We start from the raw sequence: 131,704 nt of genomic DNA on the forward strand, positions 1-131,704 counted from the left end.
GCTCCCGGCGGGAAGAGCAGAGCCTTTCACCTGTCCCCCGGGGGGCGGGGAAGGCCATTTCCCGCCCTTGTCTCCCCCCATCCAACCGCCGCTGGTGGGGGCGGCAAAGGGCGGGGTTGGAGCACGCCGTAACTTGGCACTGGATGATCCTTGAGGTCCCTTCTAACCCTGACAATTCTGTGATTCTAGGATCATTGACTCTGTCAACCTAACACCACCATGGCCACTAAGCCATGTCCCAGAGTGCCATGCCCACACATTGCTTGAATACCTCCAAGGATGGTGACTCCAGCACCTGATCAGCCTTTCTGTGAGGATGTGCTTCCCAGCATCCAATCTAAACCTCCCCTGGAGCAGCTTCATACCATGCTCTCTTGTCATAGAATCATGGAAGCAATAAGGTTGGAAAAGACCTCAAAGATCATCAAGTCCAACCTGTCACCCAACATCTCAGGACTAATTAAACCATGGCACCAAGTGCCATGTCCAATCCCCTCTTGAACACCTCCAGGGATGGTGACTCCACCACCTCCCTGGGCAGCACATCCCAATGGCCAATCACTAATTTCTGTGAAGAATTTCTTCCTAACATCCAGCCTAAATTGCAAAATTGTTTCAGAATCATAGAATTGTTGGGGCTGGAGGGAACCTCAAGGACCATCCAGTTCCAACCTCCCTGCCATGGGCAGGGACACCTCACACTAGATCAGGCTGCTCAGAGCCACATCCAGCCTGGCATTAAGAACCCCCAGGGCTGAGGCTTCCACCACCTCTTTGGGCAACCTGGTCCAGTGTCTCACCACCATCAATGGGGAAGAACTTCTTCCCAATATCCAATCTGAACCTACCCATTTCTATTTTCTTTCCATTCCCCCTAGTCCTATCGTTACCTGACACCTTAAAGTCCCTCACCTGCCCCATTTTCCCCCCTTTCCCCCTCAAATCCCACAGCACCTGGGCTCTATTGGAGTCTCCTCCCACCCCAGGTGTGGCCACTTTGCCCACCCCACCCACTCCCCTTTTTAATCCCCCTCAGGAAGGGCAGAAGCCCTAAGCTGAGCCCATCTGGGCTGAGGGATCCTCCTCTGATCACAGGTGAGTGCCTATGGTGCACACTGGGTGATGGTGGTGGTGACAACAAAGGCCGGGGGGCCTGGTGGCCCCCCGGCTGTTAGGGCAATTATTGATGACTACTTCAATATTGTTCACGGGTGCTGGCTGGGGCTGAGCTCCTCTGTGTGCTATCTTTGCTGGTTGAGGGTAACAAATAGGTCTGACTTTTATGAAAACTAGCTCAATTGTAAAAACAACAATTTAAAACTAACACATAACAACCCCTGTACCCTGGCTGGCTGAGAAAGCTACAAGACAGTCCCGTCACAAGCTGCCTGGGAGAAGAGCCTGACCCCCACCTGACTACAACTTCTTTTTAGGTAGTTGTAGAGTGCTAAGGTCCCCTCTAAGTCTCCTCTTCTCCAGGTTGAACACCCCCAGCTCCCTCAGCCTCTCCTCATATGACTTTCCCTCCAGCCCCCTCCCCAGTCTTGTCACTCTCCTCTGGACCTGCTCCAGCACCTCAGTATCCTCCCTGAAGTAAGGGGCCCAGAGCTGCACACAGTGCTCAAGGTGAGGCCTCACCAGTGCTGAGTGCAGAGGCAGAATTCCATCCCTAGTCCTGCTGGCCATACTGTTCCTGATACAGGCCAAGATGCCATTGGCCTTCCATGCCCCCTGGGCACAGCTGGCTCACATTCAGCTGTTGTCACCCAGTACTGACAGGACCCTCTCAGCCAGGCTGCTCTCCAGCCACTCATCCCCCAGTCTGTAGTGCTGCATGGGATGATTGTGGCCAAAGTGCAGGACGCTGCATTTGGCCTTGTTGAACTTCATGCCACTAGCCTCAGACCATGGTCTTCTAGTCCAACCATCTTGCAAAGAGCAGGGACATCTTTAACCAGATCAGGTTGCTCAGAGCCCTGTTTCCAGGGACGAGGCATCTATTACCTCTCTGGGCAACCTGTGCCAGCCCCTCACCACCTTCAGTGCAAAAAATGTCTTCCTTTTATCTAGTTTAAACCTGCCTTGTTTTAGTTGTGAGCTGCAAGCCTGGAAGCAGTGCACTCTTGTGTCTAGGGCACATTAAGTTTGTCCCCAGAGCAAAAGAAGATGTGGCAGCCAGAGCATCTGTTTACATTCAGCTGATATCTGGGGCTAAGCTCCAGCAGCTCCTCTGTCACCCAGCTACCCTTCCCCAGCAGAAAATGAGAATCGGGAGATAAGCCTCACAGGTTGAAAGGAAAATTGATTCAATTAAATACCAAATTGATACCAACATCTATATAAAGCTATACACTGCCCAGCAGTCACACGAGCAGGAAAGCAATCTTCAAGAGCAGGAAAGAGGCGAGGAGGACAGAAAGGAAGAGCCAAAGCAGGAAATCCAAGCAGGAGGCTGCTTCTCCTCAGAAAACTTCCCCCTTTCCACTGGTTGTGATGCTCATGGTCTGCGTTACACCTGTAGCCAGCTTCACCCAGCTGTGCTGGCTGACTCAGAACTGCTAATGGCCTGCAGCCCATGGCTGGCCAGCATGCGATTCTGTCCCAGCAAAACCAGGACAGCATCCATGCACTGGAAAGTGGCATCACACACCCTGTCCTTAAGGAACTTTGCCCTGAGGCTTGGGCTGACACACTTGTTCAGCCTGCTCACAACTTCCTCTTGGTTCTGCCTCTCCAGCAGCACCTGGACAGCCCAACCCAGGACCCAGTGGGGCTCAGCATGGCAGGGCTTGCTCATGCCATGGGCAATGCTGCTGCTGTCCAAGCCTGGGGACCCAAGGCTGTGTGAGACTGTGCCACCTACCTGGAGGCATCCTGGGGGACAGACGTGAAGCTGCCAGGTGCTGATGAATCTTCAGTTGCCTCCAACCCCACTGAGCTGCCTCAGACCACAAGAAAGTGGAATCAAAGCCTAAGGCTGACTCCAAGGCCTCTTCTGTTTGTTCCCCAAATAGAAAAGGTCTGTTCTAGGAAACAAGCTTCCTGAAGGTCTAATATGAAGGAAAAGGCTGTTTCTGCTGGCCCTGGCTGCTGTGTGTCCCCTTGTCTCGCCCAGCCTGGCTCCACTCTCCCTGCCCCCAGCACCCCAGGGCAGGTTCCCCACAGCAGCTCGGTGCTGATGGGCAGTGAGTGCAAACAGGGGGTTAAGCTGCTGGCGATGTGAAGGAGGGCTCACGGCCTCCTGGTCTCAGGCCTGACAGAGGAACACCAGAATCCAGGCTTAGCAGCCAACCTGCCTAGCTCAGTGGGTGACAAGCCCCAAAACTGCCAGGGCTTGGGGGCCAAGTCCTGCACCAACGACACCCGGGGCTCAGGCGAGAGCTGGAGGCACAGCCCAAACCACCCCAGTGGCGTAGGCTCCCTGGCCGAGGGGAGACAGCCACAGGGAGCTCTGTGGGACCGCCCGCGCGGGCCCTCCCTTCCCGCCTTTCTCCTCCGCGGCCTCAGCCGAGGGAGCATCGCCACCTACCGGCTTTGGCGGGAAGCGCCGGGGACAGCCTCGGCCCGGCCCGGGAGCCGAGCTCTGCCACACCGCAGCGCCTGGTTTGTGGCGTGGGGAGCAAAGTGATTTCCAGAGCAGCAGGATCCTGCAGCTGTCGGGCACGTCCCCGAGCCAGAGGGGATGAGCTCAAAGCATCCGCAGGCTGCTGAGCCACACAAACACACCTCCCAGTCTGATGCTACCTTTTGGCCATCCTGCCACATCCTCTGCAAAGTTCATGCTGGGTTCCTCCTACAGCTTGTTTTAGAGACACCATAGCAAGCAGCAGAGATGCTGCAGGAACCAGTGTCCAGGCTGGGCTCCTCCAAGAGGTCTGGACATTAATCTGAGTTTCCCATGGGGCAGCCCACCCATCTCCCTCAGCTACATCAGTGCCAGGACAGGCTCCTGCTGCTCTGTGCTTGCACAAACAACTAGGAAGGACTGGAGCTGCCTTCAGGCTCTACAATCTGATTTCTCCCCTAAACCAATACAGGGAGTAGGGGGGGGTGTTTGCAGCCTTTGGTCCCCAGCACTCCTTTTGGCATTGCCCACAGCGTGGCTGAGAGAGAGGAGCAGGGGAAGCTCATGGTTGTGTCAGGCAGCTCTAACACCTGAAGAAATCGCAGGGTGGCACTTGGAAACTGCTCAGCAGGAGCCACAACAGAGCACTAGTGAAATCCAGGAAGACAGAAAAATTGTGGAGCTGCCTTTGGTGAGCTTCCCTGCAGAAGGAGGATGGAGAAACTTAGGCCTCTCCCAGGGATGCCCCCACACAGCCTGGAGTCCTCACAGCCCTGGCTCTGCTCTCACCATGTCCTGCCTCCTACAAAGTTGGTTCCCATTTGTCAGGATCCATCCCTGGTACAGGGCCATAGAAACACAGAAGTGTTTCAGCTGGAAAAGGCCTCTAGGAGCATCAAGTCCAACCATTAACCTAAGACTACCATGGCCATTAAACCGTGTCCACACATTTCTTGAACACCTCCAGGGACAGTGACTCCACCAGCTCCCTGGGCAGCCTGTTCCAGTGCCTGACCACGCTCTCACAAAATGAATTTTTCCTACAATCCAACCTAAACCTCCCCTGACATAATTTCAGGCCATTTCCTCTCATTCTATCACCTGAGACTAGGGAGAAGAACCAACCCCCACCTCATTCCAACCTCCTTTCAGGGAGTTGTAAAGAGCAAAGAGGTCTCCTCTCAGCCTCCTCTTCTCCAAACTAAACAATCCCAGCTTTCTCATCTGCTTCTCACCATACCTGTTGTCCAGACCCCTCACCAGTTTTATTGCCCTTCTCTGGACACACTCCAGCACCTCAATAACTTTCTTGGAGTAAGGAGCTCAAAACTGAACCCAGTTTTCAAGCTGCAGCCTCACCAGTGCCAAGCACAAGGGCATGATCACTTCCCTACTCCTGCTGGCCACACCACTCCTGATCCAGTCTTCCCCTGCTCTTGTTTTTACCAGAGCTGGAATCTGATTCCTTCCCCAGATCATCATGGACACAAAAGCCACCTCCTGGGTTGTTCCCACGCTGTGAGGAGTGGACACAGACCTCGTGCCAGGAGAATGCTTCCCATATGCCTTTATTTGCAGAGTTACAGGATTGGTTTACAGGCACTGCACATCGGTGTTCCAGACTGGTTCAGGTTTGGTCTGTCTGGATTACCCAACAACCCAAAGGAGTGGTGGGAATGGGGGGGAAGAAAAAACTCCCCCAACACATCCCTCAGAACAACCCTTCCAGCCTCCAGAAAGGCATAAGTCATCTGAGAGGAACAACCTGCTCCTTCCAAAGCCACGAAGCAAGGGATCTGGTTTTTACAAACAGGCTTAAAAAATACTATCCACGTAATAAGGGCAGCTCAAAGCTAAAGTACAGCAGTAAGTGGTACATATCTTGGGCATATCTGGTCACACCTTTTCTCCAAAGCTGGAAAAGGGATGGTTAAAACAAAAAAAAAAACCAAACAACAACCCACCTAAAAACACAGTTTAAAGAAGAAAGGTGGGAAAAAAAAGGGGGGAAAAATAAAAGAAAAAAAAAAAAAAAAGGAAAAAAAAGCAAAAAAGAAAAAGAAATATATATAAAAAGGGAAAAAAAGATAAAAAGAAAAAAATATATATAAAAAAGAAAAATAAAATTAAAAAAAAATAAAAAAGAAAAAATATAAAAAATATTTTAAAAGGTTAAAAAAGAAGATAAAAAAGAAAAAGAAACGTGAAAAAGGAAAAAAGAAGAGAAGGATTCCATACATTAAGTTTTAGTGTTTTGTGCAATTACAATGGGATGAAAATAAATATAACTTAAAAACAAAAAACCACCCCAACCTATTCCATGACACTAAATGGAACAGAGGCCAAGTCTATAAGGCACTTCACATGGGCTATTCTAGGAAGCCTGGCAAGGAGCTGAACCAGTGCAATCATTTACAATGGCATCAGGTGAGCTAAAGACAAGAGCTAAGACAAGGCTTTAGTCCTTGGGAATGAGGCCGGGGCATGGCTGCAGATGGCTCCTCCTACTGCTGCCAGAAGACCCTCGCTGAGGGTGCTGGACCCACCAAACAATGGCAGAGGTGCTCCCGGGGAACGGTGCGCGGGTGGGCTTGGGGATGGAGCAAGTAAGACATTTGTGGTCGCCAGCTGCCAAGCTCCTGCCCCACCTCCTGTGCTGCACATTCCTTCTGTCCTCCACGTGAGAGATTCTCCAGCTCGCCCTGCAGCCTCCCCTCCCGGCCATCCTCTCGCCGGCTGACTGACTGACCTTCGGCGAGCCAGTTCCCCCGCCGGCGAGCCGCTGAGTTCAAATGTTCCAGGAAGTTAAAAAATAGCCTCCGCCCTAAATAGGGAACTGGGTGTTTTTTGCAGGAGCACAGAGGCCGCAGGAGCAGCCTGGGAGGCCAGCTCTGCAGGGAAAAAAGAATAGGGGACGGCATGGGGATGCCTGACCCCAGCTCTGCTCCACCGAACAAGACGACTGACCCGGCAACCTCAACCAGCCCAGCCACCTCGAGAACTGCTTTCCTGCTGGAACCCTTCACCTGCTGCTGATAAAAACGATGGAAGTGCTCCAGATGGGAGGGCTGCCCTGGGCCAAGTGTGGGCACTGGTGGGTGCTACCCCTAGGCATGTGCTTGGCTGCTGCCAAAAAAAAGACTAATCAACCTGGATGGCTGCTTTAGGTCTCATGGTAGTCCTTTGTAAGCTATGTTTCTTTCCCCCCAGCTCTGCCCAAAGTCTTTAATCCCCATGAAGAGCTGGAGACCTCAGCTAAGGAGGCCTGGAAGCAGCTCCTAGCAGGGAAACTGGGTCTTTAGAGAAGAGCTCCAAGTGTTACCACCCAGTATGGGGGATGTGAGTCAGAATAACCTGGCCGTGCCTGGTGCCAGACATACCTGTGCCACACACACACCTGAGCACAGGGTCCCATAGCAGGAGGGAAACGCTCACCCTCCAGTGCCACCTGATAATTGCTGAGCAACCTCTATGGGATGTCTTGAACACAAAGAAAAACCCAAATCCATCCTTCTAGCATCTCTTAAGAACTCAGCACAGGTAGTTCCCTAGGCTGAACAGTGCTGGCAGACACCAGTAAATGGCTCCCACCCCGGTGTTCTTCAGCATCTCCAGATCTTGCACCAGAGGGGTGCCCAGAGGGTCGTGGGCATGGCCACTGAGTGTTTTCAGGCTGAAGATACCAATCCCAGCACAGGGAGAGGCTCCTTCCTCCACCAGGCCTCTTCAAATCAGGCTGCACAAGAGACAAAAGCACGGTAGGCAAAGCACACAACTTGCCTAAGCAACCCCCCTGGGCCGCTCTTGGCTGGCACAGCTGTGTGTTCCCAGTGACTCTGTGAAGCCAAGGTTTCAAGTTCAGCTTGTTCTGGCACGTTAGCTCTCTATTTACATGGAGAGGAGGGAAAAAAAACACTCAACAAATGAAGACAATCTAAAAAACCCACAACAAAACAGCATTAAATAGGGAGAGTAGAGCTATCAAATGGGAAGGGCAAGGGCTGGAAAGTGTCTTGTAGTGCAGTTCAGAAGAGTCAGTCGGGGACAGGGTTAGGGTAGTGGCAGAGTCAGATGTGGGGCTTCAATGCAAGTCTTCGCTCTGAGACAACTCTGTCAGGATCTGAATGAGGTTGTCCAGCCCCCAGAGGTAGCCATCCTCTCTGTTCCCTTCCACCCAGGGCACATTGTGCTGGAGAACCTGTCCCTCCGGCAGCGGGGTGGTTTTGCCAAAGTCAATCATCCAGACTTTGGCCTGTTCCTTCTTGTCGTGAATGAAGAGGAGGGAGCTCCCAATCACCTGCAGAGAGGAAAAACCAGTTAGTAGTGCTCCTATTGCTCATTCTCAGCCAGCTTTGGGGCCTTCAGACACCTTCTCTCAGGCTGCATTTCACAGAGTCATAGAATTGTTTTGTCTGGAAAAGATCTCTAAGGTGATCCAGTCCAGCCATCAACTTGAGACCACCATAGCCATTAAACCATCTCCCAAAGTGCCATGACCACATATTACTTGAACATGGATGGTGACTCTACCACCTTCCTGGGCAGCCTGTTCCAACGCCTGACTACTCTTGCAGGAAAATTATTTTCCTACTCTCCAACCTAAACTTCCCCTGGCACAATTTCAGGCCACTTCCTCTCATTCTATCACCTGTTCTATCATTTGCAAGACACTGAGATTTTGCATGAACAGAAGCAAGCTCTGCCTGTTGCTGGCATGCAAATGGAGTACTCAGACAAGCTGATTTACTCATATAAATCCCAGCTCCTGGCAGAGGGAGGGGATCAGAAAAATGTAGACATGAAGGACAGAGAAGTCATTTTGTAAACTGAGTCAGGGCCCTCAAGGATGGAATGAATCAGAGAATCACAGAATGGAAGGGGTTAGAGAGACCTCTGAAGATCACTGAGTCCAACTCCCTCGCCAGAGCAGGATCACATAAAGCAGATCACACATCAGCATGTCATGGGATGCCTTTTAAGTCTCCAGAGAGAGATTCCACCACCTCTCTGGGCAGCTTGTCTCAGTGCTCTGCCAGACATGAATGAGATGAATTGTCTCAGCCTTTGGATAGCTTTTTTCCAAGGCCAGTACTTTGTGACTGGCTTGTGCTGCTCACACTCACCAGGCATCACCACAAGGATAGGCACACTCCCAAGCACCAGTTACTTGCAATGTGTTGTCTCCTGCCTGAAACATCATCCAATTGCACCCAGATTCCCTCTAGGACATCCTCCTTTACAGGCTGCCATGGAGGGCTGTGGAGCCTCCCTCTCTGAAGGTATTCAAAACCTGCCTGGATATATTCCTGTGTGATCTGCTCTAGGTGATCCTGCTCTGGCAGGGGGGTTGGACTGGATGATCTCATGAGGTCCCTTCCAACCCCTAACATTCTGTGATCCTCCTGGCTTTCAAAGTGTTTTGGGGATGCACACTGCACATAGTTGAATTTCTTTTCCCACGGGTTCACATGGCTGCACCTGCCCTGAAGGGCTCTTTCCTATCCTGATTGGCTTTTGGGAATGTCCTGCAGCAAGTATTGGCCTGGGCAAGCCCATGAGTATATTCAGGGAGGTGAAGTACATTGACAGGAGATGTCTCAAGGCTTGTCACAGCAGGATGAGACCCCACAAGCCCATTTCTCACCACCCATGGAGCAAAGGTGCTCAGCAGGGTGGGTACCTCCAGCTCAACACCCTGGCCCATCCTGGCTCACAGTCCCAGCTAAGCTGCCATGCAGCAGCAGCTCTACTGTGGCTTTCCAGTGCTTGAAGAACATGTACTGGTGTCAAGCCATGTACCACTGTGCTCTTCTGTTGAGCCTCTTCCTCCAGGCAGAAACTTCTAGCACCAATGGTTGTGTTTCAGAGCTGTCCAGTTGAGGACTGTCTTCCAAATTATGCCTGATGTACATGAATTGGTGGTTTACAAACTCACTTGCCCTTCTGTCACAAACAAGGACCTTGGTGACCAGAGTGCAGAGGCTGTTAGAAGACAGGATGCTGAGTGCGGAGACCTAGGAGCATCTGTAAGCCATGCAGATACGTGGAGATGCACAGCTTTGGGCACAACCAGCTGGTGTCAGTCCTCCAAACCAGCAGCACTAAGTGTTACAGATTCACAGAATCATTCTGGTTGGAAAAGACCCCTGGGATCAAGTCCAACCATTAACCCTCCTCTGCAAAGTTCACCCCTAAACCACATCTCCAAGCACCACTCTAAACAACCTTTAATCACATCCAGGGTTGGTGACTCAACCACCTTCCTGGGCAGCACATTCCAATGCCTGACAACTCTTCCTGGGAAAAAAAAATCCCTAATGTCCAGTCTAAAGCTACCCTGGTGCAGTTTGAGGCCATTCCCTCTTGTTCTATCACTAATTACCTGTGAGAAGAGACCAGCACCAACCTCTCTACAGTGTCCTTTCAGGTAGTTGTAGAGAGCAATGAGGTCTCCCCTCAGCCTCCTCTTCAGACTAACCAGCCTCAGCTCCTTCAGTCACTCTTCACAAGCTTTATTCCCCAGGCCCTTCCCCAGCTTTGTTCCCCTCCTCTGCCCTGGCTCCAGCACCTCCACATCTCCCTTGTATTGAGGTGCCCAAAACCAGACACAACACTCAAGGTGTGGCCTCCCCAGAGCTGGGTACAAGGGGACGATCCCCTCCCTGCTCCTGCTGGACACAGCATTTCTAATACAAGAGACTCCCACATCCATGCTATCAGCAGGGTTTGGTTTGAGGTTTGCCTTCAGAAGAGTGTTTTGAAGGGGACACACACTGTTTGCAAAAGCTGTTGTGAATTCACATTTCTGAGGAGACTTCCCCCTCCAGCACATTGGGAAAACATCCAAGGTCCAGAGATACCAATCATCTGCCAGAAATGTTTAGCTTTAGCTCTTCTTCTCCTTAGCTCTTATAGCCCTCCCTTGGCCAGGACACAGCATTTCAACTTTAAGGGAAAGCCTTTTGCTGATGTTCTTCCCTCACTTGTCCTGGGTCACTGAGTTCTCCTGCAGCTCCTCCTTAGAGCCCTGCCCAGCGAGGGCCCCGTGGAGGGGTGTGCAGAGCTTGGCAGACCTTATGCTGCACTTTGTCTCAAATTGGGATGGAAAGTCAAAGCTGCTCTTATTTTAATTTTTGTGAGGAGTGGAAACTCCTTTCAAAACCTCCTTGAAAGGCTGTTTTGTTTCTGTGTTTTCCAGTGAAACCCTGGCACTTGGATCCAGGGAGCACTTTGTTTCCAGCCTTGAACTGACCTGAACCCCTCGGGTTTGACATTTCCTTTCCAACTGCCTTCCAGGCGCTGCTGTCAGAAGGTGTGGCCTCAGCTGACACTGATGTCCAGTGACAGGACAAGGGGCAGTGGGTGCAAGCTGGAGCAGAGGAGGTTCCACATGAACATGAGGAAAAACTTTTTCACTGTGAGGGTCACAGAGCACTGGAGCAGGCTGCCCAGAGAGGTTGTGCAGTCTCCTTCTCTGGAGACATTCAAAACCCACCTGGATGTGCTCCTGTGTGACCTGCCCTGGGTGATGCTGCTCTGGCAGGGGGGTTGGACTGGATGAGCTTTCAAGGTCCCTTCCAACCCCTAATGTTGTGTGATGCCACCAGGTCCCAGCAGGACCCTCCATGAGCACCTGAGGGACAGTGGGCTCTTACTACTGCTCCCTCAAGGACTCCTATGAGGCTCTTTTGCCCATAGACAACGCATGCCAAGGATAGATGCTCTTAAGTTTTGTTAAGTAGATGCAGTGGCCAATGCTAAATCAGGAAGTTCCATATGAACAGGAGAAACATTATTTTCACTGTGAGGGTGATGGAACACTGGAACAGGCTGCCCAGGGAGGTTGTGGAGTCTCCCTCTCTGGAGATGAATTCAAGACCCACCTGGATGCATTCCTGTGTGATCTGCTCTAGGTGACCCTGCTCTGGCAAGGGGAGTTGGACTGGATGATCTTTTGAGGTCCCTTCCAGCCCCTAACATTCTGTGATTCTGTAATAAAACAACCAGGTTGACTGAAGCCTTGAGCAACCTGTTCTAATGAAGGGTGTCCCTGCCCTTGGATAATTGTCTCCTTTCTGGAGGAAAGTCCATCCAAGGAAAGAGTCCTTACCCTGCTGCCCCAAGCAGCTTGGCAAAGGCAGTTTAGGGATGGCTGCAATTCATATAATGCATCAGGTTGGAGGGGACCCTCAAAGGTCATCTTGTCTAGCTCCCCTGCAGTGAGCAAGGGCATCTCCAACTACAACAGGTTGCACAGGGCCCCATTCATTTTGGCCTTGAATGTCTGCAGGGATGATGCCCCAACAACATCTCTGGGCAACCTGAGATTTATGGCTATGTTGGAACCTTATTTGATCAGATAGAGCAACTGGCAGCCAGATGATACCTGACACACCTTCAGAGAGCCATTTCTCTCCAGAAATCCCCTTCACTTTTGCAAGAAGGATTTTTCCCAGTCATATAAACCCATAAGCAGCCAAATTCCTCCTAGATCACTTCTAATCCCTAGGGACATTGGTCTTCAGTAGATTTGAGCTCACGACAGATGCATGAGCAGTCATCAGCTGTATTGCCACTGGCATACTGGATAAAGAAGGATATGGAAATATGGATATGGGAACACATTCAAAATTGTTAGACATTTACAGCCTCAGACTTTGATTTCTCTTCTCTCCTTGGACAAGCTGAGATCATAGAATCATAGAATGGACCAGGCTGGAAGGGACCTCCGAGAGGTCATCCAGTCCAACTTCCCTGCAGTCAGCAGGGGACATTCCCAACTACATCAAGTTGCCCAGGGCCTCCTTGAGCCTCACCTTGAATATCTCTAGGGAAGGGGCCTCAACCATCTCCCTGGGCAACCTGTTCCAGTGTTCCACCACCCTCATAGTGAAGATGAGACCATTCTCATTTCCAGGCAGATCTGTTTAGACACAAGCATTACCTCATGGCACTTGAAGAAAGGGGATGTCTCCAGGGTAGCACGGATACCCTTCAACCGGTTCAGGTAACTGTTCTGAAAGGACAAAAATAACACCCCCCCCAATGGTTAGTGCTGCAGGAAGACCACACAGAAACATCTGCTGCATACAGTCTGCTAGAGAGCAGCCCTGTGGAGAAGGACCTGGGAGTCTTGGTGGACAACAAGTTTTCCACAGGTCAGCAATGTGCCCTTGTGCAACTTGTGGCCATTTCCTCTTACCCTGACTTGTCCCCTCCCAGCCCTCCGCTGCTCCCCTCTCACCCCTGTGCCAGGATGACATTTCTCTTTGCCATTTTCCATGCTTTTTTAAAACAGACTGCTCAGGCTGCAGCCCCTGAGGGCAGGGAGCTGATGAGCTGACGGCAGTCTCTGCAAGAGGAGCCTTCCCCTGGCACCCCCTGGGCATCCCCCACTCACCAAAACATTGCGGTTTCCCCTGGTGAACTCCCTGAAGGCCTCCATGACTTGCTCCTTTGTCCGTGTCTTCTTGAAGTCCCGGTTCACAGTGCCATCCTCTTTCTTGAAAGGAAGGGAGAGTGAGGAGAGAAATGAGAAGAGAAGAAGCTAGGGCAAGAATGAATGCTTCAGCAGCCACACACAGCCCTGAGTAGACAGTGCCCAGGCCTTTCTGGCAGCCCAAGGACCTGTCTATGGAGGAGTCTCTGAGAGAGTCCAACAGAGAGCTGCCAGGATGATTGAGGGACTGGAGCACTGCCCTGTGAGAAGAGGCTGAGAGCCCTGGGGCTGCTTAGTCTGGAGAGGAGAAGGCTGAGAGGGGATCTAATAAATGTTTATAAATATCTGAGGGCTGGGTGCCAAGAGGGAGGGGACAGGCTCTGCTCACTTGCACCCTGTGACAGGAAAAGGGGCAATGGATATCAACTACAGCACAGGAGGTTCCACCTCAACATGAGGAGGAACTTCTTCACTGTGAGGGTCACAGAGCACTGGAGCAGGCTGCCCAGAGAGGTTGTGGAGTCTCCTTCTCTGGAGCCTTTCCAGCCCCATCTGGATGTGTTCCTGTGTGACCTGTGCTGGATTCTATGGTCCTGCTCTGGCAGGGGGGTTGGACTCGAAGATCTTTGGAGGTCCCTTCCAGCCCCTAACATCCTGTGATCCTGCAGTCCTGTGAGTGGTGAGGAGAGGTAGCAGCTCTCTGCCTTGCCAACAACCCCATGGCTCCGTTTGCTTTGCCCCTTACACAAACAGCAGGCCTGCACCTTCACGTCCTTGCTGAGGTTACCAGTAATGTGGACAAGCTGCCTCTTGTGGACTGCATGGACTCCAGTACCCATCAGTGGCTGGAGATCCCCATTCCTGGACACACCATGCCAGAATGGCTTCCTACCACTGCTGTGATTGATGACAAATGCTGACACCAGGCTTGGGCTGCACCCCTGCCCTGCTTGTGGAGAAAAACTGCGTGTGATCATGGCAGGACACAACTGAGTGTGGATGGAGGCAACATCTCAGCAGCACGCACAAACACCTCTCCACATAAAGTCCTCCACAAACCACTGAAGCAAGGAGATGAAGGCAAGGAGCAAGCCCCACAGCTGTCTTGCCTCAGTAGTCTGTTGTTATTCCATGAAGCATAAAGCCTGAAAGGCAGCAAGCTGTCACCAAGATGTAGTGAGCAGCCTTGTGCACTCCTCTGCCTCTTCCCCAGAGGCACATCCCTGCTTGGCCAACCACAGGGGTGGTTATTCCACTGTGGGGATGGCACATAGCCCTGACCCAGAGTCTCATGGTTGAACCTCTGGGCAGCTTTGTAGGTGGCTGGAAAGTTTCCCAGCAGAAAAAAGACCTGGAGGTGCTGGATGACAGCTGAATGAACATGAGCCACCAGTGTGCTCAGGTGGCCAAGAAGGCCACCAGCATCCTCACCTGGATCAGGAATGGTGTGGCCAGCAGCAGTAGGGAAGTGATCTTGCCCTGTACTCAGCACTGGTGAGGGCACACCTCGAATACAGGCTTCAGTTTGGGGCCCCTCACTACAAGAAGGACACTAAGGTGCTGGGAGCATGTCCAGAGCAAGGCAACAAAGCTGATGAAGGGTCTGGAGAACAGGGCTGGTGAGGAGTGGCTGAGGGAGCTAGGGTTGTTTAGTCTGGAGAAGAGGAGGCTGAGGAGAGACCTCATTACTCTCTACAGCTCCCTGAAAGGAGGTTGGAGTGAGGTGGGACTTGGTCTCTTTTTCCTAGTATCAGGTGATACAACAAGTGGAAATAGCCTGAAACTGTGCCAGGAAAAGGTTAGGCTGGGTATTAGGAAAAATGTCTTTCCTGCAACAGTGGTCAGGCACTGGAACAGGCTGTTCAGGGAGGTGGTGGAGTCACCATCCCTGGAGGTGTTCAAGAAGCATGTGGGCACAGGACACAGTTTGATGGCCTTGGTGCTGTTAGAGATGGTTGGACTCAATGGTCTGAGAGGTCTTTTCCAACTGAAACAATTCTATTTTATTCTATTCCATTTCCCCTCAACTGCTGGACTCATGATGTTTAGAGCAGCACATTTCATTGTCCAGAGCAGCTGTGGGTCAGGCAGGCTGAGCTGGCTTCCTGGATACAGAGGCTATTTTAAACCACACGTGCTCCTGCTCACAGCTCCACTTGCAGAGCTCCATCCCACCGCTCTGGACAGCTCATTTGCACACAATAGAGCAAAGGGACAGGGGCCAAGAAGACATCCTGTGAGATGGGGAAGATGAGGTAAGGACAAAGAAGCAGAGAAGCTGGGGAAGGAAAAGAGCACAATGAAATCACCTGCCCTGAGGATTGGTGGCAGCACTTTGAGACCCATCCAGAGCAGTGCCCTGGGCTGGGGACATGTGTAGACAGAGGCTGGCTGTGGGCATGGTGACCAGTCCAGTCAGAGGGAAGGCCAAGCACCCTGGCTGCAAGATGAGCAAGGGGAGTCCAGACCCAAACCCACACCTGATGTGCACTTTGGGATGAATTACACAGCACACTTACAACTTCCAGGTTGTGTTTCATGCAGGTGTTAATAAAGGTGGTAACAAAAGCAAGGTGTGAAAGGTCTTAGTTTCCAGGAAAAGCTTTCTTTGCACAGGGTGCAGCTGATGCACCCAGCTTTAAACCACTCTGGACCCAGTCTGACCATCTCTGGAGGCCAGCTTGGACATGGTCTTGCTCAACCTGGTCTAGTGGAAGGTGTTCCTACCCACGGCAGCAGGGTTGGAACTAGATGATCTTTAAGGTCCCTACCAACCCAAACCATTCCATGATTCTATGATCTTCTGCCCCTGCACCAGTGCTGCCACAGGGCACAAAAGCAAGGCTAAAGACTGGCAGAGCCTGCACCAGCAAGGGCCAGGGACAACCTTCTCGCTGGAGACCTCCCTGCTGGTGGACCAGCAGGACAAGAGGACACAGTCTCAAGCTGTGCCAGGGGAGGTTTAGGCTGGATGTTAGGAAGAAGTTCTTCATAGAAAGAGAGATTGCCCATTGGAATATACTGCCCAGGGAGGTGGTGGAGTCACTGTCCCTGGAGGTGTTTAGGAAGAGACTGGATGGGGTGCTTGGTGCCATGGTTTAGTTGATTAGATGGTGTTGGGTGTTAGGTTGGACTTGATGATCTCAAAGGTCTTTTCCAACCTGGTTAATTCTATTCTATTCTCCTGAGGCAGTAGGCTGCAGCAGCAGAAGGCCTCATCAGACACTCTGGTGACATGTGCATGACATATCGTGGAAGGACACTACACCATGGACCGTGATGTGGCAGCTCAGAAATCCACCCACCCTCTCCCTGGGGGATGATAGATATCAGTTTGGAGAAGTGCCAGAGCATTAACTTCACATGTAAATAGCTCAGATTTACACAAAGCATCCAAGAAAGGAGATGGACTTCTAAGTGCTCCTAAAAATAAATGAAAATCACAGGTGGCCTTTCAGATAAGGAGATCCAGGCTTCAGGAAAGCCAAACCAGCCTATCCATAGCGCTGCTCCTGTCATTAGCCTCCTCCCACCCTTTCCTTGCCCAGCCAGATGCTGTTGCCACATTTACAGGTGTCCAAGCCCCAAGGGTGCTGGCTTTTCCACACAGCAGAAATGTGAGGGGGGCTGATAAGGACTATTGCAACCTCCACCCCACCAGTGATTCCAATTTGCACCAGTGTCACCGAGGCAGGTTTCAGGTCAGCCAGCGCTCCCTCTGGCACTGTGTCTGGCCTGGGATGGTGCTCATGGCTTCTAAACCATCCACTCTTTTCCTTTTCTAATTAAAAAAACAATAAAATCCTTTATTTTCTGTTTCTTTCACTTTTCAACCAGCAGAACACCAAATAATGAAACTTCTTGGAGCAAGCTCCAGTAAGCTTCCACTGGGTCACCAAGGATCACTCAAGTTACTTTTATTAAGGTAATTTTATTAATAGCTGCTGTTCCTAAGAGCTTCAAGTCACTCCAGGAAGTTAGAGTCATTACTGCTTTTTGCAGAGGAACATTTCCATTTTAAAGAGGAAGAACTGGATCCTCATGGCTACCTGGGAAAAGGAAAGCTCAGCCAGGAAAGGGCCCCCATCCTCATTCCCAACCCTGAGCTGCATGTTCACCTCACCTGCCTGTGTAGTCCCAAAGGCATTGGAACAGGCTGCCCAGGGAGGTGTTGGAGTCACCATCCCTGGAGGTGCTCAAGAAACCTGTGTCCATGGCACTTTGGGACAGGGTTTAATGGCCATGGTGGTTGTGGGTCGATGGTTGGGCTCAATGACCTTAGAAGTCTTTTCCAACCAAAATAACTCTGTGATTCTCTTTGCTGCTTCTCACCTTCCCCTGTGCCTCCTTCCAGCCCAAACACCCAGGGCCAAGTCCTGCCCTTCCCTTGCACAGCAAGGTGCTCTCCTGGATCAGCTTCCAGCCTCAATCAGAGGCCTGATTGACCTTTGCTCTTCCCAGGAAAATAGATACAGCAGGAATGAAAACATGGGGAGACATAGCATGAAATACTAATACTTTGCTGCAATTCCCTGAGAGGGCTCAGCAGCAGCTCAGGTCACTGAAGGCACCTTCCCCAATACAGACCCTCGAGCCCAGACATAGGGTAAATATAGGGATACAACAAGACCAGCTCTGCAGCTCTGCTGGAAAGTAAAGCCAGCCAGGAAGAGCATGAACTGCTAATGCCTTAGCTTAGGGGAAAATAATCAAGAAGCTGAGGGATTTAAGGAGAATTAAAGTAATTAGAGCCTTGATCAAATTAGTTAGCCCTAGAGCAGCAGCAGCAGGAGGAGGATTACTCCTAGAGGCCAGCACTTCTCAACATTTTTCAGTTAAAGGGCTGCCTCACCTCTTCGGGAAACAAGAAACTATAAAACCCACTGCTCACACCATGACCTGGATGAGTGGAGTGAGTGTATCCTCAGCAAGTTTGATGATGATACCAGACTGGGGAGGGGGATGACTGACACCCCATCAGGCTGTGCTGCCATCCAACAAGATCTGCACAGGCTGGAGAGCTGGGTGAAGGAGAATCTCATAAAGTTCAGTAAGGACAAGTGCAGAGTCCTATACCTGGGGAAGAAAAACAGCAGGCACCAGTACAGACTAGGGGTCATCCTGCTGGAAGCAGCCCCGTGGAGAAAGACCTTGGAGTCCTGGTGGACAATAAATTATGCATGGGATAGAAATGTGCTCTTGTGGCCAAGAGGGCAAATAGCATCCTGGGTTTCATCAAGAAAAGTGTGTCCAGCAGGTCTAGGGAGGTTCTCTTCCCCCTCTATTCTACCCTGTAAGACTACACCTGGAATACTGTGTCCAGTTTTAGGGTCCCCAGTTCAAGAGAGACAGGGATCTACTGGAGAGAGTCCAACAGAGAGCTATGAGGATGATTAAGAGACTTGAACATCTCTCCTATGAAGAAAGGCTGAGAAACTTGGGGCTGTTTAATATTGAGAAGTCTGAGAGGGGACCTTACTAATGTCTATAAATGTCTGAGGGGTGGGTGTCAAGATGAAGGTGCCAGGCTCTTTTCAGTAGTGCCCAGTGACAGGACAAGGAACAAGGGGTACAAGCTGGAACACAGGAAGTTCCACCTCAGCATGAGGCGAAACTAAGGTGAGGGTGACAGCACTGGAACAGGCTGCCCAGAGAGGGTGTGGAGTCTCTAATTTCTGTGCTATTAAAAGGCCATTGCAAGTCTTCTACTAGTAATACAACTGCTCTGTGGTTACAGACCTGACTCTGTTCCAGTGCCACCCCAGACATCTCTTTCTCTCCACAAAATCTGCTTGCCAAGAAAACAAAAAACCCAAACAACTTCTGTGCTGCCTCATCTAATGGTGACACAAAAACATCCCAGCAGGTCTTTCCAGAAAGGTGAGCACTGCTCTGAGCAGTCAGCAGGTAACACATGGCTGCAGGTGCCAGCAGAAAGTGCTGCTGCTTGTGTTTACCCCCTTTCACAAAGCTCAGTGGCTGCATTTTTCCAGCCAGGGATGCAAGCAGAGCCTCCTGACTGACTGCAGCTAAGCTCTCAGCTCCAGCCACAGGTCGGCACATGTTCAGGCTGGGCTCTGGATTAATGGCTCAGCCTAGCAGCACAGCAGTATCAAAAGCAAACAGCTCCTTTGAGCCTTCAAGTTGGAGGACAGCACTTGGCACCTCACAGTCAGGGAAACCAACCAAGCAGCTGATTTAATGAGATTATGGCTAAAACTCTCCTCTTGCACTGATGCCTTGAGCTCAGCTGCGCTCTCAGAAGAGCAGTGCTGCCCCAGGCCGGGTGCCTGACAAGAGTGGTTTGGCTGCAGGAACCAGGGATGTCCTGATCTGACACGGCCTCGCCGCTAGCCTGCTGCGTGCCTGTGGCTGCGTGAGTGAGTTTGGTTCAGCTCCCAGCAGCTGTTGTCCCTGCTCTGAGGAGCACACTCACCTTTATCCCCTCGATTCTGAAGCCCAGGGTGGCAGTGGAGCTGATGGTCTCCCTCCACTGCATGTAGCGGGGCTTGGTGACGGCCCTCAGCACGTTCTCCTCCTCGGTGGGGGCGTCAGGGTCCACCTCGATCATCTTCTGGTACATGTCCTTCCGCAGGCTCGGCTTCTTCCGGGCCTTTATCAGTTCCTCCTCCAAGTATGTCCTGCAAGGAATGAGGATGGGAACACACATTAGCAGGGCCAGAGTTGCTACATACCCACAGCAGCCCCTTGCCCAGAAATCAGGCATACCCAGGAGAGATGATCCCCAGGACATAGGGCAGCACAGGAAGGAGGGGAGCAAGCCTCACTGTGAGCTTATTGATCCCGACTTAGTTAGCACCTCACCACTTTTCAACTCATCAAGTAACCACGACCAGTTTGGCAACAGAAGGGAGGTGATTTCTCACAGGGGCCCACAGTGTTGCTGCTGCCCTACTGGCAGGCTCCTGATGCCACCCCATGGTCCTGAGGGGCCTGTCCTCCAATGCTATGCTCAGCAAACAGGAACAGTGACTTAGTGGCTCTCACAAACTAAACATGGCTTTCAAGATGTGCCTAGGAAACTGCCCACATACCCTGGAACCCAACAGAGTTGAAGGCAAGAGGGAAGTTGCTGCATCCCAGCCCTCAGCATTAGCTGCTGCTTCCTCCAAGATCTGGCCAATGTGGTGGCTGCTGCTCTCTCCTTCCCCTCTGCAGAGGTGGGCATGGCTAGTGGGAGGTGTAGAGCAGTTTGGATTTGGGGGAAAGGAGGTGACAGAAAGAGGTGGGGCCCTGCCACTCCTGGGCCCTTCCTGTGCTTTCCCATCCCTCACCCTGTGAGGGCTGCTGTACAGAGGTTCTCACATGAGGCCACCTTGCTGAAAGCTTCCTGCACAGGGCAGAGCAGAGGAAGGGATGCAGCCTTGGCCAGGTGCTTGCCATAACCCCTATCACCCCAGGGTGCAGGCCCTTGTAAAATGTCCCTCCACAGTTTTCCTGTAGGCCCCCTTCAGGTACTGGAAGGCTGCTGTAAGGTCACCCTGGAGCCTTCTCTTCTCCAGGCTGAACAGCCACAGCTCTCACAGCCTGTCCCCACAGGGGAGGTGCTTCAGCCCTCTGATCACCTTCATGGCCCTTCTCTGAACTCATTCCAGCAGTTCTAGGTCCTTCTTGTGCTGGGAATCCCAGAAATAGAAGCAGTACTCCAGATGGGGTCTCATGATAGCAGAGTAGTGAATCACCTTACTCATCCAGTTTATGCAATGATGACAATCCCTGGCACATTAGCCCCTTGCCTGCTCTGCCTATCTTAGCCCCAAAAACCCTGGTGCACAAATCACCCAATCTGTGCGATGTGTGCAGGAGGCTTGACCCCTCCCAGGGACAACTGGCCACAAGAGCACCCCAGGCAGGTCTTCTTCTGGTGGCTGTCATCTCTGGATGCGTGCTGGGTCCCATCTCCTTCCCACAGCAGCATGGTTTGCGCCAGCTGGAGCCACATGGCTGTGCTGGGGCCCCTGGCTCTTCTCTCCACCCCTCTGGTGGAAAGTATTCCTCTCCTCTTCCCCGTTGACAGCCCAACACACCAGTTTGAGTTTCACACTGGGAATTCAGGAGAAGGAAAAAAACCCAAGAAGCTTCCTGCCTCCCACAGAAAGCATCAGCTTTTCCAGCAGCGCAGGCGTCTCCACCAGGGCCAGCAAGGGGGCTCTCAACCTGCCCTACTGCCAGCCTGCAGCAGACCCAGGCTCAAGTGGCGATCCAAGGCTGCTCCCAAACTGCCAGCTGCCTGGGGTCACACCAGCTCTGCTCACATTTGCTCTGGGACAGCCTCATCAGCCCAAAAGCTGCTGCTGGCCAAGTGGCTGCAGCCTAGGATCTTGGCATGTCTGTAGCTGATTCTCTGGGAGGCCCTGGGTAACGTTGCTCATCCATCAGGAAGCACTGCGAGGACTTTGCGTGAAAGGCACAAAGCTGCTTAGCACAGGGATTTTATCCCTCAAGTGTCTGTGGGAGCAAAGGGTGAGCAGAGGCAAAGCTTCTAGCTCACCAAAGCTGTGACTATCCCACCCCTCTGCCACCCTGGGTAGGATCTCCCACGCCTTTTGCTCCCTGCCCCTTGGCTGTGTCCTGTGGCAGAGAGAGGCAGGTCACCATCCTCCCAAAAAGCTACTGCACCACTCTGGTGTACCTAAACCCAGAGTGCTGTCCCCTCCACTTGCTGCACCAAACCACTTCCCCAGCACTCTGGACAGTCAACAAGCAGAGAATGAGAGGCTGGTGTATCCTTCCCAGGCTTCCCCATGGCTCTTTTCCTCACACTGTTAGCTTAGATCCTCCTGAAGACAGGTGAGCCTGGTGTTCTCACTTGTGTGGTCCAGAGCATTTTATTCAGGAGATGCAATTTACCAAGGCCTGCAGTGACAGCACAAGGGGCAATGGCTTCAAACTCTGCTCTTCAAAAAGAGAAGAGCAAATTTCTACTGGACATTAAGAACAGGTTCTTGACTATGAGGGTGGTGGAACACTGGAACAGGTTGCCCAGGGAGGTGGCTGAGGCCCCATGCCTGGAGATACTCAAAGTGAGACTCAACAGGGCTCTGGGCAGCCTGATCTAGTTGAGGATGTCCCTGCTGACTGCAGAGAGGCTTGGACTAGATGACCTTTGAAGGTCCCTTCCAACCCAGACCATTCTATGATTCCATGATTTGCTTTGAGACACTGCAACAAGCTGTCCATGGAGGTCATGGATCTCACCTCCCTGGAGATGTTCAAGGCCAGGCTGGATCGGCCTTGTGCAATCTGGTGTAGTGTAAGGTGTCCCTGCCAATGCCGGGGGGTTGAAACTAGATGATCTTCAAAGTTCCCTCTGACCCAAACCATTCTACCAATCTATGAATCTCATCCTAAAACCCAAATGACATCCCCCTCTACTCTGCCCTGGTGAGGCCACATACGGAATATTGTGTCCAGTTCTGGGCCTCTCCGTTCAAGAAAGGCAGTGAGCTGCTTGAGAGAGTCCAGCACAGAGCCACCAGGATGAGTAAGGGAGTGGAACATCTTCTGTACAAGGAGAGACTGAGGGGGCTGAGGCTCTTTAGCTTGGAGAGAAGGAGACTGAGAGGTGACCTCATTCATGTTTATAAACATGTAAAGGGTGAGTGCCCAGAGGCTGGAGCCAGGCTCTGCTCAGTGATGCCCAATGACAGGACAAGGGGCAGTGGGTGGAAGCTGAGGCATAGAAAGTTCCATGGAAACAGAAGGAAGACATATTTCCCTGTGAGGGTGATGGAACACTGGAGCAGGCTGCCCAGGGGCGTTGTGGAGTCTCCCTCTCTGGAGATATTCAAAACCTGCCTGGATGTATTCCTGTGTGACCTGCTCTAGGTGACCCTGCTCTGGCAGGGGGGTTGGACTGGACGATCTTTCGAGGTCCCTTCCAGCCCCTGAAATGCTGTGATTCTGTGAAAGGCACTCACCTGACTCCCATCTTGCAGTCCATAACACAGGGGGAGTCAAACTCAGCCAGAAGATCTTCCATCTGGTTGTATCTCTCCCCATCCTTCACAACATCGCCATGGTAGGCAGGGACATAGGGCTTCAGGACATCGTTCATCAGGCGGTCAAGGCAGCGCTGCTCCGACTCACAGTGCTTCTTCAGGATCCTGCCGTTGGCCGCTGCCTTGAAACTACCTGAGGGTGACAAGGGACAGCATAGCACTTGCTCTGCATGGAGGATCATGCTGTGCTTTCCCAAAAACAAGAAGAGCAGCCCTGCACCTTGGAAGCCAGCATCTTGGAAGCCCAGGGAGGTTGTTGATGGCCCCTCCTCAGAGGTGTTCAAGGCCAGGCTGGATGTGGCCCTGAGCAATCTGGTCTAGTGGAAGGTGTCCCTGCCCGTGGCAAGGGGACTGGAACAAGATGATCTTTACAGAATCACAAGAATTGTCAGGGTTGGAAGGGACCTCAAGGATCATCTAATTTCAACGCCTCTGCCATGAGCAGGGACTCCTCACACTACATCAGGTTGCTCAGAACCACATCCAGCCTGGCCTTAAAAACCTCCAGGGATGAGGCTTCTACCACCTCCCTGGGCAACCTGTGCCAGTGTCTCACCACCCTCATGGGGAAGAACTTCTTTCTAATGTCTAATCTAAATCTCCCCTCCTCTAGCTTGGATGCATTCCCCTTAGTCTTATCTGACTACCTGACACCCTAAAAAGTCCCTCCCCAGCTTTCTTGTAGCCCTCTTGAGATACTGGAAGGCCACAATAAGGTCTCCTCAGAGCCTTCTCTTCTCCGTACTGAACCACCCCAATCTTTAGGTCCCTTCCAATCCAAACCACTCTATGAATCACCATTTGTACCTGCACTCAACAGAGTCATCACAGGCTGACATTTAGAAGCTTGGGCTACCAGATTCACATCTGTCACAAGTGTCAGAGCTTTACAGCCATGTCGCACCGTAAACAGCAGAGAGACTGCTCTGCAGCATTCAACACATTTGCTTCACAGCCTCTGGGTGCTTCATGGTACATTCATATCTTAGTCTCCAGGCTCATGTGGAGGTCATCTTTATCATAGAATCACGGAATGGATTGGGTTGGAAAGGACCTTAATGGTTCCAGTCTCCCTGCCATGGGGGTATGGACACCTTCCACTAGACCAGGATGCTTCAAAGCCTCATCCAAACTGGCTTTGAAGACCTTCAGAGAGGGGACATCCCCAGCTCCCCTAGGCAACCTGTTTCAGTGTCTCACCACAAGATGCTGGGCAGCATCACCTACTTTGCTGTGGATCAACAGGAGGGTGTGGGTCTCACCAGAAGGACTCTGCTTTCTGCTGCTTCAGAAGAAAAGCAGCAGTGATACCTGCTGGCCCTGGAAGGCCAAAAGCACAGAGCACTGCACCTTCACATCACCCTCTGTAGCATTTAGGTAAGTCACTCTACTGGGCCAGAGATGTGGAAGCCTGAAGAAGAGAAGGCTGAGAGGAGAACTCACTGCTCTCCATAGCTACCTGAAAGGAGGCTGTAGTGGAAAAAAGGAAAGGAAAGGAGGTTGGAAGGGACCTCCAAAGGTCATCTAATCCAACCCCCCCTGCAGTCAGCAGGGGCATCCTCAACTAGATCAGGATGCCCAGAGCCCTGTTGAGCCTCACCTTGAATATCTCCAGGGATGAGGCCTCAACTACCTCCCTGGGCAACCTGTTCCAGTGTTCCACCACCCTCATGATAAAGAACCTGTTCCTAACATCCAATCTGAATCTGCTCTTCTCCAGTGAGTCTGGTGTTGGCCGCTTCTCCCAAGTACATAATGACAGGACAAGAAGAAATAGCCTCAAGCTGCACCAGGCAGGGTTTAGGTTGGATATTAGGAAGAATTTCTTTACTGAAAGGGAGGTGAGGCATTGGAACAGGGAGCCCAGGGAGCTTGTGGAGTCAGTGTCCCTGGAAGTGTTCAAAAAACCAAGCAGATGTGGCACTCTGGGACACGGTCATGGAGGCCTTGGGTAGAAGGTAGGACTTGATTTTCGAGGTCTTATCCAACCTAAATGACTCTGTGATTCTCTGAGCTGAAATCCATGACATTTATGGCACAGGCAGAAGCAGTGCTGGGCAAAACCTGCCCATTAACCACTGCTCTGCCCCACCCCATGCTCCATACCTGCGTGTCCTGCTAGCTGGATCCAAGGGTACTTCTTCTTGAAAGACATCACAAATGGGGACCAGTGCACCATATTCTTGATCTTCCTCCATGACTTGCTCTGAGGGGGGAAGAAAAATCATGAAGGTGAATGCGATGCTTGCAGCCTTCACTGTCAGTAAAGTCACTTCAGGCAGCACAAAGCTGTTTTGGACAGGGGAGGAGGCAGCAGAGCCAGGACAGGATGGAGGCAGAAAATCTGCTCTTTTCCCATTGCCCTGTGCCAAGATGGAGCTGCTGGGCTTCAACTTCACATTCAAAAATCATGAGTAACTTGACTCAAGTGGATGGCATTACACTGTTGTTCCCCTTGGCTGCTTCTGCTGCAGAGAGCCCAGACATCCTCATTACTTTGTCTCTGTTCCCTGCATCCTTGTCCTGTGGCCAAGAAGGTGAATGTCATCCTGGGGTGCATCAGAGCAGGTGAAGGGAGGTTCTCTTCCCTGCCTACTCTGCACTGGAGAGGCCATATCTGGAATACTCTGTCCAGTTCTGGGGTCCTCAATTCAAGGACAGGGACTTGCTGGAGAGGGTACAGAAAATGGCTACAAAGATGCTGAGGGGACTGGAACATCTCTCTTATGAGGAGAGACTGAGAATTTGGTCTGGAAAAGAGAAGATTGAGAGGGGATCTCATCAGTGCTTAGAAACACTGACAGGCTGGGTGGCAGGAGGTTGGGACCAGGCTTTCTCCAGCGGTGCCTAAGGACAGGACAAGGAGTAAAAGGCACAAACTCAACATAGAAAGTTCCATCTAAACATGAGGAGGAACTGCTTTAATTTAAGGGTGACAGAGCACTGGAACAGGCTGCCCAGAGCAGTGGTAGAGCCTCCATCCCTGGAGACATTCAAAACCTGCCTGGATGTGTTCCTGTGTGACCTTCTCTAGGTGAACCTGCCCTGGCAGAGGGGTTGGACTCACTGCTCTCCAGAGGTTCCTTCCAACCCCCTACCATTCTGTGATTGTGTGGTCCCTCTGTAGAAGCAGCAGGAAGATTAACCCATTCTTGGGTACCCATATTAGATCATGACAGACAGAGCAGGGAAGGGAGCCCAGAACACAGGGTTCCCAGGAAAGGAACCTGGCCACAAAACTCAACTCCAGCTCCCAGGGTGAACAAGAGAGGCTCACACCAGCATTCACAGGCTCAGTGCCTGGCTTTTGTTCCCCACTGAAAAGCAGCTGCTTTGTCCATTATGCTGGCAACCCCTGTGTGGCTGAGCTGCCTGCTTTGGCCCATCTGTAACTCTGCTGTACAGAACAATTCCCTGCTGAAAGGCTGTGCCTCTTGCCAGACAGCTTGCACAAAAGTCTCGATGTGATCGCAAGGAGGGCTGCGGTGGACATACCAAAGCCTCCTTTGAAGGCTCTTTCCTGCAAGAGGTTTTCCCGGGATTGTTCTGGGGAACAAGCCACCAGTAGAAAGCAAGGGGACAGCCTCTTATCTCAGCCCCAGAAGGCGACGGTGCAGACAGATCAGGGGAACAACAGACGCCGGTGGCAACGGGGAAATGGCTTCTTGCAGGAGCAGCCTAGCCCTGCCTGCTCCAAGCTACTGGGTTCAGCCGGAAGCCCACAGATAAATTATCCTCATTTGCTCCGCTCTGAAGGCATGGGAGGGAGCCTTCCAGAAAGCCCAAGTAATCTCTTCCTCGTGTTTGGAGAACTGTCCCATGTTCCAGCAACGCTTTGCAGACTGGCAGGGAAGAGCCAGCAGCCCCGACTCGCAGTTTGGATGCTTGTCGGGGGTGAACTCACGGCGCAGGAATCCACGCTGGGAACTGCTGACATGTTTCAACGGTGAGGAAGAAGCCAGACAAAGATGTCAGTGTCTAAAGCCATCGGGTTGCCCCTGTGCCCCGCCAGGCAGCAGGCACACGTTGCATGGAGATGCAGGGGCTGCCCCTGCAGCGGGGACGAGGGGGGTGGGGAAGGTCCTTCCTGACCTCCCAGCCCTGCAGAAGCAGGGTGGCCCTTCCCTGGATGACTGCCTGTGGCTGGGAGCGTCCTGGCGTGCCTTGGCAGCGGTACAGCAGCAGCACAGGAGTCTGGCAAGCAGCTGCCCAGGCACAGGGTGACACCGGGCATCCCCTTTGCCCAGGCTTCTCTGCGCCGTGGGTTTGCTCTGCCGCCTGCCTTGCTTGCTTTGGCAGGCAGGTCGGGCAGTTCCCTACCTGACATGAGGATGAATGTTTTTATTTCCAAACAGAGTGCCAGAACTTGTGTGCTTTAGCTGTTCTTTGTTCTCCTTTTGGCAGAGAGCAGGAGGGAAGCGCGGGGGGGTGTCCCCTCCTTTTGTTTTTAAAATAGCAACATCAAGCCCTGGCTGATGTCATGAAATAAAAGGGGGAAGAAAATGCCTCCGAGGGAGTTTGGACTGCAGCTGAGTGTGACCCACCTCCTCTAAAACAAGGATCAGGAGTCCTCCTCCCCCCCACTTACGGCACAGCATCGTAAGTCACTCAGTCCCAGGAAGCACGCCAAGGCAATGTGCCTTCCCAAGCCAAGATTTTGTTTTTCAGTGGTTAAGGCTTTAGAGCTAGAACCTTGAGGTACTTCAAAGCACAGGCAGAACGAAGGCAAGCGGCTCCTGAAGCACAACAAACCACACTGACTTCTCCCTGCCGGGGCTTTCCCAGGAGCGATGCGCTCCGCTTTGGCACTTCTCCCAGAGCAGGTTCAGAGAATCACAGAATGGTCTGCGTTGGAAAGGAGCTTAAAGATCATCTAGTTCCAGATGGAACTGATGGGCAGGGACACCTTCCACTAGACCAGGTTGCTCAAGGCCCTGTCCAGCCCTTCTTTGAACATCTTCACAGAGGGGCCAACAGCAACCTCCCTGACCGACCTGTCCCAATGTCTCACCACCCCCAGTGTAAGAGTTCTGAGTCCCCTGGAGACACAAAACCCCACAATCACCTTTCTGCTGAGCTGAACAAGACAGAAAGCTGCTCACTGAGCACACCTGCACAAGGGACAGGTAGCATGGCCCTATCCCTTTACTCTGGAGTGAAACATTTTCAGTCAGACACCACCACTCAGCTTCAGGAACATCTTTGGCCAGGCTATTACACCCCAAGTTAGAAGGACATGTTTAAGGACCTACTGCAACTACCTGAACAAAGGTTGTAGCAAGGTGGGGGTTGGTTTGTTCTCCCAAGTAATGAGCAGTAGGGCAAGAGGAAAATGGCCTCGAGGTGTGCCAGGAGAGGTTTAGGTTGGATATTAGGAAAATTATCTCCACAACAAGGGTTGTAAAGCACTGGAACAGGCTGCTCAGGAAAGTCATCATCCCTGGAGATATTGAGAAGATGTACAGATATGGTGCTGAGAGATGTGGCTTATTGGTGACCTGGCAGTGCTGGGTTAATGGTTGGGCTTGGTGATCTTAAAGGTCTCATCCAAACAAAATGATTCTATGACTTGAGGAGGCTTTGCCCATCTCAAGTCACTTCCAGCTTGCTGGAAATAGACTCTAAGGCAAGTTGTCGCCACCACAAGGGTCAGCAGCAAGTCTGCTTCATGCAGCCCTGTTCCCCACAGCTTCACAGAGGCTTGCAGGAGAGAGGAGCTCCTGCTGCAGTTCCTTCTGGAGCTGGATTTTTTGTTTATGCCTGAGCTCCCTCCCAGTGTTATGAGGGAAAGTTTGCTTAATCCAAAGGAAGCTCTGCCATGCCCTCAGCTCACAGCCTGTCAGTGCCCAGCATGCCCAACCCACTTTGCAGAGCAGGCTGCCAGGTCCAATTATTTCTTTGATGTAGGTATCCATACAAAACATTCAGTTGTAAACCAGGAGTTGCACAACTTCATCTGTCCACTCTCTGGGGTTGTCAACCCACTACAGAAGAGAGGCAGAAGCTGCACCATGCAGGAGCAGTGCTGCCCAGTGCCCTCAGTCATCCTGCTACCGCCTTGGCCTGAAGATAATGAAATTCTCCCCAGGGAAGGAGATGCTCCCAAAGGTCATCCTTTTTCCTTTCCCTACAGCTTCAAGAGAGATGCTATGTCTCTGTGAGCCATTGGCAGGATCCTTCACAGCCACTGGAGATGGCTGAGAGCTTCCAGCAAGAGGTCTGCCTTTACTCAAACGCTGGCATGCTTTCAGACACCTCAAAGCTGACAGCCTGGGCTCCCAGCTGTGCCAGCCCCTGTGTCAGGCTTCTGCAGCTGGCCATGGAAAATTAGAGCCACAAGGTTCGCACCACTCCAATTTGACTCCACAGCCACGTGCAGGAAACAGCCTCTCTGTGCTCAGTGGGTTGCTGCCTCCTGCCTTGCCCAGCACTACTGAGACACAAAGGGAGTATTAAAGCTATTTACAGGAGAGACATCTTTAACCCAGGGCATTGCCTCCAGGATCTTCTGCAACTTTTGGGTTATATTTCAAGGAGTTGGCCTCAAGTTGGGAGATTCAGGTTGGAAATTAGAAACAATTTCTTCCCAGGAAGGTTTCTCAGGCATTGGAGCAGGCTGCCCAGGGAGGTGATGGAGTCACTGTCCCTGGAGGTATTTTAAAAGATACATGGCTGTGGTGCTAAGGAACATGGTGTAGTGGTAGTGGCTGAGCAGTAGTGGTGGGATTGTGAGCTCTAGGGGAGCTGTTGGACTGGATGACCTCCAAAGTCTCTTCCAGCCTTACCAGTTCTGTGATTCTCTGAGTTATTTGCACACAGGCCCAGAGGCATGGGTGTGCACACAGGGAGGAGTTACCTGCATAACATCACACTTATGAACATAGTTTAGTGGGTATGGTGGTGCCAGTTGCCTCTTGGACTCGAGGACCTCAGCAGTCTCTTCCAACCTTTGTGATTCTAGAACTCCCCAGGCTCAGACTAAAGGATTTTTCACCCCACTGCAAAGAACAGCTTTGCAGGTGGTGTTTCCAAGGGATGCTTGGTGAAGAGCAGATGTGTGCTCTCCTCTTTTGCCTGGAAGGAAGCGAGCACCCAGGTTGTGATGCTGGAAGCTGAGCATGCTTCCAACTCTTTTGCATGATCAAAGCCTGCACCTGCCTGTGAGAGCCTGGCACCCTGCTCTGCCCCAGATCCAGCTCAGAGGTTGCTTTTCCTCCCAGGAAACTCAGGAGGCCCTGATGACAAGTTACACCCCTTCACACAAAGGAACTATTCCCTGCAGTATAAGCAGGGAATGTGCATAAGGTGTCTGATGCAATTCAACACTTTTCATTTAAAGCTTGTTTCAGTATCAGCAAATGTTGGCTAATTAGCTCTCCCAGCAGCAGACCATTTTGTGGCTTCAGAAATATCTTCAGTGAGGAGTGGCACCTTCTTACTTAATTTTCTGGCACATGGAAATGAATCATAGAGTGGTTTGAGCTGGAAGAGACCTTAAAGATCATCTAGTTCCAACCCTCCTGCCATGGAAGAGCAGAGACCCCTCCCACTAGCCCAGGTTGCTCAAGGCCTCATCCAACCTGGCCTTGAACACTTCCAGGGAGGGGGCATCCACAACCTCCTTGGGCAACCTGTTCCAGTGTCTCACCACCCTCACTGGAAAGAATTTCTTCCTAATACCCAGGCAAATCTCCCCTCTTCCAGCTTAAAGCCACTTCCCCTCATCCTATCACTACAAGCCCCTGTACAAAGTCCCTCCCCAGCTTTCTTCTAAGTTCCCTTCAGGTACTGGAAGGCTGCTCTAAGGTCTCCCTCGAGCCTCCTTTTCCCCAGGCTGAAGAGCCCCAACTCTTGCATCTTGTCCCCACAGGGGAGGTGCTGCAGCCCTCTGAAATGAAGCTGAGCAACTGTCAGAACCAACTCTTAAAATGAACTACTGAAGGTTTCTGCAGCACTCTGCTCCTGCCTCTGCCTTCTTCCAACTTTCACTCACTGTGAAGCATGGTGCCCCAAGCCATGGGTGGAACACTGGCCAGAAAACTTAAGTCCTCCCAGTCAGCACCCATAATTGGTCAGTGGGAGAGGAGTGCTGGGAAAACAGTTTTATCTGCTCAATGTTTAACTTTACTTATCTGGAGCTTAAAGCAAACTCTACACTTTCCCCCATCAGTCAATAGAGCTTCATATGGAAAGAACAACAGAGGAGAATTTAGTGCCCAGTGCCAGCAGAGAAGGTCAGAGGATATATTGTGTTCAATTAGATTAAACACAAGTGACTGATGAGCTCAGTGCTTGTTGTACATTTTCCCTATGGCTTATGGCATTCCTCTAATGTCTGCTGGAAGGAGATGTGCCTTTCTGGGACTGCCTGTTGCCTCCCTTTCCCAGCACCAACGCTGGTGGAATTTCACTGGTGTTACTCCCTGTGCACCAAGCCAGCAGGGTGCTCTTCCCTTTCCATGCATTCAGGCAGCAGCAAGTGATTTATTTGCTGACATGATGGGTTTACAAACCCTATGGGTTTATGGGACCAAGTGTTCCTGGAAACAGGGGGAGGTGGACCTGTGTTTCAGTGCAGCATGAAAAGCAAGCTGATGTAGCTGGGGCAGGGGATGGGCAAGAGTGGGAACAGTGCTAAACTAATGCTTTTCCCAATTCTGAAAAGAGCTTCAGCCCCTTTCTCCCAGGAGACTCTTGAAACAGCCTAGGATCAGAAAGATGGAGGAAAGTTGCAAGCAGCCAGTAGTGTCACCAATGCCCTCCACTTGCCCTGGTTTCAGTGAAGCTGCTGCAGCCCAGGGGGTTTCATGGCATTCCTTCACTCTGGTAAAGCCCTGCTTGTGTGGCATGCTGACACCCAACCACCCTCGGTGCTCCTTGCAGAACGGAAAGACCTGGATGGCCAGAGGGCCCAGCTGGCACATCCCCAGCTGCCCAAGTGCAGCAGCTCAGGAGAGGCACCATGCCAGCCTTGTCCCACACCCAGCACCCTTGCTCGCTTCTCGGGCACTGGGATGATTCCCCAAACCCCTTCCCATGGGAGGAGGGTGCAGCAGGCCCCCTCCACTCTTTGCTTTCACTTCCAGCTCCTTCAAAAAAAGAAGTGCCCAGAGAGGTTGTGGAGTACATACTTCTGTGGACTGTGGATGTATTCCTGTGTGACCTGCCCTAGGTGATCCTGCCTTGGCAGGGGGGTTGGATTTGATGATCTCTGGATGCTCCTTCCAACCCCTACCATTCTGTGATTCTCTGATTCTAGGTGCAGCAGTGGTGCTGCAATGCCAGGGGTCCCCAGGGGAAGGGACTTTCAGCACAGCCCAGAAGGAATCCAGGACATTTCACTCGCAAGTAGGAGGCTCAGCAAGCTGCTCCTTGCATTTGGAGCCCTGCTGATTTAAAAAACAACGTGGTGAGCAGCTGAGAAGGGCAGACTTTGTGCCAGAGAGCCCTCTTCTTTAATAACTAAATAACTGGAGGAATGGGGGGGGGGGTTGGTTGTGTTTGCCCACAGAGTTCACTCTGTGTCAGCTTGCTCCACAGCCATGCACATGCAGCCAAGGAAAAAGAGGCCACTTAGTTTTCCATGTTTAAAAGAATGAATGTGTTTTCTTTTGGTCTTTAAGGAGTAGTTAAGGTTTCCCTAGTGATGATTGTTTCCCTCACTGGGAAAAACCTTGGCACTCCAGCCACAAGCAGGGAGGCCAGCTTTGTTCATTGTGCTGGGCACACAAGGCAGCAGGGCACAGCTGACAGGTACCGTGGGATGCTTCCCCTGGCATGTTCTGGCCTGTGGATGACCAAAATGCAGCATCCTGGCCAAGAACCCTCCCATTACATGCTCCAGAGTGCAATCACTAATGCAGAGCAGAGCTGGGATTATGCTCTTCTCAGCTTTGCCAACTCTTGGCCCCTACATTGAATCACAGAATCACAGGATGGTTTGCATTGGAAGAGAGCTTAAAGATCATTTGGTTCCACCCCACCTGCCATGGGCAGGGACACCTTCCACGAGGCCTCATCCAACCTTCCAACCTGGCCTTGAACAATTCCAGGCTGGGGGTGTCCACAACCCCCCTGGGCAGCCTGTTCCAGTGTCTCACCACCCTCTTACTGTAGCTCTCCCTCTGACCAGGCAGCAACAGAAAGAGCCCAGTGACTGCTACAGTGTGCATCAGGCTATGAGAACAGACCCTGATGTGGCACCAAGTGACAGCCCATACTGTACATCATCTTCCTCCCCTCATCCTTGGCAACACATCTGCTGCTATACTGCTCAATGGCTAAGCAGCCTTATTTTGGCCAGAGGAGCAGCTTGTCATGGGAGGGCTTTGAATCAGTGGGCATTTTGTTTGTTTGTTTTAATCACACAAGGATATAATAAACATTTCAGCAGCCTGCAAACCTCAGCAGAGGCAATGTCAGCCATTGGGTCAAACAAAAGACTTCACTCAAGGTAATATAAGGAAATGTAGTTTGACAACTGAAAGGCATTTCTGGATGCCTAGCAATTCTAGTCCAAAGCCCCAAGCCCCATTAGATAAATTGCTTTGATAGCTGGGGCATAGAACCTTCTGCTGGGGTTGCAGCAAAGGAAGCATGGCCAGCAGATCAAGAAAGGTGAATCTGTCATTCTACTCTGATTCTCTCCATCTGGAGTACTGTGTTCAGCTCTGGGGCTCCCAACACAAGACAGACACATAGGTCCAGACACATAGGTCCACAAAGAAGGCTGGAGCACCTCTGTATGAAGACAAACTGAAAGAGTCTGGGCTGTTCAGCCTGGAGAAGCAAAGGCTCCCAGGAGACCTTGTAACTGCATTTCAGTATCTGAAAGGGGCTTAAGAAAGGCTGGGGAAGGACTGTTTAGAAGAGCTTGTGGTGATAAGAGAAGGATCAAAGGCTTTAAAGTGGAGCAAGGTACATCAGCTTGGAGATACAGAGAAAGTTCTTCACAATAAGAGTGCTGAAATACTGGAACAGGTTGCCCAGAGATGTGGTTAAGGCCCTACCCCTGGAGATACTCAGGATCAGATTTGATGTGGCCCTGGGCAGCCTGAACTAGCTGGAGGTGTCCCTGCTGACTGCAGGGGGGTTGGACAAGATGACCTCTGCAGGTCCCTTCCAACCTGATACCATCTGTGAACAGTAGCTTCTGCTACTTTGCAAGGTCTCCATCTCATTTAGAGAGAGAAGGGAAAAAGCCCCTCCTGCTATGTATGTTACTTCTTTTACATCAGACACTTTGTGTTCCAGAATAATCTCATTAGGGCCAGCAAGGATTTGGCTCTTGCAGGAGAGAAGCCACTCCCCTTTGGCTTTGTGAGGAATGCCCTTTTCTCCTGTGGGTCTAGGGAGCTGTACCACCAGAACCAAAGATCTAGGGGAGAGGGTCAGAGAGGTAAAGCTTTCTCTCTGCTGTCTGCAAGGGCTCAGCACGTACGACAGAAGTGCCTTGGTCCAAAGGCCTGGAAGCCAGGAACAGCTGCTGGGATCATGGACAGAAATATTCCAGGGTATTGGAAAACAAACCCAAACAAAACAGCAGCTTGTTGCAGGCTCCCTCTTTCTGCCTCTGAGGAAGGCAAAGAGAATTAGAAGTAGCAAAGGCAGATGAGTGAGCAGCAGTCCTTCAGTGTGACATCCCCCATCACAATGGAAGGAAACAGCCAGTGGCACAGCAGCCACCCATCACTGCATGTGGCTGTGGGAGCCAGTGGCACAGCAGCCACCCATCACTGCATGTGGCTGTGGGAGCCAGTGGCACAGCAGCCACCCATCACTGCATGTGGCTGTGGGAGCCAGTGGCACAGCAGCCACCCATCACTGCATGCATGTAAGGACATCTGCAACCTCCCCACCCACAAAGCACAAATAGAGCACCCTCCACCCACCAAGCACGGCAGTAGCCTGGGATCCCATCAACACCACGCTTAGGGTGAGAGGAAAGGCAGTGTTAGACCTCTCTCTGTCCAGTTTGGCAAAGAGGGAAAGAAGCTGAAAAAGCCCAAGTGAGGGTGAAGGCAAAAGCCTGCATTAGAGCTCAGAGCAACAGGCTCAAAGCTATGGCTGCTTCATAGATTTGTAGAATGGTTTGGGTTGGGAGGGATGCTAAAGATCTTCTAGTTCCAACACCCCACCGTCCCCAAGCAGGGACACCTTCCACTAGCCCAGGCTGCTCAAGGGCCTGTCCAACCTGGTCATGAACACCTCCAGGGAGAGGGCATCCACAACCTCCCTGGGCAACCTGTTCCAGTGTCTCACCACTCTCACGGTAAAAAATTTCTTCCTAATATCCAGTCTAGATCTCCCCTTTTCCAGCTCAAAGCCATTCCCCCTCATCTTAGCACTACAAGCCCTTGTAAAATGTCCCTCCACAGTTTTCCTGTAGGCCCCCTTCATGTACTGGAAGGCTATCAGGTCTCCCCAGAGCCTTCTCTTCTTCAGGCTGAACAGCCCCAACTCTCATAGCTTGTCCCCCCCAATAGGGGAGGTGCTCCAGCCCTCTGATCATCTTCATGGCCCTTCTCTGGAGCCACTCCAGCAATTCAATGTCCTTCCTGTGTTGGGGACCCCAGAACTGGACGCAGTACTTTAGGTGTGGTCTCACAAGAGCAGAGTAGAGAGGGGGAGAATCATCTCCCACATCCTGGTGACACTTCTGTGAGGCATTTCTTCCTGATGGAGGGCCTTGACTTCAGTAAAGCTGAACACCTCCTTGTGCAGATCAGCCATAAGTAACTTTCCTGTAAAGCTGGCTGAATCAATTGCCAGCATTAGACACCTTCAGCCTGCTTTCCTGAGTGGGAACAGATCCAGCTCTCTGGAAATGTATTTGTTACTCATTAAGTACATACCAATAAGGTTTGTTAAGCAATTTTCAGCTTGGAGAAGGTCAGTGAATAATGCAGAAACAGCTTAATCACTTTTGGTGAGCTGCTGCTTAAGCTGTGGAGTGCTGCTTCCTCAGCTTTCCAAAGGCAGCAGATCATAGAAATCCTGGCTGGAGCCAAAAGTGCAACTCAGTGAACTGGTTTGTGAGACTAGAAACACACTGGTGCACAGAGCTGCAGGCAGCTCAGAAATGTGCTGTGCTGTCCAAAGATCTGACCCTGTATCAGGGAACTTGTCATCAGCTTTGATGGAAACTGCTCTGTTTCCATCTGGAGACTTGCAGTTGATGCCTTTCCCAGTTCCAGAGCATTCACCTCTCTGTTTCTGGTTCAAAATGTCATTGCTACTCATGGGCTCCTCTAGCATGCACAGCACAAACTGCACACCTGGGAAGGATCTTCTCTCAGCCTTCCCAGCGTTGCCAATGCAAATCCCAAACTGCTACTAGCTCACAGATGCTCTCTGACACCAAAAGACATGTTCTTTTCAACACTAAGCAACTTCATCAGTCTCCAGCCACTTGAACTCCAGCTCAGAAGTCTAAGGCCAGAGCTGCAGTTTAGGACACAGAAGAGATTCAGCTGCTAGAAGTTAGGGGACACCTGCAGGGGACACATATAAGGTTTCCAGGGAGATGCTATAGCAGCCTTCCAGTACCTGAAGGGGGCCTACAAGAAAGCTGGGGAGGGGCTTTTTACAAGGGGTTGCAGTGACAGGATGAAGAGGAATGGCTTCCAGCCAGAAGAGGAGAGATTTAGACTGGAGATTAGGAAGAAATTCTTTCCAGTGAGGACACTGGACCAGATTGCCCAGGGAAGTTGTGGCTGTCCCCTTACTGAAGTTTTCAAGGCCAGGTTGGATAGGAGCCTTCAGCAGCCTAGTCTACTGGAAGGTATCCCTGCTCATGGTGTGTGTGGGGGGTGGAACCAGAAGATCTTTAACATCCCTTCCAACAGAAAGCATTCTATGATCCTGTGAAGTCACAAGAGTGCCCTGGTGAGCAGTGGGTTGGCAGGACACAGCCTGCTTGCAAGAAACAACCTTTGCACAACAGCTGTGCTTTCACATAATGGCAAGGTGGAACAGGAGCTGTAGGCATTGCCAAGTCCTCCTTTGGGATGGTCCAGATCCCTTGGGTCTTTTGGGAGCAGGAGTCCCTGGGCCAGGACATGTGGGGAAGCAACACAAGTGCTCAGAGCAGCAGGAATCATAGAATCATAGAGGGTGGAAGGAAACTCTGGAGATCATCAAGTCAAACCCCACTGCCAAGGCAGATGTGAAAGTCCCAGTTACTTCCAGTCTGGCTTATTTAGTCTGGCACAGCTTCTCACAGGACACTGGCTGCCCAACATCCTCTTCTAAAATCCGAAGCAAGTTTTTATGGATTTAAACCAGGACACTACATTTACAGTCTGCTTAGAGGCATTTTGAGTCAGAGACACCAAACACATAAGTGACATGAATGAGTGAAAAAAAGCAGCTTCTAATAGGCCTTTTTTTCCCCAGTCATTTCTTTCTGTCTGCTTCAGGAGACAACACAGAGACCTTGGGAGTGGAGTGATTTGCTCTCTGACATGGGCCATGATGTGAACTGAAATGCCCACAGCTCATACCCCCAAGGAAGGAGGGTGTAGATGGATTTCCTTCCACCTGAAGGCCCACTGCAGGGTGATGTTTCATCACTCATCTTGTTCAGCCTGACTTATTACCAGGCAGGGTGGCCACAGACCAGGCAGCACAGCCACTCACTTCCAGAGCTGTTGTAGCCATGTGAAGCAGAGTTAGCACAGAAGGCATTGATATGGAGGCTGTAAATCACAGAATGGTAGGGGTTAGAAGGGACCTCTGAAGATCAAGTCCAATGGCCCTGCCAGAGGAGGATCACCTAAAGCAGATCACACAGAAACATGCCCAGGTGGGCCTTGAAAGTCTCCAGGGACAGATCTCTGGGCAGCCTGTTCCAACCCTCTGCCACCCTCAAAGTAAAGAAGTTCCTCCTCATGTTTAAATGGAACTTCCTGTGTTCATGCACATTACCTCTTGTCTTCTCACTGGGGAGCACTGAGAAGAGGGTAATGCCCACAAGCAAGGTTCTGCAAAAGCAATACCAAGTTAATGTTTGTAGGGCCAGCTGCCAAAGCTGGGTGAGAAAGACCTGGCTTTTAGAGTTGAGTTTTCATGTTACTGAAGCACCCAGCAGCTTCTCTTGGACACAGAAAGCATTTCCAGCGCTGTCCCCTGGCTCTGGAGTTCTGCTCTGCTCCTGGAGTTAGCTTGCTGCTCTTCTGCTACTTGACCATAACTGAATTCCACTCTGTGGACCAGGTGAGTGAGGAATGCATCTCCCTTCCATGAGCAAGCCAAACGTTCAGATGCATTTTAAGCACCTTTGACTGGAGTGGGAAGGGAGAGATGGAAGGGAAGTCAAAAAGGGCCAGGCTATGGCTGTGGTAATTTGTTTAGAAGAGAAAACTTCTCAAATTAGTCATAAGCCCTGAACATGCCCATGTTTACTGGGTACATGAAGTGTAAAAAGCTGGTTTAGAAGAGCAGTTACAAGTTTCATAAACATGACTAAACTCCAAAGCCAAATGTTCAACAGGCATGACCTTTTAATTCCCCTGTAAATCAGTTTAGCACTTTCATTTGTGTTTGGAGTCCCTCGTGTTTGGATAGCACTCTGATGATTTAAAGTACTCTTTAGAGTTTTATTGTCTCTCCTGCTTTGGAGCTGGGACCACAAATCCTCTGCTAAGTGGCTGGAGGAGTTTCTGCTTGCACAGAAACTCCTGGGAGCTGGGAGCACCAACCGGGCTGCCTGAGACATGGCTCTTCGGCACCTGTAACACCCTGCCATGGGATGGGCCTCCTTTCCTAGGCAGGTCCCAAATACAACCTGCAGCCAGAAGAAACTCCTCCAGGAGTGGAAGGACCAATTGATACTCCTTGGTTTCAGATCCTTATATAAGCATAGAATGGATTCAGCTGGAAAAGACCTTTAAGATCATCAAGTCAAATCATTGCCTAACTCTTCAAAGTCTGATGCTAAACCATGTCCCTTGGCACCACAACTCTGCATCTCTGAAACACATCCAAGGATTCAACCACCTTCTTGGGCAACATATTGCAGCATCTGAGAACCCTTTCAGTGAAGAAGCTTCTTCTAATATCCAACCTAAACCTGCCCTGGTGCAGCTTGTCTTCTTGTCCCATCACTTGTTACTGGGAGAAGAGACCAACCCCAACCTGGCTCCAGTCTCCTTTCAGGGAGTCGTAGAGACCAAAGAGGTCTCCCCTCAGCCTCCTCTTCTCCAGACTAAACAACCCCAGTTACCTCAGCCATTCCTTACCAGATCTATTCTCCAGACCCTCCACCAGCTTCATTACCCTTCTCTGTACCTGCTCCAGCACCTCAATGTCTTTCAAAACCAAGCCCAGTACTCAGGGGGCAGCCTCATAGTGCTGAGTACAGGGGGACAATCATTTTCTTGGTCCTGTTGGCCACACTGTTGCTGATCCAGGCCAGGATGCTGGTGGCTTCCTTGACCACCCAGGCACATGCTGGCTCATGGTCAGCCAGTTGTTGATCAACACCCCCAAAAGAAGCAACACATTAGAAAGGTCAGCAAGCAGACAGGGTGCTGCAGCATGTGGTGGGGCAGCACACACCTCCTGTGCTGTGCAGCATCCTCCCCAGAGCTGCACGCCTGCCACATATGTACCACGCAGTGCTCAAGGCATCTCCCTGGGAGATTCTACACAGTGGCCAAGAGGCCTCTCTTGAGTGGGTGGCCTGGCTCCACATCCCACAGTCTCCACTCTTAAAACAGCCCCAACCTGAAGTGCAATTGAAAATAAGTGGTCTACAATTGCAGGCAAAGCTAGGCTTGTTACAGGCACAGTGCACCCACAGACCAGTCCCTCCTTGTGCTACAAAGTGATGCACAGGCATGGGCAATGCAGGTCAGCTGCTACAGCTCTCTGCATCCCTTACTCCTGGGACTTGTAGGTACACATGGAGCTTCTCTCCACTAGAATAAGACCAAAAAAAAGTTCATTTGCCAAGTTCTGCTTCCAAGCCCACCTCACGGTCACCCCAGAGACTTCATCCTCCGTCAGTTTTCCAGCTGCACTGCCCTACATGGGTATGGGAAGCACAGATGTTGCACTTCAGAAGAAGCTGCTCCATAAGGACTCCTCCACTGGGCACACCCCAACCATAGGCTGCAACACAGCCAGAGGCCAAGCTAATCACAGGGCTCCAAACACCTTCAAACATAAAGCACCCTCACATGCTCATCTGCTCATTCTCAATTCCCCAACACAGCAGCATCAGGCTGTAAAAGGAGCCTATGCCCATCAATTTGAGGCTAAAAATTACCCTGTTCCCTGCTCAGGTGGATACAGACCCTGCTGTACCCACTCTCCTTCAGACAGGGTGCTTGTCACCACCACACCCAGGAGTGTGCTCACCCAGCCTGGGGAGGAAAGGGGGTGGCACAAGCTCAGTAAAGCAAGAACGCCGGTTGTGTGCAGCCACTGCACTGGGACAGTACATGTGACCTTGGAGAACAGGACAGAGGGAGGGAAGAGAGAGGACAGTGGCAGAGCACTGGAACAGGCTGCCCAGAGAGGTGGTGGAGTCTCCATTTCTGGAGACTTTCAAGGCCCACCTGGACATGTTCTTGTGTGATCTGCTTTAGGTGATCCTCCTCTCACGGGGGGGGAGGTTGGACTTGATGATCTTCAAAGGTTCCTTCCAACCCCTACCATTCTGTGACTCTGAACTGATGTTAACAGCACATTTTAGCCACCTCCCAGCCCACTGCAGCAGAAGGTCTGGCAGTGAGCAGACCTCCCCACAGCAGCACCAGCAGTCACCGGCTTCATTTTCAGAGTTAAAGCCCAACGTACACCCCTTCCTTAGCCATTTCAGTTATGAGTCATTGAGACGGGCCAGCTTCAGCAACACAGCTCCCCTTCTTCAGGGCTGAGTACATACCTCTGCTGCCAAAGCCAAAGTCCTGCCACGCCTGCCTGCTGCGAGAGCATCCGAGGAGGGCGCCGGTGCCGGCCGGGCAGCCCCACGCCGCAGGAAGGCCGAAGGGGCAGCCGGGGAAGGAGCCGTCAGGGTGCCAGGCAAAGAGGTTTCTTGCTAGCAACGAGCCATGATGGTTTCCTAGGCTGCTTCTCTGAACCTTGCACACAGAGCCCTGCTGCACCCTGGCACACCCCTGAGCCCTTAGGGAAAGGGACGGGATCCTCAGAGAGGCTTACCCAACCCTATATCCTGGTGCAGCACGCGGGGTTGGATTTTCCAGCCCAACCGTGCACTGACACGCAGGGGTGGGGCGGGGGAAGAGGGGGGGTGGGGTGGGGAAGGTATTTCAGCTGTTAACTCCTAAGAAATTGAGGAGAAAACCATGCTGCTCCTCTAAAAATGGCCCTGAGCTCCCATGAGCTGGTGCATGCAATGCCAGCTGGGCAGATGCTGGGGGTTTGGTTGGAAGCGGAACGCCGAAGCCAGGAAAGAAATTTGCTGCTTCGGTGCATGATTACCACCTTCCCCAGGGTGCTGGAGAGGAAGAGGTTTCTCTAACCCAAAAGGGAAATGCTTGACTGGAACAGGAAAATGGAACTTTCTTTTGAGCATTAATAATGGAAAATCACCTCTGTGGTGGCCGTGGCTTGAATCCTTGGGTGTGCAGTGGGGAGAGGATGCTCGGGGAGAAACGCCCTGGGCCCACACTCTCAGCTCACATGAGAACCCAGGTAACCCCGGGGGCTGATGCTGGCACAGGCACAAGGGTGAAGACAATGGAAGTTTTGGCAAGGATCTGCTCAGCCAGGGCAGTGGCAGCGTCACCAAGCACCCTAAGGCACCCCCAAAAGCCTGGCATCCCCCTCCTTGGGTGCGGCAAGAGAAGATCAGAGTACCGCAGTGATGCTGGCAACGCACCAGAGGTATACAGCATCACCCTAGGGTGACCCAGGCTCATCATTTATAAAGAGAGATTCAGTTGCTTCTATTTGGAACAGGCTGCCCAGGGAGGCTGTGGATGCCCCCTCCCTAGAGGTGTTCAAAGGCTAGGCCTTGAGCAACCTGATCTAATGGAAGGTATCCTGGTTGGAACTGTATGATTGTATTTAAGTGATTTATTTTATTTTAAAGTCAAATTGTTTCTAAACTAAGTATTTCTCCTGAAAGTGGCTATTTTTCAGGCAAGTGGCATGGCCTGGTGTTTGCAGACATAACTTCAGTGCCACCCCTAGGTTAGCACGGATGAGCCTGCAAAAGAGGCCGAAATCATGGGGTCTGTATGAAAATCCAGACAGCCTTTCTTGGAAGAGCAGTGCTAGGTCGAGAAAGATGCTCAAGTCATTTTCCTCTGGTCCAAAAAAGGACAAGAAGATGAAGGGTAGCTCTATCTAGCCACACAATCAGGAGGGCGCTGGTAGAAGCGATACAATGAACCCATTATAAACATGGGTGTAGCACGGCTCATTGTGTCCCAGCAGTTCTAAATATATTTTGGCTTGGAGGAAGAGCAAGGGGAGAAGAGAAATGCTTGTAGAAAAGACACTCAGCTTCCTCAATCACTGGGGGTTTCAGCAAGCTACGAGCCCACGATCTCTCAGGCTGCATCTGTGGGCAGCAGCCGCTTGCCGGATTCCTCCTGCTGCAGGCAACTATGTTTAGCTCCTCTTAGAGGGTGAGGGAAGCAGAAGAGGAGGTAGAAAAACTTAGTCATCTTCTCCCCTCAGACACTTTGCTCTTCATTTGCTTCAGCAGCACGTGAAGCACTTAGTCACTTGGTCTCCGACAGGGTTTGTTATCTGGTTTTATTTTTCCAAATCAAAAAATATATATCTAAAAAAGGGAGATTCCTTCCCAAATAAGCAGCTTGTGGAGGAGGCTGTGGGGAGTGAGCAGTCAATGGCCAGGATTTCACCTCACAGCTCAGCTGGCTGCTGCAGACACCTAGGAAAGCGTTTGCAGAGCGCAGGAGGAGAGAGGGCAAGTGCTGCTCCTTCCTCTCCCTCAGGGATGGCTCAGGGATTCAGCCAGCCAAGGTGCAAAGCACCTTCTGCTGCCCCTGGAGCTGAGATCTTCCTCATGCCCCACTCCAGGCAATTGGTGCCTGCCCTTGCAGTCAAACCATTTGCAGTGTTACAACACACAGCTGGCACTCCAAGCTTTTTCCTGCATTGAAGTGACCTTGCTACCTAAGCCCCACGTCCAGCTTGGGTGTTCTCCATTCTCCAACCCAGAAATACCAATATCAGAGTAGCAGTTCCTTTGGGGGTGATTTTAGCAGCCCAGAAACCAGAGCTCTTGCATTAAAGGAGTCCTTAAGGTGAGAAACTTTTGCTAAAACCGGCTTGCTGCAACGGTGCTGTAGGAAAACTCAGGACAGCTGGTGTCCTTCCAGACTTCTCCTGCCCTCAGGAGTGCAGAGGGCCCTTGGCACCACCCCACCCTTCACCTGCAAAATGCAGGCACCAGCACAGGCACCAAGATGCATGCTGGCGCCGAGACACTGCCTCAAAACGGAGAGCAAGAAAAACAGCAAAACCCAAGGAGCCTTTGAATGCCAAGTACAACTGAGAGCTATGCATTCGTTTTTTCTGCTCCACACAGTATCTTGAAGGGGCTGAGAACAGGAAGGCAATCCCCAAAACCCTTCTTTCTCCATCAGAGAGCAAACCTGCCAGCATGGTGGTGACCTAGCACGCTCTACAACCGACTTAGGATGGGGGCCCTTGGAGGGCTCAGAAGGCACCCAGATGGTTCTTGGGCTTCCTGTTACTTCAGCTTTACTACAAAGCAACATAAATAGGTCTTCATTCTTTGTTGACTCTGGGTGCCATACAGCAGAACATGTATTGTTACCCTAAGCATAGGAAATGCTGGGGGGTGGGGGGCAGCTTTGAAGGACTTCAGCGTTTTTTCCTGTCCCCACAGATAAACAATGGCTGAGTGCCAGCTCTGCCTCTGCCCTCCTTTGAAGATCGATGAAAATTCTTCGCAGCACTCACATAAATTACTGCTTTGTTAGCACTGAGGCAAGCTCCAGCAACACCAGCAAGGCCTGGTATTTCCTTCTCCTTCATGAGGGGGGAGGGAGGGGGTGGGGGGGTGATGCTGACTGTTACATTTCATCCCTGCGCAAAGACGGACAGCCCGGCGCGCCTATGGCTGAGGCGAGCGCAGGCGGAGGGTTGCTAAGACACCCGCTGACGCACAGCCGGGCCCCACTTCTATATTTTTCCATTACATGGTCCTGAGGCTTGCAGAGCAGGAGGTAGCTTTCTTGAGTGAGCTATCAAGAGATCAGCAAGAGATGGAAGGCTCCTGCAGGGCGGACTGCGTGCTACTGACACTACGCTGAAGCGAAGGAGCGTGCGAGGGAGCCAGAAACCTGCCTCGTTCGGCGTAAGCAGGCACACGGTTTATGGTGTGCCTTGCAAGAAAGGGCACACCTACTGCTACACCTTGGGGAGTGCAAGCAGACAAAAGCCAGGGTCCCAGGCAGAGTGAGGTTTGGGTGGAAGCCCCAAAAATTCTGCTGGTACTCATCACAGAATCATAGACCTGCTTCAGCTAGAAAAGACTTCTAAGGTCATTGAGTGCAACCATCCACCTAAGGCCACCATGGCCATTACACCGTGTCCCAGAGTGCCATGGCCACAGGTTTCTTGAACACCTCCAGGGATGGTGACTCCAACACCTCCCTGGGCAGCCTGTTCCACTGCCTGACCACTCTTGCAGGGAAGAAATTTTTCCTCATCTCCAACCTAAACCTCCCCTGGCACAATTCAGACCATTTCCTCTTGTTCTATCACCTGATGCTAGGGAAAAGAGGCCAACCGCCACCTCACTACAACCACTTTTCAGGGAGGTGTAGAGAGCAATAAGGTCTCCCCTCAGCCTCATTTTCTCCAGACTAAACAATCCCAGTTCCCTCAGCCACTTCTCCTAAGAGCTGTTCTCTAGAGGAAGTCCTGGGGAGCATAGTAGCAACTCCTGGGGGAGGATGCACTGGCACAGTTCTTCACCCCAAAGTGTTACATGTGGTACCTGGATGTGCTGACACCAGGGCAACGTGGCTGCACCACCATGGGCACTGCTGCCAGTCCCTTTACTGGGGACCCACCTGCAGGTATGCCCACCCCACTGCTGTGCCATCATCCCCAGTGGAGTTTAACAGGGCTTAGCCATCCCTATGGAGGCTTGGGGCAGAGCTCTGCCTTGCAGCATGGACCTCCTGAGAACAGCAAGCAGACCCTAGCAGCCACAGAGAGCCTGAGCAGATACATGACTCCAACCAACAGCGGCTGCTTGCCACAAGGTCTTGCAGAGCTTCATGTTTTGGTGGCTGTAGGGGTCCAAGTCTCCCTAGGAGATATTCATCTTACTTGGGTCCCTCACTACAAGAAGGACATCGAGGTGCTGGAGTGTGTCTAAAGAATTATATCTTAGGAAATTTCCCCTTTGTGAAGGGAAGAAAGGAAAAAAAGTAAAGAAAACACCCCATGGCATTTCTGAGCTCTTGAGTGGCTCCTGTTATGGGTTTGGAATGGAGAAAATTCTTCACAGAAAGAGAGGTTGGCCATTGGAATGGGCTGCCCAGGGAGGTGGTGCGGCCACTGGAGCACTGAAGTGTTTAAAAAGAGCCTGGATGAGGCACTCAGTGCCATGGTTTAGTTGATCAGATGGTGCTGGCTGATAGGTTGGATTCGATGACCTCGAAGGTCTTTTCCAACCTGCTTAATTCTGTACTCTGTACTCTGGAAGGAAGCTACAGAAAGGCAGTTTCCCCTATGGGATGATCTCTAGAAGCTCCCCATATCTTTCCTGGAGGTTTCCTATATGCAAAAGAAATCTAACTCTCTACAGAAAAGTACTAAGACCTTCACAGTCTCAGACTGAGTAGTACCAAGATCAACTAGAAATCAGAAGGTACCTTTCAGCTTGGAGTGTGTTGCTTTTTGGTGCCTCTGCTGGGCTCCACTGCCTGGCTGGTTCAGCACTGTTCAGAGCCACTGCTTGGCCTCTAAAGGAGAAGTCCTAATTTTTCACTTTCAGAGTCACAGCTCTGTGCAGATGGCTGCCAGAGCCTCTTGGGAATGCCGTGTCAGAGGGTGCCCAGCCTTCCGAGGAATGACAGGGTGAGATTAGCAGAAAATAAGCAATTTGCTTTGCAAATTGACCATCCCTATCACATGGAAAGCTGCTAATAAAAGCAGTAATTTGCATTTTGGGGGAAAAAACCAGTTTTGGATTCACCTGCACAAACACCAAGATTCTCTGCATGAAAAAACAAGTCAGGAAGCCAGTGATGATAATCACACAGAATCACCTGGTTGGAAGTAAAACCTAAGTATAACCAAGTATAACCTAACACCTTCCAGCACACAGCTCTTCAGACCATGAGCAGAAGCTCATCCAAACATCTTTTTACAACCTCCAGGGCTAGTGCCTCCACTTCCAGTGGTTTCAGCACCCAATGACCCTTTTGGAGATGATCATTTTTTCTAATCTCCATCCTAAACCTCTGCTGCCACAATTTCAGGCCACTTCCTCTTGTTCTGTTCCCTGATACTAGGGAGAAAGAACCAACCCCCACCTCACTACAACCTCCTTTTAGGACACATCCCCAGGGAAGAGGATTCATTTCTCCTTAGCCAGCACCTCTGAGATGGCTGATAAAAAACACAGCCAACACATTACCTGTGCATGGGCCCTGGCCCAAGATCACAGGTGCCACCCCAGGGTTAGCTACCAACTGTATACCAGCACTTGCAGAGCTCTGCACAGGAGCTATGCAAATGTTCTGGCTAAATCCTCTCCATTCCTAATCACAAACCAAATTGTCTATGCAAAGGTAGTGCACTTAGCTACTGACTGCCTGGCCCCTCGCTGCAGCCTGCTCACCCCTGTGTGATGGGAAGGCAGGGACTCTCAGCACCCAGTAGCACCACCAGCATCAGCTGAAGCTTCAGCTCATGAGAGCAGATATTAAAATGCCATGAGACCTAAATCTGCAAGTGGTGTTGCCCAGGCAGTGCTCCTATGGATGCAGTGGAAGAACCAAAAGAAACACAAATAGAAGTATTTCATCTCAGCCAACAAACACCTACAGAAACAGCAGAACAGGTCTAGCCCTCTCAGGCAGTCATGGGGGGAGATGGCACAAGTAGATGGAAGGTGTCCAGACAAGGGCCATAAAGATGATCAGAGGACTGGAGCATCTTCCCTGTGGGGACAGGCTGTGAGAGATGGGGCTGTTCAGCCTGGAGACCTTGTAGTGGCCTTCCAGTACCTGAAGGGGGCCTACAAGAAAGCTGGAGAGGGACATTTGACATGGGGTTGTTGTGATAGGATGAGGGGGAAAGGCTTTGAGCTGGAAGAGGGGAGATTTAGACTGGAGATTAGGAAGAAATTCTTTCCAGTGAGGGTGGGGAGACACTGGAACAGGTTAACCAGGGAAGATGGAGGTGTTCAAGGCCAGGTTGGATGAGGCCTTGAGCAACCTGGTCTAGGGGAAGGCGTCCCTGCCCGTAGTGGGGGGATTGGAACTAGATGATCTTTAAGGTCCCTTCCAACCTAAACCATTCTATTGAGTCTATGATTTACTTAGCTGATAAACAACCATCAATGTTTTATGGCATTACAGTCAGTCATTCTGGAATGGAAAAGTTTATCCACTGGAAAAGGTGTCTTGCTAATGAACTAAGGTGGTTTTGATAGCCAGGGTGTTAGAGGTGCTAACAAAAAACCGTGTTGATGAGGTGATGATCTGTGACACTTGCTGATGTGCCAGACAACAACACAGTCCTCACACAGCAGGGACTGGCACATCCCAGAAAGTGGATAGATTAGGGGAGGGTTGGAGATTTTGGGGTTCTGTAGAGAGATGCAGTTAAAAAAAGGTCATTGGAGGCATCTGGAAAATGATAGCTACAGCAAGCAGCTAACAGAGCCTCATCTGGAAGATTCAGGTCCCATTAGAGGGTTGTTAATTTGAGTTCAAGCAACTTCAAAGGAAAGGAGGAGGCCCTGTGCCTTTTAGCCCTGCAAGAGAGCAGCCACACCAGCTGAGCATCCCATGCCAGCCAAGCATCCCACACCAGCCAAGCATGCCAAGCTCAAGAGCCACCGATACCTGAATAAAGGGAAGGAGAACAGAAAGAAATGTAACAAAAAGCATAACCTGGAAGCATGTCCTAAAGCTCAAGGTTCCAACTTTGCCCTTTAGGTGACCGTGGACAAGTTTCTGCACGCATTTGCTGCATGCTTTCTCAGTTGCACACAGTGATTGAGTGAGTTGATAGCAGAGCTGGGATTACTTAAATGAAAATGGCATCCCAAAACCAAGCAGGGGCTGCACCCTCTGTGTATTCATAGGCAAAGATATTTCACTCCCTGACCCATTCCTATCCCACACACAGAACGCTTGCTTCTCCCACTCCTCAACGTAGGACAAGGGGCAATGGACACTAACTGGAACACAGGAAGTTCCACCTCAACATGAAGAAAAACCTCTTTCCTTGTAAAGGTGACAGAGCACTGGAACAGGCTGCCCAGAGAGGTTGTGGAGTCTCCTCCTCAGAGACTTCCAGGACCCATCTGGATGTGTTCCTGTGTGAGCTGCCCTAGGTGGTCCTGCTTTGGCAGGACTCAGTGATCTATGGAGATCCCTTCCAACCCCTACCATTCTATTACTCAATGATTCTATGGTCTTCTGCTGGACTGACACCAGAGGCTCATTTAGCATTCACTATAGCCATCTCTCACAGCAGAAAGAGCCCAGAGCGAGCCAGATGCTCCCTGCTTCCTAGAGACCTGTGCCCCGTGGTGGCCCTGCGCAGCTGGGGCTCGATGCCAATGGCATGCCCAGCAGCCAGCTCCCTCCCTGGTCTGCCAGCAGCCAGAATTGACTGTGCTATCACTTTGGGACACTCCTTCCTTCATTGGCAAGACAGGCCAGAACTAAACTTTTCCATTGAGACGGGTAAACAAAGGCTTTGCTTTTTTTTCCCCCTGTAACAAAGTTTAGCCCAGGAAGTCACATGAGTGCAGCTGCATCCAGCATGTATATCCAGAACGGCTCGAGCTGCTGGGATGTACAAAACCTGATCTAGGACAAAGCTCTGCCCTGGAAATGCACTTCCACCACTGCATGGAAATGCACCAGAAACATCCTGTCCTTCTGCCTGAAGGCCAAACCTGCCCCCCGGCTGACGTGGCTTCCCCAGCACGCACCATGCATCAGGGAGGACACTCAGTCGCTCAGTTGGAGCCAGCTGTGTGCCCTGGTTGTCCTCTCCACTTCCCACAATCCCCCAAACACCTCCCCCTGGACTGCTGTCCTGCTTTCAAGAGCCATCTACATGCATGTGTGACCTCCCCAGGTGATCCTGCTTTGGCAGGGGGGTTGGACTGGATGATCTTCAGAGGTCCCCTCCAACCCCTATTAATCTGTGATTCTGTTGGCCCAGGGCACCAAAGTCAATCAACAGGACACCAAAAAAACAGGAACTCTGCCAATGGAGGAGCCTGGCCCCCACAGGCAGCCTGTGGATGGAGGCTGGAAAACCACTCCATGAAATAGCTGTGCTCTGGAGAACAGAGAGACAATGAGCAACTTGCCTTAGAGGCAGCAAAAGCACGGGGATTTGTAGATGGTCATTTTCTGCTATTAGAGCAATAAATCCATTCCACAGTCAGCCAAAATGACACAGAAAAGGAATGTCAGCTTAGGGAAAACAGGGAGGGGAAAAAAAAAAGGTGTTATTAGACCACAGTATTTTCCAGCAATGTTTAGAGGCAGTTTTGAGCCCAGGTCGGAAAACCTGCTACTTCCAAACCGCTGCCAGGCTACCCCTGCAGCTCCTATGCTTCCCCCAGGCCTTCTCACCCTGCACAGAAGCTCCAAAACACTGGAAAATTAATCTGAAGCACTTGAAGCAAATTCAGACTCTGCCCTTTTCCCTTTCCAAGGAGGAAAGCAGGGCAGAAGGCTCAAGGGTGGCGAGACAGCAGCGCAAGTTGCTGACTCAGCTGTCTGCTAGGCTGGCCCTGCCCCGAGCCTGCATTTTGCTAGCTGAAAAGTCAGAGACTCATAGCATGGCTTGGGTTGGGTTGGAAGGGACCTTAAAGATCACCTAGTTCCAACCCCCTGCCATGGGCAGGGACACCTTCCACTAGAGCAGGCTGATCAAAGCCCTGTCCAGCCTGGTCTTAAACACCTCCAGGGAGGGGACGTTCACAACCTCCCTGGGTAACCTGTTCCAGTGTCTCACCACCCTCACTGGAAAGAACTTCTTCCTGATCTCCAGTCTAAATCTCCCCTCTTCCAGCTCAAAGCCATTCCCCCTCATCCTATCACAACAACCCCTTGTCAGAAGTTCCTCTCCAGCTTTCTGGTAGGCTCCCTTCAGGTACTGGAAGGCCGCTAAGTAATTTCCATTGCTGCCATTATTACTGCACTCCCACTCGTGCTCCTCTTAGCTCTTTCCTCTTTGGGCCTTCCTGGGTGTTTTCCACTGCAGGACACTGCCCTAGTAACCTTGGACATACATGTGGGGGAAATTGAGTGTACATTGGCCAGCTGAGCAGATCTGCTCTGCTTCTCTTCAACCAGAACTCCTGCTGCCAGCTGCAAAGATCCCTCCAGTGCTGCCTGCTGACAGCAGACCTTGATCCAGCACCTTGTGGTCCTCTCCCTAAGCAACAGAACGTTTCCAGCCCCTGTATATTCGGGCTGCTCACACACATGCCAAAAGCTCTGCCCCCACCTTATTTCTGGTAACAGTGGAGACATGGAGGCGTTTTGCTGGAAAACCATTAATAATCCCATTTCCCAGGGACATGGGGGCCCTTGCCTCAGCTGGATCCTCTGCTCTGGAGTCTCTTCACATGCCCTCCTGTTGCAACACACCACACCATCTGCTGGGAGCCAGCAACAGCTGACTCTGGTGTTCCCACTGGACAGCTCGCTCCCTACGGAAATGAGCTGTCAGAGCTGCCTGGCTGGGGTGACAGCTTCCAGTTGTGTTGCAGCCTGTTCCCAGTGCACAGGCAGGATCCTTGCACCAGGTACTTTCCCCAGCTCCAGCAGGCTTTGTTCTGGTCCCACCAATCAATTTTGGCAGCAGTGAACACAGCACTGAGCTCAATGGATCAGTGCCTGCTCTCAGTCATTGGGAGGGGAGTAGCTCAGGGATATCAAACTGCTCCTTCACGCCAAGCATTGCCAGATAGCACTCAGAGACAGAGTTCCCAGACTGAGGCCTTGCCACACCAGTGGAACACTCATGTAACATGAAGGGCAATGGTCCCTCTGCCTGTGGAAGATAGGAGCTTTCTAGGGATGGCAGTTTGCAGAGCTTTCTGAAACTGGGACCATGATGCCCCCAGCCCGGAAGCCAAATGTCATCTGTGTACTCCCTGTGTACCCCAGGCACAATCCCAGCCCTGCACAGGCTGTGTGTGCAGCACTCCTGGTTTCTAATAGCAGTGCCTGCTTTGAATAACCATGAAGTGTTCTCTCTAGTATCAAGTAATAGAATGAGAGGAAATGGCCTGAAACTGTGCCAGGGGAGGTTAGGTTGGAGATTAGGAAAAACATCTTGCCTTACAGAGTGGTCAGGCATGGGAACAGGCTGCCCAGGGAGCTGGTGGAGTCACCATCCCTGGAGGTGTTCAGAAGGCTTGTAGACATGGCACCCTGGGACGTGGTGTAAGGGCTGTGGTCATTGATGGTTGGACTCAGCCATCTGAGAGGTCTTTTCCAACCAAAACAATTCTATGAGTTAAGGATTGTAAAGTAGCACTCAGAGCAGTTCTCAGGCAGCCAGGTTACATGGAAAACACCCCTTTAAAACCCACAAACCAAATCTAGTGCAAGGAGCCTGCAGTAAATGCATGCTCCCAGTGCTGGGGAAGATCTCTCTGCTAAGGACTGAGCAGAAACTCAATTGCAGAAGTGAGACAGAGGCAAGAGGAGGAGAGGAGCCCTGCTGTCCTGGCACTGGTGCACAGAGCATGAGTTTGCCTTGGGAAAGGCAGCCTCACTGGAGCTCACAGCTTACCCTAGAGCTCAGCTTGAAGAGGACAATGCAGAGAAAAAACTTTAGCAGGATACCTCCTATGAAATCTCTCTTGACAAGGGGCCAGGTTGGACCACCATGATCCATCCCTGTTTGCCGCATTCAAGGCCAGACTGTGATGTGTACCACATTTGTGTCATGGCAGGCTGGAAACTGAAAGCCAAGGTGATGACCCAGCAGAGGAACGGAGGCAGCAGCCTGAAGGGTTGTGATTTCCACTCAGCCTTTTTGACTCCTGCAGTTACTGATGTGGCACTATTTGTTAATGCAACAGGGACTGACTCAGTGGGAACAAACCCCAAGGGAAAGATCCTCCTGAAATATTTGTTCCTATTCATCACCCTGTGGCTTAATCAGACATCTCCGCAGAAAATTCAGCAAGTTCCTCCCCTTGCATTTTACTGGAAATGAGGTCACTGGCCCTGAGTCCTTTACAAAGAGCTTCCTAGGATCCAAAACGCTGCAGCAGAAGAATGTGAGCCCACATCTTTCACATCTCAGAATTGCCATCACTTAAAGCACATATTTCAAGTGCCTGAGCCTGAAAAAGCGAAGCTTGCTTTCTTTCCCTGGGACACGCTTGCTCCAGCTGCAGATGGTAAACAGGGAGACAAGAGAACATGCAGTTCTTGCCACAGCTGCATGGGAAGTCAGGTGGTGATGAACTGCACATCCATGCCACACACAAGATTTACTTTCCAACACCAACCTCTGATAAGAAAAGGTCAAGATCTGGCTTCATCCTCCCAGTGTGATGCAAAGCTTCCTTTGAACTTGATGCTTTTCTTTTCCCCACTGAGCATTCACGTCTGCCACTGCTACGGGAAGGAAAGCTTTGCAGGAGCAATCTAGCAGCCAGCCATTTAGCACAACCACACTTCTAAACTACAGGGCAACCATATTAAATTAAGCTCCTTTCACACACAGCCACACACACAGACAGAACAGGAAAGGCAGAGGCCCCAACACCTCCAGAGCTCTAGTCTGAGATCAGTGTCTCACGTGAGCATCACTTTTGCTCAGCAAGCAAGCAGCAGGTAAAAAGCTCAGTCCCTAGACTGATTCAACTCCATTATTACTTTAAAAGACCAATGCAAACCTACCCACCCTCACACTGGTCATGAGCAAGAAGAAAGTCACTGTCTTGCTTGGAGAGCTCCCCATTCCCTCCCTGCCTCACAGCCAATCATTAAATGCAGGCTTGCAGCACCCTGGGGTCTAGCAGCCAAGGATGTTTTCAAGGAAAGTGGTTTGGTTGACTGCTGAGCTACCAGCAAATGCCCAGAAAGGAATGTCACAGCCTCCCAGTGAAGCAGCTCTTGAAGGCCATTGCCACCTGAGCAGTTTCCCCTCTTGCACAGCTTCCTTGAGGTTGTCTCAGATTGTTTGGTAAGATAGTGGGAGTTGGCACACTGAGGAACTGCTGTCTGCCAGCAGAGTGAGTACCTGAGCATGAAAGCCTTTGGATCAGGTTTGCATGCAAGTGCTCCCTCTCCACAAGAAATTTCTGAACCTACGCAGTGCTTTCATGCTGTTACATCTGGGCAGCAAGTGTCCACTTCTCCTGTCTGGGCTGTGGGACACAGACAAGCAGGTACCTACAGGAACCCAAACCTCTACCCCAGCCCTTGGGTGCAGAGAGGGCATGTGGGTGTGACTGTGAGGCAGCCACAAGTGCTGCAGCCCATGTGGAAGGAGGCAGTTCTGATCTGCAAGGCTGAATGGTTAGGGGTGGTTGGTTGCCCAGGGAGGTTGTGGATGCCCCCTCCCTGGAGGCATCCAAGGCCAGGCTGGACAAAGCCTTGAGCAACCTGGTCTAGCAGAAGGTGTTCCTGCCCAGGGTGGGGCAGTTGGATCTAAATGACCTTTAAGGTCCTTTCCAACCCAAACCATTCTCTGATTTCTGCCTTCTCCCTCTGCCTCCATTTTGCTCTGGCAGAGCAGCTTGCATGCAGGAATCCTTCACAGCTGAGACAGCTTCTATAGCTGGCACAGAGACCCTGGACATGAGAGATGGAGAGGTGCAACGAGGCCACACAGCCAACGCAACCCTGAGGCGGCTTTTTGATCTGTGTTGCTGGGTGGTGCCTCATAAGAAACTGGGAAGGACATAGAAAAGTTGTTACAACCTGGCAAGCCTTGTCCCTACCTGATCTCATTAATCAATGTCTCTCAGACAGGCAGTCATTTCCATGGTATGCTGCCAAACTCCTTCCTCCTCTGCTCCTCAGAGGCACTTTACATAGCACAGCACCTGTGCCTGGATCAACAGGCAGAGCATTTGCCTTCTGCTCTTCACTCTCCCCCACCAGTCAGTCTTCTGTTTCGCACCCAGCATGCTCAGACTTGCAAGTCCAAGCAGTGAACTTGTCATTTTTAGCTTTGTTCCTGCTTTCTGTGCCATTTCTCCCCAAACATGCCCATCAAAGTTGAGTTCCCTTGTGCAGCAGGACACAGTACTACAGCTCACTTCATTTCATGGCATCTGCCAGCAGGTTGCTCCTCTTTTCCTAGGAAATGTGATAAGCACAGATCCCTTTGTTTTCCTCTGAGGAATGGATTGTTCTCAGTGTTTGTTAACTCTGTATCATCTCCCTGAGGACATGGGATGCCCATTTCTCCTCTGTGAAATGCAGTGGGGTGCTCCTGCTGGGCTGTCTCACTGGAGCCCACGAGTGGTGATCACAGAATTGGTTGGTTGGAAAATACCTCTAAGGCCCTTAAGTCCAGCTGTCAACCTAAGAACACCATGGCCATTCAACCATGTCTTAAAGTGCCATAGCCACATGTTACTTAACACCTCCAGAAGCAGTGACTGGGGCCTGGGCAGCCTGTTCCAATGCCTGATCACTCTTGCACCAAAGAAAATGTTCCAAATATCCAACCTAATTCCTGGCACAATTCCAGGCCATTTCCTCTCACTCTATCACCTGATACTAGAGAGACCAACCCCCAGCTCACTCCAACCTCCTTTCAGGCAGTTGTAGAGGGCAATGAGGTCTCTCCTCAGCCTGCTCTTCCCCAAACTAAACCCCAGTTCCCTCAGCTGCTCCTCACCAGTCCTGTTCTCCAAACCCTTCACCAGCTTTGTTGCCCTTCTCTGGCCATGCACCAGCACCTCACCATCTTTCTTGAACACTGATTGAGATAAGGCAAATTTCCCTCACCACTGCCAGCAGTTCTTGGGGTGGCCATGGCATGCCAAACAGGTATCAGGAAAGCAGGGTGACAAAGGGCCTGTGTCCTCCAACACAAGGTGGTGAGGGAGAAGGGAAATAGGTTAGCCCTGGTGGGATATGAGGAAGAAGAAAGGAAGGCAGAGTAGCCCTTGCCTGTTGGGCTGCAGAGCTGTATTTGCCCAGCTAAGTGAATGCCCTCAAACAGCCTTTTCTTCTGTACTGAGCACCTTCTCTACCTGCTTAACCCCCAGAAGCCTTGCCCTGGCAGAACAGCTTCTTAACCACAGAGGTTCAGTGAATCTCAGCTGCCACTGAGAATGAAAATCTCTCTGCAGATCAATCCAGTAAAATCTAAATTGTGAGATGGTGTGTGGTGGAATGCTCTTGGTTGGGCAAAGAGAAAATCAAATCCAAAGTCTAATGGCAGTCCACACAGACACCCACAGCTCTTTTTCATGATGGACAGCCTTCTTCTAGTGAGAATGAGTCAAATTAAGTAGATTACTTTGCCTCCTTATTCATTAAAACATTCTCTGCACCTATCCAAAGCCACTGGCCCACAATCTGCCCAACCCACCCCACTGCACTGCCACAGGAAGGAGCATCCTCAACTCTCACTCACTTCTAGGGTGTGCAGCCACTTGGCACCCTTAAACCCTTGTCCTTCCCCATCACTCTGCTCTGCAGCACCCAGGCACTTCAGCCACCCAACCCCCCCACCCCTTTCTCCCACCTCTCAGCCGTGCCTCAAACTTTCCAAGCCCCTCTCCATCCACCCCAAGAACCCTACCTGTGACAGGAATGCCCACAGCAGCTGCAGCAGCCCATTGTCACTGGCTCTCCTCGGGCCACCCTGCATGGCAATCCCGCCGGGGAAGGGCTCTTCTCTCACACGCTGGCAGCCCAAGCTGCAAGAGAAGTGGTGCCCCAAAAACTAGGTGCTCTCCTGCCTCATGTTTGCCTCCTTGGGCTCTGATGACATGTCTCTGCTGTGCTCAGGAGGCTTTATGGTTTGCAGGTGGCAGTTCCTCAAGCTACAGGCAGTTTTCCCAGAGGTTTCCCGGATCTTCTGTGCAAGGCTATTGCCATAAATCAATTGGATTGCTTAGTCACCTCTGTTTGTCCAGCCAGTGCCAAGGCAGACCTGCTGTTTCACAGCATGTACTGTACCAAGGAGCCAGTTCCTGTCAATTTAGATGCCCCACTGCAAACTCAATCACATATTGTTTTCTACATGGCCTTCTTTTCTGTTGGACTGGAAGAAACATACCTGAGGGTCATAAATAAGGCAAAGAACAAGAATGAGTTTGGTAGCTGTGTCAAAGGCTGCCTGAAAGAGGGCCATGTGTGCCTGGGAGACTGGGGCATGAGTCAAGAGGCTGAGGGGTGAGGAAAGGGTAGCTCTGAATAGTACTCCCCTAAAGATAAGAGGCACTGGACATGCTCATTGAAACCAGTGTCTCTCCCTCAGGGTCACCACACTGGAGTGGTGGAGGGCAGAGAATCTTCAATCAGTGTCTATGAGCATGAAGCAGTCTTACTCCATAGCTGCTCTGTCATGGAATTACTTGGAAAAGACCTCTAAGATCATCAAGTCCAACCATCAACCTAACCCCACCATGGCCAATAAATCAAGTCCCAAAGTGCCATATCTGCAGGTTGCCTGAACACCTCCAGGGACAGTGACTCCACCACCTCCCTGGGCAGCCTGTGCCCAGGGAGGCACAGGCTTTCCTGCTTTCTCTTGCAGGAAAGACATTTGTCCTACTATCCAACCTAAAGCTTCCCTGGCAGGGTAGCTTCTCCAGTCATGGTGGGGCTACACCAACCTCCTCACTGATCTGAACAAAACTGTTATGTCGAGCTCTTTTCTCCAGGAAAGGTTTTTGTCTTCCAGTTCTTCTCACCATACTGGCCACCTTTGGATTTCCCTGATGTATAACTAAGAAACGTTTTAAAGCCTGGAAGGCCTGTGGCAGAGGAGGAGAAATAATCAGGAAAACCTGCATGGCAATGCAGTGAGAGGGTTTGAAGTAAACAGGAATCAGGGCCTGTTTGTGGTATATCCTGTATGAGAGAAGAGATGAAAAGATCATCTATTACCACCCAGATCTTACTGTATAAACAGACAACAGCTTCTAAAACCTTCTGCATTTCACAGGCAAAGAAACTCTCTGAATCTGGAGAGTCCCCTCTGATGGCTGCAGCCAAATCACTTCCACTGAGGGACAGGAGTTTCATGAGAGGCCTGGAGCACCTTCCCTATGGCAACAGGCTCAGAGAGTCGGGGCTGTCCAAGCCTGGAGAAGAGAAAGCTCCAGGGAAACCTTAGAGCAGCCTTCCAATACCTGAAGGGGACTTACAAGAAAGCTGGGGAGGAGCTTTTGACAAGGGCTTGTAGTGATAGGACCAAAGGAAATGGATTGAAGCTGCAAGAGGGGAGATTTAGACTGGAGATTAGGAAGAAATTCTTTCCTGTGAGGCTGGTGAGACACTGGAACAGGTTGCCCAGGGAGGTTGTGGATGCCCCCTCCATGGAGGTCTTCAAGGCCAGGCTGGATAAGGTCTTGAGCAACCTGGGCTAGTAGCAGTGAGTTTGAAACTAGATGATCTTTAAGATCCCTTCCAATCCAAATCCTTCTGTGATTTTGTGATTCTATGACAAGGAGATTGTAAAGCCCTCAGGAGCCTGCCCAGGAAATCAGCACTGCCAGTGCCCCTCTGGATTTGGTGCCTGGATTTAATGACATTGACCTGCTGGGGAGAGAGAGCAAGAGGAGTAATTAAGGAAACTTAGAGAAAGGAAAAGGACAGTAAGTACTAGCACAATGCTCAGGAAAAAGTCCAAATCCAGGATAGCAAAGCTGGATGCATTCCTGTGTGACCTGTCCTGCGTGATCCTGCTTTGGCAGGGGGGTTGGACTCAGTGATCTCTGGAGGTCCCTTCCAACCCCTGCTATTCTGTGACTCTAGGAATGCTAGGTCCTTGGTAGCAGTGACCACACTGAATAGCCAAGACCTTACACTTACCTGCCCCTAGGGAAGTTTCCTTTTCTTTGGCATCATGGATGTGGCAGGGGTGATGGGAGGCTGGTGTGCCTGACCTTCTGGTGGCAGAAAGTGAAGATGGGCTGGACCAGCTTCATGCTGTGGCTCACTTTAGCAGAACCTCATCTCCAGCACAGCTGCTGTAGGACTCCTGCACCTGGCTGCTTCCATCCCCAGCTACCCACTGGTCAAGGTGCTGAGGATTGTCAGACATTCCCTCAGGGGTGGGCTTGGGAGGACCAAAGGCTGCAGGCAGGCCGCCATGACTCTACTGCTGGAGCTGCAGTAGGACCAGGGAGAAGAGCAAAGAGAGAGGGCTGGCAAGATGCAGACCTGCTGCAAGCTTTGCTTTTGGCACTCCAAAGAATGAAGCTGCTCCCATCCCAGGCTGTCTTTGTAGGCACCTGACTGTCTCACCAGCCTCTCTCCAACAAGAAGGCCTCATCAGTTTGTAATCCCAGCTCTGGGAACAAAGCATCCAGAAAGCCTAGGTGAAGATTTGTTAATCATAACAGCAGAGAAACTCGAGGGCAGATGCCCATGGAGCAAGGCATTCCCTGCTCCTGCAAGAACTTTAGGTCCTAGCCTACCAGCCTGAACCTCCCCAGATGAGCCCTTGTGATGGAGTAGCCCTGTGCATGCAGCATGCCAGCCTTCCCCAGGCCACACTGAGACATTAAGCAGAACTGGGCACCAGTTTGAAACCAAGTGACAAGGCAGGACGCGCTGCCTGGCCGCGGGGTTTGTCACGAAGGCCACCCGCGCCTCTGCGAGGCTGGGCCTTGACTTCATGAGCAGCCTTTTTGGGTCAGCTTTGCTTGGGGAGAGCTACACAAGTGCTGGGGCTTTAAAGGTTCACCAGCTCCTTCTCAGCACCCCCATTCCATAAATAGCTTTCTCCTGACCTCAGCTATCAGAGCAACCAGGGATTTTGTCATTTCTGTGAAACTGAAAGCAAGAGGAACTTCCACACTGGACCAAATCCTGAAGCCTTTTTGGTTTGGTTTGGTTTGGTTTGGGGTTTTTTGGAAAAACTTCACTTACACTTCAGCAAGAGCTTTGCTTCCCAGGAAGCATGGAGGAAAAACTGAAAGAAGCTTTGAATTTGGTCTACATGGTGTAAATACAATGGATGCATGGGTGAAAGCACTCACTCCACAGAGGAGGAGCTGATAGAGAAGGGTGTAAGTACTGGGCACTTGGATGCATGAGCTCCTGTCCCCCTTCATATCCCACATCATGACCCAAAGGACACACAAACTCCCCAGATCATGTTCTTCATGCACTTGCAATGACAGCGGCCACTGCAGGTGCAGACTTGCAGTCCAGAAAGTCAGTAGTATGCTGGGCTGCACCAAAAGAAGTGTGACCAGCAGGATGAGTCTGGTGATTGTTCCCCTCTGCTTCGCTCTTGCTAGGCACCACCTGGAGTACTGTGTCCAGTTCTGGGGCCCCCAACACAAGAAGGACATGGAACTAGTAGAGTGGGTCCAGAGGAGGCCACAAAGATGATCAGAGGGCTGGAGCACCTCTTGGGACTGTTCAGCCTCTAGAAAAGGTGGCTCTAGTGACACCTCATAGAGGTCTTCCAGTTTGTGAAAGAGGTGTCCAAGAAAGCTGGGGAGGGACATTCTACAAGGGCTTGTAGTATCAGGATGAGGGGCAATGGACTGAAGCTGGAAGAGGAGAGATTTAGACTGGATATTAGGAGGAAGTTCTTTACAGTGAGGGTGGTGAGACACTGGAACAGGTTGCCCAGGGAAGCTGAGTGGTGTTCAAGGCCATGTTGGATGAGACCTTGAGCAACCTGGTCTAGTAGAAGGTAGCCCTGCCCATAGCAGGGAGGTTAAACTAGATGATCTCTAAGGTCTCTTCCAACCCAAACCATTCTATGACTGTATGTGCTGCAGCAGGTGTGCCATACACTTTGGTGAGCTGCAGGGTGGCTGCAGCATGCTAAGCAGCTGTGTGGTGAGAGCAACACCACGGTGAAAAACACCACTCGCCTTCCCCAGCAGAAGGCGAGCTTTCTGGGGTTTGCCTGCCTGTACCTGGGTGTGTGTTCTTCTGCTCCTGCTCCTTCCTAAGTCACTTACAATTAACCTTGCAAGAGCTCTTCCACCTGCACATAGCACCGCACCTCAGGCCAGCTGAAAGGAGCTGCAAGAGAAATGCAAATCTGAAGAGGAAACCCACATGGCCCAGTTTGAGGGTTGCAGAGAGATGTTTTCATTGGTGCTAACCTGCTCATCTTGGCAAGCTGCCACCTCATTGCTCTGTACAACTCTCTGAAATGAGGGTGGAGTGAGGTGGGGTTCAGTCTTTTCTCCCTAGAATCAGGTGAAATGGCCTGAAATTGGGCCAGGGGAGGTTTAGGTTGGAGATTTGGAAAATTTCCTTTGGTGCAAGAGTGGTCAGGCAGTGGAACAGGCTGCCCAGGGAGGTGGTGGAGTCACCATCCCTGGAGGTATTTAGAAGATGTGTGAATGTGGTGCTGAGGGACATGGTTTAGTGGCAGTGGCTTAGCAGTAGTGGTGGATTGTGAGCTCTAGGTGAGCAGTTAGGCTGGATGATCTCAAAGCTCTCTTCCTACTTCAACAGATCTAAGGAGCCATGCACAAATGACCTGAGGGTCCAGGACCAGTGCTGCTCAGTCTCCAAGAGATGCCCATGCAGTATGCAGAAACCTGGGGAACACTATGGTCTTAGATACTCCTTTGCTGAAGCAATGTTTCATAGAATCATAAAATGCATTGGGTTGGAAGGGACCTTTAAAGGTCATCTAGTCCAAATCCCCCCACAGCAAGCAAGGACATCCCCAACTAGATCAGGTTGCTCAGAGACCTGTCCAACTTGACCTTGAATGTCTCCAGGGATGGAGCCTCCACCACCTCTCTGGGAAACCTGTTCCAGTGTCCCACCACCCTCACAGGAAAGAACTTCTTTCATTTTTTGGCAAGTGGAACAGCAACAGAAGCTCAAGAGCAGAAAGAGATGTTTTAAAAACTCCAACACATCTAAGAAGAGTGGATAGACAGACAGACAATGTGAAATTCCAAAGGGGACAGACATCTGGGTCATTGAGCCATACTGCCACTGGGGTCCACATTATCCCCTCAGCTCTTCTCACTCCTTCACAACCCACCACCAAGCCTCAGCATGTCAGCCCAGCTGTGCTGAGCTCGCTCCCTGGAAGCTGAATTATTCCAGGACAGCCTCTGCATGCTGAGGAGCACACCCAGGAGGTATGTGAGTTACCAGCCCTTCCAAAGCATCAGGCTACTGGTTAGTCAGCTGCCAGATGCATACAAAATGACTTTATCTCAATATGCCAACCAGGAGTGAGGCAATGTTTGGACAGCACACAAATCATCTCTTCCAATTAAACTCTTCCTTAAATAAAGCCACAATTAAGTTTCTATATATGAATTACTAGGTCTACTTTACTCCTCCTTGCTTAAACAAATGTAATCTAAAAACACCTACTGAAGAAAGTTTACCTTCCTCTTGACCCTAGATAAAAAGTCCAGCTGCACACCTTAAAACAAACCATAGACTCATAGGATGTTAGGGGTTGGAAGAGTGCTCTAGATAGCAGCCAGTCCAACCTCCCTGCCAGAGCAGGATCACCTAGGGCAGGTCACACAGGAACACATCCAGGTGGGTTTTGCAAGTCTCCAGAGAAGGAGACTCCACAACCTCTCTGGGCAGCCTGCTCCAGGGCTCTGTCACCCTCACAGTAAAGAAGTTTCTCCTCATGTTGAGGTGGAACTTCCTGTGTTCTACCTTACACTACTTGTTCCTTGTCCTGTTACTGGGCATCACTGAAAAGAGCCTGGCACCTTCATCTTGACACCCACCCTTCAGATACTTATACACATTAGTAAGATCTCCTCTCAGCCTTCTCCAGACTAAACAGCCCCAGGCCTCCCAGTCTTTCTTCATAGGAGAGATGTTCAAGTCCTTTAATCATCCTCCTAGCTCTCTGTTGGACTCTCTCCAGTAGATCCCTGTTTCTCTCGAACTGGAGAGCCCCAAACTGGATATTCCAGCTGTGCTCTCAGCAGGCAGTCTCCTATTACCTGATTTTTCCAGGTTTCTCCTCTGTGACAATAAAGCATCACAAGTAGCCCTGACTCTCTGAAGTCAAACTGCAGGAAAAGGGTGGGGCTTTGCAACACAGCTCAAGCTCCCCATTGTGTGTGTAACCATTTGGGTTGAGACAGCAGCCAGATCCTCAGCTGGTGTAAACATGAGAGCTGGCCTGAAGCTAAGGCAGCTTGGAAACTTCACACAGGGCGAAGACTTTGCTACCCCAAGCCCATTGGTGCCCAGAGATGCCCTACTGCTAGCACCCTCCCAGAGGCAGCAGCCTGGCATCGCTGCCAGCCTCGCATGATATGTGCTGCAGCTCACCCAAACTTTGAGGTAAAAACACATCCTTTTGGGTCCTGTTTCTGCTGGGTCTGACACTGCCATGTGGCTAGTGCTGGTCTGTGATGCACCTAGAGCTCATCACAGAATCAGAACTGTTTGGGCTGGAAACATCATTGAGTACAACAGTCAACCCAAAGCCACCATGGCCATTATACCATGTCCCAAAGTACCTTGTCTACACCTTTCCTGAACAGCTCCAGGGATGGTGACTCCACCACCTCCCTGGGCAGCTTGTTCCAATGCCTGACCACTCTTGCAGGAAAGAAATTTTTCCTAATCTCCAACCTAACCCTTCCCTAGCACAATTCCAGGCCAATTCCTCTCCTTCTATCACCTGATACTAGGAAGAAGAGACCAACTCCCACCTCACTCCAACCTCATTTCAGGGAGTCATAAAGAGCAATGAGGTCTCCCCTCAGCCTCCTCCTCTCCAGACTAAACAACCCCAGCTCCCTCAGCCACTTCTTGTAAGACTTGCTCTCTCAACCCTTCACCAGCTTTGTAGCCCTAACACCATTTGTGATGTTAGGCCTCTGGAGTTATAAAACCTAAGGCTTCCACTTTATCAGGTGGTGTATGTAACAGAAAACTGAGCAAATGCTCATCCCTGGAGTTTCAGCTATGAGAACATTCCAGCTCACGTGGCCCAGATAGGAGCAAACACCACTTGGTCTCATCTGTGCCCCTTGTGCAGGAAGAGGAAGGAGCACAAAGAGCTGCATTCTGGTTTGGTCTGGAGCCCTTCATCACCACAGAAAGCTGCAGGCCTTTGCCATGGGCCTCTGCAGCCACCTCCCCATCAGCAGAGCACAGAGAGCAGCCTCAGCCTCCATCAGCCATGGAGGCTGTTGTGCAATGCCACCCACGCAGTGCAGAGATCCCATCCAGCTCCTTCCACGTGATCAGCACATGGCTGCTGCTGAAATCCCATATGTGGCTGCCTATCTCAGCTTGCAAAGCTGGGAGTGGGCAGCTCAGACACTCTCAGACACTCATCCCTTCTCCCTTTGCTGTGGATGGGCTTGGAGCATCCCATAGAAGAGACTTCCTCAGAGGGGGCTCTGTGCAAGAACTAACAAATTGCTTCTCCCAATCTGTGCACATCCTTGCAGTTTCATCACTCAAACTGCATGGCTTCTTACCAGGCAGGGCAAGCAGAAAGGAAGGCATGGAACAGTTTTTGCAGTGCTTTTAAATATTTCACTTGAAGCCCATTAGTTTGCAGGCTGAATAATCCCATATATAAACTTTGTGCATTTTCTGCCCTCAGACTTCTTTAGCAAGACCTTTTTGCTTTCAGCCTGAGGGCTGAGAGAGGAATCATAGAATTATTTCTGTTGGAAAAGGCCTCTAAGATCATGGAGTCCAAACATCAATGAACAAAGAAGGGATGCACAAAGTGCTGTTTCACAAAGGCTTCTAAGCAAAACCATCTGGAAACTATTACAGGGATCAAAAACTGGCTTATTTGGTTTCTGCTTAGAGAAATTAACAGGGTGATATCCTACAGTTCTTGTGGGGGACAACAGCTAACACAGAATCATCACAGAAGCATAGAATGGCCATTAAACCATGTCCCAAAGTGCCATGTACACACATTTCCTCAACACCTCCAGGGATAGTGACTCCACCACCTCTTTGGGCAGCCTGATCCAAAGCCTGATCACTCTTGAAAGGATGACAGGATCACAGGATGTAAGGGGTTGGAAAGGACCTCCAGAGATCATTGAGTCCAACCCCCCTGCCAGAGCAAGACCACAGAATCCAGCACAGGTCACACAGGAACACATTCAGATGGGTCTTGAAAGTCTCCAGAGAAGGAGACTCCACAACCTCCCTGGGCAGCCTGTTCCAGTGCTCTGTTACCCTCATAGCAAAGAAGTTCACCTCATGTTGAGGTGGAACCTCCTGTGCTGTAGTTTCTATCCATTGCCCCTTGTCCTATCCCAGGGTGCAACTGAGCAGAGCCTGTCCCCTCCCTCTTGACCCCCAGCCCTCAGATATTTATAACCATTTATTAAATCCCCTCTCAGTCTTCTCCAGACTAACCAGCCTCAGGTCTTTTAGCCTTTCTTCAGAAGGCAGTGCTCCAGTCCCTTAATCATCCTTGCAGCCCTCTGTTGGACTCTCTCAAGTAGATCCCTGTCCCTCTTGAACTGGGAAGCCCAAACCTGGACATAGTATTCCAGGTGAGGTCTCACCAGGGCAGAGTAGAGGGGCAGGAGAACCTCCCTTGATCTGCTGGACACACTCCTCTTAATGCACCCCTAAGAAAGAAAATCTCCCCTGGCACAGATCCAGGCCATTTCCTCTCCTTCTATCACCTGATACTAGGGAGAAGTGACCAACCCCTACCTCACTCCAACCTCCTTTCAAGGAGCTGTAGAGAGGAATGTGAAATCCAGGAATGTGGAAATATGGAATGTGGCTATCCAGGGATGGCTGCCTCTGTGTTGCTTGTGTGAGCACTGCCAACAAGCGACCTCAAGACAGCAGCTGGCTCTTACAAACCCTTTTCTTCTTGAGACCCCAGGACACAGCAGCAAATGAAATCACAGAGAAGGGGGGAGGGAATTCTTACTAAATTAACTGCACAAAAATAAGGCTGCCTAAGAATGAACTCTGCACCTTGCTGGTATTAGTTCTGACAAATCTACATCTTTTCTTGACCTGTAAGATTAAACACTTCCCTAGAAAATCATCCAGGGGACATAAATCTTGAGAATAAGTGACCTGGGGCTCCCAGCTTCTCTAAGTGCTTTTGCAGGCAGAGGAAGTGCGCAGCATGAGAATGAGCAGCCTGCAGAGAAGCACCAAGTGAAAGAGGAGCTCAGTTACAACTCATCAGACCCAAGCACTAAAAGTGGTTGTCCAGTGTCACGCTCTCTAGACTAAAACTCTTCTCTCTTACACATTGGAGACTGTCAAACAAGCCCAGAGACTGGCCACCTCCAAGAGCAACCTCCTGCTTCTTGGTGCAGAAAGATACATTCACAGCTTGTCCTACAAATAACCCTGACCCTAGCTCCAGTCAAACTGTGTGCATCCTCTCATTGCCCAGCCTTTGGGGGCATTTTTGGCCAAGGACATCTCTTTGTGTGTTAATTGCACAGAAGCTTCAAAGATGAGGCGAGGGACCTGCAGACCTAATTTTGGAGATTGGGCTGAGCTCAGGGACTAGGACAGTGAAAAGGAGAGCAGGGCTGCAGGGAGCTGGCTGGGGCAGCCAGAGGACATCTCCAGTGCAGATGGGCTCCAGCTTCATGCCCTGCTCAGATCACCTGTGCTAGCCAATCCGTTTGTGAGTGATGCCATGAAATTACTGTGTGTGCCTTGGTTTCTCCTGGCACCTCCCATGGCTGTCTCTCCATCAAGACAGACAGCAGGATGGCACAGGGCAAACAGCACCATTTGGAACTAGGCATCTTTCTTCATGCTCCCAGCATCAGTTAATGCAAAGTAAACCTCCACACCGTTGGTGGAAGCACCCAGGAGCCCCTTGCCAGTGAAGGCAGCCTGCAGAACTGAGCTAAAACCAGGTAAGGGTCTGGATTAACCCTGCAGCAAAGCAGAGTGTGATGGGGTCATCAGCACACACCCCCCCTGAAACTGCAGCACGTCTCCCCGTTCTTCCTTGAGACTTCTAGGAACAATTCATGACACAAACTGCCAACACCTGAGGACACACAGCCTGCTCCAGCATCATGGCCCAATTTTTGAGGGTATGAGGTGCAGAGGATTTTGCCACAGAGGATATGAGACTGGAACATCCCAGCTAGGTACCTGCTGCTGTTCACACATGCACCTAACATGCACAAACCCTGCAGTGGGGCACACGCCACCAGCCTGTACACGCACGAAGGAGGCATGAATGTGCCCTGCTAGATAGCATGAGGATGTTTGTATTAATTGACTGTAACATTTGGTCCTTGGGGCTGCAATTCATCTCACCTATTTTTAGACATGTTCAGTGTAGATGACTCCATCTATGCTAGTTAACTCCTTTTACAGTCACAGCACCGCTCCTCTCATGCTGTGCAGGCAGGTCACATACGCTGCACCCTGCAGGGGCCTGTTTCTCCCCACAAAGGGAGGCTGGCTCAGACCGAGCTCTTTGCCACAAATCCCACCCCAGATACCATTAAAATCTCCTAGTGCTTTACAAACCTTCTTACCCAAGCCCTCCTCGCTCTCCCCTGCCTTTCCATGCCAGCCTTCCATGATGCTTCTTTCCCACTACCTGCAACTTTCCATCCAGTTTCCTCCTTTCCCATCTCCTGATCCACCTTTGCACTTGGGTTTCTCCTCCACTTCCCACTCTGCCTCCACCTCACAGCATCCATCTCTCATCCTGCTGCGTCCCCACCATCGCCCAGAAGCTGACACAGCGGCGGCTCCATCAACCTTCACCTCAGTCCCCACAGGACCCAGCTCTGCCACCGCTCTGCCCACTCCTGCGTGCCGCCTTGGGGCACCCACTCCCTTCCCCTCGACCCCATACTCACCACCACCACACCCCCACACCTGTGTGGGGCTGTCCCCACACCTAAACCCAGCCAGTCCCCCGTGTGCCAGCCCGGCCCCGCACCCCCGCAGGCTCACCCCAGCGAGCTGCACGCCGCCATCCCGGCTCTGCCCGGCCTGCTCCGGGCACCGCTTCGCTCTGCGCGGAGGGGGAAGCCACAGGGACTCCTGCGACCTACATGTGCCTAAAGCAGATTCCCAGATGGCTTCGCAGCTTCCCTTGTATTCTCTTTACTCTTCCTGGCCTCCATGGTCACTTCCCTTTTCCACCTGCCTTTCCCTCTCACTCCCTTCCTGTCGGCCTTATCTCTCGCTCCCGCTCCTGCTCTCCCACGCCGCGCCGCTCCCTGCCCACGGCCACCCCATCCCGCTGGCCCCAGGGGCCACCCCTGCAGCCCCTTGGGCTCTCCCTGCACTCACGGCATCTCCTCTGCTTCACAGCCTGCCTCGGCCTTTGCCCGAGCGTGGCGAGCGGAGGACAGCTGAAAAGACAATCAAAGGCGAAGCCGGGGCGCGCCTGCAGCTCAACCTGACAAAATCCTGGAGGAAACAGGGGCAGAAACAGAGCTGTGCTCCAGTTCCAGCTGGAGCATGTGACAGGAGTGAAAACCCTTTGTATGCCTCTGTGAGAACAACTCACGGGGGGAACACAAAATCAAAGGGAACGGTGACATGATGAGGCAGCAAAGAGGCAGAATGTGGGACTAAGGGGAGGGAAGAGGGGAAATAAAAGCACCTCTGCTATGAGGACAGGCTGAGGGAGCTGGGGTTGCTCAGCCTGGAGATGAGGAGGCTCTGGGGAGACCTAATAGCAGCCTGTCAGTACCTGAAGGGGGCTACAAGAAGATGGGGAAAGACTGTTTGCAAAGGGCTGCAGTGACAGGATGAGGGGCAATGGCTTCAGACTAGAGAAGATTGGAATTTAGGGACAAGTTCTTCACTATGAGGGTGGTGGAACACTGGAACAGGTTGCCCAGGTTGGTGGTTGAGGCCCCTTCCCTAGAGATATTCAAGATGAGGCTCAATGAGGCCCTGGGCAACCTGATCTAGTTGGGGATGTCCCTGCTGTCTGAGGGGAGGTTGGACTGGATGACCTTTGGAGGTCCCTTCTGGCCTGGACCATTCTATGAAAAAAAGAGAAAAAAGAAAACAGGAAAAACCAGGTAGATTCTTAGAGGTACATCACATGCTCCTTTTAAAAGTTGCCACTTCCTTTGAATTACCTCTTGTGCTGAAGGTATTTTCAACCCAGCTCTGCTTCCCTTGAAAGATTGATTTGGCATGCGTTCAGCTCTCGGACAAGCTTGCAAACCATGAGAGAAGCTGCAAGTGTCACTAAAATGTAGGAGCAGCCTCAATACTGCCATTGAGAACCGTGTGCCTCCCTCCCTGACAGCAAAATGGTCTCTCTTGTCCTCTCTCTCCTCACCTACCCTGACCTCCCCATGCCCGGCTCCCAATAAAAGCAAGTTTATTTTGCTTCCAAACGGCACGGCAGGCACGGCAAAATTACACCAGATCCTGATCCTGTTGAGAGATTAACTCATCTGGAATCTGATCCAAGGACACCAAGGGAAAGCTTTCTGCTTCACCCCTGCTTGCACATTGTGTACAGCATCAAAAAGAAAACGCTCTGCTTGCTTACAGGAACAGCAGTGGCCAACGTAAGTTCCCTTGGCAGGAACAAGAGCCCCGCTCTAGACAGACAAACTGCAGCACTTTCAGCAGTTGGGGCTGCACTTTCACAAAATGTACTCAAACCAGGGGGTTGGGGTTTAATCTTTTTTTTTTTTTCCATTGATCTGACAACTCTGGTTACTCACACAGCTCCTCAGCCTACTTCCTGTTCTGCTGGAGAGCTCAGCAACACCCCTGCTAAGAAACAGAGGAGAGGGGGGGAAAAAACCACAACAAACACCCAAATTTTAACTTCATTCCGAGGTCATCTGCAATAGCTCTGGTGGCTGGTTCCTATTTTTGTTCCAAATATGTTATTTAGAACTTCACTCCCATTGGAGGGCACAGAGATCTGACCTGTCCTGCTCCCTGAGATGTCAGTTCAGCAGAGCTGGTGAGCTAAGCTCATGCACCGCAGCCAACATGGTCCTCAGCTCGGAGAGGGATAGAGGGGAAAGTCGGTGTCACATTTTGCTGCTGGTCTGCCTGGGCTGTGTTTTCTACAGGATTCCTGATGGATCCAGCTGGGAGAGGGGATTTTGTAATGTGGGCAGCTCTCCATGGTCTGGCCATTTATACAAACACTGCACTAACCCAGCCCATCTGTGTTGCACATTGTTCTCCCTCTGGATCAGATTTACTCCTCATGCAAGCCCACCAGATTCGAGGGAGCTATGACACAGGAGATCTGGCCCAATCTCATCCTACCCCTGAAACTGAAAAGAAGTGATGTTCTAGAGTGTTCATTCTTCAGGGAACTGGGATTGCTTAGGCTGGAGAAGAGAAGGCTGAGGGGAGACCTCATTGCTCTCTAGAACTACCTGAGAGAAGGTGGGGGTTGGTCCCTTGTCTAGTATCAGGTGATAGAACAAGAGGAAATGGCCTGAAATTGTGCCAGGGGAGGGTTAGGTTGGAGATGAGGAAAAATGTCTTTCCTGCAAGACTGATCAGGCATTGGAACAGGTGGCCCAGGGAGGTGCTGGAGTCCACTGGAGGTGTTCAAGAAACATGTGGACTGCAAGAAATGGTTTGATGGCCATAGTGGGCTTAGGTTAAAGGTTGGACTAAATGATCTTAAAGGTCTCTTCCAACCAAAACAATTCTGTGATTCATAGATTCATAGAATGGTTTGAGCTGGAAGGGACCTTAAAGATCATCCAGTTCCAACCCCCCTGCCATGGGCAGAGACACCTTCCACTAGACCAGGTTGCTCAAGGCCTCATCCAACCTGGCCCTGAACACATTCAGGGAGAGGGCATCCACAGCGACCCTGGGCAACCTGCTCCAGTGTCTCACCACCCTCACTGGAAAGAATGTCTTCCTAATATCCAGTCAAAACCTACTCTCCTCAAGCTTCAATCCATTCCTTCTTGCCCTATCACTACAAGCCCTTATAGAATGTCCCTCCCCAGCTCTCTTGTAGCCCTCTTTGGGTACTGGAAGGCCACTATATGGTCTCCCCAGAGCCTTCTGGGTTCTCCATGAAAATGAGAGAGAACTACAGTTCAAGGAGTCACCAAGCACTGTTCACTGGCCCTGATTCCTGCAGTAGTAAAAGAAGACAACAAGAGACCAGCAGACAGCAGCAAATAAACAGGTTCCAGTGAGATCAGATGGAACCACTGCTGCAAAATCAACCACTAAACCTCCACCTAGAGTCTCCCTTGCTCATCCAAAACCCATGGTGTCTTTTCAAGATCAGTGGTGATCCCAGGGAGGTGGCAGAAACCCCATCCCTGGAAGTTGGCCAGGCTGGATGGGGCTCTGAGCAACCTGATCTACTGTGAGATATTCCTGCCCATGACAGGGGGGTTGGAGATGGATGATCCTTGAGGTCCCTTCCAGCCCTGACAATTCTATGATTCTAAGATCTGTGGCTTGTCATTACCCACTATAATATGAACATGTCTAAGAGGTTTAAGGAGATGATCTTCCAAGCTATTTTCTCTTTGCAGAACATATTCCCAATACCTCAGAATGCCAGCTGTGCTGCTCTGGAGACCTTGAGTGCCACCACATTTTAAGTGTCTCCTAGGCCAAAGCTTCTTTCTCAAAGCTCTCCTGGGTTCACCAGCCACAGACACGGAGTGGTAACAGCGAGTCTGTGTGTTGTAACGTGCGTGTTACATTACAGCTGGCCACCCTCTCTGAACCGACTTGCAATTCAGCTCCCAAGCAAGTCACTTGATTGCAGAGTTATATGGAAAATGTTGCTGTTATGCAAGCCTCTGCCTTCTGCCAATAGCCAGTAAAGCTGCTTTCCTCCCTTCATCTGACATCCTGAAAATGCTCTGACATTGTTTGTTATGCCAGCAGCAGGTTTTAGCTGGTTTTCCAAAGGCAGCTGCTCTCCATCTACATGAAGAACTCACAGATCTCTCTCAACTTGCCCTTGAAGAGAAAGACCCCAGCAGAAAGGATGATACAGAATCACACAATGGTAGGGGTTGGAAGGGACTTCTGGAGGTCATCAAGTCCAACCCCTCTGCCAAGGCAGGACCACCTAAAGAAGGTGTGGTGGGTTTAGGCTACGCCTTTAAAATTGAGCTGCAGATCTCGAGCAGAAAAGTAGAAAAATATGAATAAATCACTCCTGGGTGTGAAAAGGAAAACAGAAGACTGTTCTAAACAAATTCATTGGGTGAATATCTGGAATAGGAGGAGCTGTACCATAACAATTATTTCCTTTTTCTCTTCTCTTCTGATCTCCAGATGTTTTTTGCTTCGCTCGGGAGAGACAACGTGCTTCGGCTGACCTTGGCTAAGTCTAACCAGCTGCTTCTCTCTCTGCTCCTCTCTCTCCTGGGACAGGAGGTTGGAGGGAAGTGGAGGTTGGTCTCTTCTTCCTACTATCATGTGGTAGAACAAGAGGAAATGGCCTGGAATTCTGCTAGGGGAGGTTTAGATTGGAGATTAGGAAAAATCTATTTCCTGCAAGAGTGGTCAGGCTGCCCAGGGAGGTGGTGGAGTCACCATCCCTGGAGGTGTTCAAGAAACCTGTGGCCATGGCACTGTGGGACATGGTTTAAAGGCCACAGTGGTGTTAGGTTCATGGTTGGACTTGATGATGGGAAAGACCTCTAAGGTCAGTGTGAGCCTCCATGTACAGTTGATATGGTCCTTGTTCTTTGATGACCACCTGTAACTATCTGCACTCCTGCCTCCAGGTTTTGCCTGGGAGATGAGTTTGAATTTTGGTGGAGATGCAGGAGTAGAGGCTGCCCTGCAGTCCCAGGCCTCACACCACACATACAAACAGGAAGGCAGATTTTGCTTTAGTCCTGTATGGGCTTTTTGTTTTGACTGGGGCACGGAGGGAAGAGCTGGCAGTATCTGTTTGTTACAGCAAAGCTGAATCTGCTCACAGGCTTTGCCCTTCTGGCCTTTCTTTCCATCCAGACCACTTCTGGACCACGAGAAGCAGCTCTTTCAATAGACCATTTGTCTGCTGCTGCAGTTTTAGCTTGAGCTTTGCCTTGCTCTCCCTGCTCCCAGCTCTTGAAGACAGGTGGCTGAGACTCTGGGCTTTCATTTCTAAAACAAAAGTACATTTCCAGCCTCCTGGCTTGCAGAGAAAAAAAAGAAAAGAATAAAAAGACTGAAAAATTCATAGACTCATAGAATTGCTTCAGTTGGAAAAGACCTCTAAGATCATAGAGTCCAACCATCAACCTAAGACCACCATGGCCATTCAGCCATGACCCAAAATGCCACAGTCACACATTTCTTGAACACCTCCAGGGAGGTGTTGATCCAAATGTGACTAAAAGGTCCAGGAACTAGGAAAACAAGCACTGCCAAAAAAAATACCCTGGAATACTTGGTGGGTTTTAAGGCAATCCTCAATGTTTTTGGGGAGAGCTCACACTGGCAGTGTAAGAATAAATGCATGGTCAAGGGAGCTGCAGAGCTGGGACATACATGCTGGCCTTGATCCCCTGTCCTGCTACAGGCACCACTGCAGAGGGATTCAGAGCTGTCCCACCTCCTGTTGCTTGCAGGGCCAGAACATCCCTTCACACCTCAACTCAGTGATAAAAACATCCTTATCCCATCCACACCACTTCAGTTAGACTAAACTTAGAGTGAGCAAGAAAAATGTTTAGAAACCTTCTTATTGCAGGCAAACCCCAGGATCTTACAGAATCATTAAATTGTTTGGGTTGGAAAAGACCTCTCTAAGATTACCTAGTCCAACCATCATGTCCCAGAGTGCCATGTCCTCACCTTTCCTGAACAACTCCAGCAAAGCTAGATGTGGGTAGATTCATATGTTAGGAAGAAGTTCTTCCCCATGAGGGTGGTGAGACACTGGCACAGGTTGCCCAGGGAGGTGGTGGAAGCCTCATCCCTGGAGGTTTTTAAGGCCAGGCTGGATGGGGCTCCAAGCAACCTGATCTAGTGTGAAGTGTCCCTGCCCCTGGCAGCGGGGTTGGAACTGAATGATCCTTAAGGTCCCTTCCAACCCTGACAATTCTATGATTCTATGATGACTCCACCACCTCCCTGGGCAGCCTGTTCCAATCCCTCACCACCCCTGCAGGAAATAAATTTTTCCTAATATCCAACCCAAACCTCCCCTGGCACAATTTTAGGCCACTTCTTCTTGTTCTACCACATAATACTAGGGAGAAGAAATTGACTCCCACTTCACTACAACCTCCTTTCAGGGAGTCATACAGAGCAATGAGGTCTCTCCTCAGCCTCCTAATTCTCCCCTTTACCCTTCCCTCACCAAGAATGGAAAAGATCTTCCCTATAGCTCCTGACCAAGAGAAGCTGCTGCTCAAAAGTTTATCATCCCACACCACAGCATCTTTCTCGCTCTCTTTTGTACCCAAACCCTCCCAGGGTACAGAGGAAAGGGGTTCATAAGACAGTCATAAATCTCAGTAAATGCCAAGGATGGACTTCAGCTGAGGAAACAGCACACCATGTTCCAAGCAGGCACTAAACACATTGTGGAACAGTAACCTCATACAGAATGGGATCACACACAGAATCAGCCAGGTTGGAAGAGACCTCCAAGATCATCAAGTCCAACCAATCCCCCAAACCTATCTAATCAACTAGACCATGGCACTAAGTGCCTCACCCAGGCTTTTCTTAAACACCTCCAGGGATGTTGTGTGCTCCTCCTTCTCTGCCCAGGGCAACTAATTAGTAGCTGGATGCTGGTTTCCCTTTAATGAATCAGTTGAATGAGACACCAGTCTGAGTGTCAGAGGTAGGGGGGGTGAAAGTCTGCCATTCAGCTTCTCTGAAGATTTCTAGATGAGATTTCAGAGCCCCAGGAGTTTGGGCTCTTTCTCTAAATGAGGTTCTGGAGAATCTGTCAGTTATCTACAAAACCTACAGCTCTTATTCATTCCATACCACAGGTTTCAGTTTGAATCACAGCAACATGTGGTTGACCTCAGATTAAACTAAAGCACTCACTCCATGGCATTAGACTTAAAGCTTAGCCAGTGGAGGAGCTGGACAAGGCACAGGTGTTTTTACATCAGAGCTCAACCCAAAAAGTAGGGGGGAGGAGATGTTCAGGGGGGGCTGAATACAGCTAAAACCATAGGGCTGTAGAAAGAAAACTCCAAAATGGCTCATCTGGAGCAAAAGCCAAAGGAGGTTTTTCATTTGGGGTTATGCAAGGTCTTAAAAAACCCCACACCTTTCTTATTTTCTCCTTCCAATGTCTTTCAGCAGCGAGGTCAGCTTGGAAGGGAGAATAAACAAATAAACAGCGTCATTCTGAATCAAATCTCCATTTCAAGGGCTTGCAAAACATCAACAAACCATTCCCAAAATTACAGGATTCATTCTGAAAGTGGCAGAATGACAGCACTGCTATTTTTAACACCCTTCTCTCTTCCCCCACCTCTGTGTTTCTTTTCTTGCTAGGCCAGAGCTATTCAGAAAACGTGTTTGAATTTGTGAATCATTTTGACTCCCCCCTGCCACTTGCTGGAAAACTTACTCCCTGCCAAAAAGCTGTTTCTTCCAGCTCTAGCCAACTCCCACCATTTTCTGGCCTGCCAGCATTTGTCTGGACAGGGCTGGGGGTCTGGTTGCCCTGGGGACACAGCACAGATGGTTCAGTGGAAGAGCAGGCCAGGTGGGCAAGCCCCAGCATCTCTTCAGGCAGTGATGGGCTCTGTGGCACAGAGCAGCCCAACCCCTCACCGTGGCTGCCCTAATAAAGCCCTGAGCCACCCTCTTCTGAGACCAAAGAGGGAGTGGGGCTCAGACAAGAAGCCACCAAACAGAGGGAGTTCCTCATCAGGCTGCAGCTTCTGCATACCAGAGGAGAGCTTTCAGTTTTGGTTCTCTTGGAAAATCTTGCATTCAACAGCAGCCCCCTGAAGGTTAAGGGGGTGTCACCATGGGGACTCAGAGCTGCCACCTATCAAGCTTACAAAACTTTTGGCTTTAGCTTGGATGGAAACATGGTGGCTCTGAGGCTTGCAGTGCCATACAGAGGTTTGATTCTTTGCAGCCTGGTAACTCACAGAACAACTTATGCCTTTGCAATGCAAGTGTAAATGTTACTGCTCTCATCTGCAAGTGGTTTTGCTCCTATCCTGAAACTTTTAGCAAGTGGAAGACTTGGATTTCTCTCTCTCAGTTCTCTTCCTCTGAGTCCTCACATCCAGCCTATCCTTAAGTCTTACATCCCTAACAGAATCTCTCCAATCTCCCCACCCAATTAAAATTCACTTCCAGGGTGATCACCTCCTGTCTTCATTTCACATCTCCACAAAGACCCACCAAACCCACTGCTGAAAGACTGCTTTTGGAATCTGTCATTTGGCCCCTCTGTAGCTCTTTCAGCCTCCCCACCTTGACAGCTCCTGCTGAGGTGCAAGTCTAAGCTACTTGGCTTTTCTTTCAAGGCTGTAATTTATTCTGTTCCCATCACTTCTTATTTCAGTGCTGAAAGGTCAACTCCTGCATATGCTCAAGCATGAGAACAGACTACATTAAACAGGCACCTCTGAGTTTTCTCTCTTCTGGAAAGGTTTCCCATCCACAAGAACAAACCTAGGATCTGGAATTGCTTCTAAGATGCCCAAAAGCTCAAAGACTCAATATCAGAGCTAGTCAGACTATGCAATATAGGAGCAGACTCATCTCTGCCCCAGGACCTGCTCAACATTACAGTCACTTAGAATCATAAAATCATAAGGTAGGAAAAGACCTTTAAGATCATCAAGTTCAATCATAACCCAGCTACCATCACCACTAAACTATATCCTGAAGCACCATATCTGCACACTTCTTGAAGACTTCCAGGCCTGGGGACTCTACCACCTCCCTGGGCAGCCTGTTCCAATGCCTGACCACTCTTGCAATGAAGAAATTTTCCCTAACATCCAACCTAAACCTCCCCTGGCTCAGCTTCAGGGCATTTCCTCTCATTCTATCTGAAGTCACTTGGCAACTGCAGTTCCAAGTGCCACTGCCTTCTGTGACCACAAGCCTTGCTTTCAAGGCACAGCTATTAATGACAGCCTAAGATTGCCCTAAGCAGCAAGAACAGGGGTGCAGCTGTGTACCAGTCTCAGGTAAGAGCAGGATGAGATGGTGGGTTCATGGGTCAGCAATGTGCCAAGAAGGCAAATGGGATCCTGGGGTGCATTAAGAGGAGTGTGTCCAGCACATCAAGGGAGGCATTCCTGCCCCTCTACTCTGACCTGGTGAGACCTCACCTAGAATATTGTGTCCAGGTTTGGGCTCCCCAGTTCAAGAGGGACAGGGATCTGCTGGAGAGAGTCCAATGGAATGCTATAGGGATGATTAAAAGACTGGAGCACTGCCCTATGAGGAGAGGCTGAGAGCCCTGGGGCTGGTTAGTCTGGAGAGGAGAAGGCTGAGAGGGGATTTAATCAATGTTTATAAATATCTGAGGGCTGGGGGTCAAGAGGGAGGGGACAGGCTCTGCTCACTTGCACCCTGTGACAGGAAAAGGGGCAATGGATATAAACTACAGCACAGGAGGTTCCACCTCAACATGAGGAGGAACTTCTTCACTGTGAGGGTCACAGAGCACTGGAGCAGGCTGCCCAGGGAGGATGTGGAGTCTCCTTCTCTGGAGACTTTCAAGACCCATCTGGATGTGTTCCTGTGTGACCTGTGCTAGAGTCTATAGTCTTGCTCTGGCAGAGGGGTTGGACTCAATGATCTCTGGAGATCCCTTCCAGCCCCTAACATCCTGTGCTCCTGTAATCTCAGAGGCCATCACAATGCCAGCAAGTAAGTGGTGCCTGCCTCTTGTCCTCCTTGTGTTGCCATATGACAAGCACCTGCCTGGGCAGCAAACACTCCCCACTGTCCCATGCTCCCATCTCTAACAGCATCCAGAGGTGGAAATACCACTCCGGCACCTTTCATAGCCACTTTGTATAGGTGCTGAGGTGCATGAGGTGATGTTGAACTGGCCTCAGTGGAGCCAAACTGATGCTGTGCAAGCATGGCTGGGGAAGAAGAAGAGAAAAAGAGGTAATTTGGCTCCATTCCAGAATTCAAAGAAATGTTTGGACCTGCAGGCACTGATCCAGGCTCATCTCTAATTATATCCCAAGCTTGGTTTTTCAAACCAGTCCTCAGCCAGGGCCACTTTGCAGTTGTTATTTGAGCTGCTTGCCAATCTGTTGTTGGATTTTCCACTCAACATTATTAAGGGATTAAGTTGTTTGTCTCATCATCTGTTATCTGTCCTGTTGAGTTTCCTACAAAGAGACTTTAGCTAGACCAGAACAGATAGAAGGGGAAAAAATAAACAAGCCCCAAACTCAACACTCTCAAGATACAATCATAGGTCAGGATTTGCCAGGTTTATTGTTTAAATTTATTGCTTTGGATATGTAAACTTTGCTGACTCCTTTAATCTGGAATGTATTAAAGAAAGCATTAGGCACTACAAGATGTCACTGGATTACATTGTCCTGATTCAGCTACAGCTGAGGAAGAAATATAGAAGAGGAGATCCTGCCCGTGTTATACATTTTCACACTTAGATCATCAATTGCCATAGAGAACAGCAAAACAAATGTAGCTGAGCCTGGAAAGAATGTTGCTAAAATTGGAGAAACATTGAATGTGAGCAGCCTAGGGGTGCAATAACTTTGCCTGCAACTTCACAAAACCCACCCACAGAAAACACACCAAGGGAAGATTGCAGATCGGCCTCTCCAGCCTCCAGCCTGCCAAAAAAAGCAAACCTGACTTTTTGCTTCCCCTTCCTGCAGATGCAGGCTTGACTGGTCCCTGCAGAGCATTAAATATATATTACCCATAATAGCAACCATATTACATTTGGACATGGTGCTAATTCTTCCCCAACTGCTCTGCACCTTGCTTGGAGCAGGAGGACGTTCCTGGATATATCTAATGGGGCTCACAGCTGCTGGCAAAGCAATTCCACCCTCATGGTTCACTTAGTGAGAAGGAGGCTGCTCACCTCCCCCTCACTCCTGCCCCTTCTGGGTGCCCTGGGCTTCTCTCTTTTGAGGGGTACACCCAGGCTCCCTCACCCATTGCATTTAAGTACACAGTTAACAAAAACCAGTTTGAATGCACTCAGCTCAATGGGATAAAAGCTATTCTGATGCCTTTCCAAAACCAAAGTACAACCGCAATGAACAGGGCTCAGCAGTGAGCTGAAGGCCAGGCTTCACTCCTGCCCTTTCCCCAAGCAGCAGGGATCAGAAACTGTTTAGTGAGAAATGAGGGGGGGGAAAGAAAGGAGAGAAGAAAGGGAAGGAGAGAAGAAAGGAAGGAAAGAAGAAAGGAAAGAAGAAAGGAAAGAAGAAAGGAGAGGAAAGAAGAAAAGAAAGGAAAGAAGAAAGGAAAGGAAAGAAGAAAGGAAAGGAAAGAAGAAAGGAAGGGAAAGAAGAGAGGAAAGGAAAGAAGAGAGGAAAGGAAAGAAGAAAGGAAAGGAAAGAAGAGAGGAAAGGAAAGAAGAAAGGAAAGGAAAGAAGAGAGGAAAGGAAAGAAGAAAGGAAAGGAAAGAAGAAAGGAAGGAAAGAAGAAAGGAAGGAAAGAAGAAAGGAAGGAAAGAAAGGAAAGGAAAGAAGAAAGGAAAGGAAAGAAGAAAGGAAGGAAAGAAAGGAAAGAAGAAAGGAAAGGAAAGAAGAAAGGAAGGAAAGAAGAAAGGAAGGAAAGAAGAAAGGAAGGAAAGAAGAAAGGAAGGAAAGAAGAAAGGAAGGAAAGAAGAAAGGAAGGAAAGAAGAAAGGAAAGAAGAAAGGAAAGGAAAGAAGAAAGGAAAGAAGAAAGGAAGGGAAAAGAAAGAAAAGAATAAAAAAGAATGAAAATAATAAGAAAATGATAAAAACTACACTGAACCCTAAAATGCACTTTCCAAAAAGGCACTCTGGAGACTTTTCCTTTTATAAAACTCTTGTCCCCAGAGGCTCTGAAGCACTGTACCTATCAACAGGCAAACCACCCCCCCAGGGACCACGTTCCTGAGTCAGTTTGGTGTTGGATTTACCACAAGATGTAACTGGATACATGCTGGGGGGAACAAGACAAAGAAAAAGAACACATCAAGGACCAAATCTGCAGCATGCTCCTGCTGGCTTCAGGGGAGCTACAACAGCTTTTATCAGCATTTTATCTGACCCTAACAAAAGCAGCAAAATTGTTTAGCAAAGGAAGAGGGTTCTTTGATTCTATCTTGCTGCAGACAAATTGCCCAAGCAAGGGCAAAGGGACAGGAAGCAAAGGGGGAGGAGGAGGAGGTGATGCTGAAGGTAGATGCTGCTACTGTTCAGCCTCAAGGTGCCACATTTCTGACAACCCTTTCTGCAGGTGCTGATGGGGGCAGAAGGTTGGTTCTGCTCCCTACCAAGACATTGTGCTGGTTATTTCTGGTGTTGATTTATTGGTCTTCATTCAGGCAAACCCCAAAGCATTCCAGCTGAGGGGAGTTTTGTGACAGTGAAGCCTGAAGGTAGAAACCTCCCTCTGCTTCACACAGTCCAAGAGTCCTAGTTTGCAAAATCCCAAGTACAAAACTTAAAGACAAGGATGAAAACCCAGAAGCTATGGATGAAACCCTAAGCAAAACTCCTATGAATTCAGTGAGGTCCACAGCACTTGCAGCTGCCATCCTCTCTGCAAATCAAACAAGTGAAGGAAAGAGGGAAGAGAGAATCTCATTCTGTCCTTTGAATCAAACTCATGTCCACTGATATGTCACTCCAGAACCCAAATGTGTCTTTCAGGGAGATAAGGGATGCTTTACTATTACTTAAAACCACAACAATGCTGAATGTTAGTACAGTTCCTGTTGTGTAGGGTTGATCAGATAATGCACTCTACTGCCTGCAAGAAGCTGTAAGTGCTAAGCACTTGTTCTTGTTATAGAATAGGATAGGATAGGATAGGATAGGATAGGATAGGATAGGATAGGATAGAAAAGAAAAGAAAAGAAAAGAAAAGAAAAGAAAAGAAAAGAAAAGAAAAGAAAAGAAAAGAAAAGAAAAGAAAAGAAAAGAAAAGAAAAGAAAAGAAAAGAAAAGAAAAGAAAAGAAAAGAAAAGAAAAGAAAAGAAAAGAAAAGAAAAGAAAAGAAAAAGAAAAGAAATAGAAGAGGAATAGAAGAGGAATAGAATAGAATAAATGAGGTTGGAAGAGACCTTTGAGATCATCAAGTCCAACCTATCATCCAACACCATCTAATCAACTAAACCATTGCACCAAGCACCCCATCCAGTCTCTTCCTAAACACCTCCAGTGATGGTGACTCCACCACCTCCCTGGGCAGCCCATTCCAATGGTAAATCACTCTTTCTGTGAAGAACTTCTTCCTAACATCCAGCCTAATCCAGCCATGGCACTATGGGAACATGGTTGAATGGCCACAGTGATCTTAGGTCAATGGCTGGACTCAATGATCTTAGAGGTCCTTTCCAATTGAAACAATTCTATGAAAACTCACCCATTTCTTCTCAAGGCTAAAATGTATGGTAACACTGAAACTAATCTCATGAGAGCCACCTTCTCTGGAGATACTCCAAACCCACCTGGATGTGTTCCTGTGTGATCTGCTCTAGGTGATCCTGCTCTGGCAGGGGGGGTTGGACTGGATGGAGGCTACAAGGATGAGTAAGGGAACATCTGATCCTGTTGAGAAAAGGCTGAGAGACCTGTGGCTGTTTAGCCTGGAAAAGAGAAGACTGAGAGAAGATCTTACTAATGTTTACAAATATCTGAAGGGTGGTTGTCAAGAGGAAGGTGCTAATCGCTTCTCAGTGGTGTCCTGTGACAGAACAAGAGGCAATGGACACAAACTGGAACACAGGAAGTTCCTCCTCAACATGAGGAAAAATCTCTTTACTGTATGGATGATACAGAATTGAAACAGGCTGGGTTGTGGAATCTCCTTCTCTGGAGACTTTCAAGACCCATCTGGATGCATTCCTGTGTGACCTGTCACAGGTGATCCTGTTTGGCAGGTGTGCTGGACTCAATGGAGGGGACCTCTGGAGGTCCCTTCCAGCCCCTACCACTCTGTGATTCTATGAATGCTATCATTCAGTTTTCACTGTTGGTTAAATACTAAGATCTCTTTCTTAGAAAGCTTGGCTGGGCTTTGCTGGAAGAAAGCAGGTCAAATCTACCTACCACTATGAACAAAACAATCTCTAACAATTACAGAAGACTAATCTCATCTGAAGCAATATTTAACACCGTACATAGATGCCATTATTCCTCTAGAGAGTTAGAACAGATCCACAGGTAAAGAAAACAAGTAGCTCAGCACTGGCTTTCAGTCTTCTCAGTGCTTCAGGAGTATTTTCTTCACATGCAAATCACAGAACCATAGAATGATACAGGCTGAAAAGGACCTCCAAAGATCATCTAGTCCAACCCCCTTCTGCAGTCAGCAGGGACATCCTCAACTAGATCAGGTTACCCAGAGCCCTGTTGAGCCTCACCTTGAATATCTCCAGGGAAGGGGCCTCAACCACCTCCCTGGGCAACCTCTTCCAGTGCTCCACTACCCTCATAGTAAAGAACTTGTTCCTAAATTCCAATCTAAATCTGCTCTTTTCTAGGTTGAAGCCATTGCCCCTCATCCTGTCACTGCAGGCCTTTGTAAGCAGTCTCTCTCCATCCTTCATGTAGGCCCCCTTAAGGTACTGGAAGGTTGCTATTAGGTCTCCCCAGAGCCTCCTCTTCTCCAGGCTGAAAAACCCCAGCTCCCTCAGTCTGACCTTGTAGCAGAGGTGCTCAACCCCCTGATCATTTTCATGGCCCTCCTCTGGACCTGCTCCATCAAGTCCATGTCCTTCCTATATTGAGGGCTCCAGACCTGGATGCTGTGCTCAAGGTGAGGCCTCACCAGAGCAGAGGAGAGTGGCAGAGTCACACAGAATCTCTCCTAACAAATTAGAGCAAGAATATGGAAAACGTGAGACAGGTCCTGACTATAGTTTGATTACTTTTTGCCATTGCAAGGCTTTAAAGAGGTAGCCCAAGCTGTCACACTTCCACTCACCTGGGAACTCCAGTCTGTGGACATTCAGTGGAAGGGTCCCATCAGCCAAGCTCCTGGAATCCTGCAATTCCCATTGGAAGGGGAGGAAACTTGGCTGTTTCCAGAGCTGGGGACTTTGAGGATCACAGAATCCTAGAGTGGTAGGGGAATGGAAGGGACCTCTGGAGAGCACCGAGTCCAACCGCCCTGCCAAAGCAGGATCATCTAGGGCAGGTCACACAGAAACAGATCCAGATGGATCTTGAAAGTCTCCAGAGAACAAGACACCACAACCTCTCTAGGCATCATCCCTCTCAAGGATGATGGGCTTAATGTTTGTTCTTCCTCTACCTCAAAAATGCTTTTGGCTTTTTTCCCACTTTTTATGAATGCTTTCAGTGCAAAGTTGCTTGAGAAGCAAAACATGCAAGAGAGAGCAGCTGTGCTATCAAGCAAGTCCCTCTGTGAAAAATATCTGCTATGTGCAGTGTAATTCCTGTGCTGTCAGTTGTGGAGAATGTGAGATGAGAAGAAACCCTTCCCAACAAGCTGAAAAGCACTGATGAAAGTGGACTTGAAATAGCACCACTTGTCTCTCAGCATCTTCACTTAGCCTCTGTGGGTGGGAGCCCAGAAAAAAAGCTGCTTATTCCCTGAGAAGGCCACATGGGTATGTAGAAGATAAGCTACCAAATAGAGAGTGGTGCTTTCTGAACTCCCTGGAGTGCACAGTCTCCATCTACAAAGAGCCTGAAGCTCTGCCCAACCTGCTAGGCACCAGAGAGTCCTGACCTTGTGCCAGCAAATGCAACACACCGTGCTGTCAGGTCTGCTGAGAGTGGTGCTCTGAGCATGGAAACACAGAATCACTGTATGATAAGGGTTGGAAGGGACCTCTGGAGACCATCTAATCCTGTCAGAGCAGGTTCACCTAGAGCAGGTTGCACAGGACAGTGTCCAGGAGAGTTTTGAATTACTCCAGAGATAGAAGCTCCACCACCTGTCTGCACAGCCTGTTCTAGCCTGTTCCTCAAAGTAAAGAGTTCCCTCCTCATGTTTAGATGGAACGTCCCATGTTCAGCACAGAGGTATCCACCTCATTATCCTCTTCCTCATAGTCTTTCCACAGCAGGATTAAGGCAGGTCCATCCTTTTCATAGAGAGGCTTACTTGACAGCACAGCTGCTCTCTCTTGCATGTTTTGTTTCTCAAACAATTTTGTTCTGAAAGCATTCCTAAAAAGTGGGGGAAAGCCAAAAGCATTTTTGAGGTAGAGGAAGAACAAACACTAAGACCATCACCCTTGAGAGGGATGATGCCCAGAGAGGTTGTTAAGTCTCCTTCTCTGGAGACTTTCAAGAGCCATCTGCTGGATGTTTTTCTGTGTGACCTACCTCAGGTAATCCTGCTTTGGCAGGGTGCTTGGACTCAATGATCTCCAGAGGTCCCTTCCAACCCCTACCATTCTGTGATTCCATGATCCTCAGAGTCCCCAGCTCTGGAAATAGCAAAGTTTCCTCCCCTTCTGATGAGAATTTCAAGACCCATCTGGATGTGTTCCTGGGTAAGCAGCTTACTCCATGTGCTAAGCACCTTCCCCAGGCAATGATCCACGTTACTGGAGTAACAGTCTCCCTTCAGAGCAAACAATCGGGCCTCTCATACTCCAGATACTATATTAAAACTATATTGGTGGTAGTACCACTCACAAGCTCATAAGCTTAGGAGCTTTTAAGAGGAACACAGTGGGAGGAAGGAGTAAAACACACACACACTGTCAGCGTAAAGATATACATCCACGGGGCTTGCATGCATCCCCAGAGCCCTGTGGTCATGGTTTCTGTTACACAGAGACTTCCTGATCGGGGTGACAGCTAGGAAAGGGAATGAAAGCACATTTCATCTGATGGATTTTCATAGGAACAAATCAGGAGAGCTGGGAAATCTCAAAGGGAAATCAGCAAGGGTCCCACAGGCCCTTGGCTGACACTAACCCTATCTAAACTTGGCTCCTTTCAGCAGCAGGTTGCAGCCATCACCAGGCAAACAAATCCATCCATTTTATAAATGGCCTCTCAGCTGCAATGCCATTAGTTGTTTTTTTCCCCAAAAGCTCTTGCCATTCTGCACAGGTTAAGGGAAGTCTCTTATTCTGAGCAAGCTGCTCTGCATGTAGAAAGGAGCAGAGGTTTCACAACACACCCAGAGCCTCCCGACTGCTCTTCCGCCATACGTCCTCGTGTGACCACAGCAGCTAGGGAAAAGCCAGGAAAACTGCAGTGCCTTGCTTTGGTTTTGCAGGAGGGTGGTTTTGATCCCCCTGACATGTCATTTTTCTACAGCAAGCACTTGCACAATTTCTGCCTTTTCCCCCACTCATCTATTGTTTCATCTGTGGTTCCAAGGAATTGACAAACTCTGGGATTTAGGGCAGTGGCTATGATGAGCCACTGCAGTCACTAGTATTGGAGTAGCTTTTGCTTTGAGGGGCTCAGATGGCTTCCAAGACTTGAGTCCAAGCACCCTGCTGCTGAGTACAGCTTGGGTTATCAGCTCTCCCAGGGAACCCCAGAAACAGCAAAACTCAGAGACTCCTATTTTCCCCCTGAAGTCAGAGGGAGTTCACAGATGCAACAGGGCCTGTTCTGGGTATGAACTCCACCTTCGAAGCCAGGTCCCAATCACAGAATCATAAAATTGTTTGGGTTTAAAGAGATCTCTAAGATCACCAAGTCCAATCTTCAAACTAAGACCACCATGGCCATTAAACCATGTCCCAAAGTGGCATGTCCACATGTTTCTTGAGCACATCCAGGCACAGTGACTCCACCACCTCCCTGGGCAGCCTGTTCCAGTGCCTGACCACTCTTGTAAGGGAAAAAAATTTCCTAATATTCAACCTAAACCTTCCCTGGCACAGTTTCAGGCCATTGCCTCTGGCTCTATCACCTGATACAAGACAGAAGAGACTGACCTCTACCTCACTACAGTCTCAGGCTACTTGTGCTACTTGGAGCCCGGGACAGAGAGCACCTTCTCACTCCCCTACACATGACAGAAAACGATCCCAAGTTGCACAAGGGGAGGTTTAGGTTGAATATTTGAAGACATGTTTTCACTAAAAGGGTTTTCAAACACTGGAACAAGCTCCCCAAGGAGGTGGTTGAATCCCCATCCTTGGAGGTGTTTAAAACATGCAGAGATGTGATGCTGAGGGATGTGGTTTAGCACCAGACTTGGCAGAGTTAGAGATGGGTTGGACTCAATGGCCTTAAAGGTCTTTTCCAACTGCAACAATTCTACAGTTCTGTGACTCCATCCAACCCTTCCGTCCCTCAGCACAAGACCTGCCATGATGGAGAGAGGTGCCTTTCAGCTGCCACCTTGTTCCCTTGACTTGGGCAGAGGTGTTCAGAGGCACCAAAACTGCCTGTGCCAGGGTCAGTCGGGGTGTGCAGCGAGTGCTGCCCCGTGGCATTGTCAAACCGCAGTGTCCCCATCCCAGCACGCTGCCTGGACAGGCTGTCCCTCCCACACAGCCTGAGAAGTGTAATTGCTTAAGTGCCTTTGAAACCTTGCAAGCATAAACAAACAAGCCTGGGGTTTCTCCTGCAGCAGCCCACAGCCCAGGCAAAGCCACAGCTGCAAAAGCCCTTACATGGAGGTTTACTCAGACCTTAAGCGGGCTTGCAATTGCAGGCATGATCACAGAATCACAGAACTATTTTGTTTGGAAAAGACCTCTAAGATCATCAAGTCCAACAGGAGAGCATGAAATGGTTCCTACTGTCACTACACTTCAGAAGTCAGGGTCACTGTACCCCAGTTACAACCCACTAGGCACCACAGCACTCCATGGACAGGCAAGGTACTAAGTAAACTGTTTCAACAAACAAAGGTAGAGCCTCTGTCAGCCACTGAGCTGCTCCAGGTCACAGTGTCCAAAAATCTGGCCACACCTCCCTTTCCCTTTCATGAGGCAACATCATTTTCTTACTGGCCAATTTGCAGGCCTGACCACAAATGAAGTTTCTTACTTGAAGTACAAATGGAGGATGTGTGTGTGCCAGCCAGAGGGATGTGCCTGCTCCCTGGGAACACCACAGGGAACTACAAAAGACAGCTGGACATCCCTAAAAGATTTGCTAAGCCAGATAGCCTCCAGCAAGGAAGGACAGAAGCAATCCTGAGGTTCATCAAATCTGTAAAAAAGCTCTGTGAGATGCAGCCCACATCTCCAGCAAGAACTCCTTTCCTGTTGCTCACCATTGCCTGTCCTCCAGGTACAAAAGCTGTCCCAGGCCAGCAGTCCCCAGTGCAGACAGACAGGGTTCTCTGCCTGCTTAATGTTTATCTACTCAACCCAGAGGCACGATCATAGAACTATTTTGTTTGGAAAACACCTCTAAGATCATCAAGTCCAACAATCAACCTAAGACCACCATGGCCATTAAACCATGTCACACAGTGCCATGTCATAGAATCACAGATTCACAGAAGGGTTTGTGTTGGAAGGGACCTTAAAGATCATCTAGTTCAAACACACAGACCCTGGGCAGGGACATCTTCACCAGAACAGGTTGCTCAAGGACACCTCCAAGGAAGGGGCATCCAAAACCTCCCTGGGAAACCTGTTCTATTGTCTCACCACCCTCACTGGAAAGAATTTCTTCCTAATATCCAGTCTACCTTCCTCCACCTTAAATACATTCTCTCTTGTCTTATCACTAAATATCCACACATTTCTTGAACACCTCCAGGGATGGGGACTCCACCACCCCCCTGGGCAACCTATTCCAATACCTGACAATTCTTTCAGGAAAGACATTTTTCCTAATCTCCAACCTAAACCTCCCCTGCCACAATTTCAGGCCATTACCTCTCATTCTATCACCTGATATGAGAGAGAAGAGACTGTCCCCCACCTCACTCCAACCTCCTGTCAGGGAGGTGTAGAGAGCAAGGAGGTCTCCCCTCGGCCTCCTCTTCTCCAGACTAAACAATGATGATGGTTTCTGTCAGCTGAGGTCTCCCAGGACACATTCTGACGGAAAAAGCACGAGTTGTGGAGAGAGCTTCTCACACATGGTCTGGAAATGAGTTGTGTAACGAGGGACAATGTGCCTGGTTAAGAGGAAATAGTGAGTTCATGAGAACACATCAGTGTGCAACCTGAGACGGCTTCGGTAGCTGCCTTCTGCTCTCATTATGGATTTAAAAGACGTTGCCAATCAGCACACATGTCAGCTGTTATTTCTATGAATCAGCTTTGAATTACTGGGCATTTGCACACCATCCTGCTGAGAAGCTGACTAGCACCTGCCAAAGCCAGCGATCAGCCCTACATGGGACCTGTGGCGCCCCGTGGAAAGTATCGTCGTAAAGTCGCCCTGCTGAGACAACTCCAGTGCTGAAACACAAAATCAAGTGCATCTCCTCAGGCTGCCCAACACATTTTGGACCACACTTTCAGCTTGGTTAGTTTGGAGCAATCCCACTGGGCCCAGCAAAGTTCCTCTGATCTTAGGCATGATCTGAACTTGCTCTCCTCCAGGCCTTTTGGCAATACAAATGAGCCTTGCCTGTTCGCTACTAAGCCACCAGCCTCGCTGAGCTCGCTGGAGGCCACAGAAAGCTGTGCAGAGTCAGCTGGAGGCTGCAGGAAGCTTTCCACAAGAGCATCAGGCACGATTTTGCCAATCAGCAAACTGTTTTCAGCAGCACATCAGTGGGATCTGGCACTAGGAACAGTCATTAGCATGGAGAATAGAGCAGAGATTACTACAGCTCATGCACACAAACCCAGCAGAATTTAATCAGCAGAGGGATTGTAGCAGTTCCCAAAGGGAGAAAGCTGATTCATCAGCTGAGAGCCCCCAAACACAAAGCTGTCTGCAAACATGATGAGCCACAGACTCATAGCTTCATTAGCTGTGCTTTTACTCAAGTACTTCTCCATCCTGAGCAGGACTGAGCCCAAGTTCTTCCGACAGGACAAAACAAGCAGCAAAACAAAGATATTTATTTCAGCCTGCTGACTGCTCTACAAACCACAGCCTGTCAGCTCTTCAGGAGTTTGATACCTCCACTTAGATGTTTCCTCATGATGGTTTCCCTGCTGTCATTGAGCTAGCTAGAGTTTCTCTCCCCTGTGCCTAGGGAAAGTTAAACACAGTGAGCCACATCACTTGAAGCCGATGGGCCTTTATCAAACTCCTTAAAATTAAGGTGCCACTGGGTTCTCCTGCCTTTTATTCAGCGCTTTTCAGTGCAAGGCTGCAGTGCTGAGCTCAAATCAATGTAGTATCTCACAGCTGGATGATGGGAGAGCCCACAGGCTGGTTGGAAAAACCTCGTGCTGGACACCCTGCACTGGGGTGAAGTGGCTCAGAGCCCTTTGGATAAATGGTGTGGGAGCTGAAAGTAAAGCACACTTTGTATGGAGCATTCAGACATGGAACAAACTCCCCGAGCGATGCAAGAAATCCCAGGAGTGTCTGCCCTGGGAGAGCACCTCAGAGCCCTCCTCTCTGAGGAGACCTTTCTGCTCTAAGGGTTATACAACCCTGACCCTTTCTCTCACCTGAAGCATCCCAACCAGCCCCACAACTAAGAAAGATCAGGAAAGGAATTAACTTCTTACTCTCAAATGTAAGATACCTCACCTGCAAGGAAAAGTTTTATTCAAAAGGGGAGTTACCAGAAATTCTAGAGATCTTTTGCCTCCATGTGAAAGGCCTACAGACACTCCAGTGAAGGGCATCAGTATGAATTTTAACAGTTGGCCCACACAGTTTCAACTCCAAGGAGGAAATAAATTATCCCTTAGGCTCATGGAAATCATGGGACACCTCCAGCACCCAAGAAAGCTGTCCTGAGGAAAAGCTGAGGCTCGTAATCACATGTCAGCAGAAGCCTGCAGTCCACGGGTGCACGTCAAGCATGGGGCTTTGCAGTGCCAGGGAAGCTCTGCGAGGACAGTGAGATGCTCTCCCCTGCTAGCAGGCGGGGTTCAGACTAGGAACAGGGATCAGCTTTTCAGGTGAGGGAAAGCAAGCACCATCGATAAACAGAAAGATCCTCCGCAGACCTGTGCTGCGACAGACATCTCCCTACCCTCCCACTGCAGCTGTGCCTTGGAGCAGAGATGCTGCCAGCCTTGCCCCACCCCCTCAAGGCTGGTGCAAGACTCACCACTCGGGGCTTCTGCTGGTCCAGGGTCTGCAGGAAGGCTGGTGTCTGGTCCAGAGTGCGCTCAGGGTCGCTGGAGATGTCCTCCTCAGACTCCTCCCAGGACGAGGAGAAGCCAGTGGAAGAGGCTGAGGACGATGACAGCTTCCGGACGGGCAGGCTGCCGGGGGGCACGGCGCCCGCCTCCTCCTCCGGGCCCCCCAGGTCCGTGACAATAACGGCAGGGATGTTCCCACTGACGGCTGGGTGCTGCCTCTCAAGGTCTGTGGGGGCCACCACCACTTCACCTCGCTGTGGTGCAGGCTCTGACGGCTCCCGGGGAGTGCTGTCCTCCTTCACCCCCATAGCTGGAACTATCATTACCACTGGACTCCTTGACAGGTCTGCAGTGTTTGGACAGATCTGCACCCCAGCAACATTGGGGGCCTCACTCTTCCTGTAGGCTTGTGGCTGGGGTCCAGTTCCAAGTGCCACCACCTGCACTGTGGGGCTGGTGGACCGGGGCCGGGATGGACGGGGGCTGCGTGGTGGCTGGGCGGCAGAGCTGTGTGCCTGGATGTGTGCCTCGAAGAGCCCCACTTTCTGGTTCACCTGGACATTGTGCAGCTCCCGCTGAAGCTGCCGTGGCGAGGTGGGTCCTGGCTGCCCCTCTTCACCTCGGCTGCCTCGTCGCCCTCTGGGGCTGCCTGGCTGCCCTGGGGGCTCCTCAAGCGGGGGGAAGAGGAAAGCGGGGCCACGGCGTGGGGAGCTGGGGGGCCCGGGGGCCGAGCTGAAGACAGGGAGAGAGCGACAGCTGCCGGCTGTCTCCGGGCCCCTGGGCAGCCCTTGTCTGGGAGGAGGCGGTGTCTTGCTCCCACCGCTTGTCACCTCGCTGTTGCTATTCATCATCACCAAGCTATTGAGCGCATAGCAGTACACGGCCATAGTAGTCAGCCGGGGTGCACAGGGGGGCCGCTGCCGCTGCCACCTCGGCGCTCAGGCTCCGCGGGGCTGCAGAGGGTCTCTCCACACCAGGACCAGCAGCATCGCTGGGAGGCAGCAGGGGAGCTGGGCTGGCCCAGGCCCAGAGCTCCATAAAATGGGATAGCTGGAGGGAGAAAGAGAGAGAGAAAGAGAGAAAAGAGGTGAGAATAGCTCTTCACTCCCCCCCTCCAGACTCACCCTCCAGCTGCGCGCACAGCTGGCCAGTCTCTTCCCTTCCTGTGTGCCCTTTCCAGTCCCTGCACACAACTGCATGCATCCCCAGTGTGCCCCTTCTGGGGACATGAGCCAGCCTGGTTGTCAGAACCAAGAGGAAAACAGATTTGGGGCTGTTTCTCTTTTTTCCTGCCTTCTCTTTCCCCTCTCCAGGTTGTCTGTCAATGAGGCTGCAGCAGTGGTGATGCCCAAGAGGACACACAGTCAGCCACCATTCCCGCAACAGAGTTAAGGTGATATGGTCAACTGGCACGAGTTGAAAGCTGGCAGCTTTCAAGTTTTGGCCCCAAAAGCTGACACTTTTTGAAGGATGAGGAAAAACTCCAAACAGCTCAAATTTGCCACAGAATCACAGAACCGACCAGAGACCTTGGAAGAGACCTCCAAGATCACCAAGTCCAACCAATCACCCACCTTCCAGCTTTTATCACCTACAGACTGAGATCAAATCTTGGTCTGTTCAGGGACAGACTCAAAGGCCTCCTCTTGCACATTTTGGTATGGTATGAGACCACGTCTGCACTACCCTGCTAACTCACCACAGGCAACACCATGGCTTTGCACATCTTCACACATGCCCTGTCTCACTGTGCCTCCCCTGTGCACATCTGCCTGCTGGGGTATCAACCACTGCAACCAGCTCCGAGTCAGAGCCCAGACCCCACAAAGATGGTTGGGGCTTGATGATCTTCAGAAGTCTCTTCCAACCCCTAACATCCTGTGAGACACACAATGTTCTCTGCCGTGTTCTGTGTGTACATGTGTGAGGGAGACTCTGCTTTTGGAAGAGGCTGTCTGTGACACTCTGCTCTTCAGCATGCCTTCCCTCATGTCTGCTTGTCCCATGTGCCGCTGGAGGTGCAAGCCCCATCCTGGCGCACAGGAACCCACGAGACAGAGCTACACAAACATGCTGCCTACACGAGTGTGCAGGTTTGTTTACACACACGCATGCCAGCTCTGGATGTGGGCGTGCATGTCTTTGGGAGAACTTTGGAAGAACTTGCGTGCCCCTGTGCCTCCCCCTCTGCGAGGCTCCTGGCAGGTAAATGCCCACACCTCTAAGCACAGCCCCCAGTGACCACGGAATCAAAAGGCTCTCCATTCCTTCAGGCACTTCTTGGAGTCACTGTGAGGCTCAGCAGAGCCCAAGCATCCCCTCTTTTGTATGGACCCCAGCACTGCAGCACTCCCAGCGCTTTGGCTGGGGTGTGCATGTGAGTGCAGGCACAAGGAGCTGACAGATTTTGGGTGCGGGACAGGCTGCCTGGGGCCAGTGCTGGGTGTGGGACAGGTTGCCCGGGGCCAGTGCTGGGTGTGGGACAGGTTGCCCGGAGCCAGGGCTGGGTGCCCAACGGGCGGCTAGGGGTCAGATTTTAGGTGAGGGGCTGTGTGGGGGCAGCGCCGGGTGCGGGACAGGCTGCTTGGGACCAAGTTTTGGGTGCGGGATAGGCAGCTTGGGGCCAGCGCTGGGTGTGGGACAGCCCGCTCGATCCCGGGGCAGCACCCAGCCCACTTGGCCGGCCCACACCTCGCCCCTTCCTGCCCGGCTCGAGGGGCGAGTACCGCGACTGAGGACTCGGACTCGGCCGCGTCCCCCTCCCCGCCTCCTCCGCCACTTACCTGGCAGCAGGCGCGGTGCCCACCCTCAGTGCCCGGCGCCCGGCAGCGCCCGGCGGCGCCGGCGGCCACAAGGCGCGGCAGGAACCATCTCCGCGGGCGCGGAGTACGGCCGGGAGTCCCGCTCTCCCCTAAAGCGGATCCTAAGCGGCTTTCCCTCACCCCGCGGGGGTGGATGGGGGGAAGAGTAGGGGGAGAGAGCTCTCCCCACCTCCGCGCTCCGGGCGGCGGAGGCTGCGCGGGAAGCTCCGCGCTCCGGCCCCGGCACCCGCTCCGGTGCGGCTGGAAAGGCGGAGAGGGCAGGAGGAGGAGGAGAAAGAGGAGGAGAGGGAGAGGAGCGGCGAGAAGGAGGAGGAGAGCGGAGGGAGGGGGTAGGAGAGCAGGAAGGAAGTTGTGAGCCTGTCTGGGGTTGAACTCAGCGGAACAAGTTTCTTTTTTTTCTTTTTTTTTTTTTTTTTTAAGCAGCTCTGCGCTGCTCGGCTGGAGGGAAATAGTGAGGGGGGAGAAAAAAGTTTCCATTGTTAACTAAGAAAAAAGAAAAGAGCACACAAAAACCCCAGAAACAACAAACCAAACAAAACCAACCCCACACTACCGCCGCGTTTTGGCCGCCGTAGGTTAAAGCCACACGAAACCATTTTCCACCCGGGGTCCCATCGGGTGGTACAGGTCTCCGGTACAACCTCGGGACGGGGGGGGGACGGGGACAGCCTCTCGCTTTATCACCACATCACAGCCACCCCTATGTCTGCCGGCCTTGGTGTTCTTCCCCTGAGGTCAAAGCAGAGATGTCTGCAGCCCCTGGGAACGCGGAGCTAAAGGCCACCCACATCCCCGTGCGATTGGCTCGAAGGCATTGGACTAGCACAGCACAGGCAGTCCAGCCGGGGAGATGTGGTGCTTGGGAAGCTATGGCTTAGTGGTGGCCTTGGTAGAGTAGGGTTAATAGTCTGACCTGATGATCTTCAAAGTCTTTTCCAGCCTAAATGCTTCTACTATTGAATGATTCCAGGCAGCACCCGCACATTGGTCATTCACAACCAGACCACTGCTAGTGCAAAACCCTCCTGCCTGGGTTTGGTGGCTTTGGGTGGGAACATCCCACGGAGGAGATGATGATTCCCACGTCCTCAGATGCCCAACAGAAGGGTCATCACACCAACTCGATGTACCATTGCCCAAGGTTTAGGCAGGGCTGTAGTGTGTCCAGGACACTGTCCTTTTTGATTCCAGGTAGGCCACAGACAGCACTTTCTCAGCTCCTGCAGCCCCTGGGCACGGGTCCCACTTGGCAGAGGCAAGCAGGCTTTTGGCTGTGATACAGCATGATTTCTGTATCAAGATAACTCATTGGAAATAGTTGTCTGTATGTCAGCACTTCAGGAGAGCAAGCTCTGTGATTTGCTCCAAAGTAGTCCTCAAGGTCAAACCCAGATGGAAGTTTTGGGATTGGTCTGGACTGGTGGGAAAAAGAAAAAAAAAGATAGGGGGGGAATAAAAGGAAGGAAAAAAAGAAGAAGAAGAAAGACAGCAGTTTGTCTCTGCTAGGATTTCACAGCTAGGAATTTCCCCTAGAGAGGGGAATTGATGTCACAGAGGATCAACTTTTAGTAATTAAGGCATAACCTTTAGAGGGTAAACAGGGGCAGGGAGGTCCCCAAAAGAGCAGAAAGTGTGGATTGTATTCTGTGATTCTGTGATTGCCAATCCCACAAGCAGACAGACAGAGACATCCAAAATGAGCTTATGTTTGTTTTTCCAGTAAGAGAAATGCTATTTTGAATTCAGTGCAGGAAAAGAGATTTTTTAGCCTCTTTCCACGCCAACCCATTTCCTCACAGTCTGTGCTCGGTCAGGAACTGGTCTTTCATGAAATAAAGTATGTGATCAATCTTCCTTCAGAAAAGTGACCCTGCTGAGCATAATGGCACTATTCATGGGCATAAGCTTCCCCCTGTGTGCAAAAAATCTGCAGATTCTGGTCATCTGTTGTTCCCACTCCCTCATGGCTCTGCATACACAGATCAAGGAGCAGGGACTTTGGAAACAAATCATAAATCCAGGAACACAGGGAGGTACCTCTGGGGTTTAAAACAGCCACTCGACGCTATGCTAACAGCATCTGCACGGTCTGGAGCACCTCCCCTGTGGGGACAGGCTATGAGAGTTGGGGCTGTTCAAGCCTGGAGAAGAGAAGGCTTCAGGGAGACCTTCTAGTGGCCTTCCAGTACTTGAAGGGGGCTACAAGAAAGCTGGACAGGGACTTCTGATGATAGGACCAAAGGGAATGGATTGAGGCTGGAAGAAGGGAGATTTAGACTGGACATTAGGAAGAAATTCTTTCCAGTGGGGGTAGTGAGACACTGGAACAGGTTACCCAGGGAGGTGGTAGAGTCCCCATTCCTGGAGACATTCAAGATAAGGGATTGATGGGGTTCTGAGCAACCTGATCTAGATGGGGATGTCTCTGCTTCCTGCAGGGGAGTTGGACTAGATAACCATTAAAGGTCCCTTCCAACCCAATGCCTTCTATGACTGAGTCTATGTATTTGCAAGCCATTCTGCACATCTGTGTGGGGATATTTTCACCATTCTCTGGGTTTGTTTAAGAGCATTTACACCAGCATAATCACAGTGGGTGCTTAGAACCCTTTCTTAAAGTCCCACAAATCCAAGCACTATCAGATATTGTGCCAGGGAAGAGTTAGGTTGAATACTAGGAAAAAAATTATTCACTGAAAGAGTGGTAAGGAGTTGGAATAGGCTACCCAGGGAGGTAGTGATGTGGTGCTTCAGGATAGAGTTTAGTGGTCATGGTAGCTGGGCCATATTTGGACTTGATAATCCTAAAGGTCTATTCCAACCTTAATGATCCTATATTCATTCTATCAGAACAGGACAAAGGAGTGGTGAATTCATTGTGCTACAAAACTGCCTAAGGGAGATGTGGCCTTAAAACACAGCAGCATTTTTTGGTCACAGGAATACATGACACCCAGAGCTATTATATACAACAAGAAGCTTTTCTTTATGAAGGATGCAGATAATAAAAGGGTGGAAAGAGGGGAACTAAATAAATAAACAAATAAACCCCAACAGCCTAGGGATAAGTCTTTGGCTTTTCAGAATGGGTAGGTAGAGGAGAGAAATAATTGTTTCCAGACTGGAGCCAGGCAGCAGGCCACATTGCAGAGCGAAGAAAGAGCAGGCTGCTTTCAGCACACTTGTTTCCAATCAAGTGGAAACCCAGTGCCTGAGGTTAGCCTAAGTGGAAAGCATGGATTGAAACAGGTTGCTAGTCCAATCCAGGGACAAGGATGGAGGCGAGAAAGTAGTAAAATTTCTTTTGTAGATACAGATGGATGTCTCCAAGCACCAGCACCACTGTAGCGTTTTGGTGCTGCAGAGGAGCCATCTCCACAGCTTCAGCATGGGAGTGCATTAGGTGCTCTACAAAGGGAACAAAAAGATGGTCCCACGCCAACTTGCCTGCAATCTTTTGCCTGCAATCTTGGGCTTGCAATCAAGGCTCCAGAGAGGACTTACAGAGAGCAGCCATACAGCGCCTGAAGGGGGCCTGCAGGGAAGCTGGGGAGGGACTTTTTACAAGGGCATGTAGTGACAGGATGAGGGGGAGTGGATTGAAGCTGTAGAAGGGTAGATTTTGGACTGGAGATTAGAAAGACATTTCAGTGAGGGAGGTGAAACACTGGAATAGGTTGAACACCTCCCTGGAGGTGTTTAAGGCCAGGCCTTGAGCAATCTGGTCTAGTGGAGGGTGTCCCTGGCCAGGCTGGTTGAAACTAGATGATCTTCAAGGTCCCTTCCAACCCAAGCCATTCTATGATTCTATGATTCACTGTACATTCTTAAAGCAAAAGGCCAGTGTTGGATCTTAAAGGATTTTACTTCTGCTTAAGCCATGTTCTTCATTTGAATTTGTACTTTCTGCTTCCAAAGAAAATCCTTGCAATGCTTGAAGATACTGAAGCAGGCTGGGTTAGGACAAACCTGATCTGGCCACCTTTTGTGTGGGCAACTTGTCCTTATTCAAGAAAGTGGGGCCATAAAAATGAACAAGATCCTTCCCCTAGGAAGGGCTAATAGCCGCTGCAGGATGTGTTCAGTTCTGAAACAAAGGGTGGGCAGACATTTACAGAAGGGCATGGATTTGTTCTGACTGGTTTTAAAGCCTGCACTTGGGCACAACCCTGCAGAGCTAGGGGAGCCCTGGCAGACAAGCATGGTGCTGGTGACCCTTGTCCTTGGCTGCATAAAGTACTCCTTGGCTACTTTATACAGCCTCTTCCTCTGGAGTCAGGGTCCTGGTCCACATCAAAAGGCTTGCCATGCTGAGCCCTGGGATAATGTCTAAAAGGTTGCCAGAGCATGAACATGAAGGCAGTGACCCCAACCTCTGGCACAATGATGCTCACACCACTGTGAGGACCTGAGGCTTGGCAACAGATTCCCCAGCAGTCAGATGTGTTGCAAGCCTCAGAATTCCCCACCATATGTGCATGGTATATTTCTTCCCCTGACCTGCTTTCCTTAGGGGAAACCCAGGGAGACATGTACTGATTTGAAGAACTCCTTCCCCAAACCACAGCAGCAAGCAAAAAAACCCAAACCAACCCAAAACACCTTACCAAAACAAGGTCTTGTCATGCAGAAATACCTCCTTGATGGAGAGGGGAGCACAGCTGCATGGGTGAGATTGGTCATCCCATGCACTCAACTCCTTGGAGGCACTCAGTTAATATGGTGTGGGCTGCATTATAAAGCTATAACAGGACAGAATGGACCACAACCTAGAATCATAGAATGGTTTGGGGTTGAAAAATACCTCTAAAATAAAGTCCAGCCATCAACCACAGCCACTAAATCATGTCCCCAAGTGCCATGCCCACACATTTCTTGAACACCTCCAGGGACAGTGACTCCACCACCTCCCTGGACAACCTGACCAATGCCTGACCAATGCCTGACCACTCCGCTTAATATCAATTCAATTGTAAAAACAAAACAGAAACAACAACAAAAATCATAGCAGTTACAATCCTAAACTGCTCTCCTCCTTCCCTTCTTGCTTTATTATAGGATTCATTTTCAAATATATTATTACTCTGACTTGTTTTGGACTGCTTGGACAAGACAGCCTTCACTGTGTCTCAAAGATGAGTTGTCCAAACTGTCACTGTTCATCCAGTTCAGCATCCTTGCAGTGGAATTCCCTTGATGGGAATTTCCTGACCAGTGAGTTGAATAAATGGATAAATACAGAGTAATTCTATAGTCAGCAGAGTTACTTCATGTTTATGCCAGCGTGACAAAGAAGAAAATCCAGCTAATATTTTACAAGGAAAAGAACCATGGAAAACTCAGGAGGAAACACAATGCTGAATTACATGCTGAGAATTGTCTATGTTCAGGCAGGTGACTGTCACAGGCATGGCACATTTCTGGTTCGACTGACCTGATCTGGCAGGGGAAGCCAAAGCCTGAGAAAAGAGCTCTGGATGCCCTTCTGCATTGAATACATTGCTTCAGTGCTAGAACAGGTCAGAGAGGCACTCTTTTTCCAACTCTCAGGGACCTCTGTGCTGGGTTGTCTGGTCCAAAAGCTTGGACCTAGAAGAGCAAGGACATTTTACAAGAGCTTGTTGTGATAGAATGAAAGAGAATGGACTTAAGCTGGAGAAGGGTGGATTTTGACTCGATATTAGGAAGAAATTCTTTCCAGTGAGTGTGGTGAGACATTGGAACAGGTTGCCCAGGGAGGTTGTGGATGCTCCCTCCCTGGAGATGTTCAAGACCAGGTTGGACAGGCCTTTAGCAACCTGGTCTAGTGGAATTCCCATGGCAGAGGAGTTAGAGCTCATTGATCTTAATCGTCCCTTCCAACCCAAACCATTCTGTGAGTCTATGATTTGCAGAAATAAGCAGTGACTGGTTAATATTTTTCTGCCAACTCCTGTTCTTGGAGCAAGAATACAGGTCTCTGCAGAGACACCTGTAGCAAGTCAGTGTAATTTAGGGCAGCCTGTACACTGCACCCACGTCTCTGCCTGAGCTCGTGCATCCACCTAGAGCACAAAACAACCAGTTTTGTTCTCTGGGAGCCTCCTCCACACATTCCTGCCCACACCTCACCCCATATGGCTTGGTGAAGCCAAGAAAGCCAGCCAAGATCTTGACAGTCTGTTCCTGGCTCTGCCCCTGCTGTGCTGTGGGGTGTTAGCCATGTGCCTTACTGCCTCTGTGCCTTGTTTTGCCTGCTTGAGAAACAGGCAGCAGCTTGTGAAACAGCCAGCACATACTGAGTCTGTGGGGTACTTGTGGCTGTGGCCTGTCTGAAGTTTCATATACACTTGAGGTCCTTGGAGGAGGGGAACCTATACACCCAGGCAAAGCACACATGTGTAGAGCATTAGCACTGGGCTAAGAACATCGAGTTGGCTCACAGGCTCCAGGTTTTGCAGCAGGACTTTGGACAGCTGTTACAGGGCTCAAGAGATTTAAAATGTATGTATGGAAAGTATTATGCATAGCCAAGAACTTTGACAAGGAATTATATACACACAATAGGCAAGGAAGTTTAGGAATCCCAGCACAAGCACAAGCTGCTATGCTTCCTCTTGACACAACGCCAGTGGGGCCTTTATGTCTCCCTCACCTAATAAACTCCCCAGCATGAAGATGTAAAGGTCTGATGTGAATGGCCACTGGTCCAGAGGGACCTAGACAGGCTAGAGAAGTGGGCTAAAGAATGTTTCATGAGATTCAGCAAGGTGAAGTCCAAGGTGAAGTGAGTCAGGGCAATCCTCCAATCAATACAGGCTGAGGGATGATGAGGTTGAGAGCAGCCCTGCAGAAAAGAACTTGGGGGTACTGGTGAATGAGGGCTCTCTGCCCCTGATGAGACCTCACCTGCAGTACTCTGGGGCCCTCAACACAAAAAGGACACAGACCTGCTGGAGTGGGTTCAGAGGAAGCCCACAAAGATGATCAGAGGGTTGGAGCACCTCTTCTGTGAAGACAGGCTGAAAGAATTGGGGCTGTTCAGCCTGGAGAAGAGAAGGCTCCAGGGAGACCTTATAGCTACATTTCAATATCTGAGGGGGACCTACAGGAGGGAGGGACTGTTTAGAAAGGCTTGTAGTGATAGGATGAGGGGCAATGGTTTTAAACTAGAGCAGGGCAGACTTAGGTTGGACATTAGGGGGAAGTTTATCACATTGAGGGTGGTAAAATACTGGAACAGGTTACCCAGAGAGGTGCTGAAGGCCCCATCCCTGGAGACATTCAAGTTCAAACATGATGGGTTCTTGAGCAACCTGATCTAGTTGGAGATGTCCCCGCTCACTGCAGTGGTGTTGGACAAGATGACCTTTGAGGGTCCCTTCCAACCTGATGCATTCTGTGATTGTGTGGATATACCCAGCAGTTTCAGCATCACCATTCCTGTTTCTCCCTGGTGCTAGAGAAGATCCCAGCTCTGCAGCCACAGAATGCCACAGCTGTGATCCTCCACAGCACAACATAGGCAAGTTGGCCCATGGTTGCTATTTGCTGATAATAAGAACACAAACACATAAGTATGTTTGGGGAGTAACCCATAGCTCAGCATTAATGTTTCCTTTTTGTGCACAGACTGAACTACAGGCACCAGAAGCATGTGAAATACCTAGAGCTGAATTCTCCTGAGGTTCAGCAGAAAACAAAAAGCTGTAGCTAGGTCTGTGGCTGAAGGGATAAAACAATTAGCCTTCAAATACTGCTTCATTATCTGAAAAGGTTTTTCCTACTCATGGGTCACAGTTACTTCACCAGGCTGTGACCACATAACCATAATTGGGCAGCTTTGCATTTGCTCAAGATAGGGAGGCTCACAGCAGGAAAAAGACAGAGCTATTTTTTAAGTGTGCAGAGTTGTCACATAGACTGCTTTAGGTCTGGGGATATTTGACCTCCAGAGCTGTGAGATTCCACTCCACCTTTTAGGGATGAGATGAACATGAAATCACAAGCAATGCTGTCCAAGTTTCCACTCTGCAATGAATGATCTCTGTGTTTTGAAAAACTAGGGGGGAAAAAACCCGAGAGGGCTCTGAAGAGGACATGATTAATAATTTTCAAGCCCATACTGGGCTGTGGGCAGTTAATTTCAAATGAAGCATTTTGGCTCTGTCCAAGAATCTATTTTTGCCTGTGGTATAAGAAAATACTTTAAGGATTTACCATAATATTTCCATGATGTTTGCCTATGTCTGTGAAAGGAGAAGAAGCTGAGCTTTCAATGGGTGCAAGACACTTGAATAAACTGGCAGAGCTGGGTTGATTCTTCCTGATTTTGAAGAGCTAAAACCAGAAAGCTGTGAAAATATTCCTGAATGGTGTTGCCAGACAACTGTGCTGCTATCTGTGCTGTTTTCTGTATGTAGCCCTGTTCCTTGCCATACAACAAATTGCAGGGGTCACAGAATCATAGAATCCTCTCAGTTGGAAAAGACCTCTAAGATCATTCAGTCCAACCATTGACCTAACACCACCATGGCCACTGAACCATGTCCCAAAGTGCTATGGCCACACATTTCTTGAACACCTCCATGGATGGTGACTCCACCACCTCCCTGGGCAGCCTGTTTCAGTACCTGACCACTCTTGCAGTGAAGAAATCACTGGGATGAATTAGGAGTGCAGACAGCAGATCAAGAGAGCTGATTCTCCCCCTTTACTCTGCTCTTGTAAGACCCTACCTTGAATACTGTGTCCAGTTCTGGTGTCCCCACTGTAAGAGACAGATAGATCTGTTGGAACAAGCCCAGAGAAGGGCCATAAAGATGATCCAGGGGCTGGAACACCTCTGCTATGAGGATGGGCTAAGGGAACCAGGATTGTTCAGCCTGGAGAAGAGAAGACTCCAGGGGGACCTTATAACTGCCTTCCAATACCTGAAGGGAACCTACAGCAAGGCTGGGGGGGGACTTAAAAGAGTGTCTACCAGTAGGACAAGGGGAAATTGATTTAAGTTGAAGGAGAATAGGTTTAGATTGGATCTTGGGAAGAAATTGTTCACTATGAGAGTGGCAAGACTCTGGAACAGATTGTCCAGAGAGGCTGTGGATGCCCCCTCCCTAGACATGTTGAAGGCCAGCTTGGATGGGGTCTTGAGTAACCTGGTCTAGTTGAGAGGCATCCCTGCCCATGGATTGGATGATCTCTAAGGTCTCTTCCAGCCTAAGCCACTCTGTGATTCTATGATTTCCCACTCCACTACCATGTGCTAACCTCATGTAAGTTCCCATGGCTGGAATTTCACCTCTGTGTAACTAAATTGAAGCATTTAAACCCACGGTTAGGTGCCTGAGCATGGAGACAGATTTCAAGAGCTGGGATGGTCCTTCACCTCACCATCAAGTTTGCCACTCTTCACAACTCTGTGCTCCAAGGGAGTTCCCATTCTTCATTCCCTTTGTAAAAGGGAAAAGATATTTCAAGGTCTGGCAGGTACTAAGAGCTGCTTGAAATTAGATATTTAAAAACCCATTACAGCTGAGGAAGGTGAAGATCTGGCCCAGAGAAGAGACATTAACCATCCATTTCCAAATTTGCTGGATGAAAGCTGATGAGCAAGACTGCAGCTCTAATGGATTCCCGGCTTCCTGCCGGATGGGGATGGATACCACAGTGTTCCAGCTGGCTGCTCTCTTCTTCCCAGGAGAATTCCCCTAATTGCCTAAGTAACTTAATGAGATGCAAAAGTGAAGGAAGATGAGAAGAGGTGTGAGGCCTGTAGGTCCTCAGCAGAATCCCTGTGTTTACTTCCCATTCATGCTTCAATTCTTTTCCATCCTTTTCTCTCTTGCCTTCTGGACATATCTACAAACACTTGCACCCCTTGCTGCCTGCAGTAGATTCTCCCATGACCCCTGACAGCAGCACTCAGGACCAGGTTATAAAATCATGCAATCACAGAATTGTTTCAGATGGAGAAGGCTTCCAAGTTCATCGGGTTCAACCTTCAGCCTAACACCACCATGGCCATTAATCCGTGTCCCCAGGGGCCAGGGCCACGCATTTCTCGAACACCTCTGGGGACAGAGACTCCACCACCTCCCTGGGCAGCCTGTTCCAATGCCTGACCCCTCTTGCAGGAAAGAAAATTTTCCTAACATCCCCAGCACAATTTCAGGCCATTTCCTCTCAGTCTATCACCTGATACAAGAAAGAAGAGATTGACCCCCACCTCACTCCAGCCTCCCTTTAGGGAGTTGTAAAGAGCAATGAGGTCTCCCCTCAACCTCTTCTTTTCCAAGCTAAACAACCCCAGTTCCCTCTGCACTCCTCACCAGACCTGTTCTCCAGACCCTTCACCAGCTTTGTTATCCTTGTCTGGATATGCTCCAGCACTTCAATGTCCCTCTTGTAGTGAGAGGCCCAAAACTGAACCCAGTGTCCAAGGTGTGGCCTCACCACTGGTGAGTACCTGTTTTCTAGACTCTTCACCAGCTTTGTTGCTCTTCAGGCTGGCCTGAGGCAGGCAGAGCTGGCAGAAGATGGGGCCACAGAGGGCCACGGCAAAGAGGCTCATCTGCTCCCTGTTGGGAAGTTCCCAGGCCCCCCTCCACCTGGGCCTCAGTGCAACCACACTTCTGTCACTTTTCCCACAGGTTTCTGTTGTTTGAGAAGAGCAGGAATTGTTTGGAGAGGGGAACATCACCCCTGGCACAGATAACACAGAAGGGAAGAGCCAGGGGAGTTGGTGTATGTTTGCTGTCTCAGAGACTCAAGGGCAGGTAAAGGTGTTACCTCTTCATCCATCTTGGGTAACCCAGACTGCAGACAGAGTGGCCTTGCCTTGTGAACACAGCCTGCAGTCCCAGCTGAGGGCACTTGAAAACCTGGCAGCTGTTCTGGTCTTCTCTCCATTGAGAACAGACTTACAACTGTTTCTCTTCAGGGCTGTTTTACAAGTAGCAGGAAGAAAGCACCCAGACAGGGCACTAAAAATTAACTTTACAAGTGCATCTCCCTGTGACAAAATGTTTGAGGTTTGCCAGTTCCCCTGCATTCTCTCCTGCTGGCTGAGAACAGCCTTGTCCTGAATAGGAGAAGGGGAAGGTGCAAGAGCTCAGCCATCTGACATCCTCCTGTCTTCTGGCTCAGGGAGAGGGAGATTAATAAAAGCTGACAGAGAAATGCCTTGGAATGACCCTTTCTGATAGGAGAGACAGGATCCTGGAAACACCCACCATTTCTTGGCAGAGATACTCACTTCATTCCTTAGCTGCACAACCAAATTTGTTTTACTCCCCTCAGGGTCATATTTGGACTGGATTTCAAGTGTGTTTTCCACGTTAAAAAAGAAACAGCAAGAAAAACAACAACAACAACAACAACGACGACGAAAGCAAACCCAGCCGCTTCGTTTCCTCCTGGCTGACACTTCTGACACTTCCTAAAAGGAACAAAATGTTGAAATAATGAAATATTTGTCTTTCTGTTTTGTTTTTTTTTAACAACCCTGTCTATCAGCTTGCTTAACATCTCCTCTTCCTGGTGAAGGTGATGGATGGGACTGAACAAGACTTACAGGATCCAGAAGGGAGATGCTATTTGCGTCATTGACCACAGCGGTCATCAGGGAACCATCTACCATTTTTACTTGCTTCCAAAAGAGATGAGGAGGAAGAATGGAGCAGGCTGAGATTTATTGCAGTTAGTGGAACAGACTGCAACGTTAGACTGATGGAAATTTGGATTCTTTGCAGGAACAGACCCTATGTGAGGCTGTGGAGTTAGGCAGAGCTCTGGTTTTGTAGGGAAGAGCACATCAACGTACTTCGACTTGAAATCTTAACAAAAGCCTGGTGAAGGCTTCCTTAGCCTGGAGAGAAGGAGACTTAGGGGTGACCCTCACAGAAAGTTCTTCACAGAAAGAGTAATTGGCCATTGGGATGTGCTGCCCACAGAGGTGGTGGAGTCACCATCCCTGGAGGTGTTCAAGAGGGGATTGGATATGGCACTTGGTGCCATGGTTTAGTAGTCATGAGGTGTTGGGTGACAGGTTGGACTTGATGATCCTTGAGGTCTTTTCCAACCTTGGTGATTCTATGATTAGCAATCAAGAAAGCTGTGCCTCAGTGATGAATCAATGAATGGAGTTCATCAGAGCTATGCTACTTAGTAAGCTGGGCCCAGTTCTTCTCTGGATGTCATCCTATTTTAGCTGCTGGAATGACACTGTGTGGTAGTTTTAGGCTGTGCCTTTAAAAATATTTCATAGATCTTAACCAGAAAGTAGTCAAAGGTAAATAAATCACTGTTGGGTGTAAAGAGGAAAATAAAGACCATTCTAAACAAATCTCATTGGAAGAGATAAGGGGCTAAAACTTAAGTGTACCAAACCAATCTCAAGCCATGAGGATCTAGTAGTGAATCTGACAGGGACAGAGAGAATTGAAAGTTGGGGCTGGAAATTGTTTCATTTGACCAAACACTTAATAAAATCCTTCCCTCCTACTTCCTTTCTGAATGCAGTTATCTGTCCCAGTAGTTACTCACAACTCCCCCATAGCCAACTTAATTTCTTTGACATGGCAGCTGGAAGCAGGTGATGTCATGGACTCTGACATTAGGTTGTCATCAAATATTACATTTATTAACTAAACAACTGCAGCAATGGCTTTGCTGGCTGGAGGCCAGCTGAGTCTCTTCACAGAAATACAATGCTGCTTGCCTCTCTTTTCCCCTATGCCCCAATTTGCTCTGATGGAAAAGTAAACTTCCATTGCAAGACTTTGAGTAGCACCTACAATTGCAGTGAGTCCAAGAAAAACATACTGCAAGGATCAGAGGAGTCCTTACAGCCCTGGCAAACCAGGGGTTCAACCCTTTTCCCTCAGAGGAAAAGTAGTGCTGGGTGAGCTTCAGGGTCCCAAGGTGATTGAGCAGATTTTCATTTCAGACAGAAGATGGATGGATGGAAGGATGGAGGGAGGAATAGATGGTTGGATGAAATCCCTCAGATTTACAGATTCATGAATTCATAGAATGGTTTGGGTTGGAAAGGACCTTAAAGATCAAACTCCCCTGCCATAGACAGGGACACCTTCCACTAGACCAGGCTGCTCAAGGCCTCATCCAGCCTGGCCCTGAATACCTCCAGGAGGGGGCATCCATAACCTCCGTGGGCAACCTGTTCTAGTGTTACACCACCCTTACTGTAAAGCTGTCACCATGACCAAGTGTTACAATTGCATTTACGTGGAAGCAGAATGTGTCTCAGCTTTTGGCCACTTCAAAAAATGAAGGATCATGAACTTTGCAGGAAGGGTGCAGGACACTTTATGGTTGATTACATTTGCCTGGCAGCCATTAATAGATGTCACCTCCCACGTTTCCTAGGAATGGGTAATAGATGAAGCAATATTGCACTTAATTTTCTGTCAAAAACCTGATTAATGACTTCTCCTTTTCTCTGGGGATACTATGCTCTCCAATTCTTAATGCTTAAATGATTCCCAGAGCCTTTTCCTCTCACGTCTGAGGCGAGTTGGAGGCATTTGTCTGGCACAGTAAGTTGTGAAAGGGGCAGATGGGGCCTTGCACTCCCTGAAAACGATGGGGTTCTGTCAGATTCTGTCTCCAACAACATACCAGTTTCAGAAGCCCCCTTCTGGTCTAACCTGTCCTCAGTGATCAATGCTGTCTTTGAGAAGGCTGTCTCAATGGGCTGGCTTGGGAATTACTCGGAGAGTTTCTTTTCCATTTAAAACTTCATACATTTGAAAGTGTATACAACACATTATTGAGTTGAGGTTCTTTCTGTTGAAGCTCAGGTGGCTTCTGTTGTTGGGCCTAAGTGGCCAAGAAAGCCAATGGCATCCTGGCTTGTGCTAGAAACACAGTGGCCAGCAGGAACAGGGAGGTGATCGTCCCCTTGTACCCAGCACTGGTGAGAACACATCTCAAGTACTGTGTTCAGTTCTAGATCCCTCACTACAAGAACATTGAGGTGCTGGAGCATGTCCAGAGAAGGGCAATGAGGTGGTGAAGGACCTGGAGCCCTATGAGGAGCATCTGAGGGAGCTGGGGGTGTTCAGTCTGGAGAAGAGGAGGCTGAGGGGAGACCACATTGCTCTCTGCAACTCCCTGAAGGGAGGCTGGAGCAAGAAGGGGGCAGCCTCTTCTCCATGCTGTTAAGTGATAGGACCAGACGAAATGGTTTCAGGCTGTGCCAGGGGAGGTTCAAGCCAGATGCTAGGAAATACTTCTTCACAGAGGGGGTTCTCAGACACTGTAATGGTCTGCCCAGGGCAGTGGTAGAGTCACTGTCCCTGGAGGTGTTTCATCTGCATGTGGACCTGGCACTTAGGGACATGGTTCAGTGTTGAGCCTTCAGTGCTGGCTCAAGTGTTGGCCTGGATGATCTTTGAGGTCTCCTGCAGCTGTGATTCTGTGAAAGGAGACATTAGCTGTATTGCAGGCAAGTGGATTTAGAACAGCTATTACAGCACTCAATTTTGTACCTCATTAGAGAAGGATGAGACTACAGTCAAATATTTTCTGTCAATATGCTTCAACATTTGCAATCCTGGAGACATTTTCATAAGTAAATGCAAAACTATGGCAGCAGTTCTGAGTACCAGCAGGGTTTGAAGGATTTCAATTAATTTTGGTTACAGTTGAAATAATCATCATAAATTGAGACTGATAAACCAGATCAGTTCGTGGGAAGACTCCCAGAAAGTGGATTACAGAATCATCAAATGCCAGGTTGGAAGAGACCTCAAGGATCATCTGGTCCAACCTTTCTAGGCAATAATCTAGTTGAAATAAGATGGACCAGCACCCTGTCAAGCTGAGTCTTACAACTGTCAATTGTAGGGGAATCCACTCCTTCCCTTGGGAGATAATTCCCATGTCTAACTGTTCTCATGGGGAAACATTTTCTTCTGGAGTCCAACTGGAATCTCCCCAGGAGTAAGTTGTACGCACAACCCCTTGTCTTTTCCATGGGACTCCTTGTAAAAGGGGAGTCTCCATCCTCCTGGCAGCCACCCTTTATGTACTGGAACATGGTAATAAGGTCTCCCCTAAGTCTTCTCTTCTCAAGGCTGATCCAACCCAGTTCTCTCAGCCTTTCCTCATGTGGCACACCTGGAAAGTTTCATCTCTTTTCCTGGCATCCATGAAAAATCCCCAAAAGGCTAACAACTGTAGCAGGAAACAAATTACATCTGCAAATGTTACCCTGTTATGTCTAGAGACAGATACGTACTGATTGCAATGAGCTATGGACCAGGTCTTACACTGGGCACCTGAATCAGAGATTCAGCTGTCTCTGGGATAGAAACTGACCAAGTTCTCTCTTTCAGCATTCAGTTCAAAATCCCTTCAAGCACCATCTCCATGGAGTTACTTTTTTTCCCCCCCACATTCCCTATTTTCACTTGTACTATTCAAAAATTGAAAGCAGGGATTTACATACAAGGTCCTAAATGACCAACTAAATTCAAATCAGTTTCCACTGAGTAGTTCTGTTTTTTCCACCCACATTTAAGGTGAGCACACTGGACAGCATTTCTTTTTAAGAAGCTGATGCAATGTAGACAGGATGAATTAACAGGTAACTCTCTGCAGCTACAAGTGGAAAAGCTCCAAGCATTTGGCAGTGCTGAAACAGTCCTCCCCACAGCACAAGGCAGAAAATGGAGGGAAACAGTGAAGTGTCCAAAGCAATGCAGGGAAGCTGCAGCAAGCCTCATGCCCACAAGCCTCATGCCAGAACCACCTTTGGGTCTTGGGACTTTTTTTCCCCAACCAAAACAATTCTATGATTCTATGCTGGTCAGATGGGCAACAGAGGAGAGAGATTATCAAGTAGATGAAGAGGTACTACTTACTGTTATTTCCTGAATCTGAGATCTTGAAGGTCCCTTCCAACCTAACCCTATGGATCTATGAAAAATAAACTCTCCAGGTTGTGCAAAGCCACAGTGGTTTAACTGTGGATTTGCCTTAGAAGTGCTTTGTTTGATCAGCAGAAAATCCCTGCATGAGCTCTGCTGCTTCAGGTATTTTAAAATGCAACAAACTCTTCTGTTTCTGCACAACTGAAAATTGAACTTGCTTGAACCAGTTTAACTGAGTTGGTTCAAAACCTAATTTAAGGCTTGATTGAATGATGTTAATGCAAAGTTAAATAAACTAAACGCCAGGAAAGGTTATTTTAGGCATGGCCACGCCTGCTGATGGGGAAGGGGGTTAAAAAAAACCCAACTCATTTAATTTACTTTAAAAGTTAGTACGATAAACTATTCTAAGTGCTTCTGTGCAGAAAAGCTTGCAGAAATAATGACAATGAATTCTTTGGAAAACTGCTGCTGTGAGTACAAGAGTGAAACTCATCAAGAGGAAGCAATAAACACAGTGGCCAGCAGGAATGGGGAGGTGATCATCCCCCTGTACTCAGCACTGGTGAGAGCACATCTCAAGTACTGTGTTCAGTTCTGGGCTCCTCACTACGAGAACAACATTGAGGTGCTGGAGCATGTCCAGAGAAGGGCCATGAGGCTGGTGAAGGGCCTGGAGCACATGGCCTATGAGGAGCATCTGGATTCAGTCTGGACAAGAGGAGGCTGAGGGGAGACCTCATTGCTCTCAACAACTACCTGAAAGGAGACTGGAGCAAGGAGGGGGCAGCTTCTTCTCCTTGGGGGCAAGTAACAGGACTAGGAAGAAATGGTTTCAAGATGTGCCAGGGGAGGTTCAAGCCATATGCTAGGAAATACTTCTTCACAGAGGGGCTTCTGTAATGGTCTGCCCAGGGCAGTGGTAGAGTCACTGTCCCTGGAGGTGCTTCAGCAGTGTGTGGACCTGGCACTTAGGGACACGGTTCAGTGTTGAGCCTTCAGTGCTGGGTGGAGGGTTGGACTGGATGATCTTTGAGGTCTGAGGAATGTTTTCTGTGATTCTTTGAAAACCTTGCTTTTACTTTTCAACAACAATCAAAATAGGACATTTTTCCCCTTGCCCCTCAGGGCAGTGAAAAAAAATGCAGCCTACATTCCCTCAGCCACTGATCCTGGTCATGTAGCTACAGCAGTGGTAACACTGATCATAATACAACTGTGGCAGCAGAGACAAGACAGTGGCTTCCAGCAAACAACATGACTTCAAAACAATTGCTCTAGTTACATCAGGAGTTTTGCAGCACAAGACATTTCACAGACACCTGCTGCACAGAAGGCTATAGGTACATCTAATGTAATGTGCAGGAATCTAATTACAATAAAATCATAAAACCATAGAAAGGTCTGGGTTGGAAGGGACCTCCAGAGGCCATCTAGTCCAAACCCCTCTGCAGTCAGCAGCAACATCCTCAACTACATCAGGTTGCCCAGAGCCCTGTCAAGCCTCACCTTGAATATCTCCAGTGATGGGACCTCAACTACCTCCCTGGGCAACTGTTTTGATTGGAATTGGGATTAAATTAATGAGGCAGGAAATTATAAAAGCATAGTTATCTTTATTTTTCCAGAACCCTGCTCCAAAATCATGTACAAAACCGATTAAACTTATTTACAGGTTCCATTCCGTTGCAAATTCTACCAGGATGCTTATGGGCAACTTTAGTACAATTTAGAGAATTCAGGACATGGAAAAAGCTGAGCCACAAAACAGCTTCACCCCACTTAATAAATGGAGGCAAGCCAGGAGCTTAGGGCAAGACGATGAGAACGCAGGTTGTACTCACCAGGATGGAGCAGGAATTTGGACACAGTCTTTAGGGTCTCTCTTGGGTGGCAGGCTCCAGAACCGCAGGTTTATAATGCAGTGTGTGGATAACGCGGCACAAATCCGAAGGAAAAGGACCCCGCCAACATCAAAGTGTCCTTGGGCACAGCTGCCAGGAGGCCAACGCCTGCAGCAGCGCTGCCTGAGCAGCGCAAGGGAAGCCTCACGGCCGGCCTGTGCCAGCCCACAGCCGCAGGGTCACGGCAGGCAGGGAGCAGGAGCCCAGGGCAGGACCCCTGGCGAGAAGCCAGGTCCCAGTGCTGAGCTTTCCAATGCCACCACGGATCCAGAGCCAGTCCAAAATGAGCGCCAAAACTGAACCAACACGAGAGCCCAGAGCGCTTCCTGGACAGGCTATTGAAGACCTTCCTGGACACTGTGTCCAGGGCCGATACACACCGGGCGGGAAGCACCCAGCCAAGCACGGCTGCACAGCCCAGCGCGGGCTTCCCCCCACGGGCGAGTGCCTGTGAGGGACCTCAGCTCCCGGCGGGAAGAGCGGAGCCTTTCACCTGTCCCCCAGGGGGCGGGGAAGGCCATTTCCCGCCCTTGTCTCCCCCCATTCAAACCTCCGCGGGTGGAGGTGGCAGAAGGGGGGTTTGGAGCACCCCACAACAGCAACTTATTCCACTGTTCCACTACTCTCATAGTGCAGAACTTCTTCCTAACATCCAATCTAAATCTGCTCTTCTCTAGTTTGAAGCCATTGCCCCTCGTCCTGTCACTGCAGACCTTTGTACACAGTGTCTCTCCAGACATCCTGCAGTACCCCTTCCAGTACCCTTCTTCCAGTACCCCTTGAGGTACTGGAAGGCTGCTATTAGGTGTCCCCTGAGCCTCCTCTTCTTCAGGCTAAACAACCCCAGCTTCCTCAGCCTGTCTTCCATAGCAGAGGTGTTCCAACCCCATGATCATTTTCGTGGCCCTCCTCTGGACCTGCTCCATCAGGTCCATGTCCTTCCTGTCTTGAGGAAATCCCCTCAGAGGCTCATCACACTGTGTGTCAATGCTTCTGTGTCAGACCAGGGACACATCTCTGCATAGAGGGCCTCTGCCCCCTAGTGTAGCTAAGCAAAGCTCTGGTTAGAGAGCATGGAGGAGAGAACTTCGTGGAAATACAACCAGGAAAGGATTTATTTGAATATTAACTGAAATTGACATTCCTTACCCAAGCCCTCCCCACCATTGCTACCAGCAGCATGCCCCCAAGTACCTCACAGATGTTCATCTGCATGGTTGTGAGGAGCGTCCTGTTTTGTCTGTCACAGGCACACACTACCCTTTGTCCCAGGAATTACTTAGTTTCACTTAAAGTCATAGTTATTATTGACTTCAGGCAGAGCAGTGTTAACTCACAGTTTTCCAAGTTGCATGAGGAGCTCTGCTGAGTCCCACGAGCCTGGGATTGTCTGAAGGGTTGGACTCAAGATCTGGAAAACCAGAGAAACATCAACACCTTAAAGGCTGTCATGGTGAGACTGTGCCTGGAGTATTGTGTCCAGTTATGGGCTCCACAGTTCAAGATTCACAAGGATATACTAGAGAGTGTCCAATGGAGGCTACAGGGACTAGGACATCTTCTCTTACTGAGGAAAGGCTAAGACACCTGGGGCTGTTTAGTCTGGAGAAGACTGAGAGGATCTTACTAACGTTTACAAATATCTGAAGGGTGGGTGTCAAGAAGTGGAGGCAGCCTCTTTTCAATGGTATCCTGTGATAAGATGAGGGGCTGTGGATATGAACTGAAACACAGGAAGTTCCTCCTCAACATGAGGGAAAATTTCTTTACTGTGAACCAGAAAAGGCTGCCCAGAGAGGTTATGGAGTCTCCTTCTCTACAGACTTTTAAGACCTGGATGCATTCCTGTGTAACCTGCCTTAGGTGATACTGCATAGCAGGGGGGTTGGACTTGATTGTCTTTGGATGTCTCTTTCAACCCCTACCATTCTATTGTTCTATAATACTGCTTTTCAAGCTGGTGCATTTGTTTCCTAAAGAGATATTTGATTCCTTAGCAAACCTGTACGAAAGGAGGCAGGAGAAACTGTCTGATATGGCAGCCCAGAGAACACCATGGTAGCAGGAGCTTTGCACTCGCATTGGGGCAATGCTGGTCCTGCTTGATGGTCCCTGCTTTAAGGGACCTGTGCATAAAAGCAAGACTTATTGGTTGGATACATCACTGATTGCTTTGTGGCTGCACACTTAACTGGATTTCAATAGCGATCAGAAGATCCTCTCCCACCACCTTGGCCTTACCGATTTTATCTGGGTCTCACATTTACCTCATTTCTAGAGACATTAGAACACCATGGGAGACATGTACTGAAAGAAGAATCATGGTGAGTGTCCCCTTAGAGTGAAGATGTGCTTCCAAGAGTTAGAGCAATGATCTACACTCTGGGGGACTTTGGATCCATATTTTGGCCGGTTTAGACAGAAGGATATCAAATATAGAACCATAGAACTATTTTGGTTGGGAAAGACCTTTAATATCATTGAGTACAAGCATTGTCTAACTCTGCCAAGTCTGGTGCTAAACCATGTCCCTCAGTACCACATCTCTGCATCTTTGAAACACCTCCAGAGATGGGGATTCAACCATCTCCCCAGGGAGCCTATTTCAGTGTTTGAGAACCATTTCAGTGAAGAATTTTCTTCTAATCTGTAACCTATACCTTCCCTGGTACAACTTGAGGCCATTTCCTCTCATCCTGTCACTTGTTACTAGGGAGAAGAGACCAACCCCCACTTCACTTCATCTCTTTTCAGGGAATTGTAGAGAGCACTGAGGTCTCCCCTCAGCCTGCTTTTCTGCAGACTTAGACAACCCCAGTTCCCTCAGCCGCTCCTCACCAGACCTGTTCTCCAGACCTTTCACTGGCTTCATTGCTCTTCTCTGGACATGCTCTGATACTTCAATGTCTTTCTCGTAATGAAGAGCCCCAAACTGAGCACTCAAGCTGCAGCCTCACCAGTGCCAAGCACAAGACCCTGCTCCTGCTGGTCATACTATTCCTGACCCATGCCAGGATGCTGTTAGTCTTTTTGGCCATTTGAGCAGACTGCTGACCCATACTCAGTTGGATGCTGATATGCCATGTGTTTCAACACAGAAGCTTATGTCCAAGAGCCGGGGTGGTTTAGCCTGGAGAAGAGGAGGCTAAGGGGAGATCTTATTGCCAACTACCTGAAAGGTGGTTGTAGCCAGGTGGGAGTTGGTCTCTTCTCCCAGGCAACCTGTGACAGAACATGAGGACATAGTCTCAAGCTGTGTCAGGGAAGGTATAGGCTGGATGTGAGGAAAAAATTCTTCACAGAGTGAATGGCCATTGGAATGTCCTGCCCAGGGAGGTGGTGAAGTCACCATCACTGGAGGTGTCTAGAAGGAGGCTTGATAGGGTGCTTGGTTGCATGGTTTAGTTGATTAGGTGGTGTTGGATGATAGGTTGGACATGATGATCTTGAAGGTCTCTTCCAACCTGGTCTGGTCTGGTCTATTCTATTCTATTCTATTCTATTGTATTCTATTGTATTCTATTCTATTCTATTCTTCACTGTGAGGGTCACAGAGCACTGGAACAGGCTGCCCAGAGAGGTTGTGGCGTATCCTTCTCTGGAGACGTTCAAGACCCATCTGGATGTGTTCCTGTGTGACCTGCTGGATTCTATGGTCCTGCTCTGGCAGGGGGGTTGGACTCAAATGATCTCCGAAGGTCCCTTCCAACCCCTAACATCCTGTGAACTCTGTAATGAAGAAATGCCTGCTCATTAATGCTAAACCCAGTGTTAAGGAGTTCAAGTCCCCATTTAGTTGCCAAGTCCTTTAAAAAGGGGTTTTACACCAGCTTAAAAACACTGTTGCCTCTGCCCACCATTCTTCCAAGGTGAAAAGCCTTTCCATACAAAGAAGCTGAACAATTCAGAACACCGTGAGCTAGCATCCATGTTTGGAATCATTTTCTGTCCCCAAATCACATTAACACCTTGTCCTGTTAAAGAAGTAAAAAGCCATCAGGGAGAGGGTCCACCACACATCTCAGTTTCCTTCTGCCAAAACTTTATTGGGTGGAAGTCCATCGTGATTTATAGCAACCCAACACTGAGCATGCAGGCCCACAGCTGCCCACGGGCCACACCAGCACTGGTGGCAACACCAGGACCAGAACCCTGCCAGTCCTGGGGCTGCCCAAGGCGTGGAGGCTTCGCAAGGCAGCCGGGCCCAGGCCTGTGTGTCTGGCAGAGACATCAGGACCAGGCTCCTGCCAGCCCCATGGCTACCTAAGGCCTTGTGAGGCAGCTGGGCCTAGGCCTGTGTGTCTGGCAGAGACACCAGGACCAGACTCCTGCCAGCCCCTGGACTACCCAAGGCCTCACAAAGCAGCCAGGCCTGTACGACTGGCAGAGACATCAGGACCAGACTCCTGCCCGCCTCTGGGCTGCCAAGGCGAGAAGACCACCTCCCTGCAAGCCGTCACCTCCCGGCAAGCTGCCACCCCCTGTGACGCCGCTTCCTCCGCGGGAGGCGGCGCCGCTTCTGCTTCCAGGTCGGTCTCGGTCTCCGCCTCCGCCAGGAGCCGGGGGGCGGGCGGTGCGCGGGGGGCGGCGCCCCGGCCATGCAGGGCCCTGCCTGGGCTGCGGCGGGGCCCCATGGGCCTGGGGGACTCCTCGGGTGGCCGGGGGTAGCGTAGCGTAGCGTAGGGCGGGTGTCACCCCCCGCGCCCCGCGCCCGCCGCCATGTACACCTTCGTGGTGCGGGACGAGGGCAGCAGCGTGTACGCCGAGGTGAGCCGGCTGCTGCTGGCCAGCGGGCAGTGGAAGCGCCTCCGGAGGGACAACCCCCGCTTCAACCTGATGCTGGGCGAGAGGAACCGGCTTCCCTTCGGCAGGTTGGGTAAGGTGCTTCTCCCCGGCTCTCCTCCCCCGGGCGGCATCCCGCCGGCAGCAGGGTCGGACGCCCTCCCCTTGCCGCCCTGCAGCCTGAGACCTGAGGCGCAGCCCCGGCCGTGTCCTTGCTGCCTCGCTGAGCCTACCTGGGTCCTCCGCCTCACCCCGCGGCTCGTCGCAGCCTCCCCTTCCCCCTGCGGGGCGCTGCGGGCAGGGCGTGCCCCGGCGGAGTCCCCCGCAGTGTCCCCCGCAGTTTGGCAGGGGGGCCCTTGTCGCAGAGACCCCGGCGGCCACTTCGGCCTGCGTCGCCCAGAACAAAGGGCGGGGGCCGGGGGGAATTCAATGCATCCACATACCCGGCCCCAGCCAGAAACCGGCCCGGGCACCGGCTGTCCCTGCCCACCACAGCTGCCACCAGCCCGAGCTCAAAGCATCCTCCTCCTAAGCTCCCGGCGTGGGACGTCACTGCCGCCTCCCGAAACGCCCAGCTCAGCTTCAGAGGGTCTGTGCTCTTGCAGGGTGGCGAGTTAGGGCGCAGGGCATCGGGGCCCCCCCTCTCTGGCATGTCGCAGACTCTCAGGTCTGCAGGTCCCAGCTGCCTGCCGTGCTGCCAGCAACGCCCTTGGGCTCCTTTTCACCATCGCAGGGGATTTGGATCGGCCAGCACACAGGGTGGTGCCAGTTGCATCCCCCAGCCTGGTGCAGGGTGGGGACGTTGCGGTGCTGAGCTTGCATGTTGGGAGGGTGTTTCTGCGGTGTGGGGCAGGTGGGGGGACAGGTCTGAGCCAGGCACACTCGCAACTGTCGCCCAGGAGCCCAAGCTGGTGAAGATCTGCTTGTGCAGGGGTTTGGTGGGGGTAAGGTCACATCTAATCCCTTCTTGGAGCAGCGTGAGGATCATCCTAGAGGCTCTGTGTGTGCAGAGAGCCAGGCCACCCCTCCATCTTTTCCCAAGCTGTCTGACCCCACTCTGTCTCACTGCCAACATGTGTGGTCCCAGGAAGCTTCCCTGTGCAGGCCTGGCCCTTGCCTCTGCTGTGCCTATGGCAGCCAGGGCTGTCAGCACAGCCACCCCAGCCCTCTGCTCTGACAGGTGGGAACGAAGCCAGGAGCAGGGGCAGAGAGTGCAGCAGGGAGCCAAGATGCACTGGTTTTGCCCACAGCTAAGGATGTGATGGTAGGAGTTGCAAGGCTGGCAGGTCTTTGTGCATGGTGCCAGCTGCTGTGCTGGCTCCTGTCATGATGCCTGCCAGAGCAGGTTTGGGATGAGGACACTGCAAACCCCAGCAGAGCAGTGTGTTTCCTCCCTGCAGTCCTCTGTGTATGCATCTAATGGCCGGCAGAACCCTCCTGACCTCCTTCCTGCTCTTTGGGCTGGTTTCTTTCTTCGAGGGGTGATTTTGCAATGCCCCTTCTGGCTGCAGAAACATCAGAACAGGAGGAGCACCTTCCTTGCCCTAGCAGCTCTGGGGCAGAATAGCTTTTGCAGCCCCTTTCTTGCAGTTGAGATCCAGCACTGACTGCTCTTCCAGATTTCCAAGTCACCAGCTCCAGCACCTCTTTCCATGTCTCCATTTGTGAGTGGAAAAGTCCCTGCCACATGGTGATGCCATCTGGTCACCTCCCAGCATCAGAGTGTCTGCAGCAGGCAGGGAAGCACTGCAAAGGGCTTAAGCAGTGAGAATGCTCACAGAGGCTGTAGCCAGGCACAGCAAAACAGACCTCTGCTTTCATGTGGCTAGCAGACAGGGCCTGTGAGCATCTGGCTTCTTTGAAGGATGAGCACAGTTCTTTGGTATGAGTGGGCCTGCACAGCACAGCCAGCCATGGGGGGCTTGTAGCCATCTCTGACTAACCCCTTCCACCCTCAAAAAGAACTCTAGGGTGATGGAAGGGCTTCAGTGACCCCTTCAGCATGTGTTGCTATGGGATACCTGAAAATTCACATAATTTGTCACAGCCAAAGACACATCTTTAACTCATGTATAGGAGCCATACTTTGACACTGGTTTCTTTAACCCATCCTCCTCTATCAGGAGCTGGTTGCCTGAAATCAGTAGATGCAGACCAAAAATAACACAGTTATTTTGGTACCTCTTCCAAAAAGCTGTATCTTCTTTGGTGCATCTTTCTAAAGCTGGTGCATCAAAGCTGGTTTGGTTTGGTTTTCCTAAAGGCTCAGAGTCTCAGGCATTGGAACAGGCTGCCCTAGGGAGTCACCATCCCTAGGGGTGTTCAAGAAACTGTGGACATGGCACTTCAGAACGTGGCTTAATGGCCATGGTGGTCTTAGGTTGAAAGTTGTATTTGATGACCTTAGAGGTCTTTTCCAACCAAACCAATTCTGTGATTAGTTCAGGGAGCTGCAGGGATTTGCATTACTCAGGGGCTAAGCTAGATCATTTGATGTAGGAAAGGGTAAAAGTTGGGACTCCTGGCAGGCATCTCTGCCTAGCTCTCCAGTCTTCCATGTCTTGCTGGATGACAGCACAGCCTTCTGGTGGGTCAGCCAACCCTCCCGGGCTCATACCATCAGCAGCCTTGCTGAGGTTACACTCTATCTGTTCATCCAGGTCCTTGATGAAGATGTTGAATGAGACTGGACCCAGTACTGACCCCTGGGGAGCACTACTAGTTACAGGTCTCCAACTGGACTCTGCACCATTGATCACAACCATCTGAGCTTTGTTTGTGCCTCCCTTCATCTTCTTCCTGCATTTAAGAGTATCTTTGCTTTTAAAAGCTGCCACCATGGAACAGATAATGTTTTTGTGTGGTGCTGCCCTTTCCCAGTGTGAATTAGGGAATTATTATTTTCCTTGGGAAAATGGAAGTGTCAGCTTCAAAGCAGACATGGGTGGAGACACCTTTTTTCCCTAACTAAAAGAAAGAAGCCTCAGGAGCCACTATCATAGAACGGTTTGGGTTGGAAGGGACCTTAAAGATCATCTGCTTCCAACCCCACTAGCCCAGGTTGCTCAAGACCCTATGCAGCCTGGTCTTGAACACCTCCAGGGAGGGGGCATCCACACCCTTCCTGGGCAGCCTGTTCCAGTGTCTCCCCACCCTCACTGGAAAGAATTCCCAATACTCAGTGTAACCAGCTTAAAGGTTGTTTCCATGATGCAGGGCAAGGAAACAGCCTCCTTTCTCTTCCCTGCTGCTCAGGCCCTCTGCACCAACCCAGCCTTTTTTCCTTCATTCATGGCAAAGTTTGCCTGACCTCTTTGTTTCCCCTTTGCAGGCCACGAACCCGGACTCGTGCAGCTGGTGAATTACTACAGAGGAGCAGACAAGCTGTGCCGCAAAGCATCTCTGGTGAAGTAAGGAATCCACTGAAATGTGACGTGGCCTTGGCAGAGATTTCTCTTGCTCTTCAATGCTGAACTGCTTTGGAGGGTGTTTCCCTTGGGAGAGTCATAGAAGCACCAAATGCCAGAGTGGAAGGGACCTCAAGGATCATCTGGGTCAACCTTTCTAGGTGATAGTGTAGTTGAAATGAGCTGGCCCAGCGCCCTGGCAAGCTGAGTCTTAAAACTATCCGGTGTAGGGGAATCCACTGCTTCCTTTGGGAGATAATTCCCATGCCTAACTGTTCTCATGAGGAAACATTTTCTTCTGGAGTCCAGTCTCCAAGTTGTGGAGATTCTTCTGGAATCTCCCCAGCAGTAACTTGCACCCATTGCCTCTTGGCTTTTCCATGGGACTCCTCGTAAAAGGGGAGTCTCCATCCGCCTGACAGCCACCCTTTATGTACTGGAACATGGTAATAAGGTCTCCCCTAAGCCTTCTCTTCTCAAGGCTGAACAAATCCAGTTCTCACAGCCTTTCCTCACATGACAGGGCTTCCAGGCCTCTGATCATTCTCATGGCCCTTTTCTGGACACTTTCCAGCCTGTTCCACACCCTTTGTTGTATAGCAGGGGCCAAAACTGCTCCAGGTTTGGTCTGACAAGCGCTGAGTAGAGTGGGACAATGACTTCTTCATCTCTGCTGGTGATGCAACCCAGCATCCTGTTGGCTTTCTTTGCTGCTGCAGTGCACTGTTCACTTATGTTGAGCTTTTTATCCCCAGCGCCATTTCCATGGGGCTTCTGTCCAGCTAGTGGATGCCAATCTGAGCTGGGTTGGGTATTCCCAGGTGCAAGACCCCACACTTGTCCTTGTTGAACTTCATAAGGTTCTTGCTAGCCTACTCCTTCTGCCTGGCCAGGTCTTCCTGAAGGGTGGCTTTCCCTTCTGAAGTGTCAACCTCCTCACTCATTTTGGGGTCATCTGCAATAGCACATAGTGCTAGCATGTGCTGTCTTCAGACTCTTGTGTTGGTCTCTAGAGCTATCTGTGTGCACAAAGACATCTTTGTAACTTGAGGGGAAATGTTCTTTCCACTGAATTACATCTGCTTGGAGCCATGGAGTGTATTGAGTCAGATTAGAGCCAAATCAGAAGGGAAAAAACTCCCTAAGCATACCTGGGTTTCTTTTTTGTTGTTGTTGGCATTTAATTAAACCCTTTTATTCCCTGTTTCATACAGAGATGAGACACTAATATGCCTATAGCTAGTCAGATATTTTTGTCAAACAAATGCTTGGAGACATCTGCAGGAAGAGTTCTGGGAGATATTTCTGCATGACCAGCCATGCCAGGGTCTCCTGGGGAAATGTAAATGAGCTCTCATTGTAGAAAACCCATGTCCCTGTGCAAACTCTGCAGCCATTAGAGCATCATCATATCAGAGCTCTTGGTGTCCTTCAAACATTTGTTTCCTTGTTAGTGTCTGTGCTGCCTCTTGCTGATCATAGAAGACCACTGAGTCAAACCAAGACCACCATGGCCATTAAACCATGTCCCAGAGGGCCCCAGATGAATTTCTCTGAGGCCTGTGGTTTACAGGCAGTACTGAAAGTGCTTGCACACCTGTTTTTTCTCTCCTGAAGCTTGCCTAACCTTTATAACTATGGGGTTAACCATGCACCAAGCTACTCATGAACCCAAGGGACCTTTAAATGAGGTGACTCAGGGCTCCCAGGCTGTCACAGACAGGGAGGTACAAAAGCACAGAGAACCAGCAAGTCATGAGCTCTGCATTTGGCATTAAAAGCACAGAGTGAGCATTCAAAGAGACAGTCAGCTCCCTTGTCTCTGGAAAATAAGAGCAGGGATCTGCTAGCAGGAGTTTGGTGGCATCTCTAGACATTACTGGTAGAGAGATCAGAGATTGTATGATGCAAAGGGGATCCCAGACACCTTGGGACATGAAACGTGTAGCTGTGTCCTTGCTTTCAGTGGGTTCCCAGTGGTCTACACAGAGTCACAGAACGTATCAGGTTGGAAGGCACCCTCGACGGTCCTCTTGTCCAACCCCCCCTACAGTGAGCAGGGACATCTCCAACTAGATCAGGCTGCCCAGGGTCCAGTCAAGGTCCCTCTAGGGATGTGCCCTCAACAACATCCCTGGGCAACCTGTTCCAGTATTTCACCACTCTCATTGTAAAGAATTTCCTCCTGATGTCCAAACCTAATTCTACTCAGCTCTAGCTTCAAACCATTGCCTCCCATCACTACAAGCCCTTCAAAACAGTCCCTCCCTAGCTTTCTTGTACATCCCTTTCAGATACTGAAATGGAGTTGTAAGGTGTCCCCAGAGCCTTCTCCTCTCCGGGCTGAACAGTCTCAATTCCTTCAGTCTGTCTTCACAGGACAGGTGCTCCAGCCCCATGATGATCTTTGTGGCCTTTCTCTCACATCCTTCTTGCGCTCTGGGCCTCAGAGCTGGACACAAGTGAGGTCTCACCAGTGCCATAATCACCTGTCTCAATCTGCTGGCCACACTTCTTTCAAGGCAGCCTGGAGTTGCCATGCTATCTTTAGGAAAGCTCTAATTTCAAGGGTTTAAGAAGAAGATCACAGAATCAGCCAGGTTGGAAGAGACCTCCAAGATCATCAAGTCCAACCAACCACCCAACCCTGTCCAATCAACTGGACCGTGGCACTGAGTGCCTCATCCAGGCTTTCCTTAAACACCTTGAGGGGTGAAATCATAATTGAATGATTATTGTTAATTTCATTTTATCATTTCATGTGATCATTTCATGTGATGATCATTTCATGTGATCTTTCATTTGATTATTTCATGTGATTATTATTTCCTGTGATAATAATTTCCTGTGACGATTTCATGTGATTATAATTTCATGTGATGATTTCATTATGGGTGAGCTGCTATTCATCACCAACTGAAAGAACCCAGCTAATGATGATTTCTACTTATTCAATGATGTCCCTGCCACTCTGGAGATGAACAGATGGTCTCTCTTCACCCAGGCTAATCAAGACAAGCCCTGAGCTGTCTGAGTCCTGCACGTGGTTCCCCGAGTCCTATGTGATTTACCCAACAAACCTGAAGACCCCTGTGGCTCCAGCTCAGAATGGACTTCGCCATCTCATAAACAACTCGAGGACAGATGAGAGAGAAGTCTTCTTAGCAGCCTACAGCAGGAGGCAGGAAGGCAAAGAAGGCAACGTGTGGATCGCCAAGTCCTCAGCTGGTGCCAAAGGTGGATTCTTCAGCACTGCCTTCTCTTTGCTTCTTACCCTTTACTTGATCGATAGAGGCCCTGGGTTTGGCTGAGCCCAACTGATAGCTGGGCTGTTGTGGTGGGTTGAAGTTACCCCCCCAGAGTAAAATTGCCAGACCAGCTCAGTTGGAAAGCAAATGAAGCTGTATTTAGAAGCAGACTAGAATCTAGCAATACTGAATGCAGTGAATATGTACAATTGCAATTCATAAATGGCACAGGAACCCCCCTGGACAAAACCAGGGGGTTACCAACAGCTTCTCCCTCTTCAGACCTGTTCTCCAGACCCTTCACCAGCTTCATTGCCCTTTTCTGGACCTGCTCCAGCATCTCAGTGTCCTTCCGGTAGTGAGGGCCCCGAAACTGAACCCAGTTCTTAAGGTGTAGCCTCACCAGTGCCAGACTACTTCCCTGGTCCTGCTGGTCTCACTATTCCTGATACAGGCCAGGATGCTGTTGCCCTTCTTGGCTATCTGGGTACACACTACTGGCTCATCTTCAGCTGGCTGTCAATAGATGCCTAAGTGCTCATTGTGTCCTTCCTTCTTGCAGAGTCATTGGTGTACAGCTCACTCTGCAGATATAATGAGCTATTAGATGAGGTAGCTGGACAGAGTTATAGATTGAATGCTTTGATATCTGCTCTCTGTCAGTTCTGAAAGTCCCATGGGCACATTATCAGGATGGCTTTGTGAAGATTTGCCTTGCTGTGTGTGTGCAGAGCCCAGGCCAAGGCAGGAGCTGGTCTTCTCAAAAGGGAGCAATCCATCCCACCTGTATTATTCATATTTGCAGAGTCACTTTTGATGCAGTCTTCTTTAGAAATACCACCAGAGACTGTGAGAGCCAGAGGTGGCAGCAGGGAGGCTGCATGATAAAATTGTCCTCATTGCTGGCTTCCTTCACAGCTTTGCTTTTAGCTGTCTTGCAGAATCACAGAATTGTCAGGGTTGGAAGGGACCCCAAGGATCATCTAGTTCCAACCCCCCTGCTGTGGGCAGGGACACCTCACACTACATCAGGAAGCACCAGAAAAAATCTGGGTTTTATCAGGGAGGAAGGAGCCTTTTGGGTAGAGCAGTGAGGGGCTGTGCTTCTGTGTGATGCAACTGAATCATTCTGGGCAGTTGAAAAGGCCTTTGCTGTGGTTCACTGCAGGATGGAGAGGTTTCAACTCCACACACTTTATGCAAGTGTGAACCTGTCTTTTCTGCATTTAAAACAGAATAACCTATTAATATTCATCAGTGTACTGCAGAACTCAAGCTGGGAATTAAAGCAGAGCCCAGAGCCTCACGTTTGTCATCTCAAGGGAAGTTTTAACTGCCTGGGGATTACTTCTCCTGGAGAAGAAAGCTTGTCAAGGTTAATTACCAAGGCAAATCCAGCTCAGGCATAGCCCCTGACTCAGTTACAGGTCTAGTGGAAGCTGGGTTGTCTGACAGTAGAAGGAAAATTAAAGGTTTAGGATGTCCTAATTTAAAACTTGAGAGATTTTTTGCAGGGGTGGCTAAAGGTTTTGATGTTTTCCTTGAGAGAAGGGCCAGCTGTCCTGCATAAGCTGCTTTGCTGCCTCACTTGGCTTGCTGACTAGGTTAAGCTCCCCCCTGTCTGTTCCATGCCTGCTGATCTTCCCATTGCAGGGGTTGTTCTGACTGTCAGAGATGGTCATGTTCCTTCTTCCCCCACTGCACAGCCTGTGGTTGTACCTGTGCAACTTTCTGCCTAGCTCTGCTGTGATCAGAGGCCTAAAAATCTTGCCCCTCTGCATAGAACATGGGTGAGAAAAACATTTTGGTGAAGTACTTCCCTTTGGTGAAGGACTCTAGGATGGGTCAGTAGGGCTGGGAAGCTGTGGCTCACAGGTATGCAGAGCAAGGAGCAGTGAAGAACCTGCAGAACTGTGCTGACAGTGACCTTGGGGAGTCACAACTAGGAGCATTTTCTATTGGGTCTTCACAGAATCTAGAATTGTTGGGTCAGAAAAGACCTCTAAGGTCAGGGGGTTCTACTATCAACCCAAAACTGCCATGGCCATTAAACCATGTCCTGAAGTGCCATGGCCACACATTTCTTGAACACCTCCAGGGATGGTGACTCCACCACCTTCCTGGGCAGCCTGTTCCAATGCCTTGCAAGAAAGAAATTTTTCCTAATATCCAACCTTAACCTCAATACAAAATTTGAAGGAAGTTGGACCAGTGGAGGATGCCAGCAGGGCACAGAGTGGAGCCAGGCAGGGAGGCAGCAGAGCCCAGAGTCAACCTTGTCAAACCCTGCCTGTGCTCCAAACCTGTCTTCTCCCTGCAGTGGCCCTCTGCAGTTTTTGTTTCTTTTTACTCAGTATTTCCTCCAAAAGGCTTAGCACAAAATCAAGAGTTAAGTCATCAGTCACAGTCCCAAAAGTTAATTAAATGCCTGAAGACTGTACATAGTGGCAGAGAAGAGTTAGATAATTCTACCTCAGCTGATTTCCCCCTCACATGGCACCATGCCATCCCTTTACCAAATTCCAGAAGGGGTATGTTCTCTCTTCATTGCTCTGCAACAGTGATTTTGCATCTGGACTCTTGCAGGAAATGAACAGTGACAGCTTCAGCCAAGCCATGGCAGCATTTAAAGAGCACATCTAATTTCTTTAATGAAGAGCTTCCCCAGCAGGGGAAAACACTGACTCCATGGATGAATGTTTTTAAGTAGCTCCCTTCCTGATTCAGCAATGATTTTAGTGGCGACTTAAATGAACTCAGTGAGCAGGGCAACACTGTGCAGGTGTGGACACTGCCTCTGGCAGCCAGAGAAGCCAAGCAGGGGAAGAAGGTCTGATTGTAGAGTAAAAAAAAACCCACAAACCTCCCCTCCCCAAATAAAATAGGAAAAAAATCTCACAAACTGCCCAAATCCCTGCTCTCCAAACTGCTGAAAAGCAGGGAGCTGCTGATGCCCCCCTGGCATGGTAGTGGGGTGATCCCTCCACAGATCCAGTGCCTGGCACTGAGAAAACAGCATAGACTGGGCACCAACTGACCCTGGTGTTATGGGTTCTTGCGTGGCTCATGCATGTTGTGTTGGTTGACAGCTGGCTAAACATGAGCCAGCAGTGTGCTCAGCTGGCCAAGAAAGCCACCAGCATCCTGGCCTGGATCAGGAATGGTGTGGTCAGCAGGCCTGGGGAAGTGATCCTGCCCCTGTACTCAGCACAGGTGAGGCTGCACCTTGAATGCTGGGTTCAGTTTTGGACTCCTCACTAAAAGAATGACATTGAGGTGCTGGAGTGTGTCCAGAGAAGGGCAAAGCTGGTGAAAGGTCTGTGGAACAAGCCTTATGAGGAATGGCTGAAGGAACTGGGGTTGTTTAGTCTGGAGAAAAGGCAGCTGAGGGGAGACCTCATTGCTCTCTATAGCTCCCTGAAAGGAGGCTGGAGTGAGGTGAGGGTCAGTCTCTTCTCCCTAGTGATAGAAGAAGAAATGGCCTGAAATGGTGTCAGGGGAGGCTTCAGTTGGATATTGAGAAAGAGTCATTACTGCAAGAGTAGTCAGGCATTGGAACAGGCTGCCCAAGGAGGTGGTGGAGTTACTATGCCTGAAGGTGTTCAAGAAACATGTGGCCATGGCTCCTGGGGACATGATTTAATGGCCATGGTGGTCTTGGGTTGACAGTTGGACTAAATGATCTTGGAGGTCTTTTCCAACTGAAACAGTTCTGTGATTCTATGGCTTTTGGGGCAAATAAGGCATGGTCCACTTGGGTCCTGAAAAAGCTCCAGGAAAGGTAGGAGGACCTTCAGTGTAATTTTCTTTCCATCTTTCTCTGCCAGGGGAAGGGATCCTGATTTCTTCAGAGGCTTCAGAACTCCTGGACTTCATTGATGAGCAGGGACAAGTGCACGTGATTCAGAAGTACCTGGAGAAGCCTCTGCTTCTAGAGCCAGGGCATCGCAAATTCGACATCAGGTAAGCTCTTCTGCTTCTGTACCAACAGCACTTGGGCCACAACAGCCCCAAGCAATGCTACAGGCTTGGGGAAGTGTGGCTGGAAAGCTGTCTGGCTGAAAGGGACCTGGGGATTCTCATCAACAAGCAGCTGAGTATGAGCCAGGAGTATGCCCAGGTGGCCACAAAGGCCAAAGGCATCCTGGCTTGTATCAGCAATGCTGTGTCCAGCAGGAGCAGGGAGGGGATTGTCTCCTTGCACTCAGCTCTGGGGAGGCCACACCTTGACTGTTGTGTCCAGTTTTGGGCACCTTGATACAAGAGAGATGTAGAGGTGCTGGAGGCAGTGCAGAGGAGGGCAAGGAAGCTGGGGAAGGGCCTGGGGAATAAATCTGATGAAGAGCAACTGAAGGAGCTGGGGCTGGTTAGCTTGAAAAAGAGGAGGCTGAGGGCAGACCTCACTGCTGTCTACAGCTACCTGAAAGGATGTTGTGGAGAGGCTGCTGCTGGTCTCTTCTCACAGGTAATCAGTGGTAGAACAAAAGGGAATGGCCTCAAGCTGAGGCTGGGTAGGGTTAGACTGGACATGAGGAAACAATTTTTCCCAGCAGGAGTGGTCAGGCATTGGAATGTGCTGCCCAGGGAGGTGGTTGAGTCATGAACCCTGGATGTGTTTAAAGGTGGTTTGGATGTGGTGCTTGGGGATATGGTTTGGGGTGAGCCTTGCAGAGCAGAGCTCTGGGTTGGACTTGGTGATCCTGAGGGGCTTGTCCAACCTGAATGTTTCTGTGTGTTTCATTGCCTTGCTGTTTCTCTCGAAGCCGCTGAGCCTGGGCTTTGTTCTCTCGCACCCCTCCAGGAGCTGGGTTCTGGTGGATCATCAGTATAATATCTACCTCTACAGAGAGGGAGTCCTGCGGACCTCTTCCGAACCGTACAACAGTGCTAACTTCCAGGACAAAACCTGCCACTTGACCAATCACTGCATCCAGAAGGAGTACTCCAAGAACTATGGCCGCTACGAGGAAGGCAACGAGATGTTCTTTGAGGAGTTCAACCAGTACCTGGTGGATGCCCTCAACACAACACTTGAGAATAGCATCCTACTGCAAATCAAACACATCATAAGGTAAGCCAGCTGCACGCTCCTTACCGTCAGGGTGGTGCAACAGGCTGCCCAGGGAGGTGGTTGGCGCCCCCATCCTTGGAGATATTCAAGGTGAGGCTCGACAGGGCTCTGGGCAACCTGATCTAGTTGAGGATGCCCCTGCTGACTGCAGAGGGGGTTGGACTAGATGACCTTTGGAGGTCCTGTCCAACCCAGACCATTCTAGAGTAGAGTAGAACAGAGTAGAGTAGAATAGAGTACAACAGAAGGGTGCAGCCCTTTGTGGCTCTGCCTTCTGCTCCATTTTCCCATTGTCTTTTTCAACTTGCCTAACCTAGTAGTGAGGATGAATGCTGCATTCCAGCTCTCAACCACCACATGTGTTTGGATGGTTGCACAATCTCACTTGCAGGGACCACAACGTGTGCTGGATATAAGCTGTGATTCAGGGCAGTCCCAGGGCAGCAGGGAACCCCTCCACTCATCTGTGCAGCTCAGAAGCTCCAGTTGTGTCCATAGGGCTTTTAATCTTGGGTTTCTGTTTTTTCCCTTCACAGAAGCTGCCTTATGTGTATAGAGCCTGCAATCAGCACAAAGCATCTGCACTACCAGAGCTTCCAGCTCTTTGGCTTTGACTTCATGGTGGATGAGGAGCTGAAAGTATGGCTGATAGAAGTCAATGGGGCCCCAGCATGTGCCCAGTGAGTAATGAGCTTCTGTAATACCTTTGAGTGCCACCATTGAAAGGTCACCCAGAACATGGCTGTGTCCCACCTCCAAGTGGAAAAGGTGGAACAAGGTGTATGGCAGGGGAGTTTTCCAGGCTAGCCCACACCAGACACTGTTTTAAGTGCCAGGTGATTTAAGTTCTTGCTCCTGTCTCCATGGCTGCTATCCCCCAGCTTCTTTCCCATGTGAGATGGGGCATCAGCCTTAGGTTTTGAACAAATAGGTTTGGATCCCTGGAAGTTTTTAAGGCCAGGTTGGATGGGGCTCTGAGCAACCTGCTCTAGTGTGAGATGTCCCTGCCAATGGCAGGGGGGTTGGAACTGGATGATCCTTGAGGTCCCTTCCAATTCTGACAATTCTGTGATTCTATGAATACATCAAATAGGGCTGGACCCAGTACCAGCCCCTGGGGGACACCACTAGTCATGGGCCTCCAACTAAACTCTGCCCCACTGACCACAACTCTCCAAGCCCTGGTGCTCCCTGTAATGGGAGGAGGATGCTAGCTAAGAAAACTAGTATCTGTGTTAAACATTGGTTGAGGGCCTGCTGGTTTGTACTGCCTGGGCAGCTGATTCTCTGCCTCTCATCCCTTTAGGAAGCTGTATGCAGAGCTCTGCCAAGGAATTGTGGATGTAGCCATCTCTAGTGTTTTCCCCCTCAACGAGACGGGGCAGAAGGCGAGCCAGCCATCATCCATCTTTATCAAGCTGTGATGACCACAGGAATGCATCTGCTGTGCACAGGAAGAGACTGCACTCACCGAGTCAGGACAGCCCAGTGGCTTATCTCAGTATCATGCCAAAAAAAAAAGTGATAAAACAGGCTTCATATTTTCTGGAAAATCATGGGGGAAATAAAAACCAACACCAAACCACAGAGCTGCAGTGAGCCAGAGCTGCTCAGACCTGCTCTGCCTGCATTCACCAAAACCCACTTCAGAACACAGCTCCTGTGACTTTGATACCTGAAACAAATCTCTCTGGGAGAAGAACGAAATAACCTTAACCCCAACAGGGATACTCTAATGCTGTATTAGCTCCTCCTTTTCTATGAAGATAACATTGGGTTTTTTTAAGGGAATTGGGCAAAGAGTATGATGATCTTCCAGGGCATCATGGCTGGGAAGTTGTCCTCCTCCCGCTGTGTTTCTTCTTTCTTCACCTACTGCGTCATTAGTGCCTTAGCTCAGCTCCAAATAGATGACTCCTTTCCTTTGTTCCTGCTCTGTTACCTAGAAAGGAGTAAGCTGTCCTGCATCACAGGATGCCTAAAACCAGGAACACCAAGAATTCCCTTTCCTTTGGTCATTTTTCCAAGCTGGTTGGCTGAACACCCAGGCAGCAGCTGGCAGAAGGGTACTGGACTGCAGGTGGTGAATTAAACCCAAGCAAGGAAGGCAGTTTTATTTCTTCGTGGCTATCCCTTTTCCTAATGAGATTTGAATCAGTGTCCATCCCACTGGGATGCAGTTGGATTCTGTTTAAAAAAGGTAAGGAGAGACATCCCATCCAGCAGGATGTAGGATTTCAAGCATCACTTTTGTGTGAAGAGCATTTCAAAGAGCAGAAACTCCATCTGAGGCACTGTGGTGAATTCAGGCTCTTCTCTCAGCTTTCACCTTCATGCATTTGAGACTCAAATCTGAAACCTTCCAACCCAAATTCTTCTTGTCCCATTGGATCCAGCCAATTTTATCCTCTTCCACTTGACAATACTGCAATTTCCTGCCCTCATCACAGTCCACAGCTTGGTCCTAGCAAGGAGGAACATGGGGGAAGTTTTGTAGACAGATTCCTGCTGTGTGTGTTTGCCACACAGCTGAGAAGGTGTTTTGAGGGGGCAGTTAAATTCCTTGAGGTACCCAAATTTCAGTGCTAACATCTACTTTGGATTTAGCCTACATCCCTGGCACATTGCCCACCCTGTGAAGTGTATCTGAATTTTCAGCATGAGCCCAGCACATCCCTCCTAAGCTAGAGCTCTTTGCAGAGCACAGTGGCACTTGTAAGAGCAGCAGGCTTGGTGGGGGTGTTCCAGTTTGTGTTTGCTGCCTCTGGCAAGGGAAGATGATTTCCTCCAAAATAAACTGATTCCTGAATTACCTGAACCAAACAAGAAGAGATTGTGGAGGTTACCATCTTCTGGCTGGCTGCATGTATTACATGAAGTGAACCCAATAATGTTTCCCTCAGAAGAGCCTTAGGACTTTGGCATCCTCATCTCTGCTTGGAATGGAGATTCCAGAGGTCTTCATGCCAGCAGATGATCCTGGCGTCTTTCTGAAGTGCCCAGGCCCTTTGATCATGCTGGCTTGGGATGGACTTTTGTTGCAAGATGCTGTGAAGCCACAAGTGGCACCATTTCACACATGGCCACTCAAATCCCGGAGGGAGCAGAGTGTGGCTCACAACCCCCGCCCAAAGCGTGGCAGAGAGAGCACCTCCCAAAGAGCTGCACAGGCACCTCTGGAGTTGTCAGCTCCCTGAAGCCTGGTGTGGATCTGTGTCTGCAGGGGGGTGTGGTGGATGCAGGCTGCACTGCTGCACACTGAGAAGTGACAGGGAGCAGCAGCTGCATGAAAACTGGGCCACAGCTTCACTCTTCTGCATTGCAGGTGCTAGCAGGTGGCTTCAGTTACAGCGAGACTCTAAGTGCCAGTTCAGCTCTCTGGGTGTTCAGAAGAGGGATCGTGAATGCAGCAGTTGGTGAGAGGGGAAGCAATGGGTAATAAGCTGGGAGAGGAGTGAGGGGAAGGACTGGTTGGGGGTTTTTAACCTTATGATGGTAGCACAGAGGTGTCAGAATTTCACTGCAGGCCAGTGGAGTGGTAACACCTCCAGGTAAAATGTAGGCTGTGAGGGTTGTCGCTCAGCTTGCAGAATTCACCACATTTTCATTGGTATTTTCACATTAGCTCATGTGAGCTGGAAAATTACACCCTGTTGCCCAGCAAAAGGAAGATCCCAACAGCAGTTGCCCTGCCCCAGGATGTGACAGAGAAGACACTGGGCTCTTGCAAGCTCTAGGGCAGGTGAGAGCAGAGCACAAAGTGAGAAGAGAAAGTTTTCCACGTACCAAACGAGAAATGCTCGTTCTCTGGGGTGCTAGATACATCCTTCTTTTCCCCTCAAAAGGGACATTAAAAAACCAAATCACTCCCTTCCTGTGGACTTCCCTTCCTGCCAGCTTAAGTGGGATAGGGGCAGGAAAGGTGCCTGGCTGCAGGCAAAAGCAGCAGCTCCCACCAGAGCAGCTGGCAGCATCAGGAGGAGCAGTGTCTCAGGATCTTCTGCCTAACTCCCAAGACCTTTTCTTCCCCTTTTTCACCCCGGATTGTGTAGTGGCACATCAGCAGATGGCCATTTTTGCTGCTCAGATGAAAGCAGACCTTCAAGTTGGTGGTAGAAGCATGACCACAGGTGGTGCAGCTGTTCATACCCCACCTTTTCAGCTGGGCTTGGGGTGATTGAAGGATGCTTGAATGAATTTTTCATCCCTGGATGAATTTTTCAGGCATCTGCATCAGCCTCTGGAGTTAAGGAGCAGGCATCCCATGTTTTTTACCACCTGCTCTCAAAGTGTTCCCCAAGGTAATTTATGATGAAGGATTTCCTTTCCCAAAGTATCAGCTGTGAGGTGGGGTAGAGGATGTGTGTGTGGCTGAGGCCCAAGCATTGCAGCCATGGGTGTACTTTGCCAGCCACACTCACAAGCACTGGTGAGACTTTTGTTTCTTTCTTTTTTTTTTTGTTAGGAATACACAACAATAAATGTTTTCTAGCTTATTTCAGCTAAAAGGTCAATAGAGAAGGTCTTGCCCTTTCCCCTGAGCTTTTACAAAGGGTTTCCAGAAGACACCTCCCTACCATATTTCAGAATGTCTCTAGTCTTAGTTGTATCCCTTCATGTGAGCCAAGGAGTACTTCAGGCCCAGGTGTTCTGTCTGTATTTTCCCAGCAGGATCTGGTCCAGCTGGACTCTGGGTTTCAGGTAACTCCCATGTGGCTTGTCTCATACCAGGTTAGTTGTGGTTACCATGCAATAGCTGTTGTGCTCCTGCTGGAATCCAGTGGCCCACAGAAAGTGCTGGAGATGCCTAAGAAAGGCTCAAAAGCCACTTTGTCTTGGTGGCTTGGCTTCCCAGCCCTGCTGTGACCAGTGCCCCTCAGGAATGCTTGCATGTCCCTGCTCTCAGCAATTCTTGTCCTCCATGTGCAGCTCTCCCTCAGGAGAGCAATACTGTGCCATCCATAGGTCCATAATCATGTC

The 131,704-nt window shown here is 50.1% G+C and overlaps 2 protein-coding genes across 2 annotated transcripts; one reads left to right on the plus strand and one right to left on the minus strand.

Moving 5' to 3' along the window:
* Positions 1–7,206: 7,206 nt before the first annotated feature.
* Positions 7,207–90,676, minus strand: ITPKB (inositol-trisphosphate 3-kinase B). Its single transcript, XM_054168122.1, has 7 exons — positions 89,579–90,676; positions 25,133–25,232; positions 22,946–23,159; positions 19,441–19,645; positions 12,966–13,067; positions 12,510–12,581; positions 7,207–7,862 (listed from the first exon to the last, which is right to left on the minus strand). Exons 1-7 carry the CDS (start codon positions 90,497–90,499, stop codon positions 7,647–7,649), a joined length of 1,830 nt encoding a protein of 609 aa, XP_054024097.1. The 5' UTR covers positions 90,500–90,676; the 3' UTR covers positions 7,207–7,646.
* Positions 90,677–114,773: 24,097 nt separating this feature from the next.
* TTL (tubulin tyrosine ligase) lies at positions 114,774–129,220 on the plus strand. The gene is made up of 7 exons (XM_054170628.1): positions 114,774–115,092; positions 118,330–118,408; positions 121,410–121,642; positions 125,481–125,616; positions 126,455–126,724; positions 127,261–127,404; positions 128,031–129,220. The coding sequence occupies exons 1-7, from the start codon at positions 114,936–114,938 to the stop codon at positions 128,146–128,148; spliced, it is 1,137 nt and encodes a 378-aa protein (XP_054026603.1). The 5' UTR covers positions 114,774–114,935; the 3' UTR covers positions 128,149–129,220.
* The last annotated feature ends 2,484 nt before the right edge of the window (positions 129,221–131,704 follow it).

Source organism: Dryobates pubescens, chromosome 2 (genome assembly GCF_014839835.1).
Source record: "Dryobates pubescens isolate bDryPub1 chromosome 2, bDryPub1.pri, whole genome shotgun sequence".
NCBI lineage: Eukaryota > Metazoa > Chordata > Aves > Piciformes > Picidae > Dryobates > Dryobates pubescens.

Bases quoted from the DNA above. Each gene is read 5' to 3' on its own strand.
- ITPKB (XM_054168122.1), bottom strand. From the start codon at position 90,499: ATGGCCGTGTACTGCTATGCGCTCAATAGCTTGGTGATGATGAATAGC. The intron at 19,646-22,945 runs GTGAGTGCCTTT...CATTCCTTGCAG, and splicing joins GACTGCAAGATGGGAGTCAG to GACATACTTGGAGGAGGAAC. The intron at 7,863-12,509 runs GTAATGCTTGTG...TCCTCTCTGCAG, and splicing joins CTTTCTTCAAGTGCCATGAG to GTGATTGGGAGCTCCCTCCT.
- TTL (XM_054170628.1), top strand. From the start codon at position 114,936: ATGTACACCTTCGTGGTGCGGGACGAGGGCAGCAGCGTGTACGCCGAG. The intron at 115,093-118,329 runs GTAAGGTGCTTC...TCCCCTTTGCAG, and splicing joins GCTTCCCTTCGGCAGGTTGG to GCCACGAACCCGGACTCGTG. The intron at 118,409-121,409 runs GTAAGGAATCCA...CTCTTCACCCAG, and splicing joins CGCAAAGCATCTCTGGTGAA to GCTAATCAAGACAAGCCCTG.